This window comes from Macaca nemestrina, chromosome 9 (genome assembly GCF_043159975.1).
Source record: "Macaca nemestrina isolate mMacNem1 chromosome 9, mMacNem.hap1, whole genome shotgun sequence".
Lineage (NCBI taxonomy): Eukaryota > Metazoa > Chordata > Mammalia > Primates > Cercopithecidae > Macaca > Macaca nemestrina.
The window spans coordinates 58,990,251-59,134,429 of NC_092133.1; the positions used below are offsets into that span (position 1 = coordinate 58,990,251).

Below are 144,179 nucleotides of genomic sequence, written 5' to 3' on the forward strand. Positions count from 1 at the left end.
GCTGGTCAGGTTGACCCTTGGCAATATCTCAACTAGACACCATGCTGGAGACCAGCAGGGGCCCCCTCTCTGAGACCAATGCAACCAACTTTCCTATCCAGTGTTGGGAAAATGCACTGCTTCTGTAGTTGAGCACAAAGTATTTGGCTTGTATCTAGGGGCTGTGCTGGATAAAAAACCTGTATCTCATAAAATCACACCCAGGGTGGGTTGACTTCAGCTGTTGCAGGATTGAAAGCAGTAACCTCAGTTCCTCTGACCACACAGGAACCACAGTGCCCCCATGCCCTTCTAGACAGTTCCACATTTTGTCTCAGTCAAATTTCACCTTTGCAAGATTTCCTGCAGAACCTCCCTAGAGTCAGTTTTTCCCCTGTCGGTGGCCTCATTACTCATAGTTTTAGATTCTGTTTCTAGTACTTCATCAAAGTATTTTAAAATATTTCCACATAATCAGAGCACTTAGAGTCATATGTATTTCCTTCTTTTTTGTCAAATATAGATCTTTATATTTTACAACTTTATTGAGGTATAATTGATGAAAAAACTGTATAAATTTAAGCTGTGCATGTGACGTTTTGATGTACATTGTGAAACAGTCACCACAATCAAGCTAATTAACACATCCATCACTTCACATAGTCATCCTTGTGTGTGTTTGTGGAGAACACTTAAGATCTGTTCACTTAGCAAATTTCAAGTCTATAATACAGCGTTATTAACTGTAGTCACTCTGCTGTACATTTGATCTTCAGAACTTTTCAGAGTCCTTTGTATTTCTAAAGCAGCTTTGAATTTGGGGACAGAATAGAAACGGCATTGGACAGTAGTCAGAAGAGTTGTATTCAAATGTGTATGGTTAGGGCCCAGATAAGAAACGGATGACATATTCAACGGAAAGTAGTAAGTAAAAAGGGACTATGTAGCAAGGCATGAGCAGGGTTCAACAGGTTGGAGTTAGCAACAACTGGAAGCCTGGTCACTCCTGGGGTGAAAGGAACCAGAGGAGGGAGCTGCGGCTTTGGGTTGAAAAAATGCAACCCCTGCTGAATCATATCCCAGAAGGGAAGCTATTGAGGGAGTAAATACCCCAGCCTTGCCCCCTACTCATCCTTCAATCTCTTGCCCTTGCCTCCCACCCAGAAGGCTAGAGAACCTGATCCATGTAGTTCACAGAGCCTGCTGGTAAAGGGGGCCAGGCAAATAAAGATGATCCAGCACAGGCTACCGCTGAATCACTTCAAACCTCTCTACTCTCTGATCCTCGGGATTTGTATTAGTAAAAACAAGTGGGTTGATCATCAGGCAGTGTCTCTGCTGCCTCCCTGCCTAACGTTCAATGATGCTATGACTCTAGGTAAAATAATACACACATATTGATTTTTTAGATGTCCGGGGGCAGATATTCTCAATAGACCAGGACATAACTGCTGCTGTTAAAATGCTTCTTGAAACAGAATATGTGGAAATAGAATTCATGCCTTTATAACATTATTCAATGCTTAATACATTTCTAAGAAAAACAACCTAGTAATTATTCTTTACTTTAAAATAAAAGTTACTTTTTTCAGCCTTCTTTATGCAACATCTTAATGTATGTCTTGAAAAATTATTCAATTCTTTTTTTTTTTTTTTTGAGGTGGAGTCTCGCTCTGTGCCCAGGCTGGAGTGCAGTGGTGCGATCTCGGCTCACTGCAAGCTCTGCCTCCTGGGTTTGAGTGATTCTCCTGCCTCAGCCTCCTGAGTAGCTGGGACTACAGGTGCGCACCACCATGCCCAGCTAATTTTTGTATTTTTAGTAGAGATGGGGTTTCACCATGTTGGCCAGCATGGTCTCAATCTCTTGACCACGTGATCCGCCCACCTTGGCGTCCCAAAGTGCTGGGATTACAGGCGTGAACCTTGCCCAGCCTATTCAATCCTTTTTTATACCGAGGCCTTTGTTTAGACCCTTGGTCTCTAAATGACCTAGTCATCTTACCTGACCTATGTGGGGCTTCTTTTAATCGTTCGTAATTTGAAAAAAGACAAAAGTCACCTGTCAAAGCATTCTTTGGTGCTGTGTGGGTCAGGAGGCACCCATTTCCAAATTCAGTAAGCAGGAACCCTCAAAGGTGGTGGAACTCTAAGAGGAATCTTAAGAAACCTTGGTGTCTCCCAACCAAGGGTCCCTCATTAGTAGCCTAGCTCTGGAAAGATGGGGACTGACCATCACAATTTTTTCAGGTTTGTTTCTCCCTTATAACCAATCTTCACGGAGCATGTTCTAGGCACCAGGAAATAGCAGTGAACAAGACAAGGTCCCTGTTTCTAAAAGCAAAAGAATTATGATCTGGAATCATATACATATGAAACATAAATATGTAAGATACATTTATATAACGATAATTGTAAGCATAATGAAGAACACGAGACAAGTTAATGGGATGCAATGACTGGGAGTCAGGGGGAGAATGGGACCATTTGAGCCAAGATATAACAGCCTTGGGAAGAGGTTGACTTTTGATAGGAAACTTTAATTTCAAACACCTTATTCCATATTTTTGCATAAATATAAAATGCTCTAAAACTTCCAATATCTTGGAAGATAGTGACTGAAAGGAGGAAATTAGTAATGTTCTTTTTAAAGAATTAAGAAATCTAAGATGAAGAGCTACAAAAGAAGAAACATCCCAAGCTGAAAAATTATTACAGTGACCTGCAATTGTCTGTATAAAATGCCAGAAGGCTTTATTGTTGGGTCTATGGGCACCTGGGGATGTGGGATGGGAACAGGAAAGAAAGGGGCTAGGCACATCTAAGTGAAAGAAAGACAGCATTAAGATGTTGAGGAAGAAAGAGGAGCAGAAAGGGGTGAGCTGGGTTCCTGTGAGCATCAAGATGGATACAGGTCCAAGTGTTTAAGTCTGAAGCTAGGTGCATACTTCTAAGTGTGGAGTGATTGTCAGGCAAAGCTGATTCCTATGATATGCATTGATAATTATAGGGGCTATTTCTGCTCCTGCCAGTAGTTCAGAGATATTCAAAGGGTGCGTAAAATTATTTAAACTATTTTGTTTTGGAGTCAAAATGATTGCAAAGCAGAGAAAGGGTCGGGAAAAAATAAAACGTTTACTGGGGTTTGCAGAAGGAATACTCACAAAAATAAAGTGTCAATCCACATGTAGCACTTTGCTTCTTGTGTGGTAGTAAGTGAGAAAATGTCGAAGCCAAATCTGCTATCTTTTTGCATTTTCAATGTAAGGAAACAGTCATTATCTGTCAGATCTGGATCTTCCATCATTCAATGATGAAATAGCTCATAAAAGGTGCTAGAAAAGAAGTGGTAATTCCATATAACACCACAGAACACAATCATAGCTTCAGATCTTTAGACTACATCTCTGAGCAAGGTTCCACGGCATTTGAACTTACATTTTCATCAGCACAAACCACAGGTATAGTGTAAAAAAAACAAAAACAAATTTTAACCCACTCCGAGACCTCAAAAGATTTAGCAAGAATTGGAGAAAACCTTTATGTCTCAGCACTATGACAGCTTCAGCTAACCACAAAAAATAAAAAAGCTGTTCCTATATTAGTAAGTTATTTTAATGAAATTCCTGGAGATAATGTAAAAGTTCTTGAACTTGATGTCCTGCCAGGGGCAACAAGTGACTATTTTACTTTCTTTGCTCTGAGTGCAGCACCCTGGTTGAGAAGATGATCAGTATGTCAGCTGATAATATTAACTTCAGAGATGGAAAATCCTACCGGTTTAAAGACTTTTCCAGAAATTGATGACTAACTTCATCAAAACATGATGAGAATTGATTCTAATAGTACACTCATATCAATGCTATAAATGACACATCTGATGATTTTCCAGTTTTTGAGGAAAGTTGTTCCTGTAAAATATTTTTCTCTATATATGGTGTGAATAGGTCACTACAATAATTTGGTGATTTGGTCAAAGGGCAATGCAAATAGCATTACCTTAAATTCAAGATATCTGAGACTGATGCCTCCTCTTGAAAGAAGACTAAACATGTTTCAAATAGTTTATTATTCTACAAACAGTTAAAACAAATTGATGGCCTCTTATCTAAATGAAAAAACAATAAAGATTTTAATTCAAAGCACTGGTTCTTGTTTTAAGCCAGACACTTCCACTATTTTACCTGATGCTCTTTCTAAAAGAAGTGGCAGAACATATCACTGAAGACCATGTGCTTTTCTAGCAGTACGCAAAAGTCAAATAATTCTAAGTTTTCACTTTCATTTGAAACTATGAGAATTGTGAAAGAACATCATTAACAGTGGTTTTCACTCTGGTTTAGATCTATATCTAAACAGATGAGTTATATATAAAATTGTCTAAATCACGAAACTTTGGGAGAGTTAAGTGTGAATAAGGCCTATCACTTTTACTGGCTTCACTTAGGGAGAAATTATAAATAAAATCATCCAGAAAAGCCATTAATTCCTTTCAAAGTGTTGTCCCTTCTTTATCATGCAATGACCTTTTTAATAAATACCATGTCCTTAAATTATAGTTTCATGAAAACTTACTAGCCTAATGGGTAAAGAGGAAGGATACAAATGAGAAACAACTGAATATGATGAAAGATTGTTTTCCTCCTGTGTATGTTAGTATTCCAGTCTTATTTTAAAAGTGCAAATTCATCCTCTGCTAAGTACACCAGGAAGGAGAGACAAATTTCAGCAAAGAACAATTTTAGAGACTGTGAACCCTCTTTAAGTTTGTGAGCACTGAAACTGTAGACTCTCTCTTAGTATTCAAATTAGGTACTCAGAGATTTGGTAAGAGACGTTTGAGAAAATTAGGCAAAATCAACAGTTATTAATGGAAGCTGAGTTCTTCAAAAACATGCAAGGAAAATAAGTTGCTCTCAGCATCATTATTGGATAAATGATTAAACTGAAGAAGTGAACATTGCATTGAAGCATATGTACATCATTCTCCTGACAGACTTTGATTCATTGGAAAAAGGTTTTCTGTGGTTTTTTTAATATAGTCAACTTCATTATTAAAATTTTTTAATTAATAGACTTTTTTTTTTAGAACGAGGTTAATAGAAAATTGAACAGATGAAGAGTTCTTATATACTCCACTCCCTTTTATTGCATCTTACATGAGGGTGGTATATTTGTTAACATTAATGAGCCATTATTAGTGCATTGTTACTAACTAAAAATCTACACTTTTAGGACTCAGTCCTTATGTTGTTAAGTTCCATGGGTTTTATTATAGATATTTTTACCAAATTTTGTGTTTCTCTTCATTTTGTTCTTTTACATAAAGAATAATGAGCCATAAACAATATATAGTGACATATAATGTAATATCTATACTTGGAAGCACTTTTAATATAAATACATTCTAGGAAATAAAAGCCCTCAGTTCATAATTCAGAATGGGAAGACACTAAAGACACCAGTCATAAGAAATAACCTGAGTAGTTCTGGGAAAAGAGACTCCGGAATGTTAAGGACAGAAATGACTTAGATCTCAGAATCTTAAACACCAAAGCATCAAGCATCGTTAAATCTTAGCAGGGAGGTGCTTGCCTGGCCCTTTAAATGTAGCTGACATCAGAGGACCTGGCCACCAGAATCTCTGGCTGCCTGGCCTCTCCTGCCCACAATCCTGGTTCAGAACCTGGACTCTGGAGCCTCTCCCACCATCCTCCAGAGACCGCCCTCAGCTCTGTCCTGTGCCTCTCTCTGTCTATTGCCTTTATGGTTTGCTTTCCAGACAGATCCCAACCACTTGGCTTTAACCCAGCGGAGATGGAGATGGAAAAGACACATTTCCTTCATTCAAGGAATCCAGTGGACCTAATAGAAGGGGTTGTAAAGTGGTGTCCTATGAGCTGCCTCCAGCCTTCAGGTGTATTCAGTTTTGTAGCAGGATGTTGTCTCATGTGCTATTTTAAATTTGGATTTGGCTACCCACAGTTAAAAATTAGAAAGTTTCATATGCACACAAATCTTGCTCTCTAGCTTCTCTTGAAAAATTAGAAGCAATCTTGCAGTCATATTGCTAAGAATCAGCTGGAGATAAGTGGCAACTGTCCTCCTTTTGGGCAGGATATTTGCCCCCTAGTTTGATACAGTCCCCATTTCTCCCTACTATATTACACTCAGGCCACTTACTGCATTTACATTATCTACCTGGCCCTTGTAGACAGTTGATTTTACAATCCTTAGAGTGGCTGACTGTTTTTGTGTTTCCAGTGGCCAAAGAAACCATAAAAAGCCTAAAATATAAACCCACACCAAGCCCTATTCTTCACCATCCATTGATGGAAGAAATAGATGTTCAAATATGGCCACTCATGCCTTTGTGTGCCAAAAGAAACCCCAAAGCCACATGTTCCTTCCTTGTAGTACTTCTTATTTAAAAAATATATATAGCACTTCTTATTTAAATATATGTATCCTGCTGGTTGAATCAATTGCTCCTTTATGGAAAAGGAGCTCCTGACCACCAAGCCAAATTTATGGTCTGGAAGCATTACCCGGAGGATCTCGCAAACCTGGAGGTGCTCAAGATGAACCACCATGCTTGAACTTGGAATACCTCATGACTTTTTAATTTAATTTAATTTAATTTAATTTTTGAGATGGAGTCTCACTCTGTTGCCCAGGCTGGAGTGCAGTGGTGCAATCTTAGCTCACTGCAAGCTCCACCTCCTGGGTTTAAGTGATTCTCCTGCCTCAGCCTCCCAAGTAGCTGGGACTACAGGTGCCTGCCACCACTCCGGGATAATTTTTGTATTTTTAGTAGAGATGGGGTTTCACCATATTGGCCAGGCTGCCTTATCACTTTAAGGAATCATTTGTCTCAGAAATTTCACAAGCTCTCAACTCAAGGGCTTTCTTACAAACTCTGGTTTATACTTTAAGAGGGATTTCCTCATTGAAAGTTCTCATAAGCTACTTGGATAAGGAGTCATGACATCTCCTTGCCTCTCAGATTTGCAGAAATACAGCAGAAAGCACAAACATTTCTTCCCTAGTCCTGCCCTCCTCACCTCTGCCGCTTTCTCCCATCATCTAGGAAGTACATGCTCCAATGCCCAGCTGGATCCCTGCAGAACCTAGACCTTACCAAAGGTGAAGGGGACCAGCTACCTAAGCGGGGAGGGAGTACATTAAAAGCACCTAGAGAGAGATCCAGGTGAGCACACCCAGGAGCAGCCTTCAATGAACATGCCTTTGTTACCTTTGTATTCCCAATGCCCAGAATGGTGCCTAGCATTTTATAGACATTCAGTAAGGATTTGTTGAATGAATGAAAGAATGAATGTATTTCCTATGCACATCCTTGGCTTCTATGGTTTTGTTGCTTTGCCTGCCCCGATCTTGGTCTTCCATTTAGGTTCCTGGGACTGACTCAAACCTGACCTCCTGACTTTTTGGATCTGATATTTGCTCTTTTCTTTACCAAAATGGCTCATAAATACCGCTGTTTTCAATTTTTCTCAATGCTCTGTATTTCTTCAGCCAAATGAAAAAAGCCTTGGGAGTCCAAGTCATTTGTCTCTGGTTCTATTGGTTGGGTGGCCCAAACTTGGGAAATGGGTATGATTTTTGCCATTAGGAATGTTAAAAGTTCTGGAGAGTCTTGCAGTAAAGAAAACTTGTTCAGTATTATTTAAATGTAGCATTTCTCAACATTCTTTTGACTAAGAAGCCTCCCCTTTTCCCACCACACAGTATCTATTGATACCAGGTGAAATTAGGATTCCAGGGAACAAACACACTTTGGGAATTGCTAGAGTAGAGACACTGGGGTCAGTCCCAGAACTAACATTCTCTGCTAAAATTCAGTTGCATTAAGGTAAAGGGCCAGGACACCTTATCACTAACCATATGGTGTAAAATTGAGAGAATTTCAGGTCTGAGAGCATTCTCTAAAAGGAAACTACTCATGCCACTCTTTGCCAACTTCCTTTTGTTGGTTCTATTTTATGTGTCTGTCATTTATCAGCAATTAATGAGAACAAGTGGAGTCAAAGTCTCCACCTTCCTTGCAGGGGCATCTAAGTTGGATTGGGGATGGGGGATGGGGGAGCCAGCTGCAGCTTTTTATCTTTTGGTGACAACAAGTAGTTGTATTCCTTCTTGGGCAGTCACCGGGTTCATGAATAGTGCCACAGTCTTTTAAAGCCAGGACTGCTCTTTTGATCTACAAGTTCATATGACTCCACCATGGGCAAGGCCTTCTGTCCCGTTCCACCCCCTCCCCCTTCCTGTGTTTGTCTCTGCTCTTGTAAGCATTTAGGCACTCAGCCAGAACGAGGCAGTGAGTTGCCCAGTTCAGAGAAATAAAAGAAAACACCCCCCTCCTCAATTTGATGGTCAATAGCTGTGGGGAGATATAATAAACCTCTTCATTAAACGAATGCAGCTTTTAGATAAGTGGGGAATTATATCTCTAAAGCTATTCTTCAAAACTTGTGACAGTTCCACATGGTCAGGAGGCTGTCATGCTGCCATGGAGATGGAATTTAAATATAGAATTTGAGGGACTTTAGCCTGCGTGGTTTTCTTCTTCCCAGCCCTACCTTGCAGTTTGGTGTTGAAAAAAAAAAAGAAAGAAATGAAGCTGTAAACTAAATGCAACTTCTGATGTAAGAAGTTAAAGAACATGGATACTTTTTTAGAGTAATTTTTATTTTTTTTTATTTTAGAATCTATACATGTTGAGTAATACTGATATGAATCAGCTTTGAGGAGGCTGCTAGGAAGACCCAGGCCTCCTGCCAGCCACAATAGCACAGGCGGGGAGGCGCCATCACGGTGTCAGCTCTACCAAATGGAACAAGAGCTTTGATGTTTTCTGTCCAGAAACCTTTCTTCCTTCCTGTGCTTGGACATTCACTTGACTCTTTGCAGAGCAAGCCCTGCCCAAAAGTAAAAGATGGTCAAATATATCACTTTCCAAATTCCATCCTTTAGGGCCACTGTATAGGATTCAGGCACCATCTTCAGAAGATCCTAGATAGGATGTGGTTACCAAGACAGGACGTCCATTTGAACAAGGCCTTGCATCACTTTCCAGGTCTCCTGCTCTACATTCTCTCCTTCCTTCTGCTCCATCCCTGCTGGCGTCTTTGCAACTGTTCGAATGCACCAGGCATGAGCCCCAACTCAGGGTTTTTGCATTTGCTGTTCCCTCCAACTGGAACGCTCTTCCTCGGTAAAGACATGGCTCACCTCCTCCTCTTTTTCAAGTCTTTCTTCAAATGTCATCTTCTTAGTGAAGCTGTCCTAACCACCCTATTTAAGCAGCTTCCTCACCCAACAATTCCTAGCCTCCTTCCTTGTTTTATTTTCCTCCACAACACTTACCACTGTCGAACATATCTTTTGCTTATTATTTTATTGGAGGGTTGCTTCCACTCCTAGAATGCTGATCTATGAGGGCAGGGATTCTGTCTGTTTGGTTTGCTGCAAGAATCTCAGCAGTAAAGTGTGCCTAGAACAGGGCCTGGCCTTGGTTGGCAACCAATGACTATTTGTTGAAGAGGGAAGTAATGACTGAACTGCTTAGCTAGCCGCCATCTAACAGAGATCAGGGCCCTGAGACAAGGGCCACAAGTGTGGTAAATTCTTGACTGTGGCTTTAGTGAACCCCTCCAGGAAAAGAATCTGCAAAATCAGAGGGCCCTGGGCAGGGAGTTGGCAAGCACAAGAGTGAAAGTGGTGCAAGCGCTCATTTCTCAAGTCTTAATAGTGATGCCGAGTGGTGTGCTAAGCACTCTTCCAAGCCTTCCTTCCTAAGGTCTCTGAGTCTCTTATTATAAGAAAATTGCAGCTGTATGATTCTCTGAAAATAGCAGAGAATGTTAGTCCTGAGACAGACCCCACAGCCTCTACCCTAGCAGTTCCTAAAATGTGTTTGTTCCCTGAAATCGTAATTCTACCTGATGTCAATAGTTGCATCAACACCCCTATTCTTCCAGGTATAGCCAGGGATGAATGGTTCCATAAAAACAGGTTTCATTTTGCCTAAACCCATGCATACATGAAGGAGACTTCCAGACATTCCCTCAAAACCAGCAACTCAGCCTTGGTTGGTGGCACCTCCAACTGGTCATCTTCCAGTTCTCTCTCTGGCCTTCTATATCCAACTAGCTGCCAGGCTATGGCCATTGTATTTCCAAAATGCCTCTTTCATGCTTTGCTTCTCTCCCATTCTCATCACCACAGCCCTTATCAGGCCTTCATTAGCCTTTGCCTGGCTATTGCAATAGCTGCCCAACTGGTTTCCTATCTCTAATTTCTTCCTCCACCAACCCATGCTCTACCACAATAATATTCCCAAAGAACAAATGGGGTGTCACTCTTACTAATCTAACAAAATGCCAATGGCTCCCCATGACCCTTGAGATGGGTCATTTAATCTACCTTCCAGGCTTTCCATCCACTAGCTCCCTAAATGAGCCCTCCACCATAGTTTTGTCTACGTGTGTGCTCAAGCACTTCCTCTCTCCAAATAAAACATGTGCTTTCTATTCTTCACATCTCGGGTTTTTCCCTCCCCACCCTATCTTTCTCCCTTCTAACTATATTCCCTGTACCTGATTTCTCCTCTGTACCTGTTGAAATCTTTTCCGGAGATCCCTCAAGGGCCATTTACAGATTGATTCATTCACACAGTCAGTCAAGAGAGACTGGGGAAGCTCAAACCTCTTTTTCCCATATCTCCCTCGTCAGAAGTGAGCTTTCTTCTATCTATCTCCTGTGCATTTATCATATGTTCCCTTGGTTAGGGCTATCGCTCTCATAGACATCATTATTTCTCCAGCCAGTCTTTTTGTATGGTCCTCAAGGGCAGAGACTTTTGTACCTGTGTTTTATTCCCAGGGCACTTTACATGAGAGCTTGCTCATAGCAGGTGCCACACCTCTTCGGGGATGATGATAACAATACATTTCACGCATCCTCTAAGGGTCACTTTAATCCTCTCAAGGTTGCTTTGCCAACTGTAACTGGTGAGCCATCACCAGAAATATTTTCCTTTCCCATTCCCCACGGTCGTCAGCCCGGCTTACAGTCCTCAACGTAGCCAGTTGTTATTCAAAGCTGAGTGAGCTAGGAGCCCAGGGTGGAAAATAAATGTCACACAACTTCCTCCAAGATGAATTTTAAAAAGGAAATCATCAGGGTAAGAAGAACAGACTTGATTTACCAGTTGAGGCTGTTGTCCCAGGCACATACGCATAATTTATCTCCCTGATGCCCTGCGGCACACACCTGGATGTCCTGAGTGCCTCATGTTGTGGGCAGGCAGTTTGGTGGCAAGTAAAACAAACCTGGAATTAGAGGGGTGGAGTGAGAGAATAAGAAGGAGAAGAAGGAAAAATGGAAGGAGGGGAAGAAGGAAGAAAGGACATAAGGGAGGGAGGGAAGGAGGCAAGAAGGCAAGAAGGGAAAGGAAGGAAGAAAAGGGAAGAAAAGATAGGGGAAGGGAAAGGAAGGAAGAAAAGGGAAGAAAAGATAGGGGAAGGAAGGAAGGAAGGGAGGGAGGGAGGAAGGAAGGAAGGGAGGGAAGGAATTTAGTTTCGTCCTGTTAGGCATGAACATTGTGAAAGAAAATAAGCAGAAGGATATCTGTAATATGCCATTGTACGGCCTCTGCTGTTAGGTTTCATCCTATCTCATTGTTATTGTCTGTGATTTTTCTGGCTGTTCAGTGCACACCCCTTGTCCCCATTGGTACAGACTTCCATCATTTACCAGTTTACATGTCCTTCTCCCTGGCTTTGACTGTGAACTCTTAGAGGAAGACGCTTGTCCCTTTACCTCTGCATCCTTGGTACCGAGCATGGCATCTGGCATGCAGTGTGTTGATGGTGGAAAGCTGTGCTCCCCAAAATTCAGTGACCGGTTTGCCAACTTTGTGCTTTTTGTTCTAATCAAGTTCTACCACTTGCATGGTTATTGGCCTCTTTCAACTGACTCATGCTCTTTTTTTTTTAACCTTTGGGCCATTCTTTGCAGTCTTATCTGTGAAGTCACACAGACTGAGGCAGGATATATATTTCCTAATCTATATTAAAATAAATAGATAACTACTAAAATAAACAGTATTCATCCAGGTACCACCTACATCAACACCACTGTTGTAGGCAAATCACTTTGGGGAAACACTAATTATGCTTTGTTCTGAAAATTGAAACATAATGAAGTGCATCCATTCTATAACTCAGGTCTTTTAGTTGGATTTCTGCACACACGCTCACCAATACTGTGTTTTCCCAAAAGAAAGTGGACACTGTGGGTATAAATGTTTATGTGTACCGGCCGGGCGCGGTGGATCATGCCTGTAATCCCAGCACTTTGGGAGGCCGAGGTCAGGAGTTCAAGACCAGCCTGGCCAAGATGGTGAAACCTCATCTCTACTAAAAATACAAAAACATTAGCCGGGCGTGGTGGCGGGTGCCTGTAATCCCAGCCACTTGGAGGCTGAGGTAGAGAATTGCTTGAACCCGGGAGGTGGAGGTTGCAGTTAGCTGAGATTGCACCACTGCACTCCAGCCTGCGTGACAGACCAAGACTCGTCTCAACAAAAAATAAGTAAATTTTGCTGTGTACCAATTGTTTAATTGGTGAAGCATAATGTGAGCTGAGAAAAGGGAGGATGTTTTGTCATCTCCTCAGATATTTTAATTAAGTAGATTCTGAACTTGAGAAAGCATTTGGCCATTTTAGCAGTCAGTGGTAAAGACTTCCTCAAATCTTGACTGTCCCATCTCCCTCATCCCCTCACCCATAATGTGTTCCCCAAATCTGCATAGTCTACCTGGAAAAGGACTTTAAAAAATCCTCTAGAAGATAAATAGGTAAACTGCATAAGCAGATGAATTCACAAAGAGGAAATGTAATTAGTCAGAAAAATATGGGAAAATATACAATCAAATGAATGCAGATTACAATTAGACATAATTTGTCATTTTAAACCTTCTAAATAAGGGTAATATTTGAATATAAAGTGTAATGCAAGTCAAGGCGGACTGAATTGATACTCTCACGCTTTGCATGTGGCTACCTGATGCATAGTGACTGCGAATTGTAAAAACATTTACAAAGTGTAATTTGGTAACATGAATCAAGGGTTCAAAAATTCCATGAGGCCTTAAATCCAGTGGCAATTCTGTTTCTAGGAATCTAGTCTATGGAAATAACTAGATATAAAAAGTATTATCAGCATGAAAATGTTTGTGACTGTATTACTTATGCTAGTGAAACCTAGGAACAACCAAATACCAACAATGAAGATAATAGCTGAGTACATTTGCAATCTATATCCATTCAGTAGATGAGCATGCATATATTTAAAATTAGGCTTATGAAAACATTTTATGATGTGGCAAAATGTTTTGGGTATAAGATTTGAAACATTATGGATAATGATGATAAATATGTAAAAATATTTGCATGTAAGACGAATCTCAAGGAAATGGCCTTGTTCCCTGGTAAGGCCGTGTGGCATTATGGCTCAGTGCATGAACTCTGGCATCAGATTGTCTGCATTTGCAACTCAACTCTGCCACTTATTAGCTTTCTGACCTTGGGCGAGTTGCTTAATTTCTCCAAGACTTCATTTTTCTCATCTCTAAAGTGTAATAGCTATCTGGCCATGTTGTGAGGATTAAGTAAGGTAGTTTATGTAAAATATTCAGCACACGGTTGGCACATAGTGACACTAAGTAGTTACTCATCCCTCAAATATTTATTAATAATTGACTATGTGCAAGTCACCTAATATGCTGGTAAACCATGGGAAAATTTCATGTCTTCTGTTTTCTGCAACATGCTTATAACTATCTTTGTAACAAAAGGAACTGTGCCTGCCTTGGTCAGCCATTCTGTCATCTCTCCCTTGGGCTACCCCGAGAGCCTGTTAATGGCTGTGACTGTCTTATCTCCTCTCACCCACTCCAAACTAAGGATATGATCATGTCACAACCTTGCTTCTATAACTTCCCGGTTCCCTGTGGCTTACAAGGTAAAGCCCAATGTCTTTATTTGGAGATTTTCAAAATCTGGCCTCAAGCTACTCTTAAAGTATAATTTCTTGCCATTTTCTATCTCTGCACTCTCTATTCTAAGCATTCTATCTCCCTATCCCAAACCTGGGCAGGAGAATCATTGTCAAAACCCTGGCTTTCATACAGCACAACACTGCTCTACTGAAATTTTAGCCTCATTTAAAATGATGATTCTTGGACCACACCCCCAAAGATGCATATTTAAAAGTCTGAAGTGGAGGCTGGGAATCTGCTTCTTTAATAAGCACCCTGTGTGATTCTGAAATGAGGTTCAAGGATGCCCTCTGAGAAATATGCCATTCTCTTCTCTGCCTGGTGGGCCTGTCCTCCTGCCTGATGGAGACTTGGGCATTCTGCTAGGCAGCTGAAAGGTTGGCTATATTTTCCTGACTTCCTCAGGAAATGATGATCTCTCCTCTCTGTACTTCTGTGATATTCTCTCCAAACCTCTACGGAGGCGTCGTTTCCTTGTGATTTCTTTACTTACTTCTGCAGTTGTCTGAACTGCCCTGGGAGCTCCTAGACTTCAATAACTGGCACATAGTAGGCCCTTATAGATGTCTGGGGGGTGTATTCATGCATTCACTCATTGACATTAATCCTAGATTATTCCATCTGCCACGCTGAGCTCTGGTTCGTCTGTAATTAGTGAGGCTGACCTTACTGACACTCATTATTGGCAATGCTCATTTACCTCCTAGGCCATGCAAAGCCAGCTTACTTTCTCACAGAGACAATTTAGCAAGTAATCTGAACCCACATAGCTGGAGTCTTCTGGCAGAAAGAAGGAATCTGAGCAAGACATCACCAGGTTGAACATGGATGGCATGCGGACTGCAGTGTGGAGGAGGTCAGCTGACCTTGCAGAGTCATGCTATAGACAGACCAACAGGGCACAGAAGCTGGGTGGTTGGCCTGTGACCAGATCCCAACAGACTCACCATCAGCTTGCCAGTTTAAACACTAGGATAACAGAATAGTTACTCACATGGGCCCTGAAAATCAGAGTGCCTTGGTTGGAATGATGACTCTGCCAGGCATGTGGTGCTGGACATGTTTCATAATCTCTCTGTGCCTTGGTTTTCTCATCTGTACAACGGGGATAAGAAGCAAACCTCATTCTTAGAGTTGTTGTGAAAAGCAAATAAACTAAAATATGTACAATCTTTAGAATAACATTTGGTGCATATTAACTGCTCAGTAAGCAGTGGTTATCATAATTAGATTCCACAAGCTATACTATGGAATCAATGCACATATTAGTTTAGAGCTTTTCCTCTGGTCTTTGCTTCAAACGTATGCTGAAATTTTCTATACAAATCTTTGTCCCTGCTTAACTCCAACCTTGGAGATTTGACTTTTATCGGGACAGCTTCAACTCCATAAAACTTGCAAAACCAAGGTAATATTGAGCTAAAAAGAGTCCCTAAATCATTTGTTGGATATAAGTTTGAAGTCAGAAAAACATGGCCAAAGAAAATATAAGAACTCTACATTTGTATGGAGGGGAAAATTAAGCATCCCCAAAATGATAGGATGAAAGAAGACTGAAAAAAAATCTGATGAGAAACAAAATTCCATCTAGTCAAGATTGCAAGCAATATCTTGCATGAAAAGATACCTCCTGCTTTTTACGCCTTTGAGAAAACTGAGGCATAAGGATGTGCTCAGTGTTGAGAGCCTACTATAGGCCAAGGGCAGAGGTCAGCATAAATTGTCTTTTTAATACTTATTTCCAATCCCTACGATTCTGATCTTACAGAGAGGAAACTACAGTGTTACATAACTAGTAACATCAAAACTGGATTCCCACCCAGCTCTGAGATGGCTCCCAACCAAGAGAGCTATACATTTTAACCACACTGCTTTCTTGCTGCTCCTAATTATGCCTCTTATAAACTTTTTTTTTTTTTTTTTTAGATGGAGCCTCGCTTGTTGCCCAGGCTGGAGTGCAATGGCACAATCTTGGCTCACTGCAACCTCCGCCTCCCAGGTTCAAGAGATTTTCCTGCCTCAGCCTCCCAAGCATCTGGGATTACAGGTGTGTGCCACCATGCCCAGCTAATTTTCGTATTTTTAGTAGAGACAGGGTTTCACCATGTTGGTCAGGCTGGGCTCAAACTACTGACCTCAGGTGATCCATCTGCCTTGGCCTCCCAAGTGCTGGGATTACAGGTGTGAGCCACCACACCCAGCCACCTCTTATAAACTTTTGAGTGAAATTTCAAAGCCTGGAGGTTAAAAACAAGTATTTGTTCGAGGCCAGTTTCCAGTTCTAACTCTGTAGCCCCCGAAGCTGGGATGGAGGAAAAGCCTCCCATGATCCCCTGTTTGAAGTCCTAACTCCTCAGAATGTGACCTTATTTGAAGATAGGTCGTTGTGGATGTAATTAGTACAGTTAAGATGAGATGACGTTCTACTGGACTAAGACATCCCTTAATGCAATGATTGGTGTCCTTATAAGAAAAGGAGAAGGAATATGGAGCAGGCAGACACATGAGGAAAGATGTCACGCGAGGCATTGAGATGCTGCAGCCGCAAGCCAAAAAAGGCTAGGAAGAGGCAAGGAAAGTGCCTCCCCTACAAGGAAGGTGTCTCCCCTACAAGGAAGGTATCTCCCCTACAAGGAAGGTGTCTCCCCTACAGGGAAGGTATCTCCCCTACAAGGAAGGTGTCTCCCCTACAGGGAAGGTATCTCCCCTACAAGGAAGGTGTCTCCCCTACAAGGAAGGTGTCTCCTCTACAAGGAAGGTGTCTCCCCTACAAGGAAGGTGTCTCCCCTACAAGGAAGGTGTCTCCCCTACAAGGAAGGCCCTGAAGACATCTTGACTTCGGACTTCTAGCCTCCCAATATGTGACACTTTGTCGCAGCAGCTTTAAGAAACTAATGCACACCTACCCCACCCTGGAGTTGGGAGAGAACTGAAATAAACAGAGGATGTCCTTTTGTGGGCTCTCTGTTGTCACTGTGCTCATGTGATGATAGTCATGACAATGAGACTATGGCAGACACTGTTGGTTCCTCCCCAGTTGCCATCTTTCCCCACTTCTGCTAACAGATCCCCTATTTGCTCAGATGTTAACCCCTGCCTCCTTCATGGGTCCCTCTAGTTCTGTAAACACGTGGACTTTATGCATTTGGAAGGATGCTCTGATTGGACCCATCAAACTGAATTAGCTCCTTACAGCCTATCTTGTTGGCAGTATTTCAAAGCTCCAGAATCTGCTAGGTTTTGGCATCCACATGCTAAACCCGAAGGGGACTTCAGCATTCTGCTTTGTCAGCCTGAAAGGAAGGAGTAAGTGATTCATCCACCAACTCAAAAAAATTAATAGATTTGGTGGCTTGTGCTGGTGTAATTACTAACACTTACTAACATCCCAACAATAGCATCACTGGTGAGTCTGTAGAGATGTGGTAGTCATCTCTCTGCTTCTCTTCTCAGTCTCCTCCCTCAAAATGACTGGTGGATGGGCACATGTGAAAATGTTCTTATTATTCACATTGAACTTAATTTAATTGTTAATATTTTTACATACTTTATATAAAGTTCAAAATATGCTGTCAGAAGTGAGGAGAGAGATTAGCTTTGGCAAGGAGGGAGGAGGCATGAGAGGGCTGCAGGGTGCTGGTACCACTGTCTTCTTGAGCTGAGTGCTGCTCACACAGGTGTGTTAATTTTATAATGTGTGTGTTTTGTGCACTTTTCTGTACCTATGTTGCATTCCGGTCATTTTTTAAAAATATATTTTGGTTTGCACTAATTCTAATGTTTTTTCTTCCAGTGCACTGTTTCCACTTGAGTTCATCCTAAAACAATACCTCTTGGAAGGCTGGACTTGATAGAGAATTCAGTTAAGTAGTCATTGGTGGTTACCTAGGCTCCAACTATTAGCTATTCCCCAGGATCATGTTGGCCTCCCTGCCCCTCCAAGTCACTGCTTTCTAGGAGTTAACAGCTGCTTCCTAATTCACTTTTTCAAAAGTACTTTTTCCTAATTTTGTTTCTGGAAAATGTTCTTACAAAAGACGTCTATTTCACATGAGAAGACCTGAGGCCTGCTTCCCCATGATCTGAGCTCTGAATATTCAGCTTCTATCTTACATAACGACCCCCATCACACCTGACTGCCTGGAGTTGAATTTATTAAACTGATCCTTTGCGTGAGCAGAGGCATCGCTTTCAAAGCCGAGCAGTAAGCAAATGACTAACTGCTTTCCCATCTGCACACATTCTGCATCGGCTTTCAGGGGGGTTTACCTAGTACGTCTAAAGCAGTTATGAATAATCAAAATATAGTTTTCAGAAGAACTGCTCATTACACATTACATCACATGACACTTCCATCTCAGTTCAAGAAAAAAAAAAAAAACAACCTTAAGAAATGCATCTGCAGACAAATTTTCCTGATTGAGTGTCATTTTGTTCACCCATGGCAGCTGGGACAGATAAAATGTTGGCATAGTAAATTGCAAGTTTTATCTAAAGTTTTCAATTCTCTTTGAAATTCTTGGTCAAAGATCAAAATGGACCAAAGTTTTCTCAGTTTTCCCAGTGGGAACTGCTTTTGTGAAGAAAGCTTAATTCATTTGATAAACTTTTTTTTTTTCATTACTACAAGCTAAATTCTGTGGCTGGTTTAAATATATATATATAATTCAGAGTGCTTCCAATTTATTATTAAGGGAGATAAAAATGTGAAAGTATCACTCTAAGACAAAGCCCATAGTGAAAAGTATCGAAACAGAGGTACCGAGGTCAGGACTGGATTCCTGAAGGAAGTAACGTTTACTCTTGAAGAATAGGTAGGATTTTAAAGGTGGAGATGGAGAAGAGGGGAGGTCATTCCAGGTAACAGGAACAATTTTAGGAAATGCAGAAGAGCAAAGGAGGACAGATGAGGGAAATATGAGAATGAATTAAACAATGTAGCCAGAGGTTTGGGTGGGAGATTATATTAGAAGTTAACACAGTCCTGGGAAGGAGAGCAGAAGCCAGATGTCAGAGAGTTTGGGTTGAAGGTTTAAAGAGATTCCTGGGCCGGGCGCGGTGGCTCATACCTGTAATCCCAACACTTTGGGAGGCCGAGGTGGGTGGATCACCTGAGGTCAGGAGTTTGAGACCAGCCTGGCCAACAAGGTGAAACCCCGTCTCTACTAAAAGTACAAACAATAGCCAGGTGTGGTGGTGGACGCCTGTAATCCCAGCCGCTCGAAGCTTGAACCTGGGTGTTGGAAGTTGCAGTGAGTTGAGATCACACTACTGCACTTCAGCCTGGGTGACAAGAATAAGACTCCATCTCCAAAAAAAAAAAAAATCAAGAGTGGAGTAGTAGTATTGTTTTCAGGCGTGTGTGTGTGTGTGTGTGTGTGTGTTAAAACATACATAACATAAAGTTTACCATATTAATCATTTTTTTTTCCTTTTTGTTGAGATGGAGTCTCCCTCTGTCACCCAGGCTAGAGTGCGAGGGCAAGATCTTGGCTCACTGCAACCTCTGCCCCTGGGTTCACGAGATTCTTCTGCCTCAGCCTCCTGAGCAGCTGGGATTACAGGTGCGAGCCACCACACCCAGCTAATTTTTGTATTTTTAGTAGAGACAGGGTTTCACATGTTGGCCAGGCTGGCCTCAAACTCCTGATCTCGTGATTCACCTGCCTCAGCCTCCCAAAGTGCCGGGATTACAGGCGTGAGCCACCATGCCCCGTCATCAACCATTTTTAAGTGTACAATTCACTAGCATTACGTACATTCACATGGTTGTGTCACCATCACTACCATTCACCTCCAGAGCTTTGTCATCTTTGTCAACTGAAACTCCCCATTCTCTGCTTCCCAAGCCCCTGACAACTACCATTCCACTTTCTGTCACTGAATTTGACTACTCTAAATGCTTCAAATAAGTGTATATGAAATACAAATTTTGTCCCTTTGTGGCTTATTTCACTCAGCATAATATCTTCAAAATTTATTCATGTTGTAGCACGCATCAGAATTGTTTCCTTCGTAAGACCGAATAATATCCAATTGCACGTATATGCCACAATTTGTTCATCTGTTTATAACACTTGGGGTGTTTCTACTGCTTGGTTAACAATACTGCCATGAACATCGGTGTACAAATATCTGCTTGAGTCCCTGCTTTTACTTTGGTCTATACCAAAAAGTGGAATTGCTGAATCGTATGATAATTTTATGTCTAATCTTTTGAGGACTCCTCATACCATTTTCCACAGTGGCTGCACCATTTTACCTTCCCATTAGCAATGTACAAGGGTTCCAGTTTCTCCACATCTTCAATAACACTTGTTATTTTCTGTTTTTTTTTTTCTCTTGGTATTGTCATCCTAATGGGAGTGAAGTAGTGTCTTATTACAGTTTTGATTTGCATTTCCCTAATGAGTGATTTTAAGCATTTTTCATGTGCTTAGTAGCCATGTGTATGTCTTCTTTGGAGAAATGTCTATTCAAGTCCTTTGCCCAATTTTAATTAGGTTGTTCTATTGTTACTGAGTTGTAAGAGTTCTTTGTATATTCTGGATATCAATCCCTATTAGGTATTGATTTGTAAATATTTTTCCCATTCTATGGATTACCTTTTCACTCTGTTGATAGTGTCCTTTGATGCACAAATGTTTTTTGTTTGGTCGGGGATTTTTTGCTTAGATTTGCCTTATATGTATTTTTTATTGACACATAATATTTATATATATTTTGAGGTACATGTGATATTTTGTTACATGTATAGAGTGTGTAATGATCAAGTCAACATTTCAAGTCCTCTCTTCTAGCTATTTTGAAATATGCAATACATTATTGTTAACTATAGTCACCCTATTCTACTATCAAACATTAGAACTTATTCCTTCTAACTGTATGTTAAGTAACCTCTCTTCATCTCTTCCCCCACCCACACACCCTTCACAGCCTCTGGTATCTATTATTCTACTGTCTATCTCCATGAGATCAACTTTTTCAGCACCCACACATGAATGAGAACACGTGATATTTGTCTTTCTGTTTCTGGCTTATTTTACTTAACATAATGGCCTCTATTTCCATCCATGTTGCTGCAAATGACTTGATTTCATTCGTTTTTATGGCTGAATAGTATTTCATTATGTATATAGACCACATTTTCTTTATTCATTCATTCATTGATGGACAGTTGGGTTAACTGATGCACAAAAGTTTTTTATTTTGATGAAGTCTAACTTATCTATTTTTTCTTTTTTTACCTATGCCTTTGGTGTCATATCTAAGAAGTCATTGCCAAATCCAATGTCATGAAACTTTATGTTTCTTCTAAGAGCTATAGTTTTAGCTCTTACATTTAGGTCTTTGATCCACTTTGAGTTAATTCTTGTACCCAGTGTAAGGCAAAGATCCAACTTTGTTCTTTTTGCATGTGGGTTATCCAGTTTTCCCAACATCATTTGTTGAAAGTACTATCCTTTCCCTATTGAATGGCTATGGCATCCTTGCTGAAAATAATTTATTCATATATGCAAGGGTTTATTTATGGACTTTCTATCCTATTCTATTGGTCTATACATCTGTCTTTATGCCAGTTCCACACTGTTTTGATTACAGTAGCTTTGCAGTAAGTTTTGATTACTGTAGCTTTATTCTACAAAGTTTTGTTTGTTTCTTTGTTTGTTTCTTTGTTTTTGAGACAGAGTCTCACTCTGTCGCACAGGCTGGAGTGCAGTGGCGCAATCTTGGCTCACTGCAGCCTCTGCCCCACAGGCTCAAGTGATTCTCCCACTTCAGCCCCCCGAGTAGCTAAGACTACAAGTCCACACCACCACGCCCAGCTAATTTTGTATTTTTAGTAGAGATGGGGTTTCACCATGTTGCCCAGGCTGGTCTTGAACTCCTGACCTCAGATAATCCACCCGCATTGGCCCCCCAAAGTCCTGGGATTACAGGCATGAGCCACCATGCCTGGCCCACGTTCTATTATAGTTTTGAATTCAAAAAATGTGAGACCTCCAATTTTATTCTTCGTCTTCAAAATTGTTTTGGCTATTTGAGGTCCCTGAGATTCCATATGAATTTAAGGAGGAATTTTTCTATTTCTGCAAAAATAATCCTTGGGATTTTGACAGAGATTGCATTGAATCTGCAGATTGCTTTGAGTAGCACTGACATCTTAACAATATTAACTCTTCCCAATTCATGAACATGGACTGTCTTTCCATTTACTTGCATATTTTAAAGTGACAACTTATTTTTTATTAACATTTTCATTCTGTGTGTGTCACTTGAGACAAAGGGGGCTGTTAAATGCCACACAGAAGGCCCATGATAAATGCATGTTGCTGAATCAAAAGCAAACAAAAAGCAGAATGACAATTCAATTGCACAAACTATGCTCACCAGAGCTAACAATTATAATATGCAGCTAGGTTTATCTAAGCAAGATTGTGAGGTTGCTCATTCATTTCTTCTCCCCCTCCCTTCAGAAATTCTCACACTTTCCACAATTCCCCCTTTGCTGTATCCATCTCAAGCCTCTCCTTAGGAATCCCTCCTCCCAGAAAAGAAACCTATGTTGTAAAAGTCTAGTTCATTGAGTTGTAATAGAGTGAAATTCAGTCTTAACATGCATGGTGTAGTACGTTTGGACAACTGTTTACAGTCATTGAATCTCAGAGCCACGCTTTGGAAGTAGACTCTAGGGCAGCTTCGTCCATCACACATGGAAAAAGTGGGTTTGCCGTTTGGTGGTTCCTTAAAAAATTGAACAAAATTACCATATCACCTAGCAATTCCACTTCTAGGTATGGACCCAAAAGAATTAAAAGCAGCCACTCAGATACTTGTACACCAATGTTCACACTGGCATGATTCACAATAACAATATGGGGGAAACAGCCCAAGTGTCTGTAGACTGATGAATGGATACATGTTATACACATGTGACAGAGTATCATTCAGGCACAAAAGAAATGAAGTCCTGGCACACACAACAACATGGATGAACCTCAAAGACATTATGTGAGGTGAAATAAGCCAGTCACAAAAGGACAAGTACTATATGAGTCCACTTACATGAGGCACCTAGAATAGGCAAGTTCCTAGAGACAGAAAGTAGAATGTTGGTAATCAGGGGCTGGGGGAAGGGACAATGCAGGCTTATTATTTAACGGCCACAGAGTTTCAGTTTCCAGTGATGAAAAAATTTTGAAAACAGATAGTGGTGAGGGTTATACAACATTAGAAATTTACTTAATACCGTTTAACCATTCAGCATGGTTACAATGATAAACTTCATGTCATGTATATCCTATCGATTTTAATATTTTTTTTTTAAAGTGGGTGGTCTTTACCATGAAGGAACACTGACAACTCCAAACCCTCTGACTTAACATGGGACACACACACAATCATGAGAATAAATATAATATTGTAAAAATATAGAATAAGAACAGATCAAAGAACACTGCAAGCTGGGAGAAGGCTGGAAAAAGAGAGAGAAAGTGAAGGCAGGGCCACCAGATAAGAGGCTACTGTAATGGTCTCAGAATGGCCTGAGCTGAGCATCACAGAGGGAAAGGGAAGACGGTTCATGTACAGAAGGAAGAGTGAACTCATGGTATCAATGAATGTGGCACAAGGCAGAAGGAAGAGGGGAAAAAGCAGGCCAGGACCACGTAATGACTCTCATGGGCCCTGGGTACTTTTCTTAGAGAATGTTTCCTCCCTAAAGTATATATATGTTCGTATTATAGAGGAACAACATTTTTTGTCCTGAAAGTACATTTTTTTCTTTTAATTTAAAAAGGAATCAAAACATTTCATGGGCCCCTAAATGGCACTGTCCCTCCTGAGTCTGCCCTGGGCCAGTCCTGTGTGAGGAATGGATGGTCTCCTGCCGAGAATGTCCGTCTTCCTTCCCCTTCCCCTGCAGCCTCCCTGTCTCATTTACTGCTTGAGGTATTGAGGACTTTCTTACCGCAGATATGTGATTGGGTGGCACAATGCTGTTGGGGACAGTAACTCAGTGTGGGGGTTAAGATCCAGGACTCCAGAATCAGAACAATTTGGGCCTGAACCACAGCTCCCACTGTGGTTTGCCTGGCTGTGCAAATTGGAGCATGTTACTGCACATTTCTGAGCCGCAGTGTCTATCTGTAAAATAAGTATGAGTTCCCAACATCACAGAGGTCTTGTAAGAATTAAAAGTGGTAAGAGAACAACCAGCTTAGCATGGCACCTGGTACATGGCTGGCAAGTGCAGGCAACTCCATCACCTCTCCTGGCTTGGCACAAACAGACACAGTGGTTGGGGTTTGTAATGAGCAGGAGGAGGAAAGGCATGAAGATACCTGGAGAGGGAAAACAGAGGGGGCAGGGAGTCCAGAGAGTAATGGAAGGGACACGAACCGTTTGCACCTTTGCCAGGAGCAGGCCCAATTAGCCTACGATCTCCCACCACCCTGCCTGGACTGTTGCCTCTTCTACACACCCAGAGGCTCCTGTTACCAACTACAAACACCTTTGATATGTTCCCCTCTCCCAGAGCTGGGAAACAAACCAGAGGCATTGCAGGTTTCCAACTCGCTTTAGCTCTCGTTTCTCTGTGGCCTCTTATTCTCCTTCACCGCATCCATCCCCACTCTAGACTTGCCATTCCTCACACTCTCCTGCCTTTTGCCTCACATGGTTTCTTTTGCCTAGAATGCCCTTTGGGAGAACTTCTACTCGTTCCAGAAGACCCAGCTCCAGTGTCTCCTCTGCAGCTGCCTCTGCAAAATCAATCCCTCTCTCTCCAGGGTTTCCACTGCACCTGCATCACTCGATTTATCACTCTTCCAGATAATCATTTGTTTACATCTCTCCCCAGCTGGAAGGTGAGCTCCAGGAGGGGAGGGACTGTTGGACTCTCCCTCCTGGGCCACCCCCACCCCCACCTCACCCTGTCCCCACCCCAACCACTGCCCCACCTCCTGCACATGCTGGCAGCCCATGAATGAGGAAAGGGAGGTTTCTTCATTGTTTACTTGATTTTGGAATCGCTCTTCTCACACCTGTTCCAACAAAGGACTCTGATTTATGTAGAGAATTAAAGATTCAACACTTAACAAAGTTGCAATGTGACATGAAGGAGCAAGAAGCTCGAATTGCTTCCAAGACAGGAAAATAACAGGGGGATTAATTTGGTGATCACACCTGGGTCCCCAGGCAGCTATTTCTAAGGGAATGGGGTGGAAGAAGTCAGTGGTACCCCCAAAGGCTTGGGATTCGTCTATATAATCAGCACCCAATGGATAAAAATTAGGGCAAGGGGCTGGATGGCTACCTCCAGCATCTCCCTCACTCCCATATTTCTCCCTGACTCCCCCAGCCCCTCCCCAGACAGCATTGGGTCTCTTCTCTTCTTCCCTTTCAAGGTTATCCCCCTACTACTGATTTCTACTTAACCTTGACCTCACCCGGGTGGAAACTCTGGGATTAGGAATAATTTGTCCTAGTCTCTCGGAATGGCTCTGTCAATTGCTTTCCGGAATTGCTTTTTCCCTGGGGGTTGTGGGGAGCAATCTGCCAGACCCCCAGTGTCCACTTCAGTGGTGTGCTCTTAGTAATGACAGCAGGTTAGGCAGACTTCAGTGGTCCTGATTCATTCTGGTTTACTCCTTCACCCCATCTGACTCCTCCATCACCTGGAACCTGTAGAGGCACCGTGTGCCTGAAACCTCTGGACATCCCTACAGCTGCAGAAGGGTTGGGGCGTCTCCATTCTCAGAATTGCTGGAGCGACTGGTGAATGAAGATTAGCTTCTAGAGAACAGCGCTGAGGAATGTGGTAGAAGCTGTTGTGGCTCTGTAGCCAAGGGTCCTGCTTCCTCCTGTGCATCTGAGAGCTTATTCTGTACCAGGTGGTCTGGGAGACACCTGGTTCTCATGACCGTATGCTGCCCGGGAGCAGGCTGGAGCCCTGGAAGATGGTGCACAGACTGCATACACCCTGGTTTCCTTAGTTTTATCTCTGAGGACCTAGGTGTCCCTGCCATCCAGAGCATCTGTGGCCTCCTTCTCATTCTCATGGCCACCACTCCGGCTCAAAGTCCTTGAAATGAAATACATATCACTGAGGCTCTTGCAAAAATCTCTTTTCCTCACTTACTTTTGCAATAATCTCCTCACTTGTTCTTGCAAGAATCTCCTGCTTTCCTCACTGTACTTTCTGTACAGCGCTGCTGAAGGAATGTCCTAAAGTACATGCCACAGCAATCCATTTACTGCAGTTTAATAACAAACTAATCTAGGTGACAGGAATCAGAAGAGCAGCACTTGTGCGTATGGTGACTATTGCCTTGGATGGAGCATGAGGGAGCCTTCTGGGGTGTTTGAAACGCTCTGTGTTTTTGTCTCGTCAAGCTGCATATTACTACTTATGTTACATTTATAAAAATTCATTGAGACTTCCACTTCAGGTTTGTGTGCTTTGGGCTGGCCTCAGTGGCTCACACCTATAATCCCAGCAACTCAGGCATCTGTGGCAAGAGGATGACTTGAAGCCAGGAGTTCAAGACCAGCCTGAACAACATAGCAAGACCCTGTCTCTATCAAAAAAAAAAAAGAAAAAAAAAAGTTAAAAATTAGCCAAGCATGATGGTGTGCACCTGTAGTCTCAGCTACGTGGGAGGCTGAGGCGGGAGAAGCCCTCGAGCCCAGAAGTTTGAGGCTGCAGTGAGCTATGATTGCGCCGCTGCACTCCAGCCTGGGTGACAGAGGGAGACCCCATCTCTTAGAAGAAAAGAAAAGAAAACAAAACAAAAGAAAAAAGAAAGAAAAGAAAAGAAAGATTTGTGGACTTTACTATATGTATGTTAAGCCTTAGTAAGAGAAGCAAAAAAAAAAAAATAAATAAAACTAAGTCTGCATTTATAAAAAATGTTTTGAGGGCCAAAAATGTGTTAGGGATTCAGGGATAGAACATGCAGCCTCTACTACCCATTCCTCCTTCACACTTGCCTTCTAGACTTCTCACCTCTTCTCCTGGAGGATCCCAATTAGACTGTTTCCTGATGTCCCAGATACATCCCTTTTCTCGTCAGCTTCCTCTGAAGCCCTCTGCAGGCCTTGCTCCCACCACCATCTCTTCCTACTACTCCAGGTCTCACTGCAAGGCTCAAAAACAAGACCAGCTCCTGAATGAAGCTTTCCTCTCCTGAAAGGCGCATGCTCCTTTCTGCAACCCTGCATTCCTTGGTGTTTCTCTGCTCACAAAACTCCATTTTGGGAGTTCTGTCCCTTTCCTGACCTTTTCTAGTTCTAGTAGACACAAGTTTCTTGAGGCAAGAGACTCATCTCTGATTCACCTGTGATCCACAAATACCTGCTGAACTGACATAACAGAGAAAGGAAAGGGGGAAACACCAGCAATGGTGTCCCAGAGCCTCCCAGCTTGGTCTCTCCCTGTTTAATTGCTGATGAACACACAATTCAAAATGTGAGCCAAAGCCTTGTTACCATCCCTGCCCCTAGACTTCTGCCCTGGTTAGAATGAGGGATTTGGACTACAGTGGTTGGTTAAGGCATTCAGTGCTCCAAAAACGAGCTCCAAAGTCCTCATCAGAAAAAACAAAAGGGGATTAGGGTATGGGGGAGGAAGAACAACAGAAAAATGAGCAAATATGCCCACTGGCAAGTGGTCCCTCTGGGGACGTGATCTGCTTTTGTCTCCCTAAGAGTCTCTGTGGGGTATCTCTTCTCCTTCCAGAGGAAAGATCCCTACTGCTTCTGCCACAGAAGACAGAGTAGATCCAATTCCCAGATATCAAATGGATTGGATCTGACTACTCAGAAAATTGTCAGCTCTGAATGTGTACTTCTAGAGCATCACTTCAGAACATAACTTTGTGTACTGGTTTACATATACCTATGTTGCACAATGGATATGTTAATTAATAGACTGATCATATACCATAAGCAAAGATTTGTACTAAGGATAATTGAGAATTCAAGAAACAGAATTCACTGTTCCTGCCCCCACAGGATTTAAAAGGAATTTGACATATTTAAGGGATGTTCGCTGAGCACTGTTTACAAGAAAAAATTGGAAGCAACTTAAAAGTCCAACACGAGAAGGGAAAAACAAAATGCTGTACACTGGTTCCATAGAACACAGTGGAGCAATTTTTTTTTGAGAGAAGACATCACAGCCTCGGCCCCAACCCTTTTGAGATAGGGTCTTGATATGTTGCCCAGTCTGGAGTGCAGTGGTGTGATCATGGCTCACTATAGCCTCAACCTCCCGGGCTCAAGGGACCCTCCCACCTCAGCCTCTGAAGGAGCTGGAACTATGGGCATGCGCCATCATGCCTGGCTAATTTTTTTGTTTTAATTTTTCATGAAGACAGGGTTTCACCATGTTGCCCAGGCTGGTCTTGAACTCCTGAGTTCAAGCGATCTGCCCTCCTTTGCCTCACAAAGTGCTGGGATTACAGGCGTGAACCACTGCAACCAGCATAGAATGTACAGTAGAGCAATTTAACAGAACTAACTAGGGTTTATATATGTCAATGTTGGTAGATTTCAAAAATATATTGAGTGAAAAATATCACAGAATGATGCATATCATACAATGTCATTTATGCAAACACACACATAAGGAAAGTAACACTCTATGTATCTTGTGAATACATAATATATTTGCATGTAAAAGTGTGTTTTTTTAAATGGCACAGAAAGACACATACCATCTCTCTCTCTGGGGCAGAAATGAAAAAGGGATGAACCTAGCTCAAAGAGGCTTTTGCTTTTCTCTATATTTACTTTTTTTATAAAAAAACAATATATTTATGTAGTACTTGTGTAATAAAGTTTTGAGTAAACCATTTAAGTAATTAGGAAGACATGGCCTAAATACATGAGAAGCTAAGTAGTAAGAGTTCACTAATAACCATGACAACAATATAAGCAACATCACAAGGCAGAACAGATGTATTGCTTCACCATCAGCATCTGCAGTAATGGCCAGGAGTTCAGAAGAGGAAGAGCTTGCTGAGTACTGGGGAGCTCTGAAAGAGGGCTAAGAATTCAGGGCCTCCTTGAAAGTCTTTTAATAAAGGAATGCCGTGACAAGGTGGAACTTTGTGAAGATCCATCCGGGCACAAGGGTGCAATGTATTTAATTTAAAAATTGCATTATGAGTATAGAGGCTTTTCTTTTTTTCTTCTTATACTTGCCAGGTCCTGGAAATTGAAGATTGTATCACATGAGCTAAGATCTAGGAGGAAGTTAGAATAGAAAAATGACGGATGCTTTGGCATAGCCCTCAAGCCAATGAACAAGTGATCAAGGACCCCCAGGAGAGTGTCTGGGGATCACCGAAGTTTACTTAGTTTCCTCCACTGGATTGTGAATTTCTTCAAGGCCAGGGCTATGATGTCTTCCCTCCTGGAGCCCCAGTGCATAGAATAGAATGGTACAAGATGCCACACAACAGGTACACTTCAGTGAACACTTGTTGAATGAATGAATGCTTGCTTGTATGAATGAATGAATACTGCAGAAAGGTCAAAGAGATTCGGATTTGTAAAAGGTTTGTCACTTGAATGACTACTTCTTCAGTTTTGAGGCTCATCTGTCCCTTCTCCATTCTCCCCTGCCAGAGCCCCCTCCAAGTGTGGCTTTCACTTGCCTCTTGTCCTACCCCATCACTCCTCCACTACTCCACCCCTAAATCCTGGAGACCCTCTTTAAGACAGGGTGAGAATAGCTGTCAGCGCTCTCAGTGGGGCCAGGACACAGAGGTCAAGAGAAGAGAACAAAATTAAAAATTACTTGGAGGTCAGAGCTGGGAAGAGCTTCACAGCAGTTGGGTCAGGGAGTAATGTGTGTTAGGAGAGTGGGGACCTCTGACCTAAGGTGGAGGTGAGACGACCCCACAGGAAGAAATCAGGCAAATGAAAGGATTAGGGCCAGATTTCAGAAACTTGGATGTGGAACTGGTTCATGCAGAGGCTTTCAAACATGCACCTCAGAATCCTGGGGTTCCACAGATAACCTCCAGGGGTTTCCCAAACAATTAGGCTGCTTCTGCCAAGGAGAGAAGATGAGAACTGCCAGAGGGACCTGCTCAGCTGTTATCTGTCTTACACACTGGGGTTCTGAGTAAGAGTTCATTTGAAGGAAGAACCCAGGACAGGAAAGAGAGAGAGAGAGAGAGAGAGAGAGAGAGATCATTCGCTAAAGCATTTGAAAGAACATAGAGTTCATGGACTCTCTTTTTCTCTCTCTCTCACATGAAATGAGATATTATATAAAAAGCATTCTGGATGGAAAAGGTTCTCGATGAGTGTATCGAAATTGGACATAAAAAAAGAACTCAAGTGAAAGACAAATTCATTTGGAATTACCATAAATTGCCTACCCCCCCATCTTTCTCAGGTTTGGAATTACCTGCTAAAAGTCAAAATTCAAAGACTCAAAGCTCAGGATAAGGGAAGCGGTGGGGTATAGATAATTGGTGTTTAGTTGTTATTAATAATTATTAGCATTTCATTAAGTATTTCTCAGGAGTTCTGCTAAACCATTACGTGCATGATCTTAAGAATTCTCATAACAGCTTCTGAGGTAAACCTTATTATCATCCCAAACAAGGCTCAGAAGTTGAACAACTTGCCCAACATCACACCAAATTGCAAGCAGCAGAGCGGGACTTTGTACGCCGGTAGCCTGACTCCAAAGGCCCTAAGCATAAGCCCACTTCAGTGGTGTATTCCCAGCGACCATGCAGTGAGCAGGTGTGATTGCAGTAAGGTACAGGTCCCTGCAGTAAAAGGTGCTGAGGAAGAGAGAACAACACTTCTCAACACCTGGCAAAAATACCATGTGACACTGTCCTTCAAGGAAAATTCCAGAAGCCCCTCCCTGGGCCCTCAGGTGAACTAACCACACATGCAAGGTTTATTCACTTCTGCATATTACATCTTAGGAGGGTTAAAGGTATCTCATTTTGCATCAGTGAACAGCAGGATGAAGGATCTGACTATAAAGAGAAGACATTTAATCTAAAGAAGAGATTAGAAGGGAAGGAGGGAACTATCTCAAACGCTCAAAGTGCTTTCTCAAGGAATAGTGACCAGACTTGTTTTGTGCAGCTTTGGATGGCAGAACTAGGGACAATGGGTTAGTAAAAGGATGGACAATGGGCTAGTAAGAGGAAGACAAATTACAAGTCAACATTGCCAAGGATTTTCCTTAGATCTCTCTGAAATGGCCACACTAGAGGTAGTGAGCTCTTTGTCAAAGAAGCCATCAAGCAAAGATTGAATATCAGGAATCATAATCGGTAAGAGAAAACTCATCTGTTGAGTGGAAGGTTAAATAGCTACTAAAGCCTCTTCTGACACAAAGATTCCAAAAATTTATAATCATGTTTATTTTCCTTTTCAAAAATTCTCCCTCTGCCAAAGACTTAAGAATGAACCCAACTGACAGGCCAGCCTCTAAAAGCATGGTGTCTTATAAATTCCTACATTCTGCATGTCTGTGAAAAAAAAGCCCTGACCTGTGACAGGGACCTGTATGTCTGTCAGCAGAGCCAACATTTTTCACACTAATAGTACAAGTCAGAATAAATACCATCTCCATTTGGAAGACAGTCCTTGACAGAAGAGAATTGGCCTGCTTGATTAGGAATATATGTCAGGCACTGATAATAGGGAAATCCTTTTCAGCCAAACCCCAGAACCTGAACAGTCATAATGAGGCGATTTAATGAGCCTCCTGTTCTACAACAATATTAATTACAACTCTGTGGCAGAAGGCAGCCAACTCAAGATAAAATAGGTAAAATGCACAGGAACTGGATCTCATTCAGAATCTCTTCCCCAGATACAAATAGGCTTGCAGTCTCATACATGTGTCTCTAGCAAGCAAATAGATTTAACACCTTTAAGCTGTTTGGAAGAAATACTTATGGAGTCAGTCTAAACAGCAGAAACGCTTCTGAACTTTGGGTTTATCTCTTAGAATGCATCTACCCCAAATAAGTCTGGTGAGCCTGATCAGTCCCAACTTGTTGCTACCCCGGAAAAAGAAGAAAAAAGAAAGCAGTAAAGGCACCACTTGTCTGGGCACTGTGGCTCATACCTGTAATCCCAGCATTTTGGGAGGCTGAGGCGGGTGGATCACTTGAGGTCAGGAGTTTGAGACCAGCCTGGGCAACATGGTGAAACCCCATCTCTACTAAAAATACAAAAATTAGCTGGGCGTAGTGGTTCATGCCTGTAATCCCAGCTGCTTGGGAGGCTGAGGGACGAGAGTCTCTTGAAACTGGGAGGCAGAGATTGCAGTGAGCCAAGATCACACCACTGCACTCCAGCCTGGGTGACTGAGCGAGTCTCCATCTCAATAAAATAAAATAAAATAAAGTCACCACTTGTCAAGCAGGTAGGCATACCTCCATCCCGTTTTTGGGGTCAGGTCTCAAAAATATTTCCATTTAAGTAAATAGAATTTCTTCAGGTCAGATACAGGCTGAGAATTGTCATCAGTCTCGTTCAATAAATCATCACCAAAAGCCTGTTGACTGCTAATAGTTATTGAGCATTTACTGTTTGCTGGAGATTTCTTTACATGCTTTAAATATTTTAGCTCATTTGGTCACCATGAAACACCCTGTAGTCAGTACTAGCAATGAGAGAAAGTGCAGAGATGTTAAGTGCTTTGTCCACACTACCAGTTAGGTGGAACCAGGATTCAGACACAGGCTGATTATTCCAGAGCCAGGGTGCTTAACCACTAGGCAATGCTGTGCACTGTGTGTTTGCAGGTAAATTGTTCATGAAGTGAGTGTTGACTGAGCACCACCTATGTGCGCCGCACTGTGCTAAATGGTGGGACAGTGATCAGCGTGACAATTCCAGTCCAGAGTAATCAGGCAATGCCAGCAGATCTAAGAAACTGTCCCATTCCCTGTGTGGTCAGCAAGGGCTTCTAGAAATGGTGACGTTTAACCAGAGACCTGAAAGATGAGTAAGAGTTAGGCAGTGAGTCAAGAGGGAAGCTGGAGGAGGAAGAGGATACGGATGGGAACCCCTAGGGGTCAGTTCACAATGGCAGAAGCCCAGACATTGTGCAAATATCAAGGAGTTACACACAGGGAGTGGAGAGACAGTCCTGACAGGGACTCAGGAGGAGGTAAAACTTGATCTAGGTCCTTAAAAATAGAGTAAGAAGGTAGGAATGTATATGATATATACTTTAAATCTGTTGACATTTTCTCATAGTTACATAACCCTCTCACTCAACTCAGACCCAGGGTACTGCCACATAGACAAAGGACTGACTCCAAGAGGTTAATCACCTGCCAAATCAAAAGAAACCACATTGGACCCTTTTCTGTTTTCTCACTAAATCCACGTTGCAGAGATTTTGATGGTGCAAGGATGGGCAGCTGCTGAAGGAAGCACCAAAGAGGACAAGCACGAAATCCTGGGCCTCAACCCAGGCAGGCGCCTACCCATTCTGACACAGGGCATCGGAAACAGTTGGAAGCAAAGCCCACGTCCATACAGCATATGCCCAGGGTCCACAGACTTGAAAACTCACATGGACCCTAGGCTCTGTCCCACAGCACACTGACTTGCAAACCCATGAAATGGTCCATGTCCACTCCCGGCTCCCCACTACCAGAGTGAGGCACCTTGCCTGGACCACCTGGCTCTGCCCATCTCAAACCTGCCTGCCTATGCAGTGGTTCTCCAATTTTAGCACACATTCAAATCACCCACAGGGCTTGCTGAGCCATAGGTTGCCGGCCCCACCTCCAGCGTATCTGGTTCAGTAGGTCTGGGATGGTGCCAAGCATGTGCGTTTCTAACAAGTTCCTAGGTGATGCCGATGCTGGTGGTCCCACACTGAGAACTGCTGCTCTTTGGCACCAGGCAAAGGCACCTCTCCAGAAAGACTTCCCCCAGCACTCCAGCGCTGCTGGCTTATCTCCCCAGTCTTACTGCACATTTAAGTTAGTAGAGGCCACAAAGATAAACCTAACTGCCTTGAGGAGCCAGACAAGCAACAGAATATGAGGGTTTGGACGGGCTTAGGTGCATTTGAGTACAGTTGTGTGAAAGATAGGAGCTACTGTAAACTGGAGAATTCAGGCACCAATAAAAGGGGGCAACTCACTCAGTTCTAGCCAATTTTTGCTGGGTGTGATTTCACTACTAGTATTGCCAGATCTTCTAGCTTCAAGAGAAGGCAGAAATCCTGATTTTTACGTAAACTATCCCAATTTTTAAAAACTGGTTCAAGACTTTTGAAGACAGTAGGATGCATCAGGTGATCTCTTAGGCCTCTTGCAGCTTTAATACTTGATACTTTGGCTTGTCAGGCATCCTGTAGAAAGTTCCCCAGTCTGGGTCTGTGTGTTGTGTTTTCATTATTCCATTAGGGTTATGGACTTTTGTAAAGAATATAGCAGAGGTGAATGTCCCTCACAGACATGTTTCTGATGTTCCTCCCTGTGATCAGCCACAACACACCATCAAAAGACTTTACAACAGCCCCACAGAGGGAAAAAGGGAGCCATGACTGAACACATTTGCCAATTTCCATGGTGTAAATATTCCCACCACAGCCAATGTGGAGCACCCAGTGTGATGGCACTGAACAAGGAATTGGAAAAAGGTGTGCACAATTAGCCAGCTCTGTAGTAGGAGCGGGCTCCTGCACTGCTTCTCAACTTGCTTTATCCTCTGTGTTCTAAATCTCAACGAGCCAACCCTCCCTTTGGTTCTGACTGAACGCCAGTCATGCACTCCGCACTCCACTAAAGGTTGTAGAGGAGAGGAAAGGGCTATAAAAGATTAGGCAAGAAAGTAGAGTGAGATTGCAAGTTTTGAGAAGACTGGTTTCAAATCCAGATCTGCCTCTTGTGAGTGTGTAAACTTGGTCAAATTGCTTAACCGCTTTAAGCAATTGATTTTGTATATACAAATAAATATATATGTGTATATGTATGTTTATATATGTGTATATATTTTATATATTTACATTTTATATATACAGTACTTCCTAAGTACTAAAACATTCTATGTATATACATTTATTCACACACACGTAATATATGTCTCATATATATGTATATATACACACACAGCCTCTCAAAGAGCTTTCAGTCTAGCCCATATAATTATATTAACATGTTCTAATTTAAAAGTTGGGTGGTAGTTACATGGGTGGTCATTTTATTATTTGTCTTTTAATTACACATGTATGGCATATAATCTTTTGAATGTATTAATTCACAATAAAAAAGGATAATATAAATCTAAATGAAGTTAATCACTAAAATGTGTCATCTCATTATCTCCCCAGCTCATCCATGTTACCATCTTGAAAAATGAGGTCATGACCCATTGAGAACTTGGCAGAGAACTTGGCCCTGTTGGATGTCAGTTGGACGCTTGAGAAAGCTAAAGGCATCTTAGTCTGTTTGCAGCTTGTGGATGCCAAACTTGAAAAGATGTGAAGAGATTTCACTCAACTAAAGAGGATATGTGTTTATTCTTCCTGGGACCTGAGTCAGAAGTTCTAGCACTGCCACCACCACCAGTGAGGGCTCTATTAAACTACTCCTGCAAATCATTAAGCAGGCTCAGAAATGGGGATAAGAGGAAATCTAGTGTAACTCAGAAAACACATAGGCCCATTTTTCACCTTCCATTTGAACACACTAGAAGAAAGGCTTTCCAACAACAGAAATAAATTATTCATATTTCTACCCAGGATCCATTAAATGTGGAGACTTCTCCCCCTTGTCCAAGTCATGCCTTGTTTTCAGGTGCTGTGTATGCTGAGAGAGCCTGGGGCACTGGTGGAGAGCAGGCATCCACCATTGACAATCAAGATCACAGGACCTTCCCTGGGCCTCAGGTTCCTTCCTAAACCAGCTGGATGCATCAGGTGACCTCGCTGGTTTGGGCTGCGGTAGAATACTCTGGTGATGTGTTCTGGTCTCTCAAGGTGAAGAAGAAACCCACACAATCAAATCACATTACCCCCTTGATTTCTTATGCTTTTCCTTTGTTCCCAGTAAGATATTCTGATACAGAAAATAAACAGGGAAAACAGTTTACTGCATTTAACCAAGTAAATAATTAAAATAACTAATGTGACTGGACAAGGTGTCCCATGCCTGTAATCCCAGCACTTTGGGAGTCCAAGGCGGGGTGGATCACTTGAGGTCAGGAGTTCGAGACCAGCCTGGGTAACATGGCAAAACCCTGTCTCTATCAAAACTACAAAAATTAGCTGGGTGTGGTGGTGCACGCCTGTCATGCCAGCTACTTGGGAGGCTGAAGCTGGAGAATCACTTGAACCTGGGAGGCGGAAGTTGCAGTGAACCAAGATCGCACCACTGCACTCCAGCCTGGGTGACAGACTGAGACTCTATCTTAAAGAAATAAATAAATAAAATAAAAATAACAATAAAATAACTAATGCCTAAATAATGCCTGCTATGCGCCAGACACCACGCTAAGTACTTCACAATATATTGATTCAACTGAGGAAGATACTGTATTATTATCACTCCCAAATTACAGATGAGTAAATAAGTCATGGAGCAGTTAAGTGGTTTGTCCAAAGTCTCATAACTCCTAAGTGGCAAAGCCAGGATTATGAATCCAGGTAGTTTGGCTCCGGAATGCAGACCTTTTAGACTGTATGTTATCCAAATATGTGACTGATAGAGTTGTCTTCCTTTGAGGAGGGAAAGCTGAAAGATCTCATTTTGTCATGTTTAGAAACTACTCAGAATCCAGAAGTTTGAGGTCTCTATTTAGAATCATCTTTGTCACAGATTCTAAAAAATGACTCTGATTTTACCTGAAAAGATATCCAAAGATTTGCCTAAAAATGTTATCAGTCATTTCTTAATAGATCAGCAGTGGGAAGACTTTAAAACACAGGACAAATCAATGTGGTAGAGAGCACACTTCACAGAGGCAGGAAACCAGGATTCCAGCCATTCAGCCTCCGACCCAACAAGCTGTGCACCTTGGGGCAGGTGCTTCACCTCTCTGAACCTCAGATTTCTCACTTGTTCATGAAGAAGTGAAGACAGATTACTTTGGAGATCCTTTGCCTCTCTAAAAGAGGCTGTGAGTCTCTCTTCTTCCCCCAACTATACAGATTGTTGGTGATGAAGATATAAGGCAAGTGACAAACAAGTTTCGACTGTGCTCTGAAGGCAGACACCAGACAAGTAAATTCAGATCCCAGGAATGCGAGAGGAAGCTCTGGCATGGCCTTCCTATTTCAACAAACAATTAATCAATGCAGCAGCAGCCTAGTAATTAATACCCATCTTTTCTTTTCAGACTCTGCTCATCATAGACTCATCCTTCAAACTATGTATTTTTACCAAAGTTCATCCCAGACTCAGAAGGCATAGACAAGAAGGGACCTTCCCACCACAATCCTCCTTCACACACTCTATTTTTTACATTTGATGATAGAAACAAAACTCTTAAAATATTCAACACAAAATGTTTGAGACTTCCAAAGTTTATGAATCATAACATATCATCAATCTGTATAAAACATGACAAATAAGTGGTAAGTTCCTTCCCTATACCATGAATCTACTGAGGGCAGGCACTCAATGAATATCTGTTGATTTGTAATAAATGTGTTTATGTGAAGTTCTAATTGCTACCAATAAAGAATCAGGCTGATGCATGTGCTGATGAAACCTCAGTTTCTTCTGGGTTAATCACACACTTCATTCATCATCAGACAAGGCGGTAAGACCTCCTCAACATTTACTGCGGAAACTAAGACTTTACCAGAACATCCAATGCCCAGACTTCTCTCTCACACACTTCACTTAGGAACCAGTGAGACGGATCTAGCACACAGACACTAATACCTACAGTCAGTCATGCTTGGGAAACCCTGAGCCTAGGATTTGATGAAGGTTTGGTGGATTATTCCCAGCTCTCTTACCCATTCGGTTTTGTAACCTCAAGAGGTCAGAGCCAAAGGGCTTGTCGGTAAATGAAAGTGCCTGGGGGAGGGGAGAGCGGGCAGAATTGTTAGTGAATTTAGGAAGTCACAGTCCAGTGGCTAGAGCTTCTTTGTCTTAAGAACCCCATGTTCTGACTTTGAGGGACGCTGGATATCCATGGCATTACTACCCAACCCAGGAGAAACCTGTCTCATGCAAGCCAGGAGACTTGAATCCACTATCTTAGTCTGTGTCTTTACAATCATGACACTGGGGTGGAGTAGCCTGAGGATATTTTCTATATGGCCTTTTCTGAAAGGTCCATATCAGGCTTGAACCATGAAGTAATTTGAAAATGACATTCTCGTGGGATCTATTCCCAATTACAAAGACCATTGGTTAGTCCAAAGATGACCTTTAATTATCACTGTCATCACCTGAAGGCATTCAGTGACACTGGACTGCTGCTAGGATGTGGGGGAAGATGATATTCACCCTTTGGGAATTGAAGCACATCTTACTTCCTTAGCGTAACCTTTAGTCTTACAAAGAAGGCACAGCTCCTTACTTGACAAATTCTAAGTAGCAATAAGATCTAGCCAAGGTTTGGAAGGTCTTGTCCTTAAATTCCAACTCTGCTGAGCAGAGAATGCATGTGGACATTAGCTGAGTTTTCATCCTCAGTTGCCAATTCTTCCTCTCTTCGGAATAATCTCAATAACTGTCATACTTCCAACTTTTATTGCATAGTTTTTCTTCAACTTCTCAAACACCTTCCCAAAGAATACCTCATTTGGATCAATTAAATTCTAAATAGTTTACTTTACCTTGTCATTCTGTTAAAAGTTTTCTTTTTTTCCAGCCAGTTCTGGAATCCCTCTTAACTTTCTATTGCGAAGCACTCCAGACCTCCTTTAAGCTACCTGGCTTAAAAGAATGAAGAGTTAAGAGCAGGGGTGTCCAGTAGAAGTTTCTTCAGTGACAGAAATGTCTTATTCCTGCACTGTCCGATAGAACACTTGACACATGTGACCGAAGAACTGAGTATTAAATTTTATGTTAGTTTAATTAATTTAAGTGAAACCAGCCACATGGGGCGAGTGGTGCTGTAACGGACAGTGTGTAAGTTAAACTGTCAGTCATCATGATTTAACCTCCTTTCATTTCCAAGTGCTACTGATTTCCACCCATAAAAGATTTTAAAGTTTAAGTCAAGTTTCTATATAGTCCATATGGTTTAAAACTGGAGTTGTGTGCTCTCCCCTCAAATGCAAATACGGCGCAACCACAATGCGCGGCAGTGGCAACTTTATTCTTCTACAGGGTCTAGGAACCTTCACATCCCTGCTGGGAAGGCTCCATTCTTTCAGGCTTGTGAATCCCCCACCCGGCACCCACACAGCTCAAGGCTTCTAAAGAGTGGCCCTTTGTCCCCTTGGCTTGTGTGTCAAGGAGGCAAAGGATTCTACTGCACGGTAATTAATCAAGTGACCCACTTCTACCTTTGATGTGGAAGAAAATAGTCAGGACCACATTGAAGAGGAGAAAGTGAAAGACAGTGACAGAGAAATGGGGGGCAAAAGGAGAGAGGGAACTTGCTAGAGAGATGAGGAAAAGATAAGGCAGAAAACGGGAGACAGAGGTGATGGGAGTGTAGGGCACAGGCATTTCAAAGACAGATACCAGCCATCCTTCGCCATTCCCTATTCTCAGAAAAACCAGGATGCCTCCCGCCACTGTGGCAAGTTCCTTTTCTACTGCTGGCCAAATTCAAGCCATGAGTCAGCCTAACTCAGAATACGGGCCTCATAAAGGTTTATTGGGATGGTTTCGACAATACCTATCCACTTCCTGCTCCAGGGTCCCTATGCTAGTTTTTGCTTGTATCAACAAGAGGTGCACCCAAAGGGAGCATTCAGAAATATCCTGACTAAGCCAGGGTGCTCCAAGGAACACATGGTAAGTCTGCAGGTCTCCTATAGTTGGGAACTTCCTTTATCCAACTGAAAAAACCAGAAATCCACAACTAACCACAGAGAAGGCGGGGACTAGGAATAATTTGTAATTAAATACAATAACTTGGTAGCAAAACCCTTCTCAAGGCCTTACAGGGTTACCTTTAAATGAAGCTCTTTAGACAGTGGCTGGGTGGAGGGTAACCCTGAAAGAGAGATAAATGAAAGTAGTCAAAAACAATGGTTATGTTGGCATTTGTTTTGCCTTCCTTAAAAAAAAAAGAGCAAGAGCTATAATATGTGTTCCTTTTGTACATCTTAAAAACATGTTAGGGAGGACACACTGAGCTGATAGATATGCAAAATTATGAATATTCCACTCAATAATTAAGCATGTCTTCTTTTCTTGGCCCTTTTAATGACAGCATTTCCTGTACAATCCATTTTAATCCAATTCTTTGATATTTAAAAAAATGAAGATTCCTCTAATTGATTCATGGAGAATTTTTATTTATCCAAAGGAACTGAGAAAAGTTCAGTTTGGAGATAATTATGGGAGCTTTTTTATGAGGTTAAGAGTTGGCATGTACAGGGGAAATTATCAAAGATGCAACAAATTGATCTGCAGTTTCTCTAGAGAACAAACTTGATTTCACTCAACTGCATAAACACACAGACCCAACACACTTACCCTCTTCACGGTTCTCAGCTCAGCTGGATTTGGGGCCAGGCTATAATGTTATAAATGTTTTAAATGAGGAGCCAACCCTCTTGGGTCCTGTAAACATGTCCAGTTTTCCCTGGCCAGACATCGGCGTCTGGTTAGGTCTGTCATAGGTGAATAGGTTTCTTCCCAGCCTATCCAACTCAAACCCTCTAGGAACTTATTTGAAAACCACAGAACATCATTCCATGCTTGATTTTGCACTAAGATCTTTCAGTGGGTTGAAACATACAGCACTTAAGAGCAGGTGTTCCTAGCTCCCGGCCCAGCTCCACGCCTGAGGAGGCTGCAGAGGGCATGCCATTCTCATTAAAAATGCACCATTGCCATTGTCTCTTCCTGAAATAGGCTCACCTTGTTTCAGACAGGAGAAGGGGGTCAGACACAGGCAATACCTTGGCCACTCTATCTCCTGGGAAAATGCTTGCTTGCAAACTGAGGAGGGACACAAATAAGCATTAATACATGACTGTTCTCTAGATACATTAACAAGGACCCAAAGTGTCTTGAAGGGCAAACTTTGGCCTTAACACTGATCTGTTCATACCCACATTAATCCTAACATAGAGGGAAACTGAATGAGTATCTCCAATTACAGAGGATGGCCGATCAGAGATTTGATTTTATTTTATATTTTTTGAGAGAGGGTCTCACTCTGTTGCCTAGACTGGAGTACAGTGGCACAATCACAGCTCGCTGCAGCCTTGACCTCCCAGGCTCAGGTGATCCTCCCACCTCAGCCTCCTGAGTAGCTGGGACTATAGGTGTGTACCACCATGCCCAGATTTTTTTTTTAATTGTTTTGTAGTGACAGGGTCTCACTTTGTTGCCCAGGTTGATCTCAAACTCCTGGGCTCAAACAATCCTCCCACCTCAGCCTCCCAAAGTACTGGGATTACTGGCATGAGGCATCATGCCTGGGCCAGAATTTTAGATATTATATTGTGTGACTAGCTGGAATGATAGGGAAGGCTTCCAAATCCAGAAGGCTCAAAGACTCATTCTCCTTTCCTAATTTACCGATGAAATGCACATTTCGGGTCACTGGTGACTTACACAAACTGAGAAAATATCATCTCTTTCTGAACAGCTGTCCTGTCAGCTCCAGATAGTTGCTAAAGTGCTAGTAACAATAAAACATTGCAACATCACAAAGACTCACTCCGTCCATTTGACCAAGATGTCACATACAGCACTGAGAAAGAATACCTTCTGTCAGAGGCCCACCCACGGCCTTCCCTGCAGACTTGGTCGGGGGAGCGCCCTTGTGCAGGCATGGAGCTCCGTACCCTCCACACCCAATTTGCTCACACTATAAGCAGTTCTTCACATCAGCCTGGCTAGCTGGCCCTAGGCCTCCAAAAATGAGAGGGGGAATAAAAGGGCAACTTGTCAAAAGCAATTTCTCTTTCCAGGCACCTCATTCCTTTTGTATTTCAATAGTTGCTGTAATGCAAGAAGAAGGAGGGGCGTTTCTCCATTAAGTATGCGACAAAACGAAGGGAACCGCATGAGGACAAGAAATAGGAAGGCACAAAAATCTTTATGCTTTGACAAATATAAATTATTCTAGAAACATAATAAATAACAGTTATCAGGCCAGGCACGGTGGCTCATGCCTGTAATCCTAGCACTTCGGGAGGCCGAGGTGGATGGATCACTTGAGGTCAGGATTTTGAAACCAGCCTGGCCAACATGGTGACACCCCACCTCTACTAAAAATACAAAAATTAGCCGGGTGTGGTGGCACATGCTTGTAATCCCAGCTACTGAGGAGGCTGAGGCAGGAGAATCACTTGAACGTGGGAGGCAGAGGTTGCAGTGAACCGAGATTGCACCACTGTATTCCAGCCTGGGCAACAAAAATGAAACTCCATCTCAAATAAATAAATAATAAATAAATAACACTTATCATGTACTTACTATACAACAGGCACTGGGTGTGCATTATTTCATTTACTTCCAATACATGTGGCCCTACGAGGTAGACATTTTATTTCCCTTTTACAGTTGAGGAAAGCCAAGCTTTCAGCCCCAGTTGCACAGGTGGTAACCGAAAAAGGCAAGGTTTGAGCCCAGGCCATCTGACCTCTAGGCCTGCCTCTTACAGGCTGTAATACCTCTGCTATGACAGCCAGACAGAGGCATGTGAGGACAGCTTCTAGCCCAGCAAACATCCTAAGAGGAAGAGAAATATTGTCCATGTTACCTTTCATAATTACCTACCATTACATTTTAGGATGCCCATCTTCCTTTTCACTGGCTGCTTCTCTAGTGCAGAGAGCAAGGACTATCTCAAGGTCTGTCGGGTGGCACAGGAAATCAAACATCGGTCCTAGGTGGCCAGCACCCGGCCAAGTCAGGCCAGACAAAGGCCAACCACATTTTCTTTTTAATAAGGGTATTAGTCTGCTCGATCAGGAGACATGGTGTATCTGATGTTCAGCAAGATATTTGCCAAGTCTTTCAGGATACTCTGGTGGGCAGGATGGAGAAATGCAGAGACTGGCATTGTGACAAGCTGTCTTTCCCACAGACTGCTGAAGAATGGGCTGGTGTCAGTCTCAGACATTGCTCTCTCGCCTTTTTATCAACATTCCAGACAATCTAAACTCTCACACGTGCTCCCCATTCCCCTCTGAGGAGTTGAGCCCCTTCTCCTAGCATCTTGCTCTGTCAGTCCCACCCACAAGTACCCATAGCCCCTCCCCCAGGCTGTGCGTTCTTTTGTCTCTGGTCCTTGGATCATGGGATTGCCCCACCTGGAACACTCTTCTTTCTCTAATGCCACATCTCTTGCATCTCAACTTAGAGGTCACTTCCACAAAGAAGCTTTCTCTGACCACCACCCTCAAAACTCGACAAGATGTTCACCCCTGGGTCACCCTTCCACGTGTGCCCACACATGCCACACCACCCTCATCATCACAGGTACTGCTCATATTGTTGGTGACTGGTTTGTTTTCCTCATTCAACTGTAAATTCCACGACAGAAGGGATATGACTACCTTGCTCACCATTTTATATCCAGTACCATGACTGGCATATTATAGCAGGTTTTCAATAAATGTTTGTGGAATGAATAATTAAATAAATAAAATCAAGTAATCTCAGACTAATGACAAAATCAGAATTTTAAAAAGATGTCAATAGTCTAGGACAGTGGGGTGACTCCAGCAAGATTAACTGGGATCAATGTTAAATAAAACACACGGGTAAAAAAAAAATCATCAACTCAAATACTAGGTGAGAGATGCATGATTTTAGCAGCACTTGTGAAAAGACATGGGATTTTTAATAGTGAGTTGAATGTCACTGGTTCACTCAAAATGATAATGTAATGTATTTATGGTTAGGCACAAAGTATCTTAGAAGTAATGAATTTTGAACGAGTCAAACCACATTGAGTACTGGGTCTGTTCCAGTTGCTATATTTTAATATAAAAGATGACAAAACAGACTGCATGCAGAGCAAAACAATCACAAAAAAGAGAGTGTTAAAAACCAAGTTATACAAAACATGGCCAAAGGATCTTGGGTTGTTCAACCTTGACAAAAGAATGTTTAGCTAGAAGGCATGATCACGGTCAGGTGGAAGACCAATTAGACTTGTATTGTATCTCTTTTGAAAGTAGGCCCAGAACTGGGTAGAAGGCACAGGTGTGGAGGAGAGATTTCCAGCCCAATATAGAGCTAATCATATGGGATCAGAGTTGTTAGGAAGTGGACAGGGGAAAGGGGATTGGCGTGGTTGGGAGCATCCCAAGAAACCTTCGAAGAGAGTAACCTTTAACAAAATGGATGCCTACTTGGCAGGGATATTATACGGTGGATTTTAAGAAACAAATGCAGATTTGGACTTGACAGACTCCACAAAGACCCTTTCAGATAATTCAGGAAATAATCTGCAGGCCTCGTATTGTTGCATTTCAGTGACATCCTCAAATTCCCATGACGGAGCCAAGGCAGCCACATTACTTGATCCCACTAACCCTGAGCTGTTTCAGGTCTGTGTTGTTGTATCTTACCTCATGACTTGGAGTTTTGTAAACTAGAACTCAGGAGACCTGGTTTTAATCCTGAAGTCTAGAGGATAACCTGTCACTGATTAGCTGAGGGCTTATCATTGTGTTTAAGCTCAATTTCTACAGCTGTAAAAATAAGGAAGTTTGGACCCACTTGCTCACTTAGTTCTTGCCATATACACTTTTTAAAACATTAATGTTTCTCAGACTTGGTCCTAGGACCATAGCATCAGAATCACCAATGGATACTATTGAGTATATCGATTCCTAGGCTCCATGCTAGAATTTGTGAGTAGAACCCAAAAGTGTACATTTTTAATAAAACACCATCAATCGCTAATAAGCACACTGAAGATCTAGAAATGATTTAAAAGAGTCTGTGTTCCTTTAAGATCAGCACAGCTGACAGGCAGAATTCAGGCACAGAGAGGTTAACTTGGTGGCCTACATCTCTTGGTAAAATTGTCCCTAGAAGAAAATAATCAGGACATCTCCTGTTCTCTTTGAGGACCTGAAAACTGAAATAAGGTGGGTGGAGAACTAGAATAGTCTCCAAGACACGTCTAGTATGGCTGGAGAAGACTCAAGCCCTGTCTGGTGAGGAAGGAACCAGAGTTTTAAAACAACAGGCAGCCACACACTCTCCAAGTCTCCACAGCAGGTGAGGACAACAGCAGGCACAACTCCATAGCAGGTGAGGACAAAATAGCAGGCACAGCTGCCAGACTGCAGAGAAAAGTGTAAGGTAAGGCCTGGCAACAAGCTCTCACTCCACACATTTATCCTTTGGGAGAAAGATGAGTCAAGGGTTGAAAAACTGGGCAAATTAAAAAGCAAGGGCTGCTCTGAATTAACTGCAAACCATGCTACACCAGGCTCAGGAAAGCAAGTGTTTCCGATCATCTGGATGACTCTATCACAGTTGTACTCATTACACAGAAGTAGCCCTGCAAAATATTTTTGTCTCCCAATTTTGAGGTCCCAGAGAACTGTTTTCTCAACTTGCCATGAAATTTCCTTGGTTTGAAGACCCAGTAAAATTAGTAGAGTTCTTTATTTTAATTGGTGAAGAGAAGTATATATTTAAAAGCCCTTTTGGCTGCAGACCCCAACTAGATGTAAGACTATCACCACTCGTAAGTCCATTTTCTCACATATATTTTCACTGAGGTTTTCCTGAAACTGAAACTCATTAGCAAAAGTGTTTTTCTTAATCTCTGCTTGAAATGCACATGACATTGCTGGTTATAAAAATTCTGGTTTTGTCCTATAGCTTGTTATCCAGGCAAGCACCCTAAAATAACAGATAGTTTCACTAAGTCAGCTGCTTGCATAAGCCTCACTGTCTGATATTTAAGCTGAAATGACCCAGATGCTGGCACATTCAATATTTATACATTTAGCAACCACCTCAAACTCCTGCCCAATCCCTTCACAAAAACAAATCCATGGATGCTCATCATAAATAGAAGTCTTGCTTAATACAGGGGTTTCCAACTGTTTCGATGAGGCATATTGAAAAGGTTAAGACCACAGATTTGCCCATAAGCATGCTGAACATTTGGGTCTTGCACAAACCAGAACAACTTTTGATGCCCCTCTCCCCTTACAAATTACAGAAAGGCTTTATTTCTAAGTCATGGCCACTAGCCAATCACAAAGTCACACCACACTGAAACCTCCAATAGCATCTCCTTAAAGGACACCTTCGGTCTCTCGGCTCTAAAGTCATCAGGTGCCTTTACCAAATCAGCTACAAAGCAAATAAGCCCTGTGAAGAAAATATTCCTAATGCTGAAAAGAATAAAAACTAAAGCTTGCCTATGAAGAAAGTTAATTTCATATTCCTATCAGAGAGTCATCCAGTAATACTGCTGGAAAAATAAAAAGTACCTTACCCAGAAACAGTTGAATTAGCAGATGGATTTTGACAGGACCTGCATAATTAAAGTTTCCACTGCAGCTTTAGAAACTCCTGTTCTGAAACCCATTTTGTCAGCCAATGCGAAAGAATGTTTTTTTGGCTCGGGAATATAAAATCCAAATAGTCCCAGAGGAGAAGCTGCCTCTCAGCTTGGACACCCTCAAGAACTGCCTTTCAAAGAACGACTCTTTCCTCTGGAAATGGATCTTGACATTGACATTGTCATGTTAATTGGCCAAATTCAAACACAAGTCATCTCTTGAACTAGCAATTGGAAGACCTTTGGGTAGTCTGTTTTAAAACTTTTTCCTAAAGGAAAAGAGACATGCTAATAAAAAGTCAGCCTTGGCATGCTAGTCCCTAATAATTAAGGACCCAAGACCAAAATGCTTTTTGTTAGCTGCTACTGGCCAAGAAAGCCTTCTTCTTTGCACATATTCCCCACTGGGCAATACAAACAAACACTCAGACCTCCAAACCCAATATAATAATAGTCAGACGTGGTATGAATAAATTGCTGCCTACATATGTCTAAAACCTTGTATCAACCAACAATTTTACTCTTCTTCTGGAGCAAATTTTGTCCCATTTTAAAACAGACCTATTCACAAGGAACAGAAATATGCATTTAAAGGTGGCTCAGTGAGGGTCCCACAGCTCCAGATCCATGACCTCCGTACAAAGCAACCAACTGAGGGGACGGGGCAAATGCAGAATACAAAGCTCATTGTGATGGATAAAAGATGCAATAACCCCAACTAAAATCTTCCCGTCTACCCAAAACAAAAACAAAAACAAAAACAAAAAACAGTAAACAACATTCTTGAGATGGGATTTTGATTTCTGGGCCTGAAGGTAAGGTGTCAATAATGCTGCCAAAACCAGTGCCATTTCTGTGTCATTCCCTTCCTGGGTCTGGAAATGACCATGGCAGAGCTCAAAGAAGGATGACTTAGTTTCTACGGCTCCATAATTGGAAACCATAAGGCCCTGTCTCACCAATTACTAACCAAGAAAATATTTTTGACACATCGTTTCTGCCTGGTTCTGATCTACTACTGAGGACATATCCTTAAACCTGATTAAAAGAAATGAATGGCACAATTGGAAAGCATAACTAGAAATAAATGCTCCATATGTAAGAAAAATGTAGATTTTACATACCTGAAGACATGTAAATGTTGGCTGCATTACAGTTTCTGTAAAACTCCTCCCACTGATTTGAAACCCTCTAAGCATTAGTTTAGAGGAGTCACTGACAGATTCTCTTGCCCAACTGGTTGCAGGAACCTAATACTGGCAAGTGTGCAGTATGCATGTCTCTGCTTTAGAAATCAGGCTGTGCTGGGCCAGTGGTGTTGTGAAATAAGTCTCCTATCTTAGGAGTGAAACTAAAGACTGGATCTGTTTGTATCTGAGAGCTGGAAAAGCCCAGGAAATGGACTCCCGCTTCAGAAATGAGCAATGAGCAAAATTAAGATGTAAATTAAATGGCCTGGAAGTCAATGCTGGCTTACCTTGGGGAAGCTGATGGCGCTCTGTAACCAAGTCCTAAATAGCAGATGCTTTGGGCATTCCCAGGAGGGTGGCCACTTAGGCCTCTGGGAGGGTTGGGCACACCATAGCACTGCCTCCTGGTAGAACTGAGGACCCAGAAAGAAAGAAACAAAGAAAAGTTGAAGGAAATCAGTACATGCCATCCCAAAAGACGCCACTTTGGCATATTAGGTATTTTGAGCTGAAGGCAACTAAAAAACAGCAGATGCAAGAATGACTCTCTGGCCTTTCCCTTTTTACCTAAAGAAAGAACTAAACTTCCCATGACAATGGTGCCTTCTCTTTTGCTAGAAAGAGGAGAACATTCTTATTATGGGGTGGGGGGTGGAATGGGATTAATCTGTATAAACAAACCTACCAAAATAACCCTTATGTTCCATTAGTTCCTCCATTATTTCCTCATCACTTTCTTACAATTTACCACCCCAGCCCAAATCCCTTTTTCCTTTGTCTTGTCAGATCTTCATAATTCACTGTTTTTTTTATTATTATTAAAATTGTAAATAAGCTCTCAGACCGATCTCTCTTTTTTGGGTCTTTATGTCTTTTTTTTCTTTTTTTTTTTTTTGAGACAGGGTCTCACTCTGTTATATATATATATATATATATATGAGCGCATTGGTATGATCACAACTCACTGCAGCCTCTGCATCCTGGGCTCAAGCAATTCTCCTGTCTCAGCCTCCCAGGTAGCTGAGACCACAGGCAGGCACCATCATGTCCAGCTAATTAGCTAATTTTTTGGTTTTTGTAGGGACAAGGTCTCACTATGTCACCCAGGCTGGTCTCAAACTCCTGGACTCAAGAGATCCTCCTGCCACCCACCTCTGACCTCCCACCTCCCAAAGTGCTGGGATTACAGGTGTGGGCCACTGCACTCGACTGGAACTTCATTTCCTATATATAAAGGCATGTAAAAATGTTAACATCAAATAAGATTTGTATGCTTTTCTCCTGTTAATCTGTCTTTAGTCAGTTTAATTCTCAGGCCCAAGCACAGAACCTCAGAGGGTACAGGAGAAGTCTTTTCCCCATGCAAGGTCTTCAGGGTCTGGGAAGGCTATAGAACTAGCTGAATCCAAAAGTGTTTACAATGGAGAGAATACATTGTATTCTGGGCTGGGTATAATGTAACTGATGTGGAAACACAAATATAAATATATAACCCCACCTTGGCACTGGTTTTATGCATAGTTGGAAGAAACCAGTAGTTCTTAAGAGCTGGTCCCGTTTTAAAAATTATTCTCCCCTATCTTATCACCCTATGCCACTACATTCACACACACACACACACACACACACACACACACACACACACGTGAAATCAGGTTGAAGAGTCATAGGTACACCCTTATTTTGAAGCCCTCAGAGAGCACCTAATCCCATCTGCTAATGTGACCAAAGAGAATATTGAGGTTAAAGACATACTGTGACTTAGCCAAGATCTAGGTAGGACTACAGTCCAGGTACCCAGTCTCCTAATCCAGTACTCTCTCCTCTACACTAACTAAAATGTGTGAAGGTGCTTAACCACAGCAATAGACATTGTAATAGCCATCTTCTCAACCTTTCACTTATGGGACACATGTTCACTGGCCAAGCATTTTAGTGGCTTCACCTCTCTTTAGGCATGGCTCCAGCCTCCACTCCATTCTCCCCACACCCTCATTTCCAGTCTAAGAAGCCTAAGGTCTCTCAGCCCATTTCAGCAAAGCCACAGAAACTTAAAACTGAGTGGTCCAGGAATGGCAGAGTCTAGTAGGGCTGGAGCACTCTGTTTATTGGAGGGAAGAGAGAACTACTGGAGGCCAATGGAGATGGAAGATATTTTGAAGATAGATTGCAATGGGTCTCAAATATCCTGCTGAGAGATAGAGAATAAAAAAAGGCTAGGAACCTTTTTAATGGATGGCCCCAGCCTGCTCAAAGATGACTGATTCATTGTGATAGTTGTTTTTGTTTCTTTCTCTATTTAATGTTTGTGATCCCTCTAGAGTGGATGCTCTTTGAAGGCAGGAACAATGACTCTCAGGCTCAACTCCACATCCCCAGTGGATAGCAAAATGCCTGACACACACAAGTCCTCCAAAGGTATCTGTTGACTGAAGGAATACACACAAAACTACAGACATTCAACTCCCCTTACACTTGTTATATGTGAACTCTCTTGGTCAGTGGCCAACATTTATATTTGTGGAAGTAAAAGCCCAATTGTCACTCCCTTGGTAGTTTGTCCCTACCAGTTACAAGGATGGAGGGAGAGAGTTAGCTGCCAATATCAAGATAGAACAATGGCCTGGAAGTGAAGAAACTTCTCTGGCTGGCTCAGTCTCTGACTCACACATGACCAAGGACAAATCATTTAACCTCCTCTTGCCTTGTTTTTACTGTATGCAAAATAGAGCCTATAACAATACAAGCCTCCTCCTTCCCTTTGAGGAATATTCTGAGAATTGGAGAGATGCTATCTTAGAAGTGATTAGAGCTCCTAAGAACTGGGCTTTCAATACAGAAGCAGTGTTGTTCTCAGGCTGTGTTACAGCTGTTGTTTTTCATCATGAAAGGTAATATTGTAAGGCCTTGTTGGCAAAGATAGGAAACTGTTGCTATGTGTTGACACAATGATACAACAAGCAGGGGGGCAGGCACCTTAAAAGTTTAATGGTTCTGATTTCATTCATTGAATTCCTTCTTCCTCACCTCAAACCTCAATCTCCATTATTCTTTATGGATAGGTGTTTTTTGTTTGTTTGTTTGTTTTCTTTCCAACTTTCCCCAGCTGCCAGGACATCTGGAGAAAAAGCTAGTCCAAGACATAAGTATATTTTTCCTAACTGAATCATAGAACCATGGGGGAACGTACTTCGTAAGGAGTCACTTAGTTCATTCAATTCGACACACTATTTCTGACCATTTTCTGTAAAAGGACATATACAAAGATGAATAAAAGCTGTGCCCATATTTTCGGAAGAGATGTATGGTCTGACAGGCATGGGTGTACTTATATGAGCAGTAAGACAGGAGAAAAAAGTAACTTCCCTGGAAAATCGTGATCACATAGAGGTTGTACAAATCAAACACGGTTTCTGCTTTTGCAGGAGCTCACAGGCAGTGCCAGAAAGAGATACAAACTCTTCACTGCAAAACAAGGCAAACTGCAAATGACTTACAAGCAAACTTGCCTGGGAGTACAGAGGAGAGAATTTATAATTCTGACTCTGAGGATCAGGAAGAGGCATTCAGAAGAGGGAACATCTAAGCTCAGCAAGGACAAGTCTCTCAACAATGAGAACAGTGTGTGCAAAGCCACGGAAACATAAAACGGAGTCAGACAGGGATCATCATCAGAGTCCAGGGGACTGGAATACTGTGCGTTTTGGGGAGGGTTGGATGGGGTTAGAGATGGAAAAGAATTGAGAGACAACTTGTAAAAAGACAAAAGTATCAATGCTTGCTAAGAGGCTGGGAATTCATACGAGCAATAAAAGGTATCATAAATGTTGAGTTAGACAGGAAGATACAACTTATGCTTTGGAAATGACAACTCCTAGAATCTAGGAGACAATGTGGATGACTACTGCAATAATTCAGAAAGCAGATGCTGAGGCTTGAACTGGCCGTCAAGATATGGAAGAGAGAATACAAGGTTTAATCAACTATGAACAAACAGGATGAGGTTCTTGAAGCAGAGGAGGAGTGGAAAATGATGCTTGGAAGAACCATGGTCTAACTATTTATTCCATTACGTTTATGCTATCAGCCCAAATGGCACCCTCCTATGCCAAGACCTGTGACCTGAAGTTGAACCACCTTCTGGGTTTTAGCATGAAATCCTTACTTCCTCTAGAGCAAGAATTGGTTCCTGTTTAGATTGGAACACCATAACCAAGCCATGTTCTTGGGGCCACAGAGTACAGTGGCAGGAGAGAAAGTAGATATAGAAAAAAATGAGACAAATAAAGATAGAAGAAAATAAGAAAAGTTGGCCAGGTGCAGTGGTTCACGCCTGTAATCCCAACAGTTTGGGAGGCCAAGGCAAGAGGACTGCTTGAGCCCAGGAGTTTGAAACCAGCCTAGATAACATGGTGAAACCCTGACTCTACAAAAAAATACAAAAATTTGCTGGGTGTGGTGGTGTATGCCTGCAGTTCCAGCTACTCAAGAAGCTGAGGTAAGAGGATCACCTGAAAGATCAGGAAGTCGAGGTTGCAGTGAGCCATGATCATGCTACTGCACTCCATCATGGGCATAAAAGTGAGACCCTTTCTCATGAAAAGTAAAGAGAGAGAGAGAGAGAAAGAAAGAGAAGGAAGGAAGGAAGGAAGGAAGGAAGGAAGGAAGGAAGGAAGGAAGGAAGGAAGGAAGGAAGGAAGGAAGGAAGGAAGGAAGGAAGGAAGGAAGGAAGGGAAGTGAGATGAATGACTGACAATAATGATGTCTCACTCCGGGTGCTTTCTCCAGCTCTAGAGCTTAGAAAGTCATCTGAAAGAATATTCCCAGTATCCACAGATGAGAGACAAGCAGCTATTGTTTCTGGCCTCTTTCAATACTTTATAACTTTAGGGGACTAGTTTAGAGCAAAGCACTCTGTAAAGACCATCACAATCTCTCTAACTTGGGATTGCCAATGATGTCAATTTTTACTCCAACGTTTGAAATGTCTCCATAATTAACTAACTCATTTTGCGCATGGTTTGACTAGCCATTACGATTGTAAGATCTCCAAATGCATTAATTCATTCAACATTCGATGAAGTTTATTACGTATATACTGTACACTTAGCCCTGTGCTAGGTTTCAAAAAAACTGAAGTGAACAAAACTAACAATCCCTGACTTCATGGAACTTATAGGGGAGACAGAGAAAATATTTCAACACCTAAACACTTCCATTACAATTTGGTTATGAAGGAATAGTATAGGCACCATAGAGCAACCAGATCTGGTCCCATCCATTTTCGCAGACTTGAAGGATGGGTAGGAGTTTGCCAAGCAATAACTGGAGGAAAGCGGATTCCAGGTAGAGACAATAGTGATGTGAAGGCCTGAGATGGGCCTTCTGGAAGGACAGTGTGGCTGGAGTCTTGGGAGCAAGTGGGAGAGTAGCTGGAGGTGAGTATGGAGACTCACAGAGGCAAGCCTTCTCCATGTCTTGTCATCCCTTCCTTAGCATCTAGAATCAGAACACATGAAGAAATGCATCATGGAGTACTAGAGGTATCCTGGCCTACTGGCAACAAGATGCCCCCAAGTGCTGAATTCATCTTTACCTAATGGCATGAGGCTGGATGAAATGGCTTTCATAACTTTGTTTATGCCAAGAACAGCCTTGTAGAAGCTCACAAGAATGAAGATAGCATCTCTCTTACCTTTGTTATTATTCATCTATTTCATGACTGTAAAACCAATGGTTGTAAACTGACTCTAAAGTTAGTTCAATGCCCCCTTTTCATGGAAGACGGGAGATATGCAGGAGCTAGTCCTCAACAGCAATGTTGATATGACAGACACTGTTCTTTCAGGTCAAATGTCTTTATCCACTATTTCTAGGCACCCAACCCTTTTCTCTGCTTCAGGACCCAGTTCAAATGTCATCTCTCCTATGGAACATAACTAGCTCTCCACTGTCATGTTCTTAATATCTTTCCCGTTCTCTTTATGTTCTACTTTATAATAATCTATCTTGTCAGGAAGCAAGAACATCTCTTCTACTCCTTTCTGTTTCCTCCTAAGGTTTGACCTAAATGAAAACAAATGCATGAAGATGAACTTGTTATATAAAATGTACATAAATGGATGAATGACGAATCATTCTGTGAACACCAAAGTGCTACAGTTCAACTCACAGGGGCTTTCTTATCCATCTGGACCCTCATGCTGATTTTTTTAGGATCGGAATCCATATCAGATTTATAGTCTTGTTTCCTTTTCTAGGGAGAGAATGGTAAGAGTGAATAAGCAGGGTGGGGAAGAGTTCCGTATTCTTTTTTTTTTTTTTTTTTTTTTTTTTTTTTTTTTTTGAGAGGGAGTCTCGCTCTGCGCCCAGGCTGGAGTGCAGTGGCGCGATCTCGGCTCACTGCAAGCTCCGCCTCCCGGGTTCACGCCATTCTCCTGCCTCAGCCTCCTGAGTAGCTGGGACTACAGGCGCCCGCCACCGCGCCCGGCTAATTTTTTGTATTTTTAGTAGAGACGGGGTTTCACTGTGATCTCGATCTCCTGACCTTGTGATCCGCCCGCCTCGGCCTCCCAAAGTGCTGGGATTACAGGCGTGAGCCACCACGCCCGGCCGAGTTCCGTATTCTTAAAGTAGGCACTCTAGTATCTGGATTCAAATGAAATCAAGAGAAAGGTGAAAGACACAGATGAATCTAGACTATCACAGAAGTGTAAATGAAAATCAGGCTACTGTTTCCATCCACTAGTGACTCAGCAACGAGCCTGGGACTGATCTCAGGGCAGAGAACCTCTTAGCCACAGACACACCTTCATACCTGATAGCTAAAGAAGGAGATATCAGGTGCTATAGTGTCATTTGAGGCCAAAAACCCAGAGGGAGGTCAGTAATCTATAGAGGGGCCACAACAAAATGTGATCCTAGCAAGCTGGTGTCAAAAAGGACTCTTAATCTCTTTTTTTCACATGCATAAGTAACTGAATGCTGCATGTCAATGAGTTTTCTCTAAGCAGCCAGGCATTGAAAACCATTTACGTGGCACTGGGTATGTATTTTAATAGCATCAGTCTAAAGGTCAAGCAATGCAAAGAAAAGCAGCCAGGAAGCAGGCCAACAGCTCAGGCAGGTAATTGAGCGTGCAAAAGCACTCTCCTACCATAGCGACTACTCACATCTTTATCTCTCCACTACCTGGTGTGGAAATGGTGTTTTTTTAATTTCTCTTCTCTGTTTATGTTAGAAAGTAGCCATCAAGATAAGGATTATCCTTCTAGAAATAATATTGCTATTGGCAATAGTCTATCAGCAAAAGATGGGCTTTCACTACAGAAAAGAGAGGAAGTGTCAGGTATCAGATCTCAGAAGCAAACTCAAGTATCACAGGGAAGATCAGAACAAAACTGAGAGTGGAGGCGGAGCTTTAAAAATATGGAAATCCCCAATGGTAATTCCAGTTTGGAGTCCTGGTAGATGAGAATGTTGGGGGAATACTTTTATAATTCATTGCAAGGTCTGCTGGCTACAGCTATAGAGAATGACATCCATCCATCTATCTGTCCATTCATCCAACATACAAGCATATATTTAGCACATGAATAATAGTGATAATTAGAAGTAGCTACAATTTCATTCATTTCTCATTATATTCCAGGAATTGGGTGTATATATATATATATATACACACACACACACACACACACACACACACACGCGCGCGCTCATTTGATGCTTGTAACAACTCCCAACACTTCAATTTGACAAAAGTAGAAACTGAGACTCAGAAGAGATTAAGTAAGGCTGCTCAAGAAGTCAAAAAGTAGTGGGACTGGACCTAAGAGCATGTCTGACTCTAGAGTCCAGGCTCTTAATCCTGAACTGATCTCTACCTTACTTCACATGAGACTCTGCTAGGTGCCATGGAAAGCACTAAGCAGAGAAAGGCACTGCCCTCAAGGAACTTAAAATGTAGTAGAGAAGAGGAACAATGTAAATCACTAAGAAATACTAGTAAGAAAAATAGCATCTTTCCCGAGGGCTGTACAGAGTTTCAAAGCTGATCAGGTTTTCCAGGGTGTAGTGAAAGATTTCATGGAAGAAGGAACAATTGAATAAATTCTCTGTTATCCATTTTAGAAAGCGAAGAAGTACTATAAAGAACCTTCTAGGTATTAGAAATTTATCTAGAGTAGTGTGTGCGTACACACACACACACACACACACAAATGTCCACACTTTGAAGATGACTAGAAATGACTTCTTTATGAAAGTTTTGCTTAAGCTAATTTCAAAATGACTCTGTATTCCTTCAGAATACATCACTTGCTGTGAATGTGAGTCAGAAAGATGCTAACTGGACAGGGGAAGAATGTTACGATTTTTTAAATTCCCATGGAAAATTTTAAAAGAGGTCTATCCACTTGACACCACAGGTACCACTGATTGAGCGCTTGCAATGTGTCAGGCTTTGTGCTACACACACTATGTAATTTTACCTTCAATTTTATGAAGCACGTTCTTATTCTCCATTTAATGATAAAAATCCTGAGGCTCTGAGAAGTTAATTAATTTGCCCAAGTTCATGAAGCTATAGGAATCATGCTAGAATTTGAGCATGGTTCTCTTCAACACACAGCTACTAACTAACCCATATTTGTGGTCATGAATCTATAGCATTAATCCTGTTAGTTCAGCCTTTAAATAAATACTAGGCAATTGGTAGGCTAGAACACTTCCTAAATATGTCTTTTTTCTTAAAGGAACAAAAGGGTTTTTTTAAAGGAAGAAGAAGAAGAAAAGAGGAGAAAACAAAGACAAAGAGAATAAAATTAATGTATCACTTAGAATATACCAGTTATTCACTGAGCCCATTTATTTCACAAAAGTAAAATGACAGAAGGCAACATTTCTCCAAATTACCCAGCCATAAGTGGCTAAGTTTAGTTAGACTTTCAGGAACTCTGCTGAGGATGGAAGGAGAGAAGACAAAGATGGCAAAGAGACAAGACTCAAGAGAGACAAAAGCCAATGGCCCATTAAAAAAAAAAAAAAAAACCTACCCAACTATTCCCCTAAAACTTCAGTTTCTGTGCACAAGGCTAAAGGAGTTTGGCTTTCTCTTTTCCTCTCTGAGGCACCAGGGATACTTCCCATTGCTTATGAGAAAAATAAGCTGAAGTCAAGACATTTCCTAAGGAGAAAGAGAAGACTAGGTACAAAGATGTTGAAGAGGTAGTGGGTGCCTGATGAAATTTAGTCCAGAGTAACTCAGAAGGAACTCTGAAGCCTCAACATTGTGGACAGACTTGGGAATAAAGTAGTATGATTGATAGCCAAGAGCTTCTGAATCTCCAAACATGAGCTTGTGGAAACAAAACTACTGTTCTCAAAACTGTGTAAACTGCTGGGAAATTTAAAAAAAAAAAAAAAAAAAAAAATACACACACACACACAAAAAAACTTCCCGGCTAACATTTCTAAGATATTTGTAGTTTATACAACTGGCAGAAACCTTGCAATGGTTCAGAAGGGATAAAATTGGGTTTGTCTCTTCAAGGAGGCAAGAGCTTCTCCATAAGGGGCAGATAGTTTCTCCCAAATGCGAAAAATGCGAATGCTAACTCCTAGGAATCCAGGCTGAAAGGGAGGGGAAAGATGGCAATCCAAAGAGGGTTTGTGTGTTTCACTCTGGGAATGGAGACTAAATAGTTCAGAGTGCTCCTAGGAGATACAATTAACAAAGTTCTTCTCAGACCAGTGTCTCACCCCATGTTGAAGGGCCGTAAATGCTGTTAGGAAAGAGAGAAGCCATCTGATCATCCACCTAGACTAGAAAAACATAATCCTTTTTTTACATATAATTTTAACTTTTATTCTAGATTCACAGGGTACACGTACAGGTTTGTTACCCGGGTCGATTGCATGATGCTGAGGCTTGGAGTATGATTGATCCTGTCACCCAGGTAGTGGGCACGGTAGCCAGCAGATAGGGTTTCAACCCTTGTCCCACTCCCTCCGCCACCTATAGTAGTTCCCAGTTCCTCCCACTGTTCTGCTCTGGGTGCTGCCAGAACCAGCTACAAATGATTAGAAAGCTACAAGAAGCAAGGGACCACCTAGGTAGCCAGGATGTCTCCCCTTCTCACTGCTACCTCACTCCACATTCCGTCCCCATGTGGGGCCCAGAGCCTTTGGAGGGCTGGCCATTGTGCTGGGACCCCTTTCCCTGCTTCCTTCACTCACTCTACAGAAGACCTGGAAAACAAACAAAACAAAAATGCTTGCAATCCCGGGAAAGATGAGAAGACTGTGTCCTAACTCCCTCAAGCTTTTCTGTGCAGGTCCTAAGGGGCCCAGGATGCGGCCAGAGTCCTAGCCTGAGAGCACTAACAAAGTTCGTTTCCTAAACTGTTGGCATCTTTTTGAGATAAAAGCGGATGCTATTCAGAAATGGGGGAGGGGGCGTTTCCCAGTGACTGAGAAATCAGTGTGGGCTTTTATTGGTTATTACTGAATATTTATGTACCATTTATCACTGATCGTTGGCTATGAAAAAGCTAGATAAAGACATTGGGCCACCTGAGTGCCTGGGGCTTTCAATCACTAACAAGTCAGCCTATCAGAAGGCCCTATTTCTGAGGATCTGCTGGAGACAAAGGTTCTTTGTTAACTGGAATGCCCCAGAGCAAGGAGTTGGAGCTGTGTTGCTCTAAACGAAGGAAGAGGGAGAGGAAAGACAGAAAGAAAACCTTTTGCTTTCCCAGCAGAAACCTAGGATTAAGAGCAGGGACTTTTTAAAGGAAAGGGCTCGTTTTAAAAGGGAATGCTTCCAGTTTTTACCCATCCAGTATGATATTGGCTGTGGGTTTGTCATAAATAGCTCTTATTATTTTGAGATAACGTCCCATCAATATTGAATTTATTGAGAGTTTTTAGCATAAAGGACCGTTGAATTTTGTCAAAGGCCTTTTCTGCATCTATTGAGATAATCATGTGGTTTTTGTCTTTGGTTCTGTTTATATGCTGGATTACATTTATTGATTTGCATATGTTGAACCAGCCTTGCATCCCAGGGATGAAGCCCACTTGATCATGGTGGATAAGCTTTTTGATATGCTACTAGATTCGGTTTGCTAGTATTTTATTGAGGATTTTTGCATCGATGTTCATCAGGGATATTGGTCTAAAATTCTCTTTTTTTGTTGTGTCTCTGCCAGGCTTTGGTATCGGGATGATGCTGTCCTCATAAAATGAGTTAGAGAGGACTCCCCCTTCCTTTGAAAACTGGCACAAGACAGGGATGCCCTCTCTCACCACTCCTATTTGACATAGTGTTGGAAGTTCTGGCTAGGGCAATCAGGCAGGAGAAAGAAATAAAGGGTATTCAATTAGGAAAAGAGGAAGTCAAATTGTGCCTGTTTGCAGATGACATGATTGTATATTTAGAAGAACCCCATCGTCTCAGTCCAAAATCTCCTTAAGCTGATAAGCAACTTCAGCAGTCTCAGGATACAAAATCAATGTGCAATCACAAGCATTCTTATACACCAATAACAGAAAAACAGAGAGCCAAATCATGAGTGAACTCTCATTCACAATTGCTTCAAAGAGAATAAAATACCTAGGAATCCAACTTACAAGGGATGTGAAGGACCTCTTCAAGGAGAACTAGAAACCACTGCTCAATGAAATAAAAGAGGACACTAACAAATGGAAGAACATTCCATGCTCATGGATAGGAAGAATGAATATCGTGAAAACCGTCATACTGCCCAAGGTAATTTATAGATTCAATGCCGTCCCCATCAAGCTACCAATGACTTTCTTCACAGAATTGGAAAAAACTACTTTAAAGTTCATATGGAACCAAAAAAGGGCCCGCATTGCCAATACAATCCTAAGCCAAAAGAACAAAGCTGGAGGCATCATGCTACCTGACTTCAAACTACACTAAAGGCTACAGTAACCAAAACAGCATGGTACTGGTACCAAAACAGAGATATACACCAATGGAACAGAACAGAGCCCTCATAAATAATACCACACATCTACAACCATCTGATCTTTGACAAACCTGACAAAAACAAGAAATGGGGAAAGGATTCCCTATTTAATAAATGGTGCTGGGAAAACTGGCTAGCCATATGTAGAAAGTTAAAACTGGATCCCTTCCTTACACCTTATACAAAAATTAATTCAAGATGGATTAAAGACCTAAAACCATAAAAACCCTAGAAGAAAACCTAGGCAATACCATTCAGGACATAGGCATGGGCAAGGACTTCATGTCTAAAACACCAAAAGCAATAGCAACAAAAGCCAAAATTGACAAATGGGATCTAATTAAAGTAAAGAGCTTCTGCACAGCAAAAGAAACCAGCATCAGAGTGAACAGGCAACCTACAGAATGGGAGAAAATGTTTGCAATCTACTCATCTGACAAAGGGCTAATATCCAGAATCTATAAAGAACTCAAACAAATTTACAAGAAAAAAGCAAACAACCCCATCAAAAAGTGGGCAAAGGATATGAACAGACACTTCTCAAAAGAAGACATTTATGCAGCCAACAGACACATGAAAAAATGCTCATCATCACTGGCTATCAGCGAAATGCAAATCAAAACCACAGTGAGATACCATCTCACACCAGTTAGAATAGTAATCATTAAAAAGTCAAGAAACAACAGGTGCTGGAGAGGATGTGGAGAAATAGGAACACTTTCATACTGTTGGTGGGACTGTAAACTAGTTCAACCATTGCAGAAGACAGTATGGCGATTCCTCAAGGATCTAGAACTAGAAATACCATTTGACCCAGCCATTCCATTACTGGATATATACCCAAAGGATTATAAATCATGCTGCTATAAAGACACACGCACACGTGTGTTTATTGTGGCACTATTCACAATAGCAAAGACTTGGAACCAACCCAAATGTCCATCAGTGATAGACTGGATTAAGAAAATGTGGCACATATACACCATGGAATACTATGCAGCCATAAAAAAGGATGAGTTCATGTCCTTTGTAGGGACATGGATGAAGCTGGAAACCATCATTCTGAGCAAACTATCACAAGGACAGAAAACCAAACACCACATGTTCTTACTCATAGGTGGGAACTGAACAATGAAAACACCTGGACACAGGAAGGGGAACATCACACACTGAGGCCTGTCATGGGGTGGGGGTAAGGGGGAGGGATAGCATTAGGAGATGTACCTAATGTAAATGACAAGTTAATGGGTGCAGCACACCAACATGGCACATGTATACATATGTAACAAACCTGCACGTTGTGCACATGTACCCTAGAACTTAAAGTATAATATAAAAAAATGCTAAAAAGTAAAAGATAAAAAAATAAAGGAAAGGGCTCTTGGGGAATGATGAAGACCAGGGTAGGCGAAATTATCTTTCACAGATTTCCTACTCAGATTGATGACACAGCTCTGACCTGGCTGTAGGCCCGGGAAGGCTCCCTGATAAAGATGCAGAGCTGAGATGAATTTCCAAGTCTGCTACTTTAATGTACCTTTGCTGCTGCCTTCCCCCAGATCTGGAGAGGCTAAAGAACTTTATTTTTCTCTTTTGGAGGGGGGTTGAGTAGAGGAAGTTGAGAAGCTTGGAGGAAGATATGTTCAAAATAAACTGAGAACTCTGATGATTATTTTTAGTCTGGAGAGAGAAGAACAATTCTTTTATAGAACAAGCATTCACTTAAATAGGTTTCCCCTATCTGGGGGATCCCCAGAAATGCAAATCATCCACTTGTGACACTTAACGGTTCTTGCCCAGGATTTTGTTTTTTTTCTTTTTTTGGCTGGATAAGCCAACTGGAATAAAAATGGGACAATCAAGTCCAGACCAGATCATTAAAAAAAGACAATGAATTAGGAACCACAGCCCGAGACCATGAGGGTAAGAACTCTGTAAGATAGATGAAACTTTATCCCTTTCTCACAGTTATCATTTTTATTAGTACATTGTTAATAAACATGAACAGGAAACATCCTGTTAATAATTTGCAGTATGACGAAATGAAAGTTTGGAGCTTCTTTCCATCAACGAAGTGAGGTGCTGTGGACACTGCCGTCCAGGCTGCCTTGGACAAGGTGGAAGGAAGAACCCAGATGGAAAGCTAAGGCAGTGTTTTAAAAGGAAAGGGGCCTGAGACAGCTGAGTTTGGAGGACCCCCCCAGGAAGGTGGAAAAATCAGGGAGCAAGCTTGGCTGAGACAGCCTTGGACCTTCCCAGGAAATCATCCTAGGCTCCCCATCAAAGGCAGCACAGTGGGCCCAGGTGTCCTGTCTTACTAATGCACTCCAATCATCACCTCAGGATGAAATCAGATGATCATTTTAAAATTTCATTCTTTTTTTCAAAAACTATAACACTATACTTAGAGAGTTTTTAAGTCCACATCATATAATTAAAATTTGCAGCCCTCTGCCCCCTTTAACCCAATCCTCCTGCCCCAGAGGCAACCGCCCTCATCTCATGCATCTTTTGCCTCCCCTAGGCATTTCTATGTTTGTAGGTGTGCTTACAATGCCATTTCTTGATGTATTAATTTTAAGCATTATTTATTGGTTCCCTGCCAAAGAAGATAGGAATTTTGCTCTTTCATATATACACATCCAACTTTCCTTCCCCCATCACCCCAAAAGAGTAATATTACACAGTTACATTAATAGTCAACATTCACAATAGGAGCATGCAAATATTATGCACCACTGATATGAGTAGTGCATAATATTTGCATGCTCCTAGTATGAATCTTGCTCAATGTTTGTTTTCTCCTGCACCCTTCATACCCCTCGGATGACTGAGAACTTTTCTAAGTTCCTGTAGAAGAGATGTCCAGGTAGTCTGTTCAGTCCCTCATGAACACCACTGTCCACCCCCAGCACTCTGCCTTTATTTGTGTTGTTCTCCTACTTCTCTCTTCCTTCCCTCCAAATCCCAACACCTTATGTAACATTTCCTCTAAGAAGCCCCACCTGTTTCATCGCTCTTTTTTGCTTCTAAATGTCTATATAATTCACAATCTTGAATACATAATTAAGCCATTCATTACATTCTTTCTTACAGAGTGTGGCATTATTCCTTTGTGCTATTCTTGCTTCTCCAACTGTAAGCTCACTGAAAACAGGTATTTTCTGCCTTTCACATTCTCTGTATCTGTCACCCTCAAGAAAGTTCCATCACAGTGTAGCCCTCAATATATTTTCTGAGGCTACTCCTTTGGAGACCATTATATTACCCAGGTATAAGCCCTGGACAAATTCATCCTAGCAATCAGTTTTCTCTTAAACCCTTCTCCCTAAACAGAAACAGTTGAGATCATTACCCACCGGGGAATTACAACAAAGCTAAAAATTCTCAGTCATCTTTGACAGGTGTTCTACCTTACCTACCCCACATCTGATCAGCTGCCACGTTAGTGCCACAGTGTCTCCTCTCTGCCTTCGCATTGTGTTTCCACTGCCTTTTCCTATTTCTCTCACTCTCCCACTCCTCTTCCTTTCATTGTCTATAGCCCAGACTGTTTTAATTGCTTCTTGAATTACCTCCTCTTTCTTATCTCGCCTTCTAAACCCATCTACCAGATAAATTTTTCTACAGAATAGTTTGTTCTCATTCTGTGAAATCTTCAGTGATTCTTCATTGTTCTCCTACGTTATGTTCCAGATTCTTCTCCTAGCATTTCAAAGCTCCCATTCAGTCTTAGTTCCTAGTACCCTCAACTCATCCTCTACATTACCTCCAACTAGAGGCCTCATTATTTTCCAAACATACCTCCATGCTTTGTGGCCTTAATGCCTTTGCATGTGTAGTTCACCACCTGGAATGCTACTCTTCATCATTCCTGCTGTCACTTCCACCATGAAGCCTTCCCTGCCCTCCTCAGCTCAGCTAGGTCCTCCTCTAATCTCAATTTCTATAACTTTTCATTCCATCTTTCTTGAGGAGCTTGTTACATTTCACTGCTTATTATCATTATTTGTGGGTCTGTCTTATCTCTCTGCCTAGTGATCGTGGATGGCCAAGACTCAGTCATTTCATATTCCATTCTCCACAAACATGGCAAATCACACAGATTAGGAGAGGCAGAAGTTGAATAAATGCCTATTAAGCAAGTGAATAAATGAAAACAAAATTGTGTATTTGTCTCTTGAACATACCAGATCCTTCAAAAGACCATTCTGATACTCCTTTCTCTCTCTCTAGCAGGTGCCAGGGATAAGTTTCAATGTCCAGCTTCTGATAAAGTAGGAGAAGGGTATAGCTAAGTTAAGCCTAAATGCTAGGCTTGCCAAAAAAATGGTGTTCTAGAGTTAAATGGAGTGCCTCCTACTCCTATGCATGGGGAGGTTGCACTATTTCCCAATCCAAAGACCCTTTGGGGTATGGGTTTCAACTCGAAGAGATGGTAATTCTGAGTTGCCAACACCAACCCAGCTTGCCTCAACCTCACAACTCAGCTCTAACTGCAAAGTAGCGCCCTCCCCATCTGTAAGTGGAAAAGGAAGTCTCTGTCTATTTTTACAGAGATGAGGGGGAGGCCGAAGGAAGAATTTCATTTAATTTCTATTTCTTCTCTTGGTCTCTAACTTTCTGGCCAGGGGTTTCTATTTCAAAAACTCGGTATTATGTAAACATAGAAGGGCCCTTCTCAAAGACAGAAGCAACTTCTACTAATTTCCAGTCTCTTTTCTGGCACTCTCAGGAGTCCTGCTAAGCATCTTGATCCTAGGCAAATTTTTCCTTGGCTACAAAACACTTGTGATGGCCAACCCTGGGTCAACAGCTTCATTTGGCTCTGTGTCCCCAAGATTTTTGCAGTACTCTCCAGTTGAAAGCTTTCCTAAGAAAGAGGATGTTGTCCATGACTTCTCTGTTAGGCCAATTCACATAGAGCCAAACGTGTTTCCACTGAACAAAGCCTACCACAGCCAAGAATAACTCTTTAAAATGCCCTTTCTAACCCATTCCACAATTACACAAATAATTCAGGCAAAAGCGAATTGTGAACTGCACATTCCATATCTTGATGCTGTATAGACTGTGTAGCCTGAACGCATTCTAAACAGGTAGACTACCTGCCTCCCCTATTAAGGAGATACAGCAGAAGGTAGGCAAACTCACAGGTGCTAGCTCCAATGGGGACTATGTCATTTTTTAAATGGTCCAACAAAAACATGCCATTGAGATTGTTACCAAAGCTGGACAGCCTTCATAGCTCTGTATCAAACAAAGAGGGCTGGGCCCATGCCCTGGAGATCTGAGATCTAAGATTAGCAAGCTCACCTTGATGCAGTGATGAATCAGATGAAATTATAAGAAAACAAGAATTATTTTTATTTTCCCTACCTTTGTGCCACATACGAGTACCCTCAGGGAGAGAATTTCTGGAACCGGGATGCTAATATTGTAGATGAAGTGCATTAGACAGTTTGGAACTATTCTGGATTCCTAGTCTTCTAGTCTACCAAGGATGGTAGCAGATGGCACAGGACCCAGTCTGTTTCCAAACGTTACATTTGTGAGTAGAAACAGGCACTTTGGCCAGATTCCAGCTGGTACATTCAACAAAGAATAACATAAGCCTCAGATTCCCCATTGGTAAAACAAAGGAGGTTGGGTGAGCTATTCTCTAAAGTCCCTTCCAGCTCTAATATTTTATGATTCTCAGTGGTAAAAATTCAGGGATTTGGAATGACCAGTCTCATTCTCCCATTAAGCTCTGGGTGAATCAAAGGCCAGCATTACATTGCATCATCTCATGTACAGTAATATGTGAATGACATTACACAATACCAGCTTTTATTAATGGGAACACTCTTCCAACAATAATGCAATACCCTTGAGCTCATTCTGGCCTTCTTTGTTAGTACCCAACCCAGCTGCATTGTCAGGAGATACAAAATATGACACAGACATTGGAAGTAGGAGCAGTTGAAGAGGGCAGACACATCAGCAAATGACACAAACTAACAGCCTGTAGTCCTGTTCATGCTCACAGTGGATGCTTAGTGAATGCCTGGTGACTAACAGTGAGTAATGCAGAAACACTAGTGGACTTATTAACTGACGAGAGTCAACACCTTTGCACTTTGCTATTTTCCTAGGGGCCAAGTCTCGGCCAGAGTGGAAGGGAGGGAATTCAAATTTAGGAGCACTTTTAGAGTTCCCATAGGTTGAGAACTCTCATATATTGGTGTTCCACCTCCTAAGTATATGGATGGGTTCTCCTTCATTAAGCAGATATATACTCCATTCCTAAGAGGTTTCGCACAGACAAATTTTGAGTCTATTTTACATGCTTTATTCCTGACATGGGTTTCTGTCCTAAGTCCTTGTTGGCTCTTTAATGCTGCAGGTACTAGAATGGGAACCAGAGATCCTCAAGTATCTCACGAGGTTTGTTACCTTGAGGAGTCCAAGAAGCTCTCCTTGCTTCCCTCGCTTGGAATTCCCCTGGCCCTCTGCAGACATCAACCCTGGCAAACAGCACCAACTTATAGCTCTGGAAGGAGAGAAGGAATAGACAACAGGCTTAATGTAATATTTCAAGACACAAACGTCCCACCTCCTACGACTTCAAGAAGGAGTTGAGTTCAGCATTGTCCTTTGATGGTTCCATTACACCATTTGTTTTTGGAAAACACTGGTATCCAACAGCCACCCTATGCATGCTACCTTTCTCACATCAAGACAATCCTCTCCAGCCCCATTTTCACAAGACCCTTCTCTGAACTGCTTTACTGGAATCTACACACAAATATTTGCTGGGAGCACACATCATTCCTTCTTCTTTGGTCCCTGAGTGCCAGAGCGCAGGGTCAGGTTAAGAGCCTGATTGGTGCCATGGGACAGAACAAAACCAATTGGCCACAGAGACCAAGTTTTGAGAGAAATAAACTTTAGTAATAAGACACTTGCTAAATGGAAGAGAAGAATGTTAGGCTAGAATAAATTTTCTGTTCATTTTTCCCTACTGTCTCTGCAAATCATATCAGATTCATAATGTCAGAGGAAGAGCTAGTTAACGTTTTATAAAGTGTGACACCCACTGAGGTTCTGACTGATTTCTCTCTGTGCTCATTCCCCTTTTGTGGATGTTCCTCTCCTCTTGTCAACTCAGGTTTCACTGTTTTCCCTTTAACCACATTGAACAGGTTGATATCTCCTCATGCTGTAAAGGTGTGAGGTGTGCTTGGCCTTGGACAAGCTTGGAGGACTTTTTCTTTTCAGGGAACTTAAAGATGACATCTTCCATCGAGTCAGCCAGCCATTAGTTCAGGGAAACTTTCACATCATTTGCAGTTGGAAAGCAGTTAACACTGACGTGAAGTCTCTGCTTAGAAGTTTGCCTCATTAAGAGATATTTGAATTTCTACACAGCTGGATATTTAAATATTTAAATAATCCCAAAGAAGCGTAAACACAAAACGTAGAATAGTTACTTGTGTAATGAAGCTGAGGGGAAGCACCTAGATGAGAAGTTTCATAATTTTACAAGTTGCATGAATTCTTGGAAATTCCATAGAAGTGTCTGAAGAAATGAACCTCAGTAGGCCCTGAAATAAATATCTATGGCATAAAAGATCGCTGCCTTTTGGAGAACAGGCCTGGGAAGAGGACTGGGTCGGTGTTACGAGTGTTCTCCAGGGAGGCTGGGGCCTTGTTACCACCTCTGGATATTTGGTCTGTTCTTCCCTCCCAAATAGTTTTTAGAACCATCTCTAGGAAGTGTTCAGTGTGCATGATTACCCAGACTGCAAGATGTGACTTTGTGGTCAAGTGACAAGGACAGAGAGTGATGTAGGGAAACTGGTCCAGCCAACTTGTGCTTAAAGATACGTGACATGTCTGACAAGCTGTTTTGGCTTTTGGACTCAAGGATTCTTCATTTTAACAAATCCAGGAAAACAAACCATAGAACTTTCTAGTATTTCTTCTTAACAGGGAAGATGAATCACACACCTTCTGACTCTATTCCTCACCACACACCTTCTGACTCTATTCCTCAAGCTCTCCCCTCCCCCAGACTTCACTTCAATACTGCCCCTCATATCCCTCCTGGATCTCTGAGGGTGAGGTTTGAGCAGGGTGAGAGTCAGAGGCACAGTGAGACCCAGTGATATAGCCCAACACCGGAATCGGGAGATGATGTTGTCTTACTTAGTAACTAAATGTAAGAATGTCTGTTGCAAAAATAACTTGCTAATAGAAAGCAAAATTTTTACACTTTGGCTGCAGCCAAGTTTGACAACATGAAGATGCTCTGCCTCTTTTCAATAACCAAGGGGCACACAGAGTATTCAGAATCAGTGCTTCATGAGATAACAAAAGCTAGTGTCTATGCAATATTCCCTTCACATACTACTCGCCTGCAGAGGTTTTAGCAAACAAATCAAAACACTTTTTTCTTTTCCTCCAAAATGCTGAAAGGATAGAAATATAGACACTGAAGTCTGTCTGTTTTATTACAGATTAAAGCTAGTGTAGGGGCTGTGAAATTAAATAAGCAGTCACAATAGTTTTCTAATTCTTGCCAGAGTAAATTACACTTACCCAGCCAGGCACTGGTGGAACTGGATGACCGCAGGTTGATCTCCAGGCAGGTAGAGGTGGCTCACCTTATGGCAGAGTAGGAAGCAAGCTTGGCCTGAGAACAGACTACTCTGAGAAAGTACAGGAAAAGATATACCATGTTCACACTAATCAAAAGAAAGCTGGAGTAGCTGTATTCATATTAGAAAAAGTAGATTTCAGATCAAAATGATAAAAAGGTCTTTCATAATTCTAAAGCAGTAAATTGATGAAGAGGGTATAACAATTCTTTGTGGGGTTTTTTGTTTGTTTTTTTTTAGACGGAGTCTTGCTCAGTTGCCCAGGCTGGAGTGCAGTGGTGTGATCTTGGTTCACTGCAACCCCTGCCTCCCAGGTTCAAGTAGTTTTCCTGCCTCAACCTCCTGAGTAGCTGGGATTAGAGGTGCCTTCTACCACGCCCGGCTACTTTTTTTTTTTTTTTTTTTTTTTGTATTTTTAGTAGAGACGGGGGTTTCACTATGCCGGCCAGGATGGTCTCAAACTCCTGACCTCAGGTGATCTGCCCACCTTGGTCTCCCAAAGTGCTGGGATTACAGGCGTGAGCCACCGCACCCAGCCACAATCCTAAACAGTTATGCACCTAGTAACAGAGTTTAAAAATACATAAAAACAGAGCTTGACGACTTAAAGCAAAAACTGATAGAACTAAAAGGAGAAAGAGACAGATTTATAATTATAGTTGCTGACTGTAACAGTCATCTCTCAATAATGGATAGAACAAGTTGACTGGAAATCAGTAAGGCCTTAGAACATGGTCAGCAAACTACATACCTTTGGTCCAAATCCAGCTCATTGTGAATCTAATATGGCCACATCCATTTATGCATTGTCTGGCTACGGCTGCAGACTGGCGTAGTTGTGACAGAATGTATAGCACAAAACTGAAAATATTTAGTATCTGGCCCTTCACAGAAAACATGTGCAGACCCCTAAACCCCTAATTTGCAAGACTGGACATTGTCAACCAGCTTAACATAACTGACATTCATAGAACACTCCATTTACAGAAGACACACATTCTTTTCAAGTGCACATTGAACATTACCAAGACAGACCAGTACCTAATTTCAAGACTTCTTGTAAAGCTAGTTATCAAGACAGTGTGATATTAGCATAGAGACACCTATGTCAGTAGAAAATAATTGACAGTCTAAAAATAGACTCACACAAATATGAGAAACTACTGACAAAGATGAAAAGACAATTCCGTGGATTAACAGTTAATCTATTTATTAACACATATTATCTTGTACATTTAATGCTCATAACAACTCTATGAGGCAGGAATTGTTAATATACCCACTTTCAGATGAGAAAACTGAAGTCAAACTATTTGTCCAATATTCAAAGTTATTAAGTGGTAGAACTGGAATATAAACTCAGTTTGACTCCAGAATCCATGCTCTTAATCATTCCACCACACATTACAATGTGCTTTTCAGGAAAACAAAATACCGGGTGCCACACTCTGAAACCATTGTTCCAGGAAACCATTTTTAAGAAATGTAATAATTTACTAAGAAGATTAACATTTAAAACATTGTAGCAATGGAGATTTTAAAATAATTTTAACATTCTTAAAGCAGCCACATACTTCAATCATTCATATGGTAAATACTTATTGAGCATGGTTAACTATAGGACATACTTCTTATTCAATTGATACATTACCATCATATCAATGAGGTTCTCTATTAGAAAAAAAATTAAGGTTAGTATAGGCTATCCCTAAAACAGCATTTCTTTGCTTTCAAAATCTATTTATTTTACAACCTCAGATTAGCTTTCTCCCATTCTTTCACTTCTGAGATTTGACTGCACAGGATTGCATAAGATGTATGTATTTTTAACATAATAAAACATAATTGTAGTTAAGCCACAAGGAAGAAATCTTTCTATCCAGCTTGGCTGTTACCACTGCTCTGTGCATAGTGGAAAAATAATATATATCCGGAAATTTAACATTCAAAAACAGAGCTTGATGCCTTAAAAGGGAGCAACTTTGTAAAGTAAATATTTAAACACCAGTATCCATTTAACTTTAGCTTTCTAAAACCCTGTTTCATATATCTAGAATAAAGTACAGTGCAAGTTTTCTTAACCAAATGCTATTTAACCAGTTTACCAGAAAAACCAGTGCTCTCCGTTTCCTCTACAAAACACACTGATTGATGGCCAAAACATGCTGGAAATTTGCAACTATAGACACCTTTGTAGCAGGCAATTCCAATTAAGTTTTCTGCTTACCAAGAGTCAATTGCACTTGTTTCCAAATGCATTTGTCCTGGTTCTATGTGTTCCTTTACTTACGTAATTTAATCAAGCATTATATAAACCAATATAAGTGTAAGATGAGTGCAAGAAGAGAATTGTTTCTATAAAAACTTAGTTGAGTGTTTGAATTGCCTTTGAATTTAGTATGTGTAGGTTAAGTGTAAAATTTTAGAAGGTTTTCATAAAATTACAGAATGTAGAAAAGTTCTTTATTCATCAGCTTTGTAAATGTCTTTAAATTCTTTAAATAATCTACTTAAAAGATAATGAGGCCAGGCACAGTGGCTCACGCCTGTAATCCCAGCACTTTGGGTGGCCGAGGTGGGCGATCACCTGAGGTCAAGAGTTCGAGGCCGGCCTGACCAACATGGTGAAACACTGTCTCTACTAAAAAAATACAAAAATTAGCCAGGCGTGGTGTTGGGCACCTGTAATCCCAACTACTCAGGAGGCTGAGGCAGGAGAATTGCTTGAACCCGGGAGGCGGAGGTTGCAGTGAGCTGGGAGAGTGAGACTCTGTCTCAAAAAAAAAAAGATAATGAAACTGTATTGTCAAGTGTGGTTTGGCCAAGAAAGATGACAGGAAACTCCATAGGTAAAGATGCATAGGCAAAAGTAAGGCTGAGAATTAAATCCTCACCTTTTTTCTCTCTTGCCCAAATTCCTATCTAAGGAAACTGGGGAACCATGCCCTACAAGCCAAAAAAATCTCATCAGGTGGGTTTTATTTCATCCTACTTGGCTTACTTTCCAACCTGAATCTGGAATAATATCATATGATGGATAAAGAAGGAAATCAAAATATTTTACCCCAAAATATGTTCCTTTGCCATATTTTAAAATGGTTCTGCAAAGGTGGGTTTGTGGGGGAAATTTGCATCTATAAAGTGCCCATGTTAACATACAAATCCCTCCCCTTCCAGGACCTCCCAGTCCTGAAGTGGTCTAGCACCTTTTAAAGATATGAATGGGAAACATTTCCTATCTATTGTTTCTAAGGGCAGCCACCTATGAGACTTCATAAGAACATTGGTCTTGGCAACCCCTTATCTTGACCCAGACACTCTTTTCTACTGATTCCAGGTCTTCAGATAATAGCTTAACTCTTTCAACCAATTGCCAATCAGAAAACCTTTGAATTCACCCATGATCTGATAGTCCTCTCACCCGACTTCCAGTTCTCCCACCTTTCCAGACCGAACCAATGTATATCTTACATGCATGGATTGATGTCTTATGTCTTGCTAAAATGTATAAAACCAAGCTGGAACCCAACCACCTCGGACACACATTCTCAGGCACTCTTGAGACTATGCCTCAGGCTATAGTCACTCATATTTGGCTCAGAATAAACCTCTTTAAATATTTTACAGTTTGTAAACTTTACAAACTCTGTAAAGTATTTCTTTTCGTCAGCGAGGCTATGGCTCTGCATAAAAGATTGGCTAATCATATCAAGCTGAAACACTCCTGCACAGCAAAGGAAACAATCAACAAAATGAAGAGACAACCAGAGTGGGAGAAAATACTTGCAAACTATCCAACAAGGGATTAATAACCAGAATATGTGAGGAACTCAAATGACTCTAAGGGAGGAGACTACCCCTCATACTGTCTTATGCCCAATTTCTGCCTCCAAAGAAAGAAAAAGTAAAAACTAAAAGGCAGAAATGAAATCCACAAGCAGACAGCCTGGCGCCACACCCTGGGCCTGGTAGTTAAAGATCGACCCCTGACCTAATCAGTTATGTTATCTCTAGATTACACACAGTGTATAGAAAAGCACTGTGAAAATCCCTATCCTGTTTTGTTCCGATCTAATTACCGGTGCATGCGGCCCCCAGTCACGTACCCACTGCTTGCTCAATCGATCACGACCCTCTCACGCGCACCCCCTTAGAGTTGTGAGCCCTTGAAAGGGATAGGAATTGCTCACTCATGGAGCTCGGCTCTTGAGGCAGGAGTCTTGCCAAAGCCCCCAGCCAAATAAACCCCTTCCTTCTTTAACTCGGTGTCTGAGGAGTTTTGTCTGCGGTTCTTCCTGCTACAACTCTGTAGGAAAAAAATCTAATCTGATTTTCAAATGGACAAAAGATTTCTCAAAAGAAGACAAATAAATGGTAAACAGGCATATGAAAAGGCGTTCAACATCACTGATCATCAGAGAAATGCAAATCAAAACTATAATGAGACATCATCTCACCCCTGTTAAAATGGCTTTTATCTAAAAGACAGGCAGCAACAAACGCTGGCAAGGATGCTGAGAAAAGGGTACCCTGTACACTATTAGTGGGAATGTAAATTAGTACAACCACTAACAGTTTGGATGCTCCTCAAAAAACTAAAAATAGAGCTGCCATATGATCCAGCAATCCCACTGCTAGGTATATACCCAAAAGAATAGAAATCAGAATATTGAAGAGATGTTTGCACTCCCATGTTTATATCAGCACTATTAATAGCCAAGATTTGAAAGCAACCTAAGTGTCCATCAACAGACAAATAGATAAAGAAAATGTGGTACATATACACAATGGAATACTATTCGACCATAAAAAAGAATGAGTTCCTGTCATTTGCAACAACATGGATGGAACCAGAGGCCATTAAGTTAAGTGAAATAAGCCAGGCACAGAAAGACAAATATTGCATGTTCTTACTTATCTGTGAGAGCTGAAAAGTGAAACAATTTAACTCACAGAGAGAACAGAATGATGGTTACCAGAGGCTGGGAAAAGTAGTAGGCAATGCAGGGGGGAGTGTGGATGGTTAATGGGTACAAAAAGATAGAATGAATAAGATCTAGTATTTGATAGTACAACAGGGTGACTACAGTCAACAATAATTTATTATTATTTTAAAATACTAGTATAATTGGATTGTTTCTAACACAAAGAAAGGATAAATGCCTGAGGTGATGAATACTCCACTTACCCTGATAAGAGTATTACACAGTGAATGAATGTATCAAGATATCTCATGTACCCCCTAAATACATACACCTACTATGTACCCCCCAAACTTTAAGATTTAAAAAATTTAAAAATGGCTAAAACAGTATATGCATGTATTGTTATTATTTCTCACTTTTTTCAACCTTACTGAGGTATAATTGATAGATAAAAATTGTACATATTAAAGGTGTAAATGTGATGCTTTGATTTTCACTTTTTCATTGTGAAATGACCACAACCAAGCTAAGTAACACACCATCACCTCACAGTTACCTTTTTTGTTGTTCTAGTTGACTTTTTCATTTAACCCACAACTATTTTTAAGAGTATAGAATAAAAATGCTTCTGCTTAATTATGCTTTCTGTCCCCAAGGATGCAGGTCGCAGAGATGCCCAGGTCCTGCACCTGGGAGGGCGGCTTCAGGTGCCCCGGGGAGATCCCGCCCTGCCAACTTAAGAAGGGGCGGGGTTCCTGCTTGTCCCGGCTCCTGCCTACTCCGTGGAGCGGGAGGCCCAGGTCTGCAGCCACGGTTCAGGAGGCTGCAGCTGCACCTGGGAGGGCAGATCTCGCCTGCTTCAGGGCCCAACTCCAAGGGAACAGGGAGGCTCGGATCCACAGCAGCAGTTTGGGTAACTGTGGCCCCGCCCAGGAGGGCGGAGCTCCTGCCTGCTCCGTAGAGCAGGAGGCCTGGGTCTGCGGAAGGGCTTTGGGCGGCTGCAGCAGCGCCTGGGGAGCTCCCTTCCCAACTCAGAAGGGGCGGGGTTCCCACTGGCTCCATGGAGGGTGCAGCCCTAGCTGGGCCTACCTTAAAATGCCAGGGTAATGAGACCACATGATACAAAATACAGTGATGTGTTAATAAGGAAACACTTTACATAGCTTTTCTCAAAAGAGGGTGAATGTCAGGCCCTCATGTCATCATGGCAATACATTGGGGTACAGAATCAATAAATCAATACAAATTTAAACCACAATATATAATGAATAATTAAAATAAAATTGTGAGTCCAGACTTATCTGAGCTTGTATTGATAAAATTACCAAATTTAGGCCGGGCGCGGTGGCTCACGCCTGTAATCCCAGCACTTTGGGAGGCCGAGGCGGGCGGATCACAAGGTCAGGAGATCGAGACCACGGTGAAACCCCGTCTCTACTAAAAATACAAAAAATTAGCCGGGCGCGGTTGTGGGCGCCTGTAGTCCCAGCTACTCGGGAGGCTGAGGCAGGAGAATGGCGTGAACCCGGGAGGCGGAGCTTGCAGTGAGCCGAGATCGCGCCACTGCACTCCAGCCTGGGTGACAGAGCGAGACTCCGTCTCAAAAAAAAAAAAAAAAAAAAAAAAAAAAAAAAAAAAAAAAAAAAAATTACCAAATTTGAGTAAAAGGATAAAGATGGGAGAAAAAAACATAAAAAAGTAGTTGCACATTTTTAAATGCATAGAGATTCCCCCATTTTAAGTCACCGTTGCAACATGAATAGCTTTTTAAATATGTATTTTTTTAAATGAATCCCTCTCCATTTATTTCTATTCTTTTTTTACATTAGAAAAATCTGACTATTTTTTAAGTGATGAAAAACATTTGCAAACACACATTATGAAATATGAAGAATCTTGGGACTCACTGACCACTTCAGTGATTATGAAAACTGTAAACTATTTTTAAAAGCAGATTTTTCACTGTTTTTCATTAAGTCTGATTACCTTGCCCATTAGCATTTGGCTCTTTTATTATGATGATTGTGAAATACTGTAGATGTTACCACTAATGGATAAAAACACTTTACACAGTTATCTTGATTAACTCATCAATAATCATTTGGAATAATTTTTCTTCATTCAGTGAATGGATCATTCACATGCCCTAGAATAATTGTCCACATTGAGGTGCAGGAAATTAGCATAAAAACTATGTACCCTAGAGAGCTAGTTTTCACTTCTAACATCACTAAAAGTTAGTTCAAACTAACATTTGAAGGTTTTATCAAGTGAGTGAAAGAAGAAATATGATTCTTTGGCCATTTTCTCTATAATGCTATTACACAAACAGTCTTCCATTTTTAGGGTCCCACACTTACAAATAAAGAGCAAGATTAGAAATATAACAGCATTCCTAAATCTTCCTTCTTGCTATTTCATTTTTGATAAGGGAAAAGTATCAAGCAGCTTTTATAAAACAATGTAATAGTGACTCCCAGTAAATAGAAAATTACACAAGTGTATTGTTCCACATTCTTTATTTGATGAAGAAGAAAGAAAATGATAGCATTTCAAATCTTGTTCTTGGAATGTAGTTCAGATTTTAAGCGAGTTTTACATAGTTTGGGATTTGTGTCTCAGAACAACTTAGAAACACAAAACCATGGCTCTAGCAGGTTTCTTATAGATCAGCTGATCCAATCCAGACCAGAAAACTGAGAGAGACTGTGTAATTAACCAAGACCTCTCATCCAGATCTTCTGACTTGATCCAATAATTGCTTTTTTTAAACCACAAGACATCACTGACACAAATGTCCTGAATCTGGCACGAATCCAGACAAAATAAGAGTACAGAAAAGGTAGCTAAGGGAGATAGAAACTTCCAGATTAATTTTTCCCCTGAATTATAGCATGTGACAATCTCTCTTTTTCCAGGCTCAGGAATGTATTGATCCTAGTTGGTCTCTGTTCTCTCTCAGGAACTGAGACAGTGAATCCAGCTCTTGTCTTATCTTGTAAAGGCCTTGCTTGGCACCATGAATCAATTTGTTTTCAGGCACAGGTGACCATATCAATAGTGACTAATATAATCTTCTAAGATTTGATTTCTGGTTCTCCATCAGTTAGAGTTTTCCTAAGTTGATTGAAATAAATGATAACTAGTCTAAGGTCACTGATTACATTCTTCCACAGACAGCCTGTTTTCAGGGAATTCAGTTACATGGCCAGATTGAACTTGAACTCTGGGCATCTCACAAACAGATTCCTTAGTTGACAATGAAGAGAGGATATGGTGGGTCAGTGACACACAAATAACTTGGCATTACAGGGCAGATGACATTGGTCTGGATGATTTTATATATAACTAGGTAGTGATACCTTTGGGATTTTGGAACTATTCCACAAAATCCATAAAGCTGGGATGTACGGGCAAGCGCTGGCAACAGAAATACAATGTGAGCTGCATATACAATTTTAAATTTGCTAGGTACCACATTTTAAAAAAAAGTGAAATTAATTTTAGTAATATATATTTGACACAATATGTCAAATATAATTTCAACTTGTAATAAAAATAAAAAATAAAAGTTTTCCAATCATTTCATTAAGTATTCAAAAATTATTTTCCTTTAACATTTGCATTTACATTGACAAACTGGTTCTTAAAAAAAAAAAAAAGTTACTGGCAGGGCGCTGTGGCTGTAATCCCAGCAATTTGGGAGGCCGAGGCGGGTGGTTCACAAGGTCAGGAGATCGAGACCATCCTAGCTAACACGGTGAAACCCCGCCTCTACTAAAAATACAAAAACAAAAAATTAGCGGGGCCTGGTGGGGGGCACCTGAAGTCCCAGTTACTCCGGAGGCTGAGGCGGGAGAATGGTACAAACCCGGGAGGCGGAGCTTGCAGTGAGCTGAGATCGCGCCACTGCACTCCAGCCTGGGCGGCAGAGCGAGACTCCGTCTCAAAACCAAAACAAAACAACACAAAACAAAACAAAAAAATTTTGCTTTGATTTTGAAGCATAAGCATTTTCAATTTCAAAACTTCATTCATTTAACTACATTCAGTTAAATGAATTGGTACTCTCCTGTGTCCACTCAAGATTAGTATCAAGTTTTAAAAGTATTTAATAAATTGAAATACAACTCTAAATTTATCAATATCAACAAAGTGTTCAAATTTTCCTTGTACTTTTGACAATTTTCATAAAAATATTCTGCATATTAATTCATACTCTAGAAAATGTATAAAATCACTATTGATTTGTATTATGAAAAGTTTCTATTTCAATATAAATTGTTCTGTCTGTCTAGTTAGGTCACAAATAAGTTTTACCTTTTCTTGGAACTTCAAATTTAGCTCATTCATATGTGGTGTGATATCAGTGAGAAAATGTAAATCACACTGCCACTTTTATCTTTAACAATTGAATGTTTGGGCCGGGCGCGGTGGCTCAAGCCTGTAATCCCAGCACTTTGGGAGACTGAGACGAACGGATCACGAGGTCAGGAGATCGAGACCATCCTGGCTAACACGGTGAAACCCCGTCTCTACTAAAAAATACAAATAACCAGCCGGGCGAGGTGGCAGGAGCCTGTAGTCCCAGCTACTCGGGAGGCTGAGGCAGGAGAATGGTGTGAACCTGGGAGGTGGTGCTTGCAGTTAGCCAAGATCCGGCCACTGCACTCCAGCCTGGGAGACAGTGCGAGACTCCATCTCAAAAATAATAATAATAATAATAATAATAATTGAATGTTAGGCAAGCATTCTTTCTGTTTCAAGAAAATTAGAGCTAACAATACAGTAAATCTGTAAAGCTCTTCCACAGCTCAACCAATGAGCATTGCCAAAGAATATAACATCATTCAATTCATTGTCTTCTGTTTCTTTCAACAGTTCTACAAACTGCCAATGATTAACAGTATTTGCACATACATATAAAAGGATGTTAACAACTATATCATAACACTTTCATACAGTCTGTACCAGCAAACAGCACAAATATTTTCAATATATATCATATAAGGGAAATATCAGTCACTTATTTTAAAATTCCAATACATTCAATTTCAACCTAACACAGTTGGAGCATCATCTATCATTATAAAAAGTATTTTTCTTTCAATTCTGCCTTGAACACTCTGACAAATGTAAAAGACTCAGAAATTATGTACAGCATGAGTTTAATGTTAAGCCACAAATTTACAAGATTTCTTTAAAATGTGGAAGCCCCTTGAGACAAAATATACCTGAAGAAATTAATTGGATAGTGTCTCTTATGTTGCATAGCCTCTAAAGCTAAAGAAAAGTACTTGTAATTTTTCCAATTTTGAATCACCTGATCATTTATATTGTTGAAAGGTCATGTTTAGGTAATTGTTTAATGACTTATTTTTTAAATTTTTGGTTTTTATTCACAAAATCTTTTACTTTCTGTAAAATATATGTTTTACTCTCTATCCTCATAATTTACAATTTCCATAATTAACTCATAATGTATTTTACCATTTTTCCAGCTAAATGGTGTGTGTGTGTATGTTTGTATATGTAAAATATTTTATTGCACACAATTCTGATTTCAGGTGACTTCTCTTATCAATTTTTTACTGTTTAGAGGAAGCTTCTTACCAAAATTCAGTATGTACTTGCTGAAAATGTCTCTTAATATTGTCCACTTTATTATCTTAGGAAAGAATTATACAACAAACAGCTCTGCCACAGCAAATTGCAATTGCCATTCACTGTGAAACTGGCAACATACCTTCTTCCAGTCTCTTGTTTTCTTCACTGTTGTACTACTTCTATATCTCCATTTGATTCTCCATTAGTAGCGTGCCTTCATTTTAAATCTAAAATTCATTCATACTCATTTTCTAAGTAGAAAAAAAGTTTAATTATCACTGTAACTCATGCTACCTACATACAGTATTCAAATAAACACATTCTTGTGTCACATCAATGCATAGAAAAGAATAATTTGAACTGAATCCCAACTACTCGACTACATGTTTATGTGTAACATTAGAAACAACACAGACACCCAAAACATGCATGACAGTATAATATCTGATGCTGCAATGGTTAAAATGAAATGTAGTCCTACCAGAGAAATGAGTTTATTACAGGAAAAAAATATGCTGCTTCAGTTTTAAAATATAAATTAATTAAAATTAAATAATATTAAAAATTCAGTTCTTCAGTTGTCCTGCTCACATTTCAAATGCTCAACAGCCACCTGTGACTGGTGGCAACTATTTCACACAACACAATTGTAGAGCTTCTTGGGCTGGATCTAGTTCGAGAACAACTGATCCATGTTTATTGTTGCTGGTCTTTTTAAGTAAATTTAAATTTCAGTTTAAGCTTTAGAGGCTTTAAAGTTTTTCTCACAGCCCTTGCTTGCTTCTCCGGAAGCTGCCACTTGCAGAGGATTAGGAAGTAATTGCAATAATAGATACGCATTCAGGCTGCCACCCAGAAGTAGAAAGGAATGAGAAAACATTTATACACTTGCCCGTGCTTTCTACTTTTAGGATATTAAGAATTGGTTACATCTTCTTTAAAAACTGTGAAATAAACAGAAAAAAAAAGATAGCTTTTAAAAATGCAAGTGTCTTTACATTTGTTAAATTAGTAAAAACCTGTTACTTTTTCTTACATCTTTGTTTATTGTTCTTTTACCAATAGGCTGCCCAAGCCCTTTTCACAGCATCAGTTCAGCTGCTTGCAGATTAAATCCAGCTGCTCCTTTATCTTTAGTTCTTTTGGCCCATGCCTCACCTACCAACAAGAGCTAAAAGTGTCTTGATGACTTTGAATAGCAACAAAAAAAATAACGAGCATGATATTTAGCATACATAATAATAAAAACTCTAAATTTCAATAATGTAAAATGATGCATTGCTTTTAACAATGAAAAACTAGAAACAATTCAACAGTAGAGGTCAGTCATGGTGGCTCACACTTGTAATTCCAGCACTTTGGGAGGCTGAGGCAGAAGAATTGCTTGAGGCTAGGAGTTCAAGACTAGCCAGGGCGGGCCAGGGGCGGGACTCAGACCAGTAATCCCAGCACTTTGGGAGGCCAAGGCAGGTAGATCACCTAAGGTCAGGAGTTCAAGACCAGCTTGGCCAACTTGGTGAAACCCCATCACTATAAAAATACAAAATTAGCCAGGTGTGGTGGCACACACCTGTAGTCCCAGCTACTTGGGAGGCTGAGACAGGAGAATCACTTGAACCCAGGAGGAGGCCACAGTGAGCCAAGATCATGCCTGGGCGAGGTAAAGTGAGACTCTGTCTCAAAAAAAAAAAAAAAAAAGATCAGGCACTGTGACTCACGTCTGTAATCTCAGCACTTTGGGAGGCCGAGGCAGGTGGATCGCTTGGAGCCAGGAGTTTGAGACCAGCCTAGCCAACATGGTGAAACCCTGTCTCTACTAAAAATACAAAAATTAGCTGGGTGTGGTAGTGCACACCTGTAGTCCCAGCTACTTGAGAGGCTGAGGCAGGAGAATCACCTAAACCTGGTAGGTGGAGGTTGCAGTGAGCCAAGATCGCGCCATTGCATTCCAGCCTGGGCAACAGAGCAAAACTCTGTCTCAGAAAAGAAAGTAGAGATTCAGTTAATTTTGGCACATCTATACAATGACATCGTCTTCAAGATTTAGAAATGAAAAAGTGAAAGAATATTTATTGGCAGGGAAAGATGCTTATAGTAATGTGCTAAGTAAAAAAGCAAATTCTGTAACAATATTTAGTATGATCTTATTTATGTTCTAAAATGTGTGTATATAGTATATATTATATATGTGTACACATGTGTATCTTAAAATATAAAGATCTGAAAAGTATAACATGTTTCTTAACCCTTTAAATTTCACTCTTTAACATGGGTGTTTTTATTTCCTTCTTTTTGTTTTTCTATACTTTATATAATAAAAGCACATTTTTATGTTTTTATATTTTAAAACATAATAATATTTATTTTTTTATCTTTATTGTAGTTTTATATCTGCCATTACTAGCTGTTTCTACCTCACTGAGAGCCTTTCCTTCTCCCTTCACCCTCTCAGGCATTTTGAAATCACCAGACAACATGAGACACAGGTCAGAAGCTATTTAGGTGGATTTGTCTACAGTGTCCTAAAAACCCTGCTCTGTGTATGTCATGAGATTTTGAGAATTACAGATTCAATGGTTCATTTCCCAGTACCTCGCCCCTCTTATGAGCCCAGCTTGGGCAGTGTAAGCAAAGACTGTTTCAAGAAAACTGAGTCCCCAAAATTCCATGTGAGTACCTGACCACCCAGAAACCCAGTGTTCTGTCCACTCCAGAGAAACCCGCTCTTGCCGAGCGCTGAGCACCTCAGTCCTTGGCCTCTTTGCCCTGCCTCTGTCCTCTCTCTAGCTCTCTTTCTTTTTTTTTTTTTTTTTTTTTTTGAGACGGAGTCTCGGTCTGTCGCCCAGGCTGGAGTGCAGTGGCCGGATCTCAGCTCACTGCAAGCTCCGCCTCCCGGGTTCACGCCATTCTCCTGCCTCAGCCTCCCGAGTAGCTGGGACTACAGGCGCCCGCCGCCTCGCCCGGCCAGTTTTTTGTATTTTTTAGTAGAGACGGGGTTTCACTGGGTTAGCCAGGATGGTCTCGATCTCCTGACCTCGTGATCCGCCCGTCTCGGCCTCCCAAAGTGCTGGGATTACAGGCTTGAGCCACCGCGCCCGGCCTCTAGCTCTCTTTCTTACAGGCAGACTGATACCTTCTTTCCCATCAGCGCTTCATCTCATGACTAGAGCAGGTTTCTAAGCCAAAGGGTTGTGAGTCAAGGCCCCAGAAAGTCGTCAAGGAGGACATGTGTAGTTAATAAAGGAAGCTATCATTTCATTTGACAACAGGATGCCAGCCCTCAAGGAGGTCATGGACCAGTTTAGGAAGAAAAGGGATATACATGCAACCTGTCTTAGGAAAACTTACCAATAAACAAGCACAAAATAGTGCAGAATAGATTGGATTCTTTCAATGTGGAGGGAGATGAGATCACCGTGGGGTTGGATCAATACCAAAAAACTGGGGACACTGAGGCTGGCTCAATTATGCTCAGAAGGTTCTTTCATGGAGCAATTTCAGGGGAACCAGGGATTGTCCAACCCAAAAGTCCCTAATCTCTGGACACCGACTGCCCAACTTTCCCAGATAAGTAATTCCTCTGAGTTGAAGCTCCAAAAGTCACTATTAATCTGGAAATGTTAATAGAAAGCATTAACATATTTGGCTATCAGCCTTTAGTTACCACTGATTTTGTTACTGGATTATTAGATTAGATGCCCAGTCACCTGGCAAGGTCTGAGGAGGTGGAACCCGGATAGGAACATCTTGATGGAGAGAGGGTAAACTGAGAACCCAGGACACTGGCCCGTAGCATGCTCAGGGCGGAATAGCAAAAAGGCGGAAAGATGGCTCCGGACCTGAAGCAGGGGAGAAGCCAAAAGACCAACAATGCCTGTTGAGAAGCCCTGGAGAGCGAGGCCATCAACGGGTGGGCAAAGAGGAAGGGAAAGAAAAAGCGTGCCCCAGCCTGCTGGAGGCATTTGGAGTTCACAGGGCCGCTCGTTCGCCACCCCAATTAAAGGCTTTCTGCTCCCTGCCTCGCCTTGCTGTGGTTTTCCCAGACAGAAGTGGCTTTGTTACTGGGTGAGCACCGGGGCCTGGAAGCAGCTGTGAGTGTGTGGACTTCCTGGTTGCAGCCTTTCTCCTCTGAATGCTTCGCTGGGACCTCTTGGTCCGGAGCCTTTTATCTCCCGTGTTTCATCTGATTCTCACTGAGTATATTCTGTAATTTGCTTTGTCAACTGCCGCTCCCAAGGAATCATTCCCTCTTGATCTTTCACTGTTCAATCCTTTTTTTGTTCTGTCCAAAACATAATTTTTAATTAATGTTTTAGCTTAAAATGTATCAAAGTTCAAAAGTCGAATAGTCTAAAATGTTTCACCAAAAAGGGCAATTCCTTGCCTTTCTCAGCCTACCCACTGCAACCACATCATCTCTGAGTGACTTTTTTTCTTCTAATTTACCGCAAATCTTTACATAATACAAATATACTGCTACCACTTGATTTATCAATTTTAAATATTATCTACTGACTTCTTATAGCAGAGGAAGATATTACCGCTCTCAAATACCCTTCACCCCCTTCATTCTCCCAGTTAGTTACCTCATAATTTGAGGGTTCATCCATTTTGAGTTTTTTAGTTATTATGATTAAGTATTGTTTGCTGCTAGTTTACTATGCTCAGAGTAGTATGCTACGATTAATTACATTCTTGAAACATTTTTGTTTTTCCTGGAGTTCACGATTACTTCTTTTTTTCAAATGTTTGGTTACAAAATATGAACTGTCTTATGATTTTGTGAGTCCCTCCTGGGCAAGGGCTATGTAGCAGTGCCTTTTCTTTTCTCAGCTGTAGTGCACATGTAACCAAATAAATATTCTCATGACTGTTTCCCTTTCATTCAGAATCCCATAAAGGTACAGGTCCTATTTGATGACAAAAATTATCTCCAATCACAGGACCAACACTGAGCGCTATGCATAAGCAGTGCTCCATAAATATTTCTAACTTGGTTTTTACTGTCCACTATCCGTGATCTTGTGCTGTGTATGGCTCCCACCAATACCTTCACATATTCTGTAATAAACCAAGTTTTACTCATCAAAGTTCAGCACAGTGAGATAAGGATGCACACACATCATATGAAGTGTAATGAGCCTTTTACACTGCCTCTTAAGCATATCCCTGTATAAGGCAACTGTAGCTGTATCACCTGGAGCTAAGACTTCCAGAAACCCTATCCTTATTCTCTTGGAAAAAGTATCTTGTACTCACTTTCTGTAATAGGAACCAATATTTACTATCAGTCACTACTTCAAAAACCTCACTCATACTGACTCATTTAATCCTCAAAACTGCCCTCAGATGCTGAGAATGTTTTTCAAAGAAGGAGGAATGACAGGGATAAAATGTTACTAAAATTGGGTCATTCCCGGATTAATCAATTAGGAATTAATCAATTACAGAATAGGCTTGGCTGTCCATAACACAATACTTAAAAATCAGTGGCTTGTTTACTTAAAGGTTTCTCTTTCTCATGCAACAAAAATTCCACCGGCAGGCACTCCAGGACTGGCACAGAAACCCCACAGTGCCATCAGACTCCTACCTTTCCACTCAACCATCCTTTGTATGTCTTCATGCTTGTTGCTTCATGGCCCAAGATGGCAGCCCCACTCTGCCATCACATCTGCAGTCCAGGCAGGAAGAAAGGGAAAGGCAAAGGTCAAAAATGTTCGCTGGCTGAGTATGTCTCCTTCAATAAGAAAACAGTAGCTTTTCTTTGATGTCTCGTCAGGTGGCTTTCCCTTATGTCTTTGGCCAGAATGAGATCATGTGGTTATTCCTTTCACTTACAAGGAAATCTGGGGAATGTAGGGTTTTTTTCGGGGGGGACGGGTGTCAGGCAAATTGTCATCCCAAGTAGAATTGAGGTCCTATGTGCAGGCTCTCAGCAGTGTCTCTACTGTTCACATATGTGGGTTAACAATACCAATATATCATGGAAATTAGAAGAAAATCAGACCTTCTAGAAATGATAGAATCGAGCCTACTTTTATTCCAGTGTTACTTTAGTGTAAAAAGTTTGTTAAGCCTTCATTGTATTACGGGTCTAAATCCAATTTCCCACATATAATCACATTTGTTATAATAATTTTTTGTGCGATTTTGCAAATTCTACCTATCGAAAAAGGTTTGAAATTTGTGCATGTATCTAAACCCTCATGTACACAAAGACAAAAGAAACAAAAAAGTAATGCCCAGGCAGTTGGGAATCCAGTAAGCAAAGAACATTCAGTGATAATCAGGATTAATTTTGAGGAAAATGATACTGCTGGGATTTTAGAAAGAATAAATAACTGACATAATGAAATATTTGCAGTATTTTTACCTTATGCAAAGGGAGTTGTTTTCTTCCTTCAAGATGTGAATATCTGTTACATACATATTAAATATAATTCTTATCATTACAATGGGGAGGGAACCTTCGAACACTTTATGCTTTAAATTAAGTTTATCTCCTCTATCCAAACCCCTCTTTAGCTAGTAGGGAAGCTATAATTCCTGCAACTTCTAAAACATTAGAATCTAAGAACTGGTTGAAGACATTTTTGCTGCCATCATGATGCAAAATAACTGCCCAGTGGTATTCTCTACAGAAATCTAGTTAATAAAAATGTGCAAGTATTAACTAACATTTTTAAAATCCTCAGAACTGGACAGCTAAAAATGAGCAGTGGATCTCATGGAAGATGGCTGCATTCCACTTCTCGTTTCTTCAGGTTTGGTGAGTTTCCACAGGAGTGTGGTTTGAGAGAGAACTCAACGTCTCCGTTTTCTGTGAGGTAAGCACCTCTTCTGTGCTTTCATCATCACCAGTCAGGAACACCTTCTTTCCCCTCTCTGCCTTATTGGATCTCTTTGTTGTTCAAGGCCACACCTGTGAAACCTTCCTTGATACCATCTGTCCAGCCCTCCCTCCTTCCCCATAATCTGATTGAACTCATTGTAGTATAACTTGTATATATGATGACCTTATGATTTATCAGACAAACCAGGACTATTTTGGAAAATGAAAGGAGACACTATGAGATATTTTACCAGGTCAACAGGAGCCAATCAGGAATACCCCAAGCAACCTAGGATGTGTGTTCATCCTACTTATTTGATCTCTGCAGGGTACATTCCCATAACTTCCAGAAGCTCAAAATCGTGAAAATGGGTTCAGATTCCTGGTTCTCTCTTAAATCTATTTGCATTTCAACACATACATCTCTGGACGCCACCTATTTACTACAAAAAAACTACCCTTTTGAGTTTTCTCTCTCATTTGATGGGCATTTTTTCACTATGAAACAACACTGTTAAAAACTTCATGTGACACCAGGGTAGGAGTGGATGCTGAGCCATCTGCTAGGTCCATGAACCACAGAAGGGACAGATGCGGTCTCGGCAGCCTCAGCAAGCAAATGGGTAAAATTCCTACCTCAGCAAAATACCAAATTGATAATGCCATGGATCGCCCTTATTTCTCACAAGTTAAAGCATTAACATTGAACATGCAGTGGGATTGCACATTGCCTGGACCTTCACTCACATTCAAGATTCCATGGTTTCAATGAATCCTTGCTGAAGCATTTCAGCTACTATGAAGCTGTTTTCTGAGAAAAGCTGTAAACTAGTCTACAGGAATTCCAGTGCCCGTTCCCTGAGGGAAATGGAATGGCCCTTTTCCATTCACACATCTAATATTTAAGACTATTTATGGCTGGGCACAATGGCTCAAGCCTGTAATCCTAGCACTTTGGGAGGCTGAAGTGGGAGACTTGCTTGAGCTCAGGAGTTCAAGACCAGCCTGGGCAATATGGCAAAACCCACTGTAACACATGCCTGTAGTCCAGCTACTTGGGAGGCTGAGGTGCGAGGACCACCTGATCCTGGAGGGGTCAAGACCACAGTGAACCGTGATGGCACCATTGCACTCCAGCCTGGGCGACAGAGTGAGACCCTATCTCAAAAAACAAACAAACAAAAAAAATGTGTTTAAAAAAAAGACTATCTATGCCAAAATCCTATCCTCCTTCTCCTCACAGCTGAATTTCTGGGAGATGTGTCTACACTCTTCACTTCTTTTTTTTTTTTTTGAGACAAAATCTCACTCTGTTGCCCAGGCCGGAGTGCAGTGGTATGATCTTAGCTCACGGCAACCTCCGCTTCCCAGGTTCAAGCAATTCTCCTGCCTCAGCCTCCCGAGTAGCTGGGATTACAGGCGTCTGGCACCATGCCCGGCTAATTTTTTATATTTTTAGTGGAGATGGGTTTCACCATGTTGGTCAGGATGGTCTCGAACTCCTGACGTCAGGTGATCCACCCATCTCAGCCTCCCAAAGTGCTGGGATTACAGGCGTGAGCCACCACGCCTGGCCACTCTTCACTTCTTATGCATTTCTCATCCTACTGTCTTCTGGCTCCAGCACCCTCTGTACCATAGAAGCTGTTCTGAAAAAAGCCAACAACAAACTCTAGCTGGGGAAAGTCATTGGAAACATTTTCAGGCTTTATTATATCTGAATTCTTCCCACCAACAATTTCTCTTTGCCAAATGTTTTATTTCTTGGCTTCAGGCACATCTTTCTCTTCTAGTTCACAGTCTCATTTGCTGAGCTCTCTACCTTCACTCCTCCTTGAATATCAGTGTTCTCCAGGATTCTACGCTGGGGCCCTCTTTCCTCCCCATCCTCTCATTCTTCTCCGGCAAGCACGTTGACTTCTACGTCTTTGCCCAATACTATACTGCATAAGCAACAGTCATGTGCTCTAAATTTTCTAATCAGTTCCAAATTATTCTACTCCATTTTTTCTATAAAAGTTATTTTTGTTATGCAGTTAAATGTGACTTAATTTGAAAATTTTGTGGGATTTTTCACATACATATGCAAATCCCTGCTTTGTGGCTTGTCATATCATCCTCTGTCTGGATTTTTGGTTAGGCAAATATGTTACAGTTCAAATCCCGACTCCATCTCTCACTGGTGTGAACTTGGGTAGATTATATAAAATGGGGTTAAGAACAGTAAGTCCTGCCTCATACAGTCACAGGGAAGATGACATGAACTGAAGTACATGTGAAGCACTGGGAACAGTGTTGGGCATATAAACTTACATCCATGTTAGCTACTATAATTTTATATGGTCGACCCATTTATATATTAAAGTCTCTGCAAGATCTGTCCTCTTTTCTGAGCATTAAACTAGCCTGTTCACATGGAGTTCCCATGGGTACCTCAGCTGCAACATGTCCAACTCTTGAACTTACTGTTTTGTCCAACAGACTTCCTCCTCTGTTCCCTATTTACACTAATTGTATCATTTATCACTCTCCACCTAGTCATGAAATAGCACTATTACTTTTAACTCCCCCCACTTTCCATCCATCAATTGGTAACAAGCACTATTGCTTCCAAATGTCTTAGATTGTACCCATTTCTCCATTACCACTGTCACTCATTTTCTCTCAACTGTACCCTCACTTCCTCTTTTTAAAAAATTTTAGAGATGGGGTCTCTGTCACCCAGGCTGGAGTACAGTGGCGTAATCATAACTCACTGCAGACTCAAACTTTTGGGCTCAAGCGATCCTCCCACCTCAGCCTCCCAAGTAGCTGGGACTACAGGCCTGCACCACCAGACCCAGCTAAGTTTTTTACTTTTTGTAGAGATAGGGTCTCACTATGTTGCCTAGACTGGTCTCCAACTCCTGGCTTCAAGCAACTCTCCCTCCTCAGTTTCTCAAAGTGCTAGGGTTACAGGTGTGAGCCACTGTGCCTGGCCTCACCTCACTTCCTTTTCAATTCAATGTTACTAAGATCCCCAGTCGGGTCATATCACTACACTTTTTAATAGTGTTCCTGAGCACTCCATTGTCTCCAGTGGTGCTATCCAACAAACTTCCTGCGATGGTGGAAACTTCTATGTCTGTGCTCTCCAGCACGGTTACCCCTAGCCACATGTGGCTATAGAGCATTTGAAACATGGCTAGTATAACTGAGGAAATGAATTTTTAATTATGACTATTCTAATTAGCCCCATGTGACTTGTGCCAGCACAGGTCTAGAGGATAGAAATCACCCAACCTGGCTTGGCAAACGCCACATTCCCCACCCCCAACACCTGTCTGCTTATCTTTTTCTGACACTTTTTGTAGTTTTATACATCCGTGCTTTTGTATATGTTGTGCCCTTTACCTAGAAGTCCTTTCTCATCTTTTCTATTCAACTTTGCAAACCTATGTCAAATGTCATCTCCTCTCAAGCCTCTTGACATCACACCCCAAGACACATAGACTTCCTTTTTCTTCTGTGCCTCTCTGCATATGAATAATTATACCTCATTATTTTAAACTATGTGTTTGTCTTCTTCCAAACAAATTACAATCTCCTGTAGTGTAGACCCTTGCTTAGTTTCTTGAACTTACTGAACATTTGTAGAATGAACAAATAAATGAAACACAGAAAACAAATTATGGTCAATAGCTGAACACCTATACTCTGGGTTGAGGGCATTAGCAATCTCATGTTTTTGTCATTTTTAATCATCTTAAATCATTGGTACAGTGCCTGTCAAAGTACTAATTGCAACAACCGATTGTGAAATAAGTTGGCAAAAGATTTATGCTTGTCAATCTGACCCTATATTCTTAAGGCTGTACCCTTGTACTAAATCAGATTCTCAGAAAAGGCATATACCTAACTTCCCTAAGAAATACTAAGCACTACAGCAAGCTTGCCCAACCTGCAGCCTGTGGGCCACAAGATAGCTTTGAATGCGGCCCAACACGAATTCATAAACTTTCTAAAAATGTTATGAGTTTTTTTTACAGTTTTTTTTTAGCTCATCAGCTATTGTTAGTATTAGTGTACTTCATGGGTGGCCCAAGATATTTCTTTTTCTTCCAATGTGACTCAGGGAAGCCAAAAGATTGGATACCTCTGCACTACAGTGTAACACTATGGTTTACTATGGGCCACTATGGTAATAAAACACATTTTGTGTGGGTGCAAGTCACTATTTAAACAACAGTCATATGAAGACTGAATTTTTTAAATAATTCTATCAAAAACAGTGTTCATTATGTGGTTCTGTGCTCCTTATAGAAACACCTATGTGAGAGCTCTTTCATGAGTACAATAGGAGATTGCGTCCTTTCTAACAAACTTGCACACATCCTTTTAGTAGCTAATGACAGCTACATGACCCTACACATTTCCCATCAGTGCTAAGAAGCATGGAGTTAAATTGCATGCATTGTTAATTAATAGCTTTTTATTTAAAGCTCAAGGTAAATTCCATTCTTAATCTCTGTCTTAATGGTTTTATTGGTTCTAAGCCATTTGTTGTTAGTAGTCTCAGATCATTTTATATTATCAAATTCCTTTTAGATACTATAAATGGTAAATAAATAAAATATACAATGTTTCCTATTTTAAATTGTCTATTTGCGTGTATCTGTCTTTTCTCTGCAGCAGATTAATGTCTTAGGAACAGGAACTCACCTTTTCTCACCTACACCATCCTCACTGTGGCTGTCACACCATCCTGCATATAGTCAGTGCTCAATAAATAGTTATTGAGTAATGGCATCGAAGCTAATTAATTCATCCAAAATAAAAACTTTGTGGTCTAATTCTAACATTGAAAAAACTACTTGTAAAGCTGAGCTCTGTATTAATAAATCTTAAGGCTAAAACAAAAAATTATGTTTAGTTTCATTAACAGTCAAAGAAATACAAATCAAAATACTAAGCTACTATTCTTGGACTGTCTCATTAGCAAATTTTTTTTAAATGACAAGCTGCATGCTAGCTAGCAAACATCTTGAGAAATAAATGGCATTCTAATCACTGGGGGTGAGAATTATCCCTTTTTCTATAAGAAAATTTGGCAATATGGATGAAAAGCTTCAAAAATGTTTATATCTTTGATACTGCAATTGTATTTGTGAGGATTTTTAACCTAAGAAAACAGTAGATGTGTAAAAAAAAAAAAAGCCATATCCAAGTATGTTCATCACATTATAACTTACTATTGTAACAAATTGAAAATCACTTAAATATTGAACAATAGGGGAATAAAAATTGGCATAAAAGTTGCAGTTTGTCAACAATTGTATCACATGTTCTTTTAGGGTAAATTAGCAATCCTTTTTCCTAGGAGCTAGCAATCCTTTTTCCTAGGAATTTACCCCCTTCTATCTAGCAATCCCTTTCTTGGAATTTTTCCAAAGAGAACATGTGAAAGAGTATATCCAAAAAGATATTTATCTCAACATTATTTTAAATGTCCAGCTCTAGGAAATTGGAAAAGTGAAACTTGGAACTTTCATGTGATAGAATACTACATGGTGTTGTAGAAGAAAATTTACTGACATGGGAAAATGAGCACAATAAATTGTTTAGATACAAATATAGTCTACACAAAAGTATTCATAGTATGTAATCATTTCTGTAAGTTAAAGCTATGTTAACATTTAGATATATCATTCTGTTCTTCTGTACTTTTCAAATTGTCTGCAATGAACAAGTATTACTTTTTCAAATCAGGAAACCTTCCAAGATAGATACGTGTTTATGATTTTAAAGCCTAAGTATGAAAACAGCTAACAATAAAATATCAGAACCCTCTGAAGAAAGTGGTTCTCTAGGTGTGGATCAGGCACTTTATTCTCTGTCCTCAGGCACTCCAGAGAAGCTCCATTAGGGTTTTATGCAGTGCACTTCTTAAGCATCTGAACCATGTCAGGAAGTCAGGTTTACCAAGGCAGGAGCCTTTTATCTTCTCTGCGCCCACACACAGACCTGAGCCTGCTTTCTCCCTGTTTTCTGGCTCTAACTACCACAGGGTCTGGCACCCCGATCATGGTTTCTCCATCAGAGGGGCTCATAAGCCCGAAAAAAAGAGCACAGCCTCTAGGACTGAGGCAGAAGAATGCAAAAGAAAATGGCCTCATCATGTTTTCTGTTTGGCTGCTGCACCCCAATAAATGGGCCTGTGCCTTACCACAAAAATGTGAAACAGTATTTTTGCTTTCTGGTATATTTTGCCAATTATTATTTAGAGGCACTAAGTGGTACTAACAGGTCTGAAAAGAGATAATGTGTCTGGCAAAGTCCCAAAACTAATCTTTTCTTTAATTCAATTTAAAAAAAAATGTTACTGAGCACCTTAACACTTTAGGGAACTACGCTACTTGATGTGAAGTATAGAAAAGGCGACCTGATACTCAGTAGGCGGCTGCCAGAAATCGGGTGCCAAGCTTGGGCTTCACATTCTGGATGGCTTGCAGTCTCTCAGTCACCTTGGGAGGTAGTTACTCTAATCTCTGTCTAACGGATGGCATAGTGGGGCATAGCAGAAACAGAGTTCACAAGCTCAGATTCTAGGTGATGGAGCTAGAATTTGAACTCAGATCCACCTGATCCCAGTGCCCATGGTTTGCCCATTATTTATCAATCTGTACCTTACCAGAGTTTATAAGTAATGTATCTAATATAAAGAAGAAAAGAAGAAGGAGGAGGAGGAGGAGGAGGAAGGAGGAGGAGGAAGAGGAAGAGGAAGAGATGTCTTCTAAGCACATTTCAAAACTCTAAAGGAAGACAAAAGAAGGAGAATGCCTGTTAAGGGATACCGGAGGAAAATCGTCACAAGAGAGAAAAGCGAGAGAAAAGCGGCACGGAGACCAGGCCGTGGAGTTTTGATAGGATTCCATCAAAATGGAAGCAAAGACATTTCAGCAAGAGATGGGCACGGAGGTAGGATCAAGGGCGTTAAGCTTGAGAACATTTGCTGCAGGGAGTGTTTTCCCCCATTTAATTTCATAAGGGAATCTTGGTCTTCAACGAGCAAATAATGGCCATCTTGAAAGGTAAGGTCAGAAGTTTGTTTTTTGGTGGGTTTTTTTGTTTGTTTTTTGTCGTTTTCTATTTTTAGTATGTGGCTTTCCTTATCTAGGTTCTTAACTACAATGTAAATCTGACCATTTAGGAACTCACTGTCTGAGCCTCACATATTGGTCCTTCATGATAGACCAATGTTACTTTCCCATGCACCAAATTTCTTCAATAGAGGCAAATGTGGACTGTTGCTAAGATATGTCAATAAGCTCAGCTTGGTTAATGAAGAAGACTGACGTTGACGAATGGGTGAGTCCATCAGTGGCCCCCTTAGGGGCTGTGTCATTGCAACCTCCCAGCTCACTGAAATCAGCTCGAGTGCCTCAGTGTTTCAGGATGGAAAGAAAGCTAGGCTGACCAGACAAAACCAGTGGAGACTTAATTTGGAAGCAGAAAAGACAAATGTACATGAACATAAAGAGCTGGAGATTTGAATATGGCCTCCTTCTTTTTTTTGTTGTAACTCTTCAATTCTGCCTGACAATCAATTCAATTTAATATAACCCCTTGGGAAGCACACTTTCTTCCTGAGCAGGAAACTGCAAAATGTCAAAAATACATAAAAGGTGGCTTACATCTGGAAGAGGAAAGACAGGTATGATTCTAGAAGGAACACCCGTGAGTTGGACCCCCAGAATTAAAAAGTTGCAGTGCTCATCTGTTAATGTTTCTTTATTCCTATCAGAAGGACTACAGTTTAGGGATGAGTTCAAAACTCCTCACTCAATATTCCAAATAGATTATGAGCCCCAGTACTGAAAATGGAATTTAAGGTATAATGATCAGCTTAGATAAAGATACTGGAAATAAGACATGGGTCTCTGCTCCTCCCCTTCCCTCTTCCTCTCCCCCACCCCCACTCCCAGGCCCTCAGCACCTCACACCTGAATTCCTTCACAGTGACCTCTTTTGTTCACCTCTCCTTACTCTTTTCCTATGCCAGTTCACCCTGCAATAAGCTCCCTGTGAGGCTATACGCCCAATCATCTACCATTTGCAACTCCCTACTGGTTCCCGCTGGTCTGGACTTTCAAGCAGCTTCCAGAGGTACACCTAGGTATCGTGAACAGACCTCAAGGGTAGGGTGGGGATCATGGAATTTGGCTCCTGGACTCACTTTCCCCTTCACCCAGAATTTATCTGTTTCATCTGTTTCATGTACTGAGCTTCCACTTACAATTTTTTTTTTTTTTTTTTTTTTTTTTTTTTTTTTTTTTTTTAGAAAAAGCTTCAGCCGGGCATGGTGGCTCATACCTGTAATCTCAGCACTTTGGGAGGCCAAGGTGGGTGGATCACCTGAGATCAGGAGTTCGAGACCAGCCTGGCCAACATGGTGAAACCCTGTCTCTACTAAAAATATAAAAATTAGCCAGGCATGGTGGCACACGGCTGTAATCCCAGCTACTCGGGAGGCTGAGGCAGGAGAATCACTTGAACCCGGGAGGTGGAGGTTGCAGTGAGCCGAGATCATGCCACTGCACTTTAGCCTGGGCAACAAAGCAAGACTCTGTCTCAAAAAAAAGCTTCCATTCCCCAAAGAAGTTTGAAAAGTCCCGTCATTCCTTACTGCAAGCCTAGGTTCACATCTCTCATCATCTGGCCCACTGGCTTTGCCAGCCTCGTTTCCAAACCACTCCGATGCTCACCAGTTTTCAGTATGTCTATTCTGTTCCATGTGTTCCAGCCAACCCACCCCTCACCTAGATTGTAAAGAACTCTTCCTTCTCAGGACATGTCTTTGGCTCTTGGCTATGTCATGCCTTGCAGTCCATTTCTGATGCATTTTCATCTCTGCACGTCTTGTCTGTCCAAGTGGACTGTAGGTTGAAGGTGAGGTGGGGCCCTATCTGCAGAGACACTCGGCACGCACTCACTCACACGTGGACTATCCACCCACAGACATATGGTTCATGCTACCTCCCTGTGCCCGCTGACACCCTCCTCCACCCTAACTCCACTCCACTCCACACTCAGGAGCTGAGCCCTCCTTTTTTGCAGCTACCTCTTGCCTCCTTCAGTCATTTCTGGCAGCTGCAGTCTGTTCTGACTTCCCCTCCTCTGACTGAGTTCACATCTGGTCAGTACCACATGACGTAGCATGTCATTATTCCTGCCATGAACATTGTTCCTGTTCTCCGGTTGTTGCAGGTGTTACTTTTGTCTCCCTGACTGAGCTGCAGGTTCATTGAGAAATGGGAAGGGTCTTAGCACTTGAAGATGGCCTGCTCTCTTTTTTCTTTTTCTTTTTTTTTTTTTTCTGAGACAGTTTCACTCTGCCCCCCAGGCTGGAGTGCAGTGGCGTGATCTTGGCTCACTCCAATCTCTACCTCCCAGGTTGAAGCAATTCTCGTGCCTCAACCTCCTGAGTAGCTGGGATTACAGTCACGCACCACCATGCCCAGCTAATTTTTGTATTTTTAGTAGAGACAGGGTTTCACCGTGTTGGCCAGTCTAGTCGCAAACTCCCAACCTCCAGTAATCCGCCAGCCTTGGCCTGCCAAAGTCCTGGGATTAAAGGCGTGAGCCACCACACCCAGCCCCTTTTTGACAAACTGCATTCAAGGGTCATCGGAGGAATTGGGACCCACTTAATTCCAACAGAAAAAAATGTTCTCTTTCTATTTTGACAACCGCATCTTCATATTCAACTCTTGCAAATAACTGTTATAAATGTCATGCATACATATAAAGCAGTATGTTCTGGCTGGACGCGGTGACTCACACCTGTAATTCCCAGCACTTTGGGAGGCCAAGCCCAGTAGGTCATGAGGTCAGGAGATAGAGGCCATCCTAGCCAACATGGTGAAACCCTGTCTCTACTAAAAATACAAAAATAACTGGGCGTGGTGGCCCTCACCTGCAGTTCCAACTACTCATGAGGCTGAGGCAGGAGAATTGCTTGAACCGGGGAGGTAGAGGTTGCAGTGAGCCGAGATCGTGCCACTGCACTCCAGCCTGGCAACAGAGCGAGACTCTGTCTCAAAAAAAAAAAAAAAAGCAGTTTGTTTTAAAAGGAGAAACTACAGCCCTGTTGACCCCATTTCCATCTTGGACAAACTGTAGTAATTGTGAGTGACAAACATAGTCATCCCAGGCAAACCCATAGCAGGCATGTTTGTAAGGATACAGGGGAGTGCACAAAATCCAGGGGCAGCACATGGAGGGACACACAGCTTCCTCAGAACCAGAGGTGCAAGCAGACACCAAGACTACCCCAGCATCTCCTCAGAGATCACAAAGTCAGTGTTTCAAGCCAGAGAAGTGCCTTTCTCTATTTCCTCATGGCTTCTCAGCTCATGCACACCTTCGAGCATTACATAGACAGACACATGCCTCTTCCTGCAGCCCCAATACTTGGAAAACTCTCTAGGGTCCCTCTGTTCAAATCTTCAGAGAGGCAATTGGATTGGCTCATCCCAAGCTGTGACTGGGTCCCCTTCTGTCAGGTGTTTGGTAGGTAAAAAGGAGGTCCCTTGTAAAAACAGGACACACTGGGGGATCTGGAGAGAGAATCTTATTACAGGGATATGTCTGAGAAGGCAAGGACTGGTCTCTCTTTTTTTTTTTTTTTTTTTTTTTTTGAGACCGAATCTCGCTCTGTTGCCCAGGCTGGAGTGCGGTATTGCAATCTCAGCTCACTGCAACCTCCACCTCCCAGGCTCAAGCAATTCTCCAGCCTCAGCCTCCCAAGTATCTGGGATTACGGGCGCATACCACCACGCCCAGCTAATTTTCATATTTTTTAGTAGAGATGGGGTTTCACCATGTTGGCCAAGCTGGTCTCAAACTCCTGACCTCAGGTGATCTGCTCACCTCGGCCTCCCAAAGTGCCGGAATTACGGGAATGAGCCACAGTGCCCAGACAGGACAGGTCTCTTCAGTGACACTTATTATTACTTATAACACATTGAAAATGTACTATAGGCTCCATCTGATTTAGCCTCTTCTGTTTTCCAAATATGCTATTCTCTCAAATAGTGCTCCTAATTTTCAAGCACATGGACAGAAAGAAATCAGCAACCTGGACCCCACGTGGGTTAGAATGAGTGTGCCTTCTCAGTGAACGTTGACACCAACAGGGTCTGCCTCAAGAAGCTTCTATCCTCTTAAAAATCCCCTAAGTCAGTGGTCCCAGCCTTTTTGACATCAGGGACCAGTTTCATGAAAGACAAATTTTCCATGGACCAGGGAGGTTGTTGGGGGATAGTTTCAGGATGAAACTGTTCCACCTCAGATCATCAAGCATTAGATTCTCATAAGGAGTGCACAACCTAGATCCCTCATATTGTGCAGTTCATAATAGGGTTCGCACTGCTCTAAGAATCTAATGCCGCCGCTGATCTGACGGGAGGCAGAGCTCAGGCAGTAATGCTCACTTGCCCACCACTCACCTCCTGCTGCGCGGCCAGGCTCCTAATAGATCATAGACCAGTACTGGACCTCAGCCTGGGGGATAGGGACCCCTGCTCTAAGTTTCAATCGAATCAAACTTTGTGTCCAAATTGGGATACTACCTTAAACTAATGAGCTTGCATTCTGTTATTTGATTTTGAGCTCATTAAAAATGCAATTTTCCTACGGTTCTCTCAAAATTCCATGCCTATGTGTTCTGTGAACCTTCCCCAGTGAATATCTTTATATTGTGGAATTTTTTTTTAACTGCTGGATAAGATAGTATTTGTTGTTCAATAAAAAGTACTTTGAGATGTGAGATTTCCGTCTGAAAATCAGCACAATTTTTTTCAGATGAAAACTTCCAGGAAGAAGTTTGTTCGTTTTTAATTCTCTCAGATTTTGGTGTTGCCAATCTTATTTTCATTAAAACAAATAAGCAAGAAAAACTGGTTGCCATATCATAGCATTATTGTCCTGTGATTCTCTATTCTGAAAGTTTTAACATAGAAATTGTTCCCATAAAGTGAAGACCAAAAATAAATCAGAATTCCCACCAGACTTCCAACAAAAACATAGTCAAGTTGTAAATTGCAGAAATGAGAAACTTAATTAATTCTCCAGTAAAGAATTATGGAGACACAGCTAGAATTTTATGAACTAAATGTGTATAACACCAAAGCCAAACTAAACATTTTTGAGACTATTTTTACCTTCAGTGATAATAAATTATTGAATTTTCTGCCAAAGGAAAGACTTATAGAAGCCGCAAGACCCAGATTTAACAGAAAACAAATCAGTATTACTGGACATTAATGATTTTTGAGTCTTTGAGATGGATTTCATAGTCAACGACAACGATTCTGTCTTACTCACATTGAATCATGTAGAAAGGAGGGATTTTGAAATTGGCATTTCCCATACAATTTATTGCCTACAACTAAAGGCAAACACTGGTTTCCCCTGGTGTGTCTCAACTTCACCTTCACTACTTCTGCATGAGAGCAGAACTCTCTTAACAAGGCTTTGTGTGTGAAATCAGAACTCTTCTGTAGTGAAGAAGTTCTTCAGATCCTTTTTGCTACCACTCTCTCCCTGATCCTGTAGATATACTTTGATACATACAGTATTGCCTTTGCTTATATATTCCCTAATCATCTACCAGATGCAATATACATATGAATGTATTGTTATTTTTAGCAGACAGATCCTTTTATTTCTGATTCTGAATATAGAGATAATACATTGTTCAATAATTCATTGCTCCTTTCTCCATGCTTCCACAGCCAAGAGTACCTCTGTTTTAACATAAGTAGTATAAATTGCCTTATGTACTGAGTAGCCAACCAAATCACAAATGTCTCCCTAGGCCATAGTCCTTAAGGAAAGGGAGTGTATCCAAAACCTTTGTGTCTCCCAAGGTCCGTGGCATAGAACCTGGTGGTGCCAAGGAATGCCTTGTGGGCACTGCAGTGTCTCAACCTGAGCCATCCCGAATAAACACATAATCCAAGGGAAAACTGTACTTGGCAAACTCAACCTTAAGATCGTTTCCCTAGTTCAATCCTCTTCATCTTCCAACCTGTTTACATAACCCAAACCTCCTTCTTAAAATAGAAATTACAGAACTGCCTGTCGCTTAGGAGAAGGTGTCAGGAAATGGGGTGGGCAGGGAAGTCCAGAGAGAAAGAGATAAGAGAGGGAAAGGAAGAAGGGAGATGGCTAACATCGTTTGGGTCCCATAAGCCAGGACGCACGTTAAATACTTTACATGCTTTATCACATTGAATCCTACCAACAGCCCTAAAAGTGGAGTACCATTATTAGGTTTTTTTTTTTTTTTTTTTTTTGAGACGGAGTCTCGCTCTGTCGCCCAGGCTGGAGTGCAGTGGCCCGATCTCAGATAACTGCAAGCTCCGCCTCCCGGGTTTATGCCATTCTCCTGCCTCAGCCTCCCGAGTAGCTGGGACTACATTAGCTGGGACTACAGGCGCCCGCCACCTCGCCCGGCTAGTTTTTTGTATTTTTTAGTAGAGACAGGGTTTCACCGTGTTAGCCAGGATGGTCTTGATCTCCTGACCTCGTGATCCGCCCGTCTCGGCCTCCCAAAGTGCTGGGATTACAGGCTTGACCCACCGTGCCCGGCCATTAGGTTATTTTTTAGCTGAGAAACTGCAAAAGTTAAGTAACTGCCCAGACTTACCAGTAAGAAGCAAAGCCAAATACTCAGAAATTGTTACGCGATTGCATGAATGATGCTTATTATTAACCATCATCCTTCTCCTGGCACTTCAATGGGAGGGGTCAAGAACTAGAGTAAGATAAAAGTGGTCCATCATTTCACTCCCCAGCATTTTGGGCTCACACACATATACCAGTCTATCACATTGGATTAAGTGCTCAGTGTACCTCGCCAAGATACAGAAACGTATTGGAAGCATGACAGCCACATACACAGAAGCAGGTACAACATATTTCAGCATAGTTTCTCATGGTTCCTGGAACTGCTCAAAGGGAGACATGGCCAGCTGTTGGAGACAGCATCGACACAAAGTAAGCTCTAATGAAACCTGGAAAGCTCAGTTTTTGCTACACCACAGCCTTCCATAGCCAAGATTCCAGACAAACTTTCCATTCCAGACAAACTTAAACTAACACTCTATGTGCTTGCATTAAGGAAACGTTTACAAATATTGGATTCTCCTGGTTCTTGAACCAAATCCAGCTTTAGCAAACCCATATCCTTCTCCAGAGAGAGAAACTAGTTAGTGCTCAGTTGTCCTTGAACAATCACTAGGCCTTCAGTTTTCCCAGCTGGGGGAGCCAGTTCCTTGCACACTTCAGAAATCTCAAAAAATTTTAGTATTTCCAGAAGTGCAAACCACAAACCTCTGTGTCAGAATTTCCTGGTACATTTTTTGGAAGAGCTCATGCCTCACACATCCTGGACCTACTAAATCAGAGTATCCAGTATTGTAAACCCAAACTTGGCATTAATATTGTGTTTCCCAGTACTGGCCTGCTCAATGGCATCTCCGGATGGCTATGTAAGGGTGGGATGCTCCTAGCTTGCAAGGAGAATCTCATTTATGTAAGAATAATCTTTCATGTAAAGTATTCAAAACTCATTACTGTTGCAAACTTTTCATTCCAGTGCCTGGTTTTGTAGAAGAAGCCAGGGACCTAAAGTTTTAAACTTTCTTAAAATTGTACTCATTAAACAGCATGTTAATCATGGATCAGGGAATGCACATTATACAATCCATTAAGCTTGTGTATGTTCCTGGAAGACTGCAGATTGTATAAAAATACAAATGATCCAGCAGTTAAAATAATTGGCTATAATGAACAGCAAAATTAATTATGAATGACCACATTGCTTACCCAGTTGACCTAAGTCATTAGCAGATGTAATGGGTCAGGTAAAAATAAGATGTATTTTGGCTTCTACAAATTGCTCCACAAGCATCCACAATAGTCCTGGGATCTCATGGCCAGAACAGAGGCTAGACATGAGACAATGTATGAGAGTGAGGCCACTGATGGTCGTCGAGAGAAGCATTCACTACAAATCCATCATAAGAACATAATCTATTATAAGATCACGGATTTATTACAAGCAGGAAGAAAATTATTTACCTTTTCTAGTTAAATGAACTCTTCTGTACCACCAAGATGTTTTCTGATCAACTAAGCAGTGACTCACTAAATCAGCATTTCCCCCAATGTGTTCAGTGGTTCAGCAGAAGACTAATGCTAAGAGAAGTTGTGGGGGCTGGGCGCAGCGGCTCACGCCTGTAATCCCAGTGCTTTTGGAGGCCGAGGCAGGTGGATCATTTGAAGTCAGGAGTTCAAGACCAACCTGGCCAACATGGTGAAACCCTGTCTCTACTAAAAATACAAAAATTAGCTGGGCAGTAGTGGCATGCACCTGTAATCCCAGTTGCTCGGGAGGCTGAGGCAGGAGAATCACTTAAACCTGGGAGGCAGAGGTTGCAGTGAGCTGAGATCGTACCACTGCACTCCAGCCTGGGTGACAGAGTGAGACCTTGTCTCAAAAAAAAAAATGAGAAATTGGGAGTCCGTTGGGAGGTGGATGTGGGTGTGGAGGCAGGGCTTCTGGATCAAATGCTTTTAGAAAATGCCACCTTCCTGAGCCCTGTTTTGGAGAATTATGAACTTTAATTTGCATCTAGTATATTAAAGGTTGTGAGAGTTGAGCAGTAAGGAACTTCACTTCAGTTCTGCATTAATAAATGTTCCTAGCTGTAGGCAGCCAGACAAATGCTACCTAACCAAAGAAAAAAGGGAATCACAGAGAGGATTGGAAGTAACTACCAGAATAGGTGAGAAGACTGGAAAACCAAGAGTGTCAGAGGCAGAAAATCACTGAAATCACCTGGCTCGGGCATGGCCAGGGCCACTGCAAGTCATCTCATCTCTCCCTTTCCCTTTGTGACATTCTGCCGATGAACCATTTCAGGAGAAAGCATTTGAAGAGGCAAGCCCAGGTTAGAAGCCTGTTATCCAACCAATGGAGGCAGAGAAAATAATTATCCATCCTGCCAAATTCCTTCCAGGGAGCAATGAAAAGCCTCGCTTCAGAACTCACAGTAGGCAGCTCACCTCTCCCGGTCTCACACCCTCAGTAACAATTTTTCAGCTCAGCTTCATTTAACCCAGTGTTTCCCAAAATTATTCTATCTCTATTTCTTCACATAACACATATAAACAGTATAAGAGACTTTTAGATATGAGGTAGATAATAGTAAATGGGGTTAGCATGTGCATGAGGCACATGATTACTGTGTATTATACACAATTAGTATATCCCGTCATTAGCATGGTCAATTTTGAAGGTATACTGAGTTGTCAGTTACGTTTGCAATAGCATTCTGTACAGGTCATTCTGGGGAAGGTAGAGATTTTGAGGCAAATCAATCTAAATATCTCTGTCCCCCAATTTTAAAACAAGTCTACAAGAACTTTGTTTACAATGAATCCCAAGGCAGCCTTGATGGGAAGAAATTAACAAGAAGGCATCTTCTCAGTAATGATGGGGAAGAGAATTGCTTGTGTTGTTACTCTCTTCATTAATAAAATGACAATAATCTTCATGTTGTTTTCTGTTTCACAGTGTGCCTCCACTCACCTTACCTCTTTGATTCTGAGAGCTCTGGACTGATCATCCTCATACGATCCTAAGTTTCTCTGAACTCCAGCTTGCAGACCTGCCTCCTCTTTGCTCAGCAGCAGGCTGCCTCCCTGAGTCACTGGGTAGAAGAGTCTTTGATTACGGAATGTCACCAGCAACAAAACGGCCTGCCAGGTCTCATGTGATGCTAACCAAGGAAAAGATGCTACTCTCTGCCCCTGTAGCATTAAGGCTTCTGTTGTTTGTGTCTCCAGTTTTCCCACACTTCAGAGTCCACAGTATTCACAGTCAAATTAATCCCCAGGGAGTGAATGAGCTCAGTGCAGGGGAAATGAGGACCAGTGGGGATGCAGCTGGCCCACACACGACAGAGAGAGGAACAGAGCTGATTCTCACAAGCCTGGATATTAGAGTCAGCCAGCTGCTTACAGACAGCCCCAAGAAGAGAAAGAGAGGCTCAGCAGAATAGTTCTGCTTTCACCATCTCTGAAACAGGCATGGGCTATGTCAGCTCTGCCTGCCTCTGCCTCTGCTCAACCCATGTCTGGCCCTTGCAAGGCCAGCTGTCTACTGCACAAGGAATACCTGGCCTGACAGCACAATAGCTGCTTCTTCCCCATCAGTGATTGTGACCCAGATGGTTCACACCCATGCATTGGGCTGGAGTTTCAACACTGAACCTGACTAGTCTGCCAGATTCCTGGTTGCACCTTCCACTCTAGTTTCCCAACGAGACTAGACAAAAGTCACACATCCCAGTTCTCTGGTGCTGATTCATGTTTCCTGTGCCTTCTAGTTAACTCTGATGAACCTCTCTATCAAACAGGTTAATAGAAAACCCAGAATAAAGTGGCTTAAATACCAAAAGATTTGTTTATTTGTATAAAAGAAGTTCAAAAGTATGTGGTCCCATACTGGTAAGTTGGATTCACAAAGTCATCAAGGAACTCAGCCTCCTCCTATCTTTCTGCTTCTCGAGGACTCTCATGGTCCAAAATTGCTGTTGGAGTGCCACTCATCACATCCACATTTCAGACAGCAGAAAAGAATCAGCAAAGAAGACCCAAGGGACTTTCTCCAACTGTCTATATCCCTTCTAAGAACTATTTTCAGAATTCTGCACAATTTCTACTTTATTTCAATGACACATTGAAATGCACAGCTTCAAGGGGGGCTGGGGAGTACAGTTCTATTGTTGGACACACTGCCACTCACAATAATATAAGAGTTTCATTTGTGTATTAATTAGGATTAAGTTCACATTAATGTAGGTGGTCTAGGGTTGGTTTGGAGGCTCCATGATCACCAGGTCTCAGACTCCTTTTACCTTATGGTTCTACCATCCCATCATGGGACTTCCACTTCATGATCATTAATGGCTGCTCCTGCCCAGTTGTCACATGTACAATCCAAATAGCTGGAAGAAAGAGAGTCAGGAGATATTAATTATACTTCCTAATGGTTTCATGTGTCACTATGCTTGAACATATTAACTAGATTTTAATCACATAGCTGCTCCTAGCTGCAAGGGATGCCGAGAAATAAATTCAAGGTGACCATGCAGCCAGCTAACATTTGGGAATTCTATTTCTGGAAGAAGGGAAAATGCACATTGTAGCTAAATATCAGTTTCTACCACCATTGTTTTTTGAGCCAGGGTCTCTCTCTGTTGCACAGGCTGGAGTGCAATGGCACAATCATGGCTCACTGCAGCTTTGACCTCCCAGGCTCAAGTGATCTACCCATCTCAGCCTCCCAAGTTACTGGGGCTACAGGTGCATGCCACCATACTTGGCTACTTTTTAATTTTTGGTAGAGTTGGGGTGTTTCCATGCTGCCTAGGCTGGTCTTGAACTCTTGGTCTCAAGCAATCCTTCTGCCTCAGCCTCCCAAATTATTGGGGTTATAGGCGTGAGCCACCACAACTGGTCTCTACCATCATTTTTAAGGAAGAGAGACAGAAAGGATATTAGGTAAGTAATTAGTAATACTTATTATTGTTATAACCTCCCTAATCCACTAGGACATCCATTAAATGCTGAGACTTGCCTTGACCAAGCTCTGTCAGTAGCCCTGATCTCTTGGATCTAATTGAATTGGATGAGACTTTGCCAGCTCTCTTGGTTTTAAAATGTGGTATCATCCTAGAACTGGCCAATCATTCTGTCCTAACTAACCCCCATCATTCCCTAGCCCTGTCTAAGAGCTCCCAGCATATTTTATACTCCAGGCTCAGCTAGTTCCAACAAATAAACAACGGACTGCTGGCTACTTAAAAAAAAAAAAAAAAAAAATCACTCATGTCTGATCACAAGGTAGGTTTAGTATTACGGAAATGCCTCTTTAAATTCGTCATTTGATGAATTTGCATTTGTAAACAGAAGCGTATAGATGAACAAAATAATCAATGAATGAAGTGAAGCTTTGGTTTCAATCTAACCACTGAGTATATTATATTTGTCCTCTGCATGATAACTTAAGAAGCAAATCACCAATTTTAACCAATGAAAATCTCAACTTCATCCTACCATATTGAAATAAAAGAGTAATCAACAAACATTTTCAAATAGGCATTCCATAAGTAATCATTGTTTTGTCAAATTCAGGGAAACTTTAGAAGTTATAGACATGTCTGTTGGTCCTGCCTGAGGTCAATAGTTCTTAGCACATGAGACTTGGGAAAGGTTATAATACTACCATAATGGTATCTAATTTCACAGCATCCTGAATAAATGTGCTGGTGAGAACGCTGACCTCACAATAAGAAAATCTAGGTTTATATTCCAGCTTTGGAACTTTTTAAACTTTGTAACTCTATGCCAGTTACTCCACTCAACGACTTTAGATTCTTCTTCTCTCTACTGAAGATGACATTGTTGGATTGTTTGAAGATTAAATGACCACATATGAAGAAGAAGCTAATATAATACAATATTTGGCCCATAGAAAACAGTCGGTAAATGTTCTCTGAATCTGAATTTATTTAGAGAAAAATTTCTGTGCTATACTAATTAAATACAACATCCATCATCCTTTTTATGAACTTTTAAAAAACCTCATCGTGTATTTCTCATTTTAGAAAAACAAACTAAAAATGTCAAAGCTTTGTAACTAGTATAGTATTTAGTACCATAAGCTAGTCAGTTATTTTTCATTAAAATATATAAAAGCTTATATTGGAGATTATATCCATAAAGTCCATTTAGTTTTACAACTTAATTATATGTAGTAAAACTTTACTACCACATTTAACAGGTATTAACCTAATTCTTTTTAAACCAAAGCAATATTTGACTGGAAGTGAAACCTAAGTTGAGAAAACAAAAAGGAACTCCCTTAAAATATTTCCTTAGTATTTATTTTTCAAGAAAGGTCAACTCAGCTAATGCATCAGTTTGCTTAATGTCTTATTTGTGTTATCTCAATATTTTTAGTAAAACAAATTTGTTACTATGGTGTCCAATTTTAACATTACCAAGAAATAGGCCAATATCAGGAAGGCAAAACCAACTGTGAGTTTTGCAATAGCAAATTTTAGTAAATTGAATTTATACATTGGCTAAAATAATTTTTAAACTCAAGCAATAGCTGGGAAAAAATGAGTATTTTAGATAGATGAATCTCTTACTATATTCTAGACGATGTGTCACTTTCTTTCAGAATAAAACCAAAAAAGAAAAGAATCTATCCAAGTGCTGAAAATACATTACTTTTAATCTTAATATACTTCAGAGTGAAATCTTACCAGAATTTCTACCTTATTTAATGTGTTCCTGTATGAAATAAAATATTCTTTAAAGTTCTCAATAAAAATTCATAAGATACCATTAGATCCTTAAAATATGTTTCATGGAGAATATTTACAACTCATAGCTTTGTAAGGTGCCAGCATACATATGCATGAGCAATAATACAGACTTCTTGGATGATTATCTGAAATTCAATTTGACTCTACAACTACTTATTGACTAGTGTATAATCAGAGATAACAAGTTTATGTAATGAATGAGATCCACACTTCACAAGACACCATCAGCATCACCAACTATCATTTGTGGAGCTTACTACAGATATGTAGCCATGTGGCAGTTTCTACAGATACAAAGTCATATAAAATACAGTCTCTGCCTCAAGACGTTTGTTATTATTATTCCCAATGCTGATAATGCCAGTATATTACACTTGCATAGTGCTTTTGAATGTATGAAATATACTTCTATCCATTATTTTATTTAACACTCTTAATATCTTTGGAAGGTAGCTGTACAACAGGTAAAACCATTTCCATTTTACAGATGAAGCCTCAGCAATTAGGCATCCTGCCCAGGTCAGAAAGCTAAACTGACGGCAGAAGTAGGATTAGAACTATATTCTTGTCTAAGAACTTTTATCCCCCTCTAATAAACTTCTTCAAGACCTTTATTTAGGAAATCCAGACATATTGAAAGGATTAAAATACCAATAATATATGTAGATGTAAAAGCCAAATGACCAATGTAAGATGCATTAAGAAAGCTGTGTGGGGAGAGAACTCTGGTTCTGGACCCTCTCTGCTGAACCAGTTGTAAAGGATAATTAAGAGGCAGAAAAGCAGGGAAGAACCAGGGAGGTATTGCAGGCAGGGTAAGCTTGATCCAAAATGTGCACTCAAATTGCCCTCCTTTCCAGAGCACAATAAGCTGAGGCTAATACATATTTTCTTCAGCCTTAACCTATAATGCCTAGCACAGGACCCCTGAGGATTGCAGGCTATGAAGCAGCACCCCTGACCTCTTCCCATAGCAGGCCCTCAATAAATGTTTGGTGAACAGAGAATCAGAATAAATGAATAAACCAAAAGAACCACTTCCATATCAGTCAAGGATCTGGAAATCTGTTGCATTTCTGAATGAGTCTGTTCATCATTTACTCATTCATTCATTCATTCATTCATCAATTCATTCATTCATGCATGCATGCATTCCTTTATACCAGTGGTTCTCAACTAGGGATGATTTTTTCCCCAAGGGAATATCTGGACACTCTTTTTAGTTGTCACAGCTGAGGACTACTACTGGCCTCTAGTGAGAAGAGGCCAAGGATGCTGCTAAACATTCTGCAATGCTGATGAATGCACAGGATAACTCCCTAAAACAAAGAGTTATCCAGTCCAAAATTTCAATAATGATGAGGTTGAGAAACTTTGCTTTACAGTAAGTTCTAGTAAACGTTTTTATTCTTCTTTTTTTTTTTTTTTTACTTTTATTTGGTTTTTTTTGGTCTGTCTGTCTTTCTTTCTTTCTTTCTCTCTCTCTTTCTTTCTTTCTCTCTTTCTTTCTTTCTTTCTTTCTTTGAGAGACAGGGTCCCACTCTGTCATCCAGGCTGTTGTGCAACAGAGTAGTCATAGCTCACTGTAACTTCAAACTCCTGGGCTTAAGCAATTCTCCTGCCTCAGCCTCCCAAGTAAGTAGGACTACAAGCACTTACCACTATGACTAGCTAACTTTTTAATTTTTTGTAGAGATGAGGTCTCACTGTGCTGGCTGGTCTTGAACTCCTGGGCTCAAATGATCCTCCAGCCTCAGCCTCCCAAAGTACTAGGATTACAGGAATAAGCCACTGTAGCCGGTCAAGTTCTAGTAAATATTTTGGTTTAGTGGTGGGAACAGATGCTTCAAATGGTGAAATAGATTATTTATTATAAACAATAATTAATAATAATTATAAACCATGACAAGTACCATGAAGGACAAAATAGAGCACTGTTGGGAGATTTTAGATGGCTTATTGCTTCGGAGCAGGAAAGGATAGCTGGTCATGTCCAGAGGATAGCATTTTGGAAAATCTCAGGCAAACTAACTAGAAATCCCAACACACCAAATACCCAAAATGAATGGGTTGTCTTTCTGGCAAAAAAAAAACAAAAAAAAAAAACCCAAAAAACAAAAAAAAAAACAAAACAAAAAAACAGCGCCTAAGGCAATGGCTCTACCATTTTTCCTCTGAAATGTGGCATCACTCCCAACAGCACAATCAACATTTTATATATATGTATGTGTGTGTATATATATATACACATACATATATATATATAAAATATATATATACATACATATAAATATAAATATATATATACACATACATATATATATATAAAATAGTGTTTAAGGCTCAATGGATTCCCATTTTTATAAAAATGCAAAGCCAATTTTTTTTTAAATAGGGAGCTATAGGGTTTAAAACGAGGTCTGGTATCTGTCTAGTCTTCCTCTCTTGGGAGGATCAGCCCTTCCCCACTCCTTGTGATTCCAAGAGAGTGCTAATCATGGGAACTCACAGCTCTTCTACTGGAGTGCCCACATGCACAAGCCGAACCAATCGATCTCTCTGTCTGGGCACTCAAAAGGAAGGTCAATGAAGCAGATTCATTCAGCATAGCATCCTAGAGAACTTGACTATGTATTCCTGCTGCCATGATCTCTAGGGCTGCTGCGACACTTCTGTTCTATAGATCTTGTTATTTATCTGTCCTTGGCTTCTGTAAGGAACCCTGGCATTTTCCTGATAACACATGTTCTCTTTCTTGAGTTGGCCCAAGTAATCATCTTTGCTTGCAACCAAAGAACTTCACCTGAGAGAGTTTGGTACTTTGTTTTAGGAATGGACAGTGGCTCAGTGAGGGAAGTAGAAAGAACCAGAGCTTTCTTTTTTCCAATTCCTTACCCATCCTTCCAACAGCACCCATCACTCCTTCCCTAAAAGCCTTCACTGGCTATTTCAATGTAGGGTCACCTCTTGACAGATATTGTCACTTGAAATGACAATTACTTATTTAACATGCATTGTCTTTTACTGTTAGTGTTTTTTCCTAGACTGTAAGGACTGTGAAGACAGGACCACACATGGTATTTTTTCTTATCTTTCACACTGACAAGTAAATACCCCATTAACAACTGTTGAGTGAATAGCTGTGGAAGCCAGCCTCCGCAATGCTCCCAATGATTCTCACCCCTTAGTTTTCATGCCCTTATAGTTCTCTCCCACAGAGAATAGCCCTGACCTATATACCTAATTAGATATTGTAGAAATAAATGTTTGTGACTTCTAAGGCTATATCCATAAAAGTCATTTCAGCTCCTGCCTTCATCTCTTTTGGATCACTCTATTGAGAGAAACCAGTCACCACATCATGAGGACACTCTAGTGGCCTTATGAAGAGGTCCACTTGGTGAGGAATTAAATCTCTTGCCGACAGACAGACAGTGCTGACTTGCCAGTGTTTGCCATCTTAGAATTGAATCCTCTGACCCCAGTCAAGCCTTCAGATAACTGTAATCTGGCCAATATCTCAATTCTAACAACATGAGTGACAAACTCTGAGTCAGAACCCTCCAGTTAAGCCACTTCCAAATTACTGACCAACAGAAACTGTACGATAATAAATATTTGTTACTGTTTTAAGACACGAAGTTTTTGGGTAATTTGTTATATAATAGATAACTACTACAATAATTAATTCTATCCTGAGAGAAACACAAACCTTATGTTTATTTGAACTGTAAGAATGAAAGAAAGATGGGCCAGGTGTGGTGGCTCACGCCTACAATCCCAGCACTTTTGGAGGCTGAGGTGGGAGGATCACTTGAGGTCAGGAGTTCAAGACCAGCATAGCCAACATGGTGAAACCCTGTCTCTACTAAAATGCAAAAATTAGCCGGGCATGGTGGCACATGCCTGTAATCCCAGCTACTTGGGAGTCTGAGGTGGGAGAATCACTTGAGCCCAGGAAGTGGAAGTTGCAGTGAGCTGAGATTGTGCCACTGCACTCCAGCCTGGGTGATAGAGCAAGACCCCGTCCCAAAGAAAAATAACGAAAGAAAGAGGGACCAATTTATTTGTTTCCTTGAAGAAACAATTTCTATAAACAACACTACTCTAATATATGAAGACTCAATTTCATTTAGAGGCTAAAGGCAAAAACAAAAACAACTCAGATTTTGTGCCTATTATAACTTTTTTCAGTTTTTTTAAAGGATAATTGATAACTAAAATTGTACATATATGACATACAACTTGATAATTTAATATTTACATACATTGTGAAATAATCACTATAATCAAGCTAATCAACATATCCCTTATCTTCTTTGTGTGTGTGTGTGTGTGTGTGTCTGTGTCTGTGTGTGGTGAGAACATTTAAGATCTATTCACCCTCTCAGCAAATTTCAGGTATACAATACAGTATTAACTATAGTCACACTGTTGTCCTTTAGATTTCCAGAACTTATTCATCTTACAAAACTGAAACATTGTACCCTTTGGCCAGCATCTCTTCATTTTCTCCTTTTTCCCCCCTCCCCTGGCAGTGACTCAGCAAACTGTCCTCCATGTTCATCAAAGTTGTTGCAAATGGCAGGATTTCCTTCTTTTTTAAGGCTAAATAATATTCCACCAATTATAATCCTTAATATGTCAAATACTTAACAATAATTATAGTGCCTTTCCAGGTACTTGGCCAAAAGAGAACCGGGTAGATTTCTTGTAGAGAAAAGTCTTCTACTGAAACAAGATGGAGAAAAAGCTTGAGTATGGTCACCTGATTTTCTGAATCCCAAATTAGAAAATATGATTGCTGTTTATGGAGACAATGGACTACAATATTTGAAACCAAAATAGTTCTAGAAAATCCAAGATATGTGGTCTCAGTACCTAAGACTGAACTGGGTGCTTAAATCATGCTAAAGACTAAACTTATTAACAACGACTACTAGATTTAGTCACAATGTTTTGATTTATTTAGAAGAAGGAAAACAGCTTTTAAAAGACTCTGTGCCATCTTGAGAAGGTAATTGTAATTTTAAAATAATTCTGACTAGGAAATGGCTTATTAAGAAATGGAAAAATATTGTGTGACTCATATGTATTTGAAAAATCAAAGTAAGTATCTCTTCTCAAAGTTATGATCTTAATAAACCAAGAAGACCTAGATGATAAGTCTAAATGACTTAATTTTTTGACAGATAATAGAAGTATAAATTTGATTCTATCTGGCAAATTCACCACATATTAATCCTTAGGTAGAGGTATTATAGGTTTTTAGCCATATATATCTGTTACCATAAAAACTTACCTTATAAAGACCTTGGCTGCCTTCTAACAACATAACTGAGTTTATGTATCTAAACAAGATGACTGCTAAGTTGAGCTTATCAACTTATTCTTAAGGCATTGTCATTACACAAAATACTTTTAGAATTCCTCATTTGCTATTCCTACCACTGAGGAGATAATACTTTCATGGTTAGGAAAAGACAAGTAATTTACTGATTAGAAATAGTGACTCTGGATTTAGATTTTCTGGGTTAAACTCTGGTTTCACCATTTACTTACAAAAGTTATTAGGTGCATACAGAGGCAGGTCCAAGGCAGAAAAAACATATAAACAATAAAAGAGACACGTAAGTGATACAGTGAGTAATCTTAGGCAAATCACTTAATGTCTCTGCCTTAATTTTCTCAACTAAAAAACAGAAATAAATAAAAGAATCCATCTCTTAAAGTTATAGTAAGATATAAATGAAATAGTACATGTAAAATTCTTAGACACCCCAGCACACAACAAGTGCTCAATAAATGTTAGGTGGTGAAGTTAGTTAGTTAATTAATTAGTTAATTAGTGATGAGACTTTCACCCCCCTAAAAAATGTCCTCCTAAAAGTGTGTGCAGCAGTGTCATAATTATAAAACATATTTATTTTCACAAGGACCCCAAGAAATTAATACTTTAGCAAAGTGATAGTAAGTGCATAATTAATGCTGCTGTTGAATGAATCTATTTGCATTCTTTGACTTTTAGGATGCTTCTTCATAAACAAAGATCAACTAAGCAGACAAACCCTGTTGCTAAGAAAAACTAGAAAAGCTGGATAATATGCACAGGCATGCACACATGCATGTACACACACACACACACACACACACACACACACAATGTTTGAAGGCTTTGGATAGCTATGAAGACAGTTAGGACTTGAGGGTCCAATATCCCCAACCAAAGAGACATTCATTGAGATGAATCTAACTTCTACCTTTCTTTTTCCATCAAGGCATTTGCTGAGTGATACACAGCTTGCTCAGATAAACTAAGGAACCCAGCACAAAGCAGGAGGAAAGAGGCAGAGAAGCTGAGTGGAGATTTTGACAGTCTGCTAGGACTGGGGAAAAGAAATTGAGGTTCCTAGCCACCAAGTTATTCAGGATGTAAGGGACTAAGATCACAAATTAAAAAGAAACATAGAAAAAGAAAGGCTGAGACTGATAGTTTGATCCATTTAAGAACCCTTAAGGCATTTGCTGACTCATAAGCTGACTGGACTGAGGCAGAAGGACTGAGCAGAAAACAGCATAGAGGAGCCTGGACATCTAAATAGAGCAATTGAATAGTTTTAGTATGCTAGGGAGGTAAGAATGAGTTCAAGTGTACTGAGGAGAAGGGCATCTGATAAATTCCTCAGATTTTCAGATTGAACTCCTGAGGGATTATTTTCTAAGAATAAGGGTGAGGAGAAATTGACTAAGTCTTGTGAGGGTTGAAACCAAGCCTAGAACCAGCTTAATCCCTCAGTGGATTAATGCAAGCTACTCCTACTCTTAATGCCTGCCAGAAATAGAATCTTCCCTGGAGGAATTTTCATTGAAGATATTCAGTATTTGATCAAAAGTTATCAGGTGGATCAAGAGACAGGGAGAAAAAACATAAACAATAAAACAGACCTATGAGTGATACAGAATCAGTATTATTGCATATGGACTTTAAAATGACTGGGGTTAGTGTATTACTGAAGAAGAGGTCAAGATGGAGAATTTTAGCAGAGAACTGGAATCTATAAAAAATGACAAAATGGAAATTCTAGAAGTGAAAATACAGTAACTGAAATTTAAACTCATCAGATGTCTTCAAAAGAAAATTGGACAAAGATGAAGAAGAGTTAAATGAGAAGATAGGTTAGTAGAACATAAATGGAATGAAGAACAGAAAGGAAAAAGGACAGAATATATAGAAAAGCTTATGAGACACTTGGAATAGAGTGTAAGTTTTAACATATGTGTAACTGAATCCTAGAAGATGAGGAGAAAGAGAATGAGGTAGAAGAAAAATGTGAAGAAACAAGCTAAGGAGTTTTCAGAATTGACACGGCATAAAACCACAGATTCAGAAAACGCTGTGAACCCCAAGCAGGTTAAATACAAACAAACAAAAAAACTCAGGAAGGTTAAAGATGAACAAAACAAACAAATAAAACCTTAAGCATATTATATTAAAACTGCTAAAAACCTAAGACAAAAAGAAAATCTCAAAAGCAGCCAGGAAAAAAACACAGACACACATTATTTCAAAGAAGACAAAACATTGAAAACTGACTCCTCAATGGAAACAAAATGAGGCTGAGGTTAGTGAAGTAGGAAGAGGCTATTCTGTAGGGCCTTATATATCATGTGTATTAGTCTGTTCTCATGCTGCTAATAAAGACATACCTGAGACTGGGTAATTTATAGAAGAAAGAGATTTAATGGACTCACAGTTCAGCATGGCTGGAGAGGTCTCACAATCATGGCAGAAGGCAAAGGAGAAGCAAAGACATATCTTACATGGTGGCAGGCAAGAGAGGTTATATAAGGGAATTCCTCTTTATAAAACCATCAGATCTCATGAGACTTATTCACTATCATGAGAATAGCATGGGAAAGACCCACCCCCATGATTTAATTACCTCCCATGGGGTCCCTCCCATAACACATGGGAATTGTGGGAGCCACAATTCAAGATGAGATTTGGATGGGGACACAGCCACACCATATCATTCCACCCTTGGCCCCTCCCAAATCTCATGTCCTCACATTTCAAAACTGATCATGCCTTCCCAACAGTCTCCCAAAGTCTTAATTCATTTCAGCATTAACTCAAAAGTCTATAGTTCAAAATCTCATCTGAGACAAGGCAAGTCCCTTACATCCATGAACCTGTAAAATAAAAAACAAGTTAGTTACTTCCTAGATACAATGGGGGCATAAGCATTGGGTAAATACATCCATTCCAAATGGGAGAAATTGGCCAAAACAAAGGGGTTCCAGGCTCCAGGCAAGTCTGAAGTCCAGTGGAGCAGTCACATCTTAAAACTCCAAAATATTCTCCTTTGACTCCATGTCTCACATCCAGATCACACTGATACAAGAAGTGGGTTCCCATGGTCTTGGGTAGCTCCACCCCTGTGGATTTTCAGGGTACAGCCCCCTTCCTGGCTACTTTTATGGGCTGGTGTTGAGTGTCTGTGGCTTTTCCAGGTGCATGGTGCAAGCTGTTGGTGGATCTACCATTCTGAGGTCTGGAAGACAGCAGCCCTCTTTTGACAGCTCCACTAGGCAGTGCCCCAGTGGGGACTTCTGGGTGGTGGCTCCAACCCCACATTTCCCTTCTGCACTGCTCTAGCATAGGTTCTTCATGAGGGCTCCACCCCCGCAGCACACCTCTGCTTGGACATCCAGGCATTTCCATACATCATCTGAAATCTAGGCACAGGTTCCCAAATCTCAATTCTTGACTTCTGTGCATCTGCAGGCCCAACACCACATGGAAGCCGCCAAGGCTTGAGGCTTGCACTCTCTGAAGCAACCACCTGAATTGTATGTTGGCCCCTTTTAGCCACAGCTGGAATGCAAGGCACCAAGTTCCAAGACTGCACAAAGCAGCAAGGTCCTGGTCCTGACCCACAAAACCATTTTTGCTTTCTAGGACTCCTAGCTTATAATGGGAGGGGCTGCCATGTCCTATGACATGCCCTAGAGACATTTTCCCCATTGTCTTGGCGATTAACATTTGGCTCCTCATTGCTTATGCAAATTTCTGCAGCAGGCTTGAATTTCTCCTCAGAAAATGGGTTTTTCTTTTCAAGACTAGGTAATTTATAAAAGAAAGAGATGTAATGGACTCAGCATAGCTAAGGAGGCCTCACAATCATGGTGGAAGCAAAGGAGAAGCAAAGTCACGCCTTACATGGCAACAGTCAAGACAGCTTGTGTAGGTGAAGTCCCCTTTATAATACCATCAGATCTCTTAAGACTTATTCACTATTACGAGAACAGCATGGGAAAGACCCACCCCCATGATTCAATTACCTCCCACAGGGTGGGAGCTACAATTCAAGATGAGATTTGGGTGGGGACAGAGCCAAATCGTATCACAAATGTTAAGGATGTTATCATTATTGGGGCAACAAATGGAAAGATACTGGAGTATGTAGAGCAGATTTGTGAAATTTTTGCTTCTTTGTTTGCTTGCTTGCTTGCTTTTTAAGGTAGGTATGAAGCTGCTAGGGGCTATCACACAGGAAAGTCTGCCGGGAATGGAACTCAGCAAATAGAAAATCAAAGCTGATAGATGGAAGTGAAACCAACTCCTGAATACTTATTTGAGGAAAACAGGAGGAGGAGCCAGTCTGAGAGTAAAAGGAGCTAGGAGTAGGATAAGGGAAGGGGATAAATTTAATTTGGGGATATGATGACATGAGGGACATATGCAACAAGATCAGTGCTAGGTCATTGGAATTGAATATACAAATCAGGAAGTTAGGTGAGGGATTCAAACTGGAGGATGAAAGTGTGTGTTCAACATTTGCTTGCTGGTGTTCAACATTTGCTTGCTGGTGGTCAGAATCTCAGCAGTGGATGAACAAACCAGAATGAAGATTATTCAGAGGGCCAAAGAGGTCAGTGAAGGAAAGGTGCCCACAAAAGCAATTCAGGATGAATTATTAGAGAAATGGAAGGAGAACCAAGAGAGAAAGGAAAGAGGATAACATTTAAAGAAAAGAGTTCACAGACTTCAGAAGTAGTTTACCTCTCCTGAATATTTGGTTTGTGTTCCTTTCTTCACATTGGTTGTTAGAAAGCTCAGAAATTTGGCATACATCTAGCAACTGCACAGAACTTTATAACCATTATGTTCAACAACCTTATCCTTAGTTTATTTTTCCTATCTTTATTTTCCCCCAACCCTATTCCATATTTGTTTACTTTTTATTGCATTTCTTTGTATTACCTTAAATCCTGAGGTGGAAGGAAAATAAGTAAACAAACAAACACATTGCAACTAGTGTAAGATTCCAAACTCCAGACATGCCACAGTGTCCATCATACCCAATTGACTTTTGCACAGCCTGCCTCTCTCATTTACCTTACCTGCCTCAACTTTGTACTCATCTGAGACTGAGACGCCTAGGCCAAGCAATCACTAGGATCCTTTTATGCTCTAAATTTGATGAATCTATATTCCTTCAATACTAAAATCTCATGAGGTACACTACCAAATATAATATCAAGTAGTTAGAATAGCAGTTATTTCTATTAAGTACCACTTTGAAAAAAAAATGGTAACAGTGAACATCTATGGTGTGCACAGCACTTGAGAAGAAGTAGGTTGGGCTTAAAAAGCAACATGATGGCATTTACTCCGGATCTTTGTAATGCATCACTATGAGGTCCAGAACTAGCACATGTGTTCAATAGGATTTAGAGCAAAATGACTGAGTGGCACATCATTAAACCATGATGTTCGAGGCTAATTCCCTGAGTCTCTGCATTAACGGGGCCATATTCTGCTTGGCTTTATACTCTTTATATTTATAAAGTACTCATTACCATAGCAACTAAGTGCTTTCCACAAAGACCTGGTCAAATTATTAGGGAGAGGTGAACAGGAGAGGAGAGGACACTGCAGGAATTAAAAGGAACCTTCTCATCTAACTGTAAATAACCCTTTCCTCCTTTTACCTGACAAAAAGGGGACCTCATGGAACATTCATTTAATGCTTCCCCTCCCAGAATCCTACCAATACCCTATCTTGCTTCCCTAGAGCATTGCTACATGTCCTACTGGGTTCATCCTTGACCAAAAATGGTGAAACAGAAAGAGAAGGAGTTTGTCTAATTTTGCCTTTTTGTGTCCCCTTTTCCTCTTACAAATCAGATTTGCCTGGGTTTGAATTCGAGCTCTCCTACTTATTAGCTAGGTCTTTTTGGCAGATTACTTAACCCTTTTGTTCCTTGGCTTTCCCTTTTGTGAAATGGAGATACTAAGAGTGCCTTCCTTATAGAGTTATTACATAAGAATCAGGCCGAGCATGGTGGCTCATGCCTGTAATCCCAGTACATTGGGAGGCTGAGGTGGGAGAATCACTTGAGCACAGGAGTTCAAGACTAGCCTTGGCAACACAGCAAAACCCCATCTCTACAAAAATAAAATAAAATAAAATAAAAATAGCTAAGTGGAATGGCATGTGCCTTTAGTCCCAGCTACTTAGGAGGCTAAAGTGAGAGGATCAACTGAGCCCAAGAGGTTGAGGCTGCAGTGAGCCATGATTGCGCTACTGTACTCCAGTCGGGGCAGCAGAGTGAGATACTGCTGAAGAAAGAAAAAAAAGAAAAGAGAAGAAAAGAAAAGAAAAGAAAAAGGAAAGGAAAGAAAGGAAGGAAAGAAAGGAAAGAAAGGAAGAAAGAAAGAAGGGAGGGAAGGAAGAATCAAATGAGCTGAGCTGATAAACATTAAGTGTATTAAAGGGTTCCTAATCCATAGTAAATGCTTAAAAAATGTTAGGTATTATTTCCACATATCCTATTCTTATATTCCCAGTCACTAGAACACTCATGGTACCCTGGTCTTCTTGGTTCAGTGAATGGAAAGAACTATTCCTGTAAGACAGGGTCCTTACTACATACAACACAGAGAAATGAGGAAGGTGACCCTTGTCTGGCCAGACCTATTGGCCAGATCAGCAAATGCATAAATCTTGCCGTTGGAAGCTCATTTTGGGGGGTAAAGCAATGTCTTTTTTTTTCTTTTTTTTTTTTTTTTTTTTTTTTTTGAGACAGAGTCTCGCTCTGTCGCCCAGGCTGGAGTGCAGTGGTGGGATCTCGGCTCACTGCAAGCTCCGCCTCCCGGGTTTACGCCATTCTCCTGCCTCAGCCTCCCGAGTAACTGGGACTACAGGCGCCCGCCACCTCGCCAGGCTAGTTTTTTTTGTATTTTTTTAGTAGAGACGGGGTTTCACCGCTTTAGCCAGGATGGTCTCGATCTCCTGACCTCGTGATCCGCCCGTCTCGGCCTCCCAAAGTGCTGGGATTACAGGCTTTTACAAGGGTTTTTTCCTACTAGATTCAACTTTCACAAGAGCAAGGAGCATGCCTCAGTCATTTGTTCCCAAGTGTAGAGACAAATTCACTCTCACATCCTATTCATACTAAGGTGTAAGTGAATAACTTGTTATCCCTCTCTGAGATTATGTATATAGGCATACACAGAAAGTTATGGCAAGCCTATTATCTCAGGCTCTATGACAGGTGGTAAAAGCTAACGAGTGATTGACACATGTTCCCTGCCTTCATGAAGGTTATATACAGTGGGAGAAAATACTGGCAAAGGAAATACATTACCCAAGGAAATTGAGTTTTAGGAAGAATGTGGTGAGGTCTTCATGAGTTCCTCAAACCATGCTAAAAAGAGGACCACCAATTCCAGTAGAGGTTAGCCCTGGCATTGAGTCAGCTGAATTCCTCTCCTGGAGAGCTTCCTCCCTGTTGTGGTGTGGAGTACTGATCAATGCCACTGACTCATCTTTGCACAATTACCAAGAGACTATCTCAGACAAGGTCGGAAGCATCAACACCCAAATCCAAGAGTTAAGATTTCAGATAAGCATGCTTGAAACTTGGAAGAGGTCGTTTTAGGATAAGGAAAGGCAAACATTATTTTACACTGTGGGTAGTTAATTCATTACCTCATCTGGAACTTGTTACTGCAAGAGCCTATATAAACCAAAAATAAAATTAGGTTCAAGAAGGTTGAGATAAACGTATGAATAAAGAGTTACAAACAGGCTCTTGAGATAAGATTAAGACAGCCTTCAGTTCAATACGAATCTACCAATGATCCTACTACTACGTTCTGACCTTTGAACATGTTCCTGACTTTCTGAAGATCTCGTTTTCTTCCATCATACGTTCTTTGGTTCCACTCCTGAAACAAGCTGGGTTAGAGAGACAGTCTGCTAACCACTGAGAATTTTCCTATATCCTTTTGCTCTTTATAAGCATGATTTACTAAACAGATCTTAAAATAATAGAGTCCTTTCTCCCTAACCCAGACCTTGGAGAATCGTCTACCCAAGGGCAGTGGTTCAACTCCAGAAGAATAATTGGAAAGCCTAACCCATGCTCTAGAAAAAGGAAGGGTAAACCACATCTGCCCCAGTTTTCAAGTTGTCCTGAGCTTAAATTCTTAGATTAATTACACTCTTAAGGTTATTTTTGCTCTTGCATTTGCTCTTGGGTTCTAGGGGTGGGGTGGCTTTAGTTACAAGTGGAGTAGGTAGTCTCCTGGGAAGAATGATCAGAAAGGCTCAAGAAGCCCTGCTCTCCATACTGCCTTTCTGCCTCAATTGACTGATAAATGCCCCAATACCACTGGGTCATAGCCTGGTCAATTTAGGTCAGTGATTTTCAAACTTTAGTGTATGTCAGAATCACCTAGAGGGCGTGTTAAACTAGATTGCTGGGTCTCACCCTCCAGAGTTTCTGGTGGTCTGTGGGAGGGCCCAAGAACATGCATTTCTCACAAGTTTCCAGGTGATCCTAATACTACTGATCCAGAGACCACACTTTGAGAACCATTGCTCTAGGCCTAGATGCCCATTCAAAAGCAAGCCTCTACATGGAATGAATGGTACTTAAGCTGGCATCAACCTCTTACAACCAAGAGTGGGGTTAGTACACCTATCAGATGAGACAAATTCTCGATTAGGTGAAAATGAAAATAATGAATATATCCACAGAGCAGGTTCAGGGTACCCAGGATCTCTGATTTTGCCCATAGGAAAAGACTGAAATGAATTATCTCTGAGTCCCTTCACCCTTTGCACACTGATCAACTGAGAAGTTTAAAAAAAAAAAAAAAAGGGAGGGTTCATGTACACTCATATTTTTCCTCACTTTCCACAGAAGGACTTACTTGCCTTGCTCTGGAAACCCTGCCTGCTTTCCTAGGAATCTTATACATGCTCATCAGTGGGGAGACTGGTTGGGCTGGAAGTCAGCTGGCAAGCATGCTTTGCTCCTCCCCACCCTCCCCAGTCCTCTTCCTTTCCTCAATCACCCAAAGACTCACTTACTTCCTCCTCTGGTAACATTTCATCACCACCAACAAAGCACCCTCACCTTCTACATCCCCTTGGAAATCTGCTAAGCTGCCCATCCTTACACATGCTTTTTTTTTTCTCACAGAAGCAGTCATCTTTAAACCATATAACTGAAACCTTCATTGTCAGATGATTTTTTTTCTAAGTAAATAATATAAAAGAGGAATACTGCACCAACTTAAATATCAACATTATCCATCTTTGTAGCTGTCAAAGGTAAAAACATTGGTGAGCAGCAAGCACCGATAAACCATCAGGTATCTCATCTTCCACGGAGTTATTTTTAGGCAGTTAAGTTGACATGAATGTGCATCTTAATTCCCTAAATTTTAAAAAAATTGAGGTAATGGTGTCAGCAAGTTGTGACTCCAAATGTGCTTTAACTGAAAACAGTATCTCTAGGGAATACTTTTAAAAGACCCATTCTAATGTTCTTCTTACAATTACATTTATTTCCCAGGTTTATAAAATGCAATTGCATTCCCACAAAAGAAAAAGAATTCCCCATCTTCCCTTCCTTAGGACAAAGCCCCAGCAGCAAGTCATTATCACTTTTGACTAATCAGAGGGAAACCACCTGCAGGAATACGCTCCTTTCTGTGGGCTCCCAGCAGAAGCTTCCAAATGATGATTAATCACTGAATAAACGGCAGAATTGACAACAGCATAATGACAAAGAAAGCAGAGAAGGGGCCTGAACCGTGGGTGCCTGTGGCCCAGCCCCAGTGGGTGGAAGGGCCAAAGAAGATGGATGGCCCTCTAAGCGCCGGACACTTGAGTATCTTGTCTTTTATAAGGGGGGGGGGGTCACTTTTGCCAAATTCAACAAATAAGGCAGCACGCATCAAATGGACATGCTTCCTATGGCTGTCAGAAGCAAGGAGAAATGTCTTAAAAGTTAAACTAATGAGTTTAAATTGGCATCCTAAACTCAGACGATCACAGAAATAAGAGATACTACAAATGACAGCCTAATCCATTATCGTGGAAGGCATTCGGAAGGCTTTACTGATTACAGCTTCAGATTACCCTAACTGTGTCCCTACTAATTTGAAAAATGATGAATCACTAAGTTCAAGCAGGGCTCAGAAGAGTCAATTATACTAAGCAGTGATATCAAAAGCTCATATTTTCTACACTAAGGAATAAAACATGTTGTGCTTAATAACAAACAGAAATGAGGCATAATACCCACTCTCAGTTGACCGAGTCATTAGCAATAAGAATGTTTCTCTAATTTTTCAATATTTCTTTTCAGGATATATACTCCCTGCCCTAAGGAATCCTACTAGCCAAAGTTTATTAACACACAAAATAATTGTAGCAAATGAAATATTGGTTTGCAGTCAGCTGAAGGCCCCTCAGATACCATGAGTTTCCAGGCCTTCATGCTCCAGCAAAAACAGCAGTTACTGGTCAGAACCATTATCTCCCAGGCGTCATGCGTACCATCATCTTCTTCACCATGATCATATTCATCATCACCTTCCCACCTTTATCATTTTTTACCCCCTGTAAAACAAAGAGAGCTTCCAATTCACAGAAGTCAAAGAATTCCACACATATTTTTCCATTAATACTAATTTAAACAGATTTGCCTGGCCAGTGCCCTTTCTCTAGACACCTTTTTTTTTTTTTTTTGAGACAGGGTCTCATTCTGTCACCCAGGCTGGAGTGCAGTGGCACTCTCATGGCTCACTGCAGCCTCAACCTCCTGGGCTCAGGTGATCCTCCCACCTCAGCCTCCTGTGAAGCTGGGAGTACAGGTACACACCAACACGCCCAGCTAATTTTTGGATCTTTTGTAGAGACGGGGCTTTGCCATGTTGCTCCAGCTGGTATTCAACTCCTGGGTTCAAGCAATCCACTTGCCTCGGACTCCCAAAGTGCTGAAATTACAGGCATGAGACACTGCGCCTGGCCTCCAGACACTCTTTTGACATTTCTTCATTCTGCCTCACTACATGGGCCACTCTTCATGTTAATTTATATCAACGGGAAGTGTTTCATCGTGTGACTATGACATCATATATTGACAAGTCCCAATACCATTATGTACATTTTCTCTATATGATGTCTTTTTCTCAACCCTGCCTAGAACAATGTTGCACATTGTAGGTGAACAACAATTGCCTGTTAAATGGCTTTATTTTCTGTTTCTTTTTCTAGACTTAACCAACATGAGGTCCTATACTTGAGATCTTTGAACTCCTTCCCAAGAGGAGTTCTTGGGCATATGTAGTAGCATGAAGACCTGAAGGGAGCAATTGAAACAGTAGAGGAATCTGGGAACCCATGATTACAAATGGATCTCAAAGTAGTCTCTTTTCTCAGCTCTTATGGTATAGCTGCACTGGGAATTGATTTTTCCCAACAACATTCAATTTCTAGTGTCCTCCAAGGACTTCAGAAAGTTTAATCTCATATGCAAAACAAGTTTCATATTCAAATTCTCTGGCCGGGTTTTCAAGCCTCTACCCAAGATACTGCCATGTGCTTAACCAACATCACCCTGCACCAACACACACTGTTTATGTTCCCTCCTTCTTCTGCCTTTCCCCTTTGACGGGCTGGCTCTCCCTCTTCACTTCATTCATGCCTTCTCATCCTCTTTGTACACCACCCTTCTTTGGAGCTCCCTCTCTTCTAAGATCTTACAATCTTGCATCAGATACTTGGAGAGGCTGTAACCAACCACAGCCAGTGTCAGAAGGCATGAACTTGGGACTATCAAGCCATCCCAAGATCTCCATTTAATCCCTGCCTGACCTTGGTTAAGTTGCTTAAACTCTCAAAGACCATTTCTACATCTGTGGAATGGGGGTGAGATATGCACCGTAGGACATAATGGAAATTTTTCAATAAAGTAATGTGTAAGAAATGCCTGGCCCAGATACTGTATAATTAATTGTTATTAATATCACTGTCATGGTTATGAATATTTTGGGTGGCAGATGCATGGGTCTGGAGCAAGAAGTACCAGTTCTCTTTAACAAACATTTCTTGTACAATCATTAGAACCATGTGGCCTATATAGTGGGCAATGTTTATAGAAATAAATTGAATACAGGCTTCTGCTGCCTTCCCTACCTCTGCCTGTCCCCAAATTTCATCTTCTTTTTGGGGCTTCAATGTTCCAGTGGCCCTGCTTTGGACAGTTACCTGTAGCCCAGAAGCTGCTCCTCCCATGGTCCACTAGTTCCAGCAGCTGCCTCACTAGTGATGCACATACAAGCTTGGATACCCCTGTGAGGACACGTGTGCTTACACGTATTGGCTTCCAGGTCAGGGATGCAAATGAACAGCAAGACAATGTGCCCCCTAAAGCAAAAGACCGGTGGGCTGCTCCCATCTACTGGTAAACAATTTGGTTGCTTTTTATAAATTCATTACACGAACATTTTGACATTAATAGTGAAAATCAATATCTTAAGGACTTATTTGTTTAAACTACCTGTAATCCCACTGCTGTAGCTCATTATGTTTTCATTTGTTTAGATGTTCCCAGTCCATATACAGATGTACTATTACACCGTTGAATTACGGCAGTCATACCATTTTGGGTTCTGGCTTTTTTCTCTTTCTTTCTTTTTTTTTTTTTTTCCTTCTGAGACAGAGTCTCACTCTATCGCCCAGGCTGGAGTGCAGTGGTGTGATCTCTGCTCACTGCAACCTCTGCCTCCCGGTCTCAAGCGATTCGTGATTCTCTTGCCTCAGCCTCCCGAGTAGCTGGGATTAAAGTTGTGTACCGCCACACCTGGCTAATAGCATATGCATCTCAATGTTGCCACACTTTATTGTTTTAAAGGCTACCAATAGCTTTCTGGTAAGAAAAAAAAGATAGGAATACCAACATGTTGACCTTACTTCTTGAGGCATCCTCCCATGACCCCTCCATCATCATGAAGTCTTCTCATGGGGCTCTCCCTTCTTTTACTGTATTAAGAATCTTGGACAGGTGAAATGTATGAAATTCAAAACAGTGCCCATGTGTAGTTCCAAAGCGCTTGAGCTTTAGATCAAAATCACCTGGGAAGGTTGTTAAAAAGTATAGACTCCGGCTTCAGGCAGACTTGGATTTGAAATCCGATTCTGCCACTTACTAGCTTTGTGACTTTGGACAAGTTATTATCCTCTCTATGCTTCAGTTTCTATTCTGTAAAATGAGGTAACAGTATTCCTCTCCAAGAGCCGTTTAATGAAATAAACAGCTCTTGTGGGGATTAAATGAAAGAACACATACAGAATGTTAAATAAAATTTTGTTGAAAGTTCTGGGGTATTTTTCTCATTATTACTATTGTTGCTTTGTGTAAGAGCAATCTTCCAGGCACTGCGGGGACCATGTTTTTGCTTCTTCTGCTAACTTTGAGTTGGATGAAAGAAAAGATTGTTTCATTCATTTCTGAATTCCCAGTACAAACCTTTAGGCCTAACACATAATAGGGATTCAGTAAATATTTACTCAAAATTGACTGAAAAGTAAGCAGACACAGAGAGGGAGAAAATACACAAGCACATGATTTGAAGTTTAATTCAGTAAAATGAAAGCTTTGGTTTTCTTATGTTATCTTTTATTTTTAAAATTATTGTATCGGCCGGGCGCGGTGGCTCACGCCTGTAATCCCAGCACTTTGGGAGGCCGAGGCGGGCGGATCACAAGGTCAGGAGATCGAGACCACGGTGAAACCCCGTTTCTACTAAAAATACAAAAAAATTAGCCCGGCGCGGTGGCGGGCGCCTGTAGTCCCAGCTACTCAGGAGGCTGAGGCAGGAGAATGGCGTAAACCCAGGAGGCGGAGCTTGCAGTGAGCCGAGATCGCGCCACTGCACTCCAGCCTGGGCGACAGAGCGAGACTCCGTCTCAAAAAACAAAACAAAACAAAACAAAAAAAAAAATAATTGTATCTTTCCTTTCTAAAAAAATACCTACTTCTCATATCTACCTGGCAGACATGTCAAATGTTAGACATCGCTCATTAATAAGCAACAGAAACTAAGTGAGTTTAGTTATCCCAATCCAGATTAGGATAAATTTCGTTATCCTAATCTGGAGTTCCAGCTGCTCTTCTTTCCTCCTCCCATATATTTACACAACCCCAAAAGGAAATCCGAGGAGCTCCTGTGCAAGACAGGTGTGACTTTGCCCAAGAAACAGGTATAAGGCATCCCCAGTGAGCTCCTCTCTGATGGAGAAATTGGAGGTTTAAAAGCAACAAGAGCCGGGCGCGGTGGCTCACGCCTGTAATCCCAGCACTTTGGGAGGCCGAGGCGGGCGGATCACAAGGTCAGGAGATCGAGACCACGGTGAAACCCCGTCTCTACTAAAAATACAAAAAATTAGCCGGGCGCGGTTGTGGGCGCCTGTAGTCCCAGCTACTCGGGAGGCTGAGGCAGGAGAATGGCGTGAACCCGGGAGGCGGAGCTTGCAGTGAGCCGAGATCGCGCCACTGCACTCTAGCCTGGGCGACAGAGCGAGACTCCGTCTCAAAAAAAAAAAAAAAAAAAAAAGCAACAAGAGGTACAGACATCTTTCTGAGGGCAACTAAATGCAATAGGTTCTTCCAGCCACATAGATGTGAATTTGTTAGGGGAAAACATCATAGAAATTATGGAGTCATTAGATAAATAATTATTAACCAGAGGAAAATTAAATACAAAATGCTAGAAACTAAAAGAATAACATGAGGTGGTTTTAATTGCATGGATTTGGGGAGGGAGTCTAAATTCTATATAGATTTTACATCCAGAGCTTCCTAGTTTGGGGATCTTTTTGGTTTTCTGGGTTTTTTTTCTTTTTTTGCTAGCAATCATATTTTTTACAATGATCTTTGTTACAGTTGAAAACTACAAAAATAATTAAATATATTAATAAATCAAGTTATTGAATAAAATAGCAAAATAAAACAGAAAAAGACACTTATTTCTATAAAGACTTTTCTGGGATGGAGTTGGGGGCTTTGTCCCATATCCTTCTGATTTTTTTCATTTTGGGATTTGACAATTTTATAAACAAACAAAATGCATTCTTTCTTTCTAAACCAAGTGAATGTAAATGTGTAAATGGTGCTTTTAACAAATATAACATCAATAACTATTTTATTTGTAAATGTTTTCATTCTACTTTCTACCTGTCTTCAAAAAACAGATTTCTTTTCCCACTATAATTTAAAATTTTAACTGAATTTCATATCTTAGGAGAAGAAGGTTCAGCACATGAAGTTTTGCACCACTTGTTAGGTATTTGGATTTGGTTCTCTACTCAGTATTTGCTCAATAAAATTTGTTACATTACATTTGAGTGTTCAGTGAAAGAGGGAAAAATGTTTCTCTTGAGTCTCCACTATGGTGTTTGGAGGTCCAAAGCTCTCTTGGCAAAGCAAAGTCCTAACTCCAGGCTGCCTGTGTGCAACCTAAGAGCAGCCTGGGCCTTCTCCCACAAGGCCCACGCCTCCGGAATGTTCTTCCCCTCCTGATCGGACACAGGCTGAAATCTGTGATGCTGTCTGCTCAATCAGGCATTTTCCTGAGGCCTGTGGGTGGACTGGGATCAGAGATGAAAGTGGTGGCAAGTCTTTATTTATTATGACTGCAGAGTGGTCTATCCAAGCCGTCCATTTATAGGGACGGGAGATGCTCTTGTAACAACAGAGAAAATCATTAGCGTTTTATTACCCCTCTTGACTACCTGTCTACGGTTGTGCTCACGTTGACCCAATGAGGGCACAGAAATGGTTTCCTGGCCTAAGGGATGAAATGTGAGGTGGCTCATCTCCCAGGCCAGCCTGGATGCATGGAGACAGCACGGTCCAGTGACCTAAGCAATGAGCTGGAAATTCCAGACTAATTATGCCCTTTCCATCATCAGGCTTGCTGTGTGATACCAGGTGAAGCACCTACTGTCTCTGGACCTCTGTCTTGGCTTGTTTGCTACATGCTGAAAGTGGTTGCTACAAGGTAACAGGCAACTAATGACCTTCTTAAACCTCGGCTTCCTCATCTATAAAACAGGACTGACTTTAACAAGTGTCTTCGTTGCCTCACAGGGTCACTGTGAGGCTAAAATGCACATAAAAACTCCAATGATTTGTAGAGTGCTGAACAAATTGGTTCTTCCTCGTGCCATTATTAGTATGAGAGTAAAGCTGGGACCCAGCTCTAGGTCTGCTGACCCCCATTCCAGGACCCAAGAGAAGCCAAATGAGCTAAAAGGCTAAATCCCCCCTGCTTTTCATGAGCAGCCAACAAATCTTGGACCCAATGGACTGTGGTTTCATGAAACAAACATTCCTGCAAGGGTTCAAGCATGTCCTAGTCTTAGCTAAATCTAGAAAAATCGCTAAGCCAGCACCCTTTGGGGCATTTTGCCAGGTTCTTAGGAAACCAAGAAAAATGTGGTGCAATATTTTTATTTACAGTGAATGTAGAAGTTAGCCACACTTCTCTTTTAAGTTCTTAAATGTATAGAAAGTTTCCATTTGAGGATTAGACACAGAATGGCAAGCTGGCTTCCTTCCTCCCTGAATCCCACTTGGCCCTCCCTCATTATATCCCTAGTTAATTCTTCAGTAATTGGGGAGCTATGGTCTTTGCAAATGTCACAATTTCACCACAGTGTATTTACTTCTGGGTGGATTAGCATGAATGTGTCGATTGTATTGGATTGTCAATTTTGTGGGAGTGATTTGAAAGCCTGCAGAATAAACTGTTATTTAACTTGGGGAAATGGGAAGAAAAAAATAGCAGTATTTTATGTGTTGCTCCCTTTGGTTCATATTTGCATGAAATCCTCATAACCCAAGGCAGCTGGAATTCCAAGTACAATGATAACATTGGTGGGAAGAGGTTTAGACCTGGATGGAAGGTGAGGCTTGTTGTGTAGGAGGCAATTTTTCCACATAGATGTAAAGCATAAGAAATATTTATTAGTAGAAATTACATACGAAGATTAGGGTGAAAATAGGCTTGATTTTTAAGAAACCGTTCACAGTGTAAGCCAAAAGTATTCAGCTAACTTGGTTTCCATGTAAAGACATTTCCTATCGTACCCCTTTGTGAACATTCATGATTGTGTAGAACATTTGCATGTCATTCATTTTCCAAAAGAACCTCTTAGTTATGGGAATAATGCAATTATATTGTTTATATAAATCAGCTAACTCCAAACTGACAAAATAAATTGCTCTCTTTTTTCCTGAAATCATCAGAATCAGGGGTGGGACAATGAATGAGGCCAATATGAAGAGTGCTGAGTTTTCTCACACAGGTCCTGCTGATGACGAATGAACATCCTAGTCACTTACATCATTGGAATGACAAACCTAGGGAGTTGCTACTTTCTCTTCCTTGGCTCTTGTATCTCTTTTCCACCTTGTTCTTCTGCTCTCTTTTGTCTTCTGAACGTATCACTAATGGTCTCCATTATGATCATGAGGGTATTTTACGTGAAAGACTCCTACAATGTGCACTGCAGAGACACAAAACACTAAAATGGCGGCCACTGTTACCATACTGTGTATCAGAGGAATTTTGGCCACAGTCTATTGGTGATGGCTGGATTCCAATCAATCACCCCAGAGAGCAAGATATCACTGCTGGCTAAGGCAAGGAGTTCACAGGTCTCAATTAAGCAGAATCTAAATATAAGGTATGTCCAATTATTGTTGTTTGCCTCCTTTTTTTTTAAGCAAGAAAATGGAAAACTACCATAAAAGTGTGCAAGAGTAAAAGAAGTACTGGGTTAGCAAACTAGAAATGTGGTTTGTAGTCCTCAAGACTGCTTCTAGGAAGTTCAGAGAGAGTGTGAGCACATCACTTATCTCTCGGGTCCTCAGTTTTCCAATCTGAAAATGAGCAAATCTGGCTAGAATCATAAACTTTTTCAGCTTCTAACATCTATATTCTATTTCCACAATGTCTCCTTTTTATTGACTGTTTTTCTTATTACATAAACAGTATATCTTCATTAGTTATAACAAATAAGCAATAAAGAACAAAACTAAAATCACTTGCTGATTTCCTACTCTGAGATAACTGGGCTTACAAACAAATATATACTTATTTGTAAATATATCAAAATGAGGCTATGCCAAATATCCTGGAATAAATTACACATTGATTTTTTTTTTCCAAAAGGTAGCACTAAATGTTTTGCTTATTTCCAGAGCATGCGGGGCCCATTCTCTTTCATTCTCTTCAGCTATTGCTACAGGCCCGGATAAGAATTAATAATGGGATGCTGCTGTCCCTGGCCATCAAAAAGAAAGGATAGAACCTCAAAGGAGCACTCAAAGGAGCCATAAAGATCCCTAGGAACTGCCTTCTACACATTTTACAGAGGAGAAACTTAAGGCCAAGAGTCAAGTGACAAGTCAAACATTGTCACTGGACGTCAGTGCTAGAACAAAGATCTCCCACCTCCAGTTTTAAAACTGTTTTGCACTCTTTCATTGTTCCTAGAGATTTTTTTTTAACCTTAAACAAGCAGTGTTGATTTTTTTCCCTCTGATTGAACTTTGGTTAACAGGAAAACTTGATTTAACCAACTTTTCTGGTTAATGGAGGTCTCACCTTACCACACTCCACCCTCACACCCTGTCACTAGCAGGCTCCAGGAAGAGTTGCCTTGAATGGCAGGGATGAGTCATGGGACATAAATGGTACTTAGCAGGCAAAGTACTGAAAAAGTAAAAAAAAAAAAAAAAAAGGTACTATTACCCCTCACTATGATACTACCCAGGCAATATAATCTTTTTTTTTTTTTTTGAGACAGAGTCTCACTCTGTTGTCCAGGCTGGAGTGCAGAGGCATGATCTCTGCTCACTGCAAACTCCGCCTCCCAGGTTCAAGTGATTCTCCTACCTCAGCCTCCCTAGCAGCTGGGATTACAGGTGCCCACCACCATGGTCTTGGAACTCCTGGTCTCAAGTGATCCACCTGCCTCAGCCTCCCAAAGTGCTGGCATTACAGGCATGAGCCACCACACCTGACCTCAAGCGACAGAATCTTAATTTTCCTTTAATTCATTGAGTCTCTTTACATATTGCGCCAAATGAAGGGACACAGCTTGCAACAGATACTCCCAATAGATACTCCCTAAAGGTATGTGTAGATAGATTTTCCTATGCATACCTTTAAAAAAAGGATGCCAGGAAACAATGTCAGATACTTAATAAATATTTGTTGACTGATTGAGCTTGCTCCAATCAAAGGCACTTTCTTGGTATTCTTGTTTACCATGAGATGGGGAAACAGCACCAGCCCACGCCTATCTCACGGAGAGGCCAAGAGAGTGAAAGAAACAATGGAGATCAGATCCTTAGAAGAAAAGCACTAGGTGAATTCAAGCTCATTAATATTAATCATCAAGTCAGAGCACCTGGTCCCTAAGTGAGGCTACTTCTTGGCCATTGAGAACTATCAGGCTTATTCTCAGTCTAAAAATGGCCTCATTCTCTAGGTCACTCCATCTAATGTTTAAAATTCCTCACCACAATTCCCCACCCAGTTTGCTTTCCTGAGGTCATATCTGGTCCTGGTCAAGGTTACTTCAAGGGCATCTAGCCTACTTGTCTTTTGTTTTCTTTTTTTGTTTTCCTTACCTCAGCTCATCTGAAGGATACGGCACATTCTCAAAGACAAGGTGGAACACGCTTTCTTGTCTTGAATACAACCTTCTGGGTGGTTCTGATAAACCCACCTCACTCCTAGTGAGTCTCCCTGATTCCAGTTCAGCAGAAGAAACTGTGAGCCAGAGACCGGACATGGTATGTCCAGGGTTTCATCACTAGCTGGAGGAAGAGAAGCAAAAATCTCTTTCAAATTTTAACTTTTCATAATCTGTTTTTTTCACCAAGCTCAGATGTGGCCAATCCTGACATTGTTTCATTTTATTTCAGGGTATATCTTAGCATCTCCCTATAGCATCAAGCAGATTACTTTGCAAATTGTTGATGTGTAGTAAATACATGAACAAATAAATGAATCCCAAGCTTATTTTTCTCTTCCTACTCTTTACTTAGTTTTTACCACTTATCTGGACCCATGTCTGTTTCAGTGGTTCTCAAACTAGAGCATGCATCAGATTCACTTGGAAGGTTTGTGAAACAGATTGCTGGGCCCAACTCTCAGAGTTTCTTATTTACTAGGTCTGGGGTGTGGCCAATAATTTGCATTTCTAACAAGTTCCCAGGATATACTGATGCTGCAGGTCCAGAAACTGCACTTTGAGAACCAATGGTCTATCTTATCCAAACATTGCATGGGATCTCAGCTTTTGTAAAAGGTTCATTTTTAGTCAGTTAAAGATTCAATGTTCACTCACCACTTTTCTCAGGCATATTCTCAATCAGTGGTCTGATTTGCTTACCAATTTTCTTTTTTTTTTTTTTTTGCTTACCAATTTTCTTAAGCAACACTATCCATGGTAATCTGCAACATGCATATTTATCTTTATTTACATCTATCTCTATATTAATCTTTCTATTAAGGATTGGCTTACCTAGAATATTTTTCCTTATTTATACTATTATTCTTTTGCTATACATACAAACAAGGCTTATTAGCATAGGCCCATATCTTAGTTCCCCCTAAAAGAAATTAGCACTCACACTGTGTTTTGTTGACCACAGACTACTATTCAATAACATTTGTTACAGAGAATTATAAAAATTTAGAATTGCAATAGTCCACAACTATAAGTATAATCACCAACACATTTTATCAGTGGAGAAACTGACACACATAAAGCTGTGACTTTTCCAAGATTTCACAGGTCAATGGTAGTACAACCAAGATTAGAACCCAGCTCTCCTCCTTCCATATTTTTTAAGCCTACCATAATGCCTCTGGGGCATCATGAGGCTCTAATTATGTGTGGTGCTATTGAAATGGGTAATTTATTATTTTTTTCCAAGCCTACCTCTACCCATGGAAGTTTTCCTATAGTAAACAACAATTCCTCTGATGATTAATTATACAAAGATCTAGCTTTTAAAAAGAAAATGCATTTGCAATAGGTGTTCCCTATTATCATAAAGATCTCAATGTTCTCAGGCACAGGGCTAAGAACTTTATATGAATATTCTCACTTAATCCTTGAGTGAACCCTGGAGGTGGATATGGTCCCCAATTTTCAGATGTAAAAATTGAGACACAGGAAATTGTTTGCTCACACTACTAGGATTAGAACTTCTGACTATCATTTCTTTTCTGAATCCCCACTAGACAGTGAGCTTCATGAGGGCAAGGATTGCACACACCTTAATTACTATCTCCTACCCAGTGCATAGCTCATGGAAGGAGCTCAATAAATATACGTTGAGTGAATGAATGAATGAAAATCCCTTTCAATATTCTTGGTCTTACCAACTGCTTCTAAACTCCTTATTCTACCATGGAGTATCCTTCAATAATAAAAACTGACAATTGTCCTGGCATCATGATGAAACATGTTTTCTTATGCGGCAAAATCTATAGTTTATTGTTTTTGCCTTGACATTTGTATGCCACCAAATGTTTCCAACTCTTTTAGCATGATTAGGCCCCTATAGAAGGCTTTGCTTGCAAAGCCCTTTTTAGTTATTCACAATGAGTTGTTCCAGTGGTAAATGTGACTCATCATCTCATCATTCCCATTCAACAGAGGGGAAACACACAACTAAGTCACGTCTGAGGTCAAAGTCAAGTGAATGGAGAAGTCAGGCATGAAACTAGTGACCCTCGCCCCAAATCTAGTTAGTTATGCCTCCGGCTCCTGGTCTCTTCCAAGATTTCTACACAGTTCCAAGCTCTCCTGCCTTTGCCAGATGTTTATCACAGCTTTCAAGTGGAAGCAAGTTCTTTCAATTAAGCTCATCAGGGGAAACCCACTCTACTTCTCTGAAAGAGGAACCGCTGAACCAGTTCGCCTAAAATAAGAACTGACGTGATTCTTTGTCTGAATTCTGAAGCTGTTCTGACAGCATTTCTAGTTGGCTAAGTTCCCACCAGTAATGAACTGGAATATAAAAACAAAAGCTGTTCTCATGTTGTTTCCCAACCAAAGAGGGCTAAGCACTGGGTGAGTACTGAAATATCGGGATGTTTATCTGAGCCTTGAGCCTGACTTTTCCCTACCTAAATACTCCATCAAGTTCCCACCAGTATGCACACAAAAAGACTATGTTTCCGTGTTTCTACAAAAGTCCCAGAAAACAAGCCAATTTCTACAGTCATTTAGCAATTCTCCCCTGATATCTCCGGATTTTTTTTTTCTCTCTTGGGGAAATAAACGAGCAGCTGAAAATAAAATAGAATTTTTAAGTTGCACTTAGGATATAATTGAAGTGCTACGACTTGTCTTTATTCCCAATTTTATAATCCAATTTTCAAGTCTATACTAGCATTTTAATGGTGCCACATTTGTATAGTTTCTTTGAAATTTTCATAACCTCATTAATTAAAGAATTGAAGAACATAAAAAGGAAGAGTGAAAAGGCCATGCAAGAACAAAAGCATGGTGCAAGACTTGAATACTAATTATATTCACCATCAAGGTATTCTTTCTGGAGTGAAAAATCACTCCAAAACAGCTATTGTGGATCTAATCTGAGAAGCAACTAATAAAGGTCATTGCAACAATCTTTCCAGGTTTTCCAGAATTTGAGACAGCAAACCTCAAACCTCAAAGTATTTCTCTGGAGAGATTTTCAGGTTAAACTGGGAACCACAGGTAATTAGAGCAAGCTAACTGGTAGACAGTAGCTGCTCTGGCAAATTTACTGCAAGGGCATACCTTGGCATACTTGATGTGTTGGCTTCCACAACAGAGAGGCCGGAGGAAGAATCTCCACTCCCACATCAGTCTTACCTGCACTTTCTCCCCCAGCCCCTACTTACAAAACAGAGAAGAACCTCACAGTCCTAGCCCTGATTGCTTCAAATTGGTTTAGGAGCCACAATCAAATTGAACATATAGTGGGGTAGGAAGAGGATTTGGGATAATATTTTATATTTTATGCTTCCCTAGTTTAGTTGGATATTTTTTTCTTTATTGCTTAAATCAGGGACAGAGCTTAAGCTAGGAGAGGGCTTGAAAACACAGATATTTACAGGAGAAAAGCATATAACATCAACACATATAGCAGGCTGCGTGTGAGAAGCACACATCCCACTCAGTCTAGCTTTATTTTCCCACTTTTAATGAAGACATGAATATAAGAAATAGATTGTTTTTACCTTAACTCTACTACACAAAAATAGCATTCCAAATTCAGTGATAAATGGCAAATGACGCTAGGCCTTAATGTGGGCAGTAGGGAGTGGCAGGGACTGTGGAAAACAGGAGAGCAATAAGCCCATCTAAAGGTGGTAGCCACTGCATACCTCCAGCAGTTTGCTGGCATGCTGGAATTCAGGACCCAGGGTTCTCTCTGACATTTCAAGAGAAGCCAAAAATTTGGGTATGTCCATGCTGGCAATTTACTTTGGTTTTGTTGTTGTTGTTTGCTATTTTAAGCAACATGGTTCCAATTGAACACTGTATGGACCAAAAAACAAACAAAAAAACCGAAACATAAAACCTGTGTGAAACCTCTGCTTTCAGGTCCTGAGAGGGTAATTAGTTTGGTTTCTTGGCTTTTATTTCCCATCTCTCTCTCCCACCCCCAAACCCCCAGCCCTCAGCCTTCACCTGTTACCCTCTGCTCATAGCCCTTCATTTTGGCTAAATCTAAATTCAGCACACAACTTTAGGTTCATAAAGCTAGAATTTGTTTTCTATTTTTTATTTATTTAGTTTTTTTGAGACACAGTCTTGCTCTCTCGCCTAGGCTGGAGTGCAATGGCACGATCTCGGCTTACTGCAACCTCCACCTCCCAGGTTCAAGTGATTCTCCTGCCTTAGCCTCCTGAGTAGCTGGGATTACAGGCACCCGCCACCACATCCAGCTAATTTTTGTATTTTTAGTAGAGATGGGGTTTCACCATGTTGGTCAGGCTGGTCTTGAACTCCTGACCTCAGGTGATCCTCCCGCCCCAGCCTCCCAAAATGCTGGGATTACAGGCGTGAGCCACCGCACCCAGCCTAAAATTTGTTTTCTTACAGCACACTTCTATTAAAAAAAAAAAAAAAAAAAAAAAAAAAAAAGTATGTCCTGGTGGGGAGTCTAGCCCACATTGAGTTGAATCCCAGACATACAAAGACAAGTCAACCAAACAATGAAAGACTATTTCATAGCAGTAATATTGAAATTTAAACTCCAAAGATCATTCAACATTAGGCATAGATATCTCCTTCAACATAAAGCCTGCTTCAGTCCACTCCTTTTACATCTGAAGGAATTGAGGCCCAAAGAGATTCAGTGTTTGGGGGTGATTAGAAAAATAGCTAACTCATCAGGAAAGCAGATCTAAGATCCAAGTCTCCAGTTTTCATCATCAATGTGGTTTTTATCCTTAGCTATTCTGATGATACTATCATTTGATTAGAGAATATATTTACCAAGCTAAAAAGAATAAAAAGAAGACTATCCCTTGTCAGTCATGCTCATACATTTTGGAATCTATTCTTGGATGGCATATCACAATAGCTACTTAGCTCCAGAGACAACAAACTACCACATTATTATCATTATTATTATTATTACTATTATTGTATTCATGTTCACTAAGCATTGGATCCGGGCTTCTTATCTAACCACACTGCTCCTTGCTCTGTGATTGGCAGGGTCTACTGTGCTACACAGAGGAGAGGTATACAAATCAGCATAAGCACATCATGACTCACTGCTGAATACATTTTTTCCTCTGAAATTACTCAATCAGAAGATGATAGTATCTCACCCAAAAATATACAATTAAATCATTGTGAATGGAAAGGCAGACTGTAAGCGGAAGGCTGGAGTAATCTCTTGTAGCCACCATTTCTAGCTCTCAAAATCTGGGGTAGATTTGGTCCCAAGTGTCTGAGCCTATGACAAAGAGGTTCTACCTCCCAAATTCTATAGCGTGAGACCATGGTGGTATAGAAAGAGCAGTGATCCCTGAGCCAGGAAAGAGCAGTGGCAATGAATATGTCTTCTCTGGCATTCAGTTTTCTCCTCTGTGAAGGGATTAAACGAGGTGACTATGAGAGTCTCCTTCAAGTTTCTGCATCCTCTGCTCCTCCTACCACAGCTAGTGGTAACTGACTTGAGGTTTTCTGATGAAAACACACACACACCACCACACTCATAACATCTTTAAGGAATGACACACCGTATAGGTTTCATTGCTTAAGTGGTCAAGAATATATTCTGGGTTGAGCACATTGACTCACGCTTATAATCCCAGCACTTTGGGAGGCCAAGGTGGGCAGATCACTTGAGTCCAGGAGTTTGAGACCAGCCCGGGCAATGTGGCAAAACTCTGTCTCTACTAAAAATACAAAAAATTAGCCAAGTATGGTGATGCATGCCTATAATCCCAGCTACCTGGGAGGCCGAGGTGGCAGAATCAGCTGATCCCAGGAGACTGAGGCTGCAGTGAGTTGTGATTGTACCACTGCACTCCAACCTGGGCAACACAGTGAGGCCCTGTCTCAAAAAAAAAAAAAAAAAAAAAAAAAAGATAAAAAATTAATGTATTTTGTCCTGATGTAAAATAATTATCTTTGTGTTGTTGTAGCTGCTGCAGTTGCATGCTTAGATATACTCTGATATTGTCTTTATATTTCCAGATATTTGTTTACAAAGTTTTTGGAGTATCTGCCTTTATATTTTGACAACTTTTGAAAAGCACACCCACAAATCTCAGATTTTCTCTTTAACCTTAATCTTTTAGGAGGCAGAGAAGCAAAAGTGAAGGAAACACATGCAATTTCTTGGCTTTTGTCTCAACAGGAAAATCTTTTTCTTTTCTTTTTTGTTTTAACATCTTAGACTTTTTTTCAAAACAAACATCACAAGGAAGGGAGGAAATCATAGCCAGAGACACTAAAAGGTCTGAACACCGCATTTCCACATCTTGTGATGCTTCTTTAACAATGAGTTTAAGATTGATGCCTTTAGGGATAATGAAGCATGGAACTACCTTTCAGACATACAGTTCCTTTTCAGTTCCTTCTCTGCATGGGCCAGGATATTGGAAAAAATCAGCAGATTTCCACGTGTTAATGTTCAACCAGGTACAGTAATGGGTATAAAGCACAGAGGGCAAGACAGATCTGTTTGACACATCCACCACTCCAGCCTATTGAAGAAGGCATGTACTTGCCTTGTACGTTGCCTTGTCTAATTAGCTGCTGAGCTGTTCCCTGGCTCCCCGCTCCTGACTGAGACTTAGCGGCAAAACTGTCACCAGGCATGATGAAGTGGCACTTGATTGTGCTACAAGATGTCCTGTGGATGCAGTCCAGACTGTTTCGACTAATCATCAACTTTGCAGATTCCAACACCAGGGCTTGTCTGCCAGGGCAAGGGCTTTGTAAAAGTCAGAGTAAATGATCTGTAGCTGTAGAAAGAATATAAGGAATTGCTTTGTTTATCTATTTTTTGAAGGACTGACTTCAATAGGCAGCTCCGTGAGCGTGCCTGAGAAAAGGGGACCATTTCAAGTCACATCTCCTCACAGCACCATCCCAGGAATGAGAAGCACCAGCATTTACTATCTGCACACACACAGATATGTCACCATATTAAGTACTAGGTAAATTTTCAGTCATAACTATATAACTATTCAGTTAACTCCTCCCTTCCATCCCAGCCTTATCACTTACTCTGTGCCTTTGGACAAGTCACTGTCTTCTCTGAGTTTCAGTACCCTCATTTGTAAATTATTTTATATGGTTTTTGTGAATTACTTCTATTTTATTTTTATTTTTATTTTTTTTTATAGAGAAAGGCTTTCACCATGTTGCCCAGGCTGGTCTCGAACTCCTGAGCTCAAACAATTCACCTGTCTCGGCCTCCCAAAGTGCTGGGATTACAGGTGTGAGCCACCATGTCTGGCTGTGAGTGACTTTTAAAGGGCTTAGAACATAGTAAGTGCTTATTCATGTTACCTGCAGGTATCATTACTATAATGGTGTTTGAATCCATCATTCTAAAAGTGAATGTGATTTAAAAAAAAAAAAAAAAAGCCACCAGTTGATGAGCATCATCTGCACAGCATAGATTCAAAAGCTAACTACATGTTACAAATGATACTTGAGAGTATATCTAGAGTGATCTTCAGAGGTTTGTAATAACAAGGAAGTCTTCTGATGAAGATTTGCAAGGTGAAACAAGAAGAGTAAGCTGTTCCTCTCCCTGTTGGTTAGCACTACCATAACTTGGTGGTGACAGAGGCCATTTCAAGCAGTATTTTTAAATTCAAACGCATATGCCCACCGCTCTTAAAAGTAGACCTGAGTCTATCTATACTTTAAATTTTGGCTGCCTGTTACTAGCATACAATTATTACTAATCACAGAAGAATTATCCTGAGTCAAAACACAGCAGTTAGTTCTGAAAACAGAAAAAGAGAATGTAAGATCTGGACAGCAACAAAAGCAAATCTAGTCTGCTCCATCCTGGCTCCCATTTTCAAGTTGAGAACCTGAAGCCCAGAGGGGTGACCTGATCCTTTGTGTCAGAACTGAATCCAGAGCCAAATCTCCCACCTACACTGCCTCCTAACCAGGGGCTCACATCCTCGCTAACCACGGGATGAGTTTCATCTTTGTGTTGGCTCAGAAGTGATCGACCCAAGTCAACCACTTAAACAGCTAGGGCTCAAATTGAGATTTTCCTCCAATTTACCTAGAGAGGACTTCTTAAAATAAAGGATGAGGATGATAGAAAAGAGAAAACCTTATTTCATAGAATGACTTAATGGCTAAAAATAGACATGATCAGTTTTCAAAAAGGAGAGCTATATGTTTATGTACTTGAATGATTTAATGGTTAAAAATAGATATGACCAGTTTTCAAAAAGGAAAGCCATATATATGTACTTGAAAAGATATCCAAAACATATTTTTAAGTGAAAAGAAGTACAGAAGAGTCTATAGAATATCCATAAAATAGGCCGGGAGTGGTGGCTCACACTTGTAATCCCAGCACTTTGGGAGGCCGAGGCTGGTGGATCATTTGAGGTCAGGAGTTTGAGGCCAGCCTGGCCAACATGATGAAACCCTGTCTCTACTAAAAATACAAAAATCAGCTGGCTGTGGTGGCACACGCCTGTAGTCCCAGCTATTGGGAGGCTGAGGCAGGAGAATCGCTTGAACCCTGGAGGCGGATGTTGCAGTGAGCCCAGAGCACTCCAGCCTGGGCGACAGAGCAATACTCTGTCTCAAAAAAAAAAAAAAAACAAATCCATAGATGGGCATGTTTGTGTGTGTGTATGTGTATGTGTGTGTGTGTGTGTGAGAGAGAGAGAGAGAGAGAGGAGAGAGTCTGAGTGTGTGTACATGTACATAAGTACATGAAAAAAAATTGAAGATTGGCACCAAATTGTTAGCAACCCTCTTAGGAAAGAAATGGGATTAAGGAAACAAGATTAAGTAGAAGGCAAAAGGACACTTTCCTTTTTTTTCTACCTACTTCAATTGGTTTAAATTTTTTACAGAAAGAACTTTTTTTTACAGTAAATGTTACTTGTGCGATTATAAGCTTATTTCATACATTTCAATATATTATCCATGATCTATTGTCACCTAAAGCATCCCCAAAACTTTTGCAAAACCTGTCATAACAAAGGGAAATAATTGGCATGTGAAGCTAATTTGCTTCTGTTCTCAAACTAAGACACAGTGAAGCTGCATCTCTACTATGGCCCAGTAATAATAATACATAAATCTTGACTCGGTTATTAGTAGTGTCAGTAATACAAATACGATCTCAGAGTATGAATTAAGCTTCTAAAGTGTTTTAGGAATAGTATATAGCAATCTAAATATGTCAGTATTCTAAGGTTTTTATTGAAGTTTGCATATAAATATAAATAAAACTTTCCCATCTATACAGATAAGTTATATTTTAAAAATTAATCATAGAGCCATGCTTTTATTTAGGAAATTCTACATGAAATATATTTTAATTCATGGTGACTTTATTCTCCAAACCTCCTGGTGATTTTATGCTGGTAATCCAGCAACAAAATAAAAATCAAGCTATATTAATCCCAGCTAGCAAAATTACCTTCTAATTATACTTTTACTTTAGGAAGAGGTAAATGATTTCACATTAGGAAATTTTTTTGGATAGTCCTTGTATCTGAATGTCAATTGAAATTTTAAACTTCTTGAATTTTAGTTCAATTTTTCCTGTGAAGCAGCAATAAAAAGTCCCAGCTGTAGTGTTGCTTATGTAGGGAAATCATCAGAGAACACGACTGAACCTCGGCTTGCACTAATAATGACTAGGTAGCCGTCATTTTTAAAAACAATGTCACAAAAGCTATTTCGATGCTGTCATGCTTAAGAAAATTAGTTTCCATCAAGGCAACAGATTATCTGTTCATGTTGTCCACTGGGTCATTACAATGAACAACCAATACAGATAAATGATATCTAATCTTTTCTGCTCTTCTATTGGGCTGATGGATGGTTATAACATCTCCAATATTATAAGACAGAAAAATTATGCTGACATTTAGAAGCAAAAGCACAGCAAGATAAAACTAAGTACAAAGCATGCCCAACACTATTGGTGGTGGCGGGGGGAGAAATATCTAAAGACAAATAGAACTGAAAACAGAATGGCAATTAGGCCAAAGGAGAGTTATGGGAGGCAACGACTACACCTTGTGGGTGGCAGGCAGCTCAATTAATTATATAACAAGAAAGGGGACCCGGGCATTTCCGTAAGACACATTATTAAAAGGAATATTGACTTAAGCATCTTTTAAATTTTATGCCCTAAAAGAAGACAAAAGGGTTTCCCTAGTATTGATCTGCTCCTGAATCAGGTTGACTTTAAAGGATCACATAATGAGAAATGGTTGAGCAGCAAATGAGACTAAGAAGAAACTGCAATTACTTACAACTCACATTTACCAGGTTCAATAGATTATATCTTTTCGATGTTGCTTTGTGTTCATGCTGTATTTGTCAGCCAGAATTGGAAAAGAACCATTCAGCTTGCCCTAAATATGAAACAGCATTTGGGACTGTACCTTTGGTTCAGTCTATTAGCATTGATCATTTGTAGAAAAAATGTGTAATGAGGATAGCTTAGACTGAGAGTCAAGACAAAAGCCACCTTCAGTTTATTTATCAGATATTTGAAAAATATGTACTAGTATAGTTGTTTTTGCCTCAGAGAGTGTCGATTCCAGCTAAAGATTTTGATTTTAAGCAGAAATAGGGGAACTTTTTAGCTCAGTGAGTGCTAATGGGGATAGGCCCCTACTTAGAAAAGTCTGCTCACTGTCATTTATTCTACCTGTGTCCATGTGGCTCACATTTCTTTCTACAGCAAATGTTTTTTAGATTTTCTCTGAGAATCAGCAGTTTTCCAGGAATACATTCTATATTCTTTCCATTAAAAAAAAACTATGCTCCTTCTAAATGCAATGAGGCATCCTAGGTTGAATCTTGGAACAGAGTAGGGGCCGGGCGCGGTGGCTCACGTCTGTAATCCCAGCACTTTGGGAGGCCGAGGCGGGTGGATCATGAGGTCAGGAGTTCGAGACCATCCTGGCTAACATGGTGAAACCCCGTCTCTACTAAAATTACAAAAAATTAGCTGGGCGTGGTGGCATGCGCCTATAGTCCCAGCTACTTGGGAAGCTGAGGCAAGAGAATGGCGTGAACCCGGGAGGTGGAGCGGAGCTTGCAGTGAGCGGAGATTGTGCCACTGCACTCCAGCCTGGGCGACAGAGCGAGACTCCGTCTCAAAAAAAAACAAAAAAAAACAAACAAAAAAAAACAGAGTAGGACATTTTTTGAAAAACTGAAGAAATCCCAATAAAGACTACAGTCTACCTAATAGTATTGTATCAATCAATGCTAAGATCTTAGTTTTGATAAATGGGCCAGTTATTATGCAAGATGCCAACATTAGAGGGGAAGAAAGGTATGTGGGGACATTCTGTACCATCTTTGCAACTCTTCTGCAAATCTAAAATTATTCAAAATAATAAGTTTTTAAAATATACTCCCTGGGGCACCAATCCCCCTAACCTCATCACACTTAAGAATTAATGGTAAACTGGCAAATGAGCGAGTGCTTTCTAGACTTACAAAGGCATCATTGTGGTCCACTGGCAAGACTTCAATACCAGGATAGAAGAGTTGTAAAAAACAAATTCTAAAGTTGTAAAAAAAAAAAAAAAATGCTAGATTTTTCTTGCTTAACACAGAGAATAAGAATGAGAGCAAGAGAGAGACGGGGAGAGAAAAAAAATGGCAGGTGCGCTGTTTTCTTTAAGCCAGTGCTTCTCAACTGGGGACAATTTTGCACCCCCACTCCCTGCCCCAGGGAACATTTGGCAATGTCTGGAGACTTTCAGTTGTCACAACTGGAAGGTGCTACCAGCATCCAGTAGGTAAAGACCAGGGAGGAGGCGACACATCCCACAATGCCAGCAAAGCCCCCTATAACAAAGAACTATCCAGCCTAAAATGTCAGTGGTGCCTACATTTAACAATCAAAACAAAACAAAACAATTATAACAACAAAACTTGCTTAAAGCAATTAAAATTCAAAGCAAAATAGGCTGGATGCGGTGGCTTACGCCTGTAATCCCAACACTTTAGAGGCCGAAGTGGGTGGATCACTTGAGGTCAGGAGTTGAGACCAGCCTGGCCAACATAGTAAACCCTGTCTCTAGCAAAAACTACAAAAATGAGCCAGACGTGCTGGTGTGCACTGGTAGTAGCCTGATTCTCCCAGCTTACCTACTTGGGAGACTGAGTTGGGAGAATTGCTTGAACCCAGGAGGTGAAGGTGAGCCGAGATCTCGCCACTGCTCTCCAGAGTAAGACTCTGTATCAAAAAAAAAAAAAAAAAAGCAAAATAGATGAGAGAAGATATTAGACTAAAGAAAAGCTGTCCCAAGTCCTCCCTTTAAAAAAAAAAATCAGTAAGGATGGGAGAAAATCTACTAAGGAATGAATAACCCAAGCACAACTCACTGACAGCAACTGTTCCTGGAATCCCTACCCCTCTTCTTTCAGCTTATCCAAATCTGCTCTCCTTATTGAGCAACTTAGTTCAAGTCAGACCTTGGGAATCCTTTATAACCTCACTGCCTTAAAATTCATTGATAATTTCTCCCATGGTTTTCCCATTTCCCAAATTCACAGAACTTATTCTGAGGATTCTTTTTGATAAGCTTATAACTCATTTTACCCTTTACCCAGTCCTTGACAAATATTTTTTAAACGTAATGTATGTATTAACTACCACATTTTACTGAATCTGAGACATCATCAGTTTAAGATGT

At 40.9% G+C, this 144,179-nt stretch overlaps 1 long non-coding RNA gene across 7 annotated transcripts; it reads right to left on the minus strand.

Annotated features, from left to right (window-relative positions):
- Window positions 1-8,733: 8,733 nt before the first annotated feature.
- Window positions 8,734-103,120, minus strand: LOC105466161 (uncharacterized). Of its 7 annotated transcripts, XR_011607791.1 has the most exons (14): window positions 102,567-103,120; window positions 84,678-84,758; window positions 82,792-83,366; window positions 82,433-82,695; window positions 79,224-79,335; window positions 68,494-68,603; window positions 66,346-66,442; window positions 48,196-48,321; window positions 42,956-43,205; window positions 41,084-41,164; window positions 40,168-40,211; window positions 38,878-38,973; window positions 15,058-15,158; window positions 8,734-11,330 (listed from the first exon to the last, which is right to left on the minus strand). It is a non-coding gene; the product is annotated as an uncharacterized lncRNA (long non-coding RNA). The 7 variants fall into 7 exon arrangements; XR_011607790.1 differs by lacking the exon at window positions 82,433-82,695; XR_011607786.1 differs by having other exon boundaries at window positions 82,433-83,366.
- Between the last annotated feature and the right edge of the window lie 41,059 nt (window positions 103,121-144,179).